The sequence below is a fragment of the Ammospiza caudacuta genome, chromosome 4 (assembly GCF_027887145.1).
Source record: "Ammospiza caudacuta isolate bAmmCau1 chromosome 4, bAmmCau1.pri, whole genome shotgun sequence".
Taxonomy (NCBI): domain Eukaryota; kingdom Metazoa; phylum Chordata; class Aves; order Passeriformes; family Passerellidae; genus Ammospiza; species Ammospiza caudacuta.
The window spans coordinates 9,629,734-9,773,507 of NC_080596.1; the positions used below are offsets into that span (position 1 = coordinate 9,629,734).

Here is a 143,774-nt window from a genome sequence, read left to right on the forward strand (position 1 = left end):
TTTTACTTCACTAGGAATATTTGGGCAAGCAAGGCCTCAAAACCTGAATATGGTGAAGTGCCCATGCAGAGTTTTTCAGCTTTACCACACACAGCATGTATATTCTTTTGCATAGAATCCTCATACAGTAATATAAAATGCAAGAGGTGCAGATGATGGTTACTGAATAAGGGTGTTGCAACTTATTGTGGAACTATTTGTGTTTGCTTCATTTTAATTTGATTTTTGAAGCTAATCCTCAGAAGTGGCTGTAGAGAGGTATTACCATGTCTAATCCTCCACAGTAGTGGAGTCGGGTTAGACTTTTAGAGGTTTATTATGTAAAATATCTCAGTAGATGTGGCCTGCTAATAAACAGTTTGCACAAAAATACTGAGAGCAAACCAGCTCTCTTGAACCCTGCCTTTAAATTTTGTTTTTTCGAGTATGGTGTTCCAGAGCCCTGTGTGGCCAAGTGATCCACAGCTTCCAAAGGCTGGATTCAGCAGTGCATTTCAGCTGCTTCCTGATGGTCCAGCAGAGGAATGGAAGGTTCAGCTATGAATGGAGGTTGCCTTGTTTGGCTGTTACAGCACTGCCTCTCAGCCCTGGAGGGAAAAGCAGCCCAGCCTTTTAGTGTAAAGGTTAACATAGGTTACTTGTACATCAGTGCTGGTTTTTCACTTCTGCTGGCCTGAGACCAGCCAGTTTTATATTTGGAGAATGCTATTCTACCTGCCTTCAAAACAGGTGGAGCAACCAAGCATCCTGGACACTAAGCAGCATTCCATACAGGGTGCTTCATATATCTGAGGGGAAAGGGGGAAACAAGATGCAAATATTTTCCAAAAAGATTTTCCATTTTAGGAGACAAAAAAAAAATTACTTCAACAAAAGCAAGATTTCCATCTAAACCATCCAATAGACTACTATTAGTTCCTGTTCAGAACACTTCAGCTTATGCTGCTGGAAAACAAAGAACTAAGATCAACAACAACAACAACAACAGCTTCTCCCTGTTTGCATGTATTACCAGGCCTCAATTTTCTCTTCAGCATCCCGTCCAACTTGTTTTTCCTTTAATTACTGTAAATCAAGCTTGCAGCCAAATCCTTCTTTAATCTGAGCAAAACTCACCTTATTGAGGACCCTTTTGATTCAGTGGATACCACAAAGAATAAGATCACAGGAGAAAGCTGATAAAATAAGATTGTTCCATTGTTTTTTTTTTTTTAACAAAACAACAACAAAAAGGGTGAATTTTCCAAGCACCATGACAAGACAGTGGAAAAAAACAGGTTTGGGGATGCCATTGTGTTCCACTTGATCTGTTTCAAATTCCATAGATCAGCAAGCCTTTCTGTGTAGCTGGGGTACCTCCCCTTCAATGAGGATGAAGGTCCTAGGTCACAGTTGTCGGTGCATGCTTAGTTCCCTGGCTGTTGCATCTGTGACCATTCTGTCTCCTTCTCTTAGGAAGAAGAGGTAGGCAACCCCCTTTCACATCTGGAATGAAGCCCAAGGTCAGTGTGTTAGGCAGCAGTTAGTTTTCAAGAAATACCAGATAAAAGGTAACTTCTTTGGTATTCCAACTTGGCCAATTCTTCAACAGCTTCTCTGACATTTTCACTGAAGCAATTCCCAAGCTAATCCATATTTCCTTTGAATTAGAAGTGCAAAACACTGAGATTAAGTCTACATATGATTCCCAGAGAAAACCTGGAGTGCTTTGTTGAATGTCTGCTAAGCTTTCATAGTTTGCACAATCATGAGGGATTCACAAGAGCATAGAACACTTCAGTAACTTACACCAAGATAAATAGACTTAAGTCCCCCACAAAATCTGGTCTTCAGGATTTTGTGTAGCACTTCATTGTTTGGCACTTTTTTATCTTCATAGCAACAACACAGTTTTTTTCAGTTACAGATTTTTCTCTTCTCTTTCTTCTCTTGAAATCCTTCCAGAAAATAAGAGCTATTTTACAAGAATAAACATATGAAAACATAAAATTCTTTATGCTTTTTTTACAGACCTAAGCAAGAGAATATCTAAAAATCACTACAGGTTATTTATTAGTATGCATACAGAGTATCACTCTTTTTTCCCCCAGCAAAACTACCATTTGATCTAGATGAAAAATATATCCCTGTCAAGTCACCAGCAGTTTTTGTCAACAAGAATGTTCATTTTCTTTGCTGATTCAGCTCTATGGACATTGAGGCATGAAAGTCAGATGAGCATGTGCGTGGTGTAATTATGATGCCAAATTTGAAAACTGAAATTTTTTGTTGTCGTGCAATTACTAACTACCTCTGTTTCCTTCTTTTGTATGAATTCTTTACATGCCTGAATAAACACAGATAACATAAACATACATGGCAAAATAGGAGGGGTGTGAAGGGCTAAGCAATTATCCACTGTTGCTAAAATAAGGTAACACAGGCTGAGTTCAGCGGGCAAAACCCCTCTCTGGAGCAACTCAGGAATTTTATCAGTTTCAGGAGGCCAGGGCACATCGGTTGCAGACCTTGTCAAAAGGGTGTTTAATGGTGACCTACTTTACCATATCCCTTTGGAGGTGGTTGCTTCTCCTTGTTATACCTGTTTTTTGTCCCCTCAGGCTGCCTTCAGACTGCAAACTAGTTCTGTGTGGGTTACACTGTTACTGAAAATGACCAAGCTCTTAACAGCAGTTTTCAGCAGTAGGTAATTTGACCTATTGTGTTTACTAAAGGAGACATCAAAGGATTCTCTGGAGAGCTTTCAAGATATATCTATTTTTATTACTTTGATGTAATTGATTACTAGCCAGATTTGGACCATCCTAATTCGGTTGCCACTCCAGTGCTTGTTCCAGGATGCAAGTGTACTAAGCAAACCACAACCTTTGAGGGGTGTTTGGGTTTAAGAAAGGATTTGAGCAGTGTGCCTAATGGGCTTTAAAAGTTGCTAGTTCAGATAAAATGTTAATGCTTAAAGGTAATTACTCAAACAGGCCAGTTAAGGTGTTTCACTGGCTCCCTGGTATGGGCACGGCTGTTCAGGGGTCACAGCAGGCTCTGTTGATTGAGGTGCAGCTTCCATTCACCTGTCCAGCTATGTGCAAAATACAGTTTTCACTGTTTGACTAGAGGTACAGGGAATGAGTTAGCCTGAGCTAATCAGGACATTGATGGTGTACTTCATACACTGAAGTAGAAACCATCTTTTATCTCAGTAGGTTTCCCTGCAGACTTGTAGCAGGGAAGTGTTTCCAGAAGACTTGGGGCAGAGACCCTCACTGAGCTAGAAGCCCTGGTACCATTGATGTCACAAATGGCCTGCAGCAAAGTACTTCTCCTGGCCATGTCTCCTTCTTCTGAGGCAGTCCTGCTAGTGAATTGTTCATATATTTGTAACTAAATAAACACTACACTTCAGCAGAGGCAGCAGGTTGATTTGCTGTCACTCTTCATTTAGAGGTATTTTTCCTTGAAAATTCTTTCTCTCTCTTTTTTTCCCGTCATTGTGTTTTATACAGAAAAATGGTGTGTTTCTCTGGGGAAATTATTAGTGTCTTGTAGAGTGCTGTGTTTTAATTGTTTGATGGTGTATTGACTTAATTTAATGATTTAGGAAAATAGGAAACTCCACAGAAATACTTCTGGTTTTTTGGTTGGTTGGTTTGTCTTTGAACTGTCAGGAGTATATGCTGTTTATTTAGACAAGGGATTTAACTAGCCAAGTATCATTGGAATGAGGAGTCATTTTACTTTCTTTCTGTCTTTTTGAGCAATCTCATCTTTAAAGATTTGCCTGCTCTTTTCTTTGCTATGTTCCAGTTAACCACAGGGTATTCAAGAGCTTACTTACACCTCAAATATCCAGGTAATTACAGCCAAATATATCTCTTAGAAGGATGGCATATTGTTCTTGTTTGATGTCCTATTGTAATTTGGCAAATACTGTAGATGACTCTAAGTCACCAATACTGAAATTAGCCAGTTATTTCATCATTATGGTTAGGAGGATGGACTAGGGCAGTATTTCTGGGGAGGTGGGTTTGTGACAGACGTGGTAGTAATGAAATATGGCCAGGTTTTGGCAAGTTGCTGAAAATTTTGCAAATCATAAAGCAAAGGCAACCTGACTTCTGTACTCCTGCTGACTTTTATTCTTCAAGGTCAAGCATGCTTTTCAGTTCGTCAAGAAACACTGCATGGATTTGTCACTTTTCCAAGCAATAAATATGAATCTGTTTTTATAAAGACAATAATGACTGAAAATATTCTGGTTTGTTTTGCTTTGAAAAATAGGATATCATCTTGTAAAAAAAATACCCCCTGAAAAATACTCATTTAAGGAGTTGGTAGTGGAATCCAAGATACTAATTTTCTCAGTCATAGCGATTTAAATTCAAAATAACAGCAAAAAAGATAATTTCCTTCCTGACTACTTGGTGGGTTATTGTAAATGATTTTATGATCTCCATTTAGCTCCCATATAAGGAAAGCACTGCTACAATAGAAATGGAGGACTCAAGTACTTGGAAACTAAATTATACCCTTACCCATTCATCATTCAGTATATTTGACAGTATCAAATCGTGATGGACAGGCAATTTGAGGGACTATGTGCATCAGTGGTTTTTACTATACTTGTTTCCTGAATAATCAAAACATTTCTGCCCCTGAAACTGTCAAAGTAACTCACACAAAAGTAAAAAAAAACCAAAAACCCTAACAAAAAATAATTTAATTCCTCTTGGGAAAACAGTTTAAAACATTCTCAAGTGTTTTAATAAATTAACTAGACACTATCACAACATTAGCTTTCAATAAAAGCCTTTCTGTTCTAATAAAAAGGGACACTAGGATCTTTTCCTAGTTTCCAAAAGCACTCTCCTAGCATGTTGTTCAACATGAATGCCTCTCAATTATCATGTACCTTTCACAGCCATTAGGATTACATTTCCTGTCAAGTAAGTTCTGTAAATTTGGGGGTGATATGTTTATATCCTACATTTTGTTTTCGCTACTTTTTTTCCCCTTTGATTCAGCAGAGAAAGCATCTTATTAAAAAATATTTACAGATCTTACAGCTCTGTGCACTGTGCTGGAGTACAGAATTTATATAAATTTCTGGCAATATCTTTAAAAGTTAATGAAGTAACTTAAAGATCTAGGGAATAGCTAATTGTGTAGATCTAGAAGTGCACTGTGCTATAACTGAATGATGGTCCAGAGGATGGGGAATGTCTGGAAAAAAATAGAAAAGAAAAAACATTAGTAAGATAGGCATAAGTGAGGCTGTATTAATCCTATTTACCAGCTGTAAAACTGTTCCATGTCATTGCCTTGGAATCAAGATAGCCACCTTTTTCTGGCTTTCATCTCCATCTGTTGGACATACACTTGTCTAAACTAAAGAGGCATGGTGTTTGGGGGCTGAGGTTTTTCTTTTGCTCCTCTTTACTCTTGTAAGATGACAGAGAATGAGTATGGGTTACTGTCAGTGCCAGACCTGGCTAACCTTGAAAAGGGGAGCCAGGTTCAGAAAGTTCCTCAGCGCTGCTGTTGCACAGCTGTCTGAGAAGGGATGACAAACTGCCCTTTCACTGCAGTGTCATTGGCATTGTGACACAGGAAGAACCCAAGAGCAGAGTGCAGTCCTACAGCAGAGATCATCTACTCTGTCCTCAGCAGGGATCTGGTAGTTTTTCTGTGCTATAATTAGCCAGTGCCAAAGAATGCACATGGCGTCACAGGAATTAGTCTTGTGGCATTCTCACCTTTGCCTTCCAAAATAAAGGAAATATCTTTCAGTGACAGCTCTTATGCCAAGGGAGCAAAGCACTAGGGGAAAAATACATCCTCGGATATCTGGTCAAGAATAGACAATCTTCACTCATCAATGCAGTTTAAAAAGGAAAGGTGAGTGGTCTGCTGCTGAGAATATACTGACACACACACATCTATATCTACATCTATATCTATATCTATATCTATATCTATATCTATATCTATATCTATATCTATATCTATATCTATATCTATATCTATATCTATATCTACCTATATCTTCTTGTCCCCACAATTCCCATCATGATCACAGCTTGCAGTGTTTTGATAGTGGTTTTATTTCACATCTGTTCATTTACCAGTGTGCACTTCCCAGATTATGTCAGCTTTGTCCTCTGTAGGTCCTTTAGTGAAGGGGAGGATGTATCTGTTTTCCATCACTGCAGCTTCCTCCCAGGGGACAATCAGGGATTTTGCAGTCTGGTTTATTGCAACAAACCAGGCAGAACTTGCTACAAATCAATAACATATCTGGTCTCTTATGAACATATTAGTGAATCCTAAAGATACTTATTCTGATTTGAGTAAGACTTGTGAAATAGCAGCTCCCTGGAAGCCAATGAAGTTCCAAATCTATGCAAGTCTGTATGTGACCAACAATAAGATCATTCTGGATCCTCATGAGCAGTACATTCTGGATCAGCTACCTAGTGCAGATGGAAAAACTGGGTGATTTGTAATGGGTCAAAATTTAAAAGTGATTGTAATATTAAATTTACTGTGTACTTTCTTGTGCATTTTTAGTATTCTTGTGCATTTTTAGTATTACTTGGCTGATGTTTTTTACAACAGTTTTGTGTCATACAACTTATTCCTTTCTGTGCTTTAAATAAATGCAATTTCAACTCAGGGTAATAGAGTGGGTATTCTTAGTTTCATCTTGTGCTATTTTTGCAGGGTTTAGAGTAGCTGTAGAAACTACTACCAGTGATAACCACTTCAGAAAAAGAAAAACCCATACAATTTAAATAGAAAGTAACTGAACTTTGGCTGGGGATATCTGGGAAGTTAGCACTGAATACACTTCTTTTTTCTTGAGCAGGGGATTTATTCAACTTTGTTTTATACCCAACTCATGGGTAACATTTCCCACTCCCCAGCAGTAGCAATCAGAGAAAGGAATCAAAGTGTTAAACCCACGACTGAGAGATCAAAGCATGGCATTTTTCTCAAATAAATAAAAACAGTGTCTACTCTTCTGTTCTCTCATGTACAAAGTTGCCATGTTGGAACCTGATGCAATTCTTAGAAATCTTGCAATTTTTCTTTACATGTTTGTTTTCATTCTCTTCAAAATTAATTCCCTACAATCTCCAACAATAAGTGCCATTCTAAGCTACAGGGATTTTTAAAATTCAACAATAATACATGCTGTTAGTGGGACACTGCAGTTAGGCAATTATGACAGTACCTCCCTTCAAAACACAATGGTTACATTGTAAAATTCTTGGACATTAGCTAGATTAGAAAGTAATGCCATGCTCATTTAGTAGTAATTTTATAATATGAACATTATGGTATCACATGATTAGACCACTGATTTTGTTATAAATGTGATTTGTTTCCTTAACTTATTTTTCTCTTGAACACTTTGCCCACCATGGACAGGTAGCTATTTTCAGTAAACACCAGCAGAAGCCACTTAAGGTGCCAGGTCTCAGAGTCAAGTGAAAGCACAACACTCTCAGCTTTCTTCTCTGGGCAACTGAACCTCTGGATGTAAAAATATGAAATAAAAACCCAACCTATGTGCAGTGCAATTGCAACTTGCTTACAATGTCATTATGCATAAAATACAGAAAAGTAATTGTATCTACGTGGTCTTATATCCAATTTTAAGGCAGTCTGCTTAGTTTTTGAGATTCAGGTGTTTAATAGTTGGATGTTGACAGTGCTGCATAATTAGCTGATGGAGATATTGCATGAAGTGAATCACAGTTCCTACAGCTCTTTTGGGGTGTAATGATTTCGCTTGCTTTTGGGGAAGTGGAAGAGAGAGAGATCTTTGCATACAGCAGGAACAGCAGCTAATCACACCCCATTGTGAAATGATTCAAATACAAAAGGACAGATCTAGCTTCCTCCTCTTAGGAGACTTGTGTTTGCTGATCACAGAAGCCAGCCCTTTTAGTTGCCAGTAGTACTTTAGCCTGCTGCAGACATTATTCCAGGTGGTCAGTTTGGAAAATGGCAATACCAATTCCAAGAAAATGGTTGAAACAACACCAGACATCCTCTTGATAGAAAAGCTCATTACCATGAAAGAGTACTGAGCAAAATACTACTTAGGCTTGTTTTACTGATGTAAGAACTGTGTGTCTGCTGCCTCAGAACCTTTCATCTTTTATCCTTACTGTTGTGTACTTGGTGAAATAAAATAAATGTATGGAATTTATAAATGTTATTCTCCTTTGCAAATCTCACATGTTCTAGACAGACCAGTAAATATTATCTCATTTTACAGCTGAATTAAGGGCAGAGGGAAACAGAGCAATTTTCAAAAGGTAACATGAGGAACACAAACAGATTCTTTTCATCTATCCTCAGTCTGTTGGACCAGGACCAACCAGCTTGTGGATGCTGAAGACATCTCTTATTTCTGCTGTGAGCAGAGCCAGTGCAGCTATGTTATAGTGACAAGAACAAATTCTGCCAAATATCATCTGCACCACTAACTTTTCTCCCATTCTTATCAAAGCATGGGCTGGTTCTCATTTGGGCAATGCTTGGGGAATTCCATGTCAAAGACCTGAGCTAGCCCTATGGATGGAGACCTCTACATTTTATCTGTAATGTTCTTGCTAGATGAAAAATCCCAGTGATAGAGGATACCTAGTGCTGAAAAGCAATATTCATCTTTCCACACAGGTGACCCTAGGTCGTGTTCAAGTGTCTATGTCTGAGCTTTTTGTGCTGCTCTTTTATTACAGCAACTTCCACATATCCTCCCAATACCAGAGTTTCAGTGGCCAAATTTAGCATGAAACACACAAGCAGAGGCAATCTCTACTTTTTAACAGCTCACAGACTGAGACTAAATATACAAGAATGAATTGTTGCATGTTACTCTCCCCACAAAAAAATGAGAACATTTTCCAGATAGCAAACAATATCTGATATTTGAGTTGAAAAATACAGTGATAAAATCCTGAAGAAGCAATCTGCCTCTGGAATAAGAATGTCCACATAGGGTGTTAAACATGTGTAACAGAGGGAAGATGTCACACCTGCCTGTTAAACCTCCTGATGTTGACTAAGTTCTGAACCCATAATGTTGTCTCTAAAGATGGATTACTTTGTAAAAGCCTGTTCTTTCCTGCAGGGCTGAGCAAGCCTGAAGCTTACATTTCCCCTTAAAGCTAACAGAAGTCTGCAGCCAAATGGCAGGGTGAACATGCATCTCCTGTGCTCCAGTTCAAACTGGGTTTCTAAAGACACTTTTCACTTCTGCTTTGGTTAAAGATCTCATCCAGGTTTCACTTTCTTTATAGGTTTGCCCTAATCTGTGACTTTTAGACTCTGATAAACCAAACCCATGTGTGACTCATGTCAGCTGATCCCTACACAACAGGAGGGACACAGGGAGAGCAACATGTGCAGATGGACTTGCAGTGTGCTGAGTGCAGCACTGATCAAAGGCAGCACAGCAGGGCTCAGGAGCTTCCCCACAATGTCAGCTGTGCTCCCAGCATCCAGAGGAGGAGGGCAGGACAGAGATTCTCAACCTCAGTGTGAAGTTGCTTGATTTAGGGCTGGAGTATTTACCTTATGTATTCTTCCCTCAGAAAGTCTCACAAAGGAGGTCACATCACGACATCTGATGTATAATTTTTACAGGAATAACCAAGTGTTTTACTCTTTCATTATCTTGTCTAATAGCTGGCATCTGCCTGGACAAGAAGGAATCATCTTAGGACATCAGACACAGTCATTAGGTGAATAAATTTAGGTGAGGTAGGGAACTTAGATACTCTGAGAACACAGGAATATTCCCACTAGCTTAAGATGATGATTCATCAGGAAATGTTAATGTAGGGCCACAGGTAGAAAAGTAATAGGCCAGAAGCGCAAATAAATTTGATTTATCCTAAACTTAGCTCCCAGTATTTTCCAGCAGGAGAAGCACACAGTTGATTTGGGTAGATATGGTGGGATTTCAGTACACTGAGGGAGGAGAGAGAACTGTGCTTCAGTCAGGATCATGTAAGGAAGGAGACAGGTCTTGTAGGATTGTGCTGCTTCAGCTTTCCTGCTCATACTCTTGTGCTATATGCTATTAGCACTTGATAGATTCACTTATGGTAGTAAAGCACCTTGAACCAAATGGTGTTGTCATGTCCAAGGGATTAACATTAGAGTCTCCAGGTCTGGATGGATTGTCTAAACTGACCCAGAACGGCTACATGCTTCCCACTTTTTCATCCGCCTATACAGGGAGGATTGTCTATGTCCAGTCTCCTAGACATAACAATAAAATTAAGTGAAAACAAAATAAGAAAGAAACAAACACATGTGATAGGTCTTATTCTGTGCAAATTATTGCCAAACATGAGGCAGATGGGCCTCTTCCTGTAAATTTGAACCTCTCAGCACTCCCATTATCTTACCTCATTCACATGAAGAAAAACCTTCAAACTTTTTACTTCAATATTTATAAGACCATCAACATGGAATGCAACTTGAGTGCAGCAGGGTGATGACAGATAATTACATAAAACCTGTAAGCATAAGCCACATATTATTAAATACAGTCCCTCATGTTCCCTTCCCTTCCCTTCCCTTCCCTTCCCTTCCCTTCCCTTCCCTTCCCTTCCCTTCCCTTCCCTTCCCTTCCCTTCCCTTCCCTTCCCTTCCCTTCCCTTCCCTTCCCTTCCCTTCCCTTCCCTTCCCTTCCCTTCCCTTCCCTTCCCCGCCCGCGCGCCCCCTGGCGGCGGGAGCGCTCCGATCCCCGGTCCCGTGGCAGCGCCCCCTAGCGGCGCCGGCGGGCAGCGCGGCCCGGGCGGCGCGCGGGGGGCACGGGCCCGGCCGGCCGGGCGCGTGCGCGGCCCCGCCCCGCGGCGCGTGCGCGGCGGGCGCACCCCGGGTCGGCGCGCGGCGGCACGGCGGGAGGGGCCGGCGATGGTGCTGGAGACTCTGGCCCGCATCGTCAAGGTCCAGCTGCCCGCGTACCTCAAGCGCCTGCCGCTGCCCGAGAGCGTCGGCGGCTTCATCCGCCTCACAGGTAGGCGGGGGCAGCGGGACCCCCTTCCCGCCCCGGCGGCGCGGTCGGTCCTGCCTGGGATCTGGCTCTCCCCCCTCGTTCCGGGCATCGCTCGCTGTCTGCCGCCCGCGGCACAGAACGGGGAACGCCGAACCCTGAACTGTTGCAGCAGGAGGATGACCCGGCAGGAGGTGTCGGGATGAAGTGCAGGGACAGAGTGAAACGTTCGCCTCTGAAATTCCTCCGGGAACCAAGGCCGCTGGGCCAGAGGCCGTGCGCCGGGATGGATCGGGATTTAGCCGGAGGCCTGGAGCACGGCCTCTTCCTCGCAGGTCAAAGGCAGCATCTGAACTGAGTTAAAGCAAAAAAACCTCTTTCTAGGAACCTGCCACATACATAAAGTTAGGATAGTTTTTAAATGTAGCAATTGTTGTAAGTATTTTCTGCGTGAGGGAGTGGAAGCAGCAGTTCATTGATTGTAACTCTGTGCCAGAGTGAACAAGAACGAAGAGTGAGCGGTGGCGGCTTCTGTGGGCGCTCCGTGCTCCGCACACCGGGCTCTGGGGGCAGGCTCGGCCGTGTGACACACGCGGGCCCTCAGGCACGGTCAAGTGACAGCATTAGTCCGGTGACAAGAAGGAAGGAACGCTCTCCACAGAAAGTAGAAGTAGAAAAAGTTATCAAAGTGCAGAATCAACCTTATATCTTGCAGCACTAACACCCAGACTGTAAAAGTGTTGGAAAAATGTTAAATTTAGAACAGGCACGGTTTATTTAAAGCCAGCTTTGAGCACTTCTTTTTTCCAGCATATTTATGCTGCTTGTGACCTGCAAGTCACATTATCTTCTTCAGAAACAAGCAGATCTCTTTTAAATTAACTGTTCTTCTTCCACAAGTACTCTCTCATATGAAAAAGCTGTTAATTATATTTACCAAATGGAGAAATTCAGCTGCTGCAGAGTTGGGTTTTAAGGGAGGATAGAACAAACTACAGAACAATGCAACTTCTGCTCTTTCTAGTATTTGTCACTTTATTAATGAAGCCAATTGCCCTTGTAACCACAACTTGACTTAAAATTTGTTAAGCTTAGTAATATTTTATTATCTTACTGCTTCACTCGTCTAACTACATGTGTTTGTAACAGGATTTTATTTGTGCAGTCTTCTGTACTCATAATGTGTAGTAGTAATATGATTTATTCTGAAAAACCTCTGGAAGGTTTGGTCTGTAGACCAGAATCAGGGCTTTGGGGTTTTTACCTAGTGTGATCAGCATGGGAGAACTGTTTTGTTGTCACATTGTTTACCCCACTGACTTCAAGGTACTTCCTCAAATTTGGAGAGAGGAAAAGAAGCAAATAACTGCTTTCTTAAGTGTAGATCAAACATGTGAAATGTCAGTCCCAAAAATACTAAACAAAAGTAAAAGAAGGAGCTGAGTCAGAAACTGCTTTTGAGAACTGGCAGGATTTAATGAGCATACCTGAAAAATCCACTGCTTCTAGTTCTTAGTGATTTTTTTTGAATGGACTCTAAAAACGGGAGACAAAGGTATATTTAAAAATAGATGGCTACAGAGAGAACATTTTTACATTTAAAATTCTTATTCAATAGTAAACTAGACTAGTATCTGCCACCATGCTTATACCTCTTCCTGCCAGGGTGAATAGGAATGAAAAGGGGGGAAAAAAGCAAAACTCTACAGGTGCTTCAAGTTATGGCATGGGATAAATGCAACACAGTGAGACTTTTGAGAAGGATGTTGTAGGACACTGCATCCTGGGCACCTACAGTAGAAAATTATCATCTCTTAGGGCATAAAGGTTATTGAAAGTCATTGAAACGTCATGGCTCACTGAAGAGCTGTGTGCTTGCTTGCACGCAGAGCTGCTGTCAGTCTTAAGTTTCATTTGAGAAAATGATTGCTGGAGCAAGTGCTGCCTCTTCTGTGTTGTTGTGGTCTTTGTCCTGTCCTAAAGCCTCTAAGAGCAGGGGATTCCCAATCCTGGGGTTATTTTGCAGTGAATTATCATTAGGAAAGACTATTAGACAATAAAGAAAATTAATGTGACCTTTTGTGTTTGCTACTGTAATTACAAAGTATATTCTTTGGCAAACGGCATACTTTGCTCCTTTTTGGAAAGTGAGAAGTAACGTTGGTCTAAAAATATTTAAAGTGCATTAATATTTGCCCTTTGGTGGCATCTATTGAACTTAGTGAGGGACCAGCACTATGAAACACTGGATAACATAGACCTTGTTTGCAAATGCAGGCCAGAATCCAGATTTGCAACAGTGCAGTCTTAACTCTTTTATTGCTTCTAAACTCTCATTAGCTTGTAGGCAATTTCAGTTCCTGTAGTGCATCAGTTGTAGAAACAACAGAACAAAAGTAAATGGAGCATTTTGGTTTTTTTATAGGATGTTGTATAGGGTGCTGGTTAAAGATGTGGGTGTCTGTTATCTGGTGTAACCTTATAAAACCAGAATGAAAAACTGCTTGTTCGAAGAAGAAAACTGTTAACATCCAGTGCATACCTCCTGAAGGTAAAAGCAGTGAGGGAGGAAGGAAAGAATGTTTGACCTTGAGTTTGAAAGTGGATATCTAAATTATCATGCTGTGCTGCTCAGAAGCTGCTTCCAGGTTCTTGCAATTGCATTGTTAGTCTTCTCAAGTTCAGTGAAATGAACAGTGTTGTCTCATGCCAGCATTGCTTTTTGCCCTGGAAGGTGTCATTAAAATGGCATAGAGATTCACCTCAAAATAGCAAACAACCAAAACCAGGATAGATCTGCTTGTTAGTTCTGAAGAGAATGTAATTAGTAGGTACTTCGAATTTGCATGAAGAATGTCATCACTTTAGAGGACATACAAGCACAGTTCCCATATTCCCTTTGACTGGTAGTTAATACTTGTTAAAATTTTGATTTGTAGTTGAGCTGTTACTGTAAGAAGCTGCTTTTGGGTCTGCATAGGGTTATTTCCACAAAAAGTAGCTGAAACATAAATCAAAGATACCAAAGGAGTAGTTGATGGAAGATAAGGAGGGAATGCCTGCTTTGATTTTCCTCTCAGTGGCTGGTCTGTACCTTGATTTTTTGTTTTTGGACATGTTACTGTTGGACTAAAAATTAAGACCACCTCTCCTTGAAAATATCCATTGCCTCAGCTTCTTGGAATTCTCTGGTTTCTGATATTTTCCAGGACTTATCTTTGGGATTAGTCTCTATCTAACACAAGTCTGAAGATTGACCTGTTCCATACACTACTCTTCATTTCTGTCTCCAAAATCTGCCTGTCCCCATGCAGCAGAACCGATAAAGAATCTCCAGAATCAGTGTAATGGCTGAATTCTGAGTTGTCAGCTGTGAAAATAAAGTCTTGTGAATTGCCCTACATGTGCTTCAGAAAGGTATGCATGGCTTCAAAACCAGAGCAGTCTACACTTATAGGAAGGCATTGCATTAGTGTGGATGAAGGGTTTTTACCATCCCTGCTCACCCAGCCTAAAAATCTCTGACAGTGTCTTGTGTCCATGCCTTAGAACACGATCACATTGATTTTTCAGTTTAAACACAGGAGCTTCAGGCAGTCTTTTGGCAATAACAAGCCAGTTTATGGTTAGTGTACACATGAATGTAACTGGGGGCTTTCCAGAGACTCCCACATTAGAAGGAAGCACAGAATTTACTGGCTAGTGAGGACAAAACTATTTATCAGCAGTTATCTTGGTACAAATATTAAATAATAACCATCCTAAACAACAGCCTTGTACATCCTATTCATGTTTATTTCTAATTTCCTTTCTCAGAGGTTACAGCTATCACGTTCCTCTTTCACTTGTATGAACCCAGCTGGCTGTGAGCCATTCAGAGACATGACCCCTGTTCTCATTTTGATGCTGTATCAGAGTGTGAGACCTGTCCTTCTTGTGTGTCAATCTTAGCCCATTTATATTCACCACACACTTGACAGATGCTCTGGTCCTGGTGTGCCTCTTGGAATGGCTGTTCTGTCTTGGAGTTCAGAGGAGTAGCTTTGTAGAGATCGACATTTTTGTCAACAGTCAGGTTAAATACAAAATTTGGAATTTTTTTTCAGTGACCAAATATTTTACCTCTCTTTTGAAATACATTCCAAGTCAGTCCTTCAGGTAAGGTAGGAAAGTGTGTTTGGATTCCTGATGGAATTGATGGAGTGTTCTGGAAAAGTAATGATAGAGAAGGCAAACAGGCACTGCTGTCCAGGAACTCAGGATTCTGTGCAGCTGAAAACATTTAAGTATCTCAGTGTTAATTATTATTTAGGGCTTGCAGCTCACTGGAGGAACTAAGTAAAGAGCACCAGAAATTAATGCATTGCAGTGAGTCCTGGTGAATGTGGTGAGTTGTGGTTTGTAGGGACTGCTGCAGGTGCAGTTGGGGAATGACTGCTGAGACTTCTTGCAGTGCCTTTAGCATTTATGCAGCTGTGATGCATTGCCAGATAAATGCACTAAATGTGGCTGTCACATCAAAGGCAACAAAGAACAAAATATTAATCCCACAAATTATTTTCATTACATGGTCTGGTTCCAGAAAATTCAAATCCTTAAGAAAAATCCATTGGATTCTAAATGGAGAAGTATTAGCAAACTTGTGTTTTATTAGTACAAATTAAATCAAGCTATACAGAATATTGTACTTTTTCAGGGCTACAACCCACCTGGCAGACTTAGCCTGCTCTGTTGTGTTTTCTTTCTTGTACATTTTATTTTCAAAAAACAATTTTTAGAGCAGAATCTTGCTATATTCTAATCTTCAATAAATTAGTGTCTTGTCTTAAAAAGTGCTTATGCAACTGCTTGTGGTCCAGCTTGTTATACTTTTTTCTTTCTCTTCTAAAATATTTTTAAACTCCCTTCTGTATGAGTGCTTAATTATTCTCCAGAAATTTAGAAAAACGCTCTCAATCTTTAGTGCACCGTGGTATTTAAATTGCACTGGGGTGCATGTTCTTCACAGCATGTTCTGCTGGAAAAGTAGATCCACCTTATTTACATAAATGCCAATTAGTGATGCATTTCTTAAAAAGTCCAGTAAGCCTTCTCTCACCAGTATGCCTAGAAGATTTATAATGATGTAGCAGCAGGGCAGCCAGATCTGCAGTGGATACTTTTATTTTTTAACTGTACTTGAGAGAAGTTCCTTATCTTGGTAAAAATAATTTTCTGTGACTTCACCTCCTGGTCTTAGGTATCTGCCTTTCTCCGTGTTGTAGAAACTGATTGCAGATCCCTGAGCAGAGGTCTGAAAAATAAAACCAAAGGGATCGGTGAAGGTTTTACCAGTACCTTAGTGTTGCCCATTTTAATAAATCTTCTGTATGTTTTATATTCTTCCATTGAATCATCTTCTAGGGTGATAAAATTCAATTTCATCAATTAATTTCAATTCAATAAATTCTAGGAGTCAGATTTTTACTTTGGCTGGAGTAAATCCTAAGACTTAATCTATGTCTTCTTTTTTTTCCCCTGAGACTCACCAATGGAATCTTGTTTTCCCTGAGGGCCCTTCTGAGCCCCATTTCATACCCTCAGCCTAAGCCATGTGCAAGTAGCTGCTGCAGCATCCTGGGGCGGTGCCAAAAGCCAGCCTAAATCCCACCTTGTCTCTAGTTTCAGAATGGCTGCGGTTACTGCCCTTCCTGGGCGTGCTGGCCCTGCTTGGCTACCTGGCTGTTCGTCCCTTCCTCCCCAAGAAGAAACAGCAGAAGGATAGCTTGATTAACCTCAAGATCCAGAAGGAAAATCCCAAAGTAGTGAATGAGATCAACATTGAAGATCTGTGCCTCACTAAAGCTTACTGCAGGTGTTGGCGTTCGAAGACGGTAAGACATTGTGCTGCTCTAGGGTTAGAGATTGAAACTTGCATATTTTTAGCAGAGCTTTGGTGGTGGATTGCTCTGTGTTGAGCTGTTGCCTTTGTCTGGAATTGGAACATGCTCCTGAACTTTGCAGAATGGCACAAACCTGACTACATGAAGAAAGTAACTGTGGAAACTTGAAAGAAACACAGTAGGGTTTCTCTAAAAATGTTTAGAGAGTGACCACATGTGAGTAAGAATAAAACCAAGCAAACCTGTTTTACCATTTGAAAATACATTGCAACTAATTAAGAGAAAACTACTCTTATTTTGCAAAGAACAATGCTTAGAAAGTTGTTGATATTAGAATGAAAATTAGGCTAGGCCTGTGTTGGTGATTCCTGTCTGGTCCAGAGCAGTGAGATGACTGGTTGAGATATTCCATATCCCCCAAATCAGCCAGATGTAAATGAGTGTATTTCATTTTGCCTCAATTTTCATTTCCTGATTCAATTTTGAATGTCCTGACCACAGTCCGGTTTTGTTTTCCCTGAACCAAATGCTTTCCTTTTTTAATAAAAACAATAAAGTCTGCCCTGAACTGAAGAAGCTTAACTCAGCTATTCTCACTTTGGACTAATCACTTCAGCCAAGTATTTCAGCTTCTCTTAAAAAAGTACTGTCTAGTTGCAAATTACTAAATCTATTAAGAGCACTCTTAATAGTTGTACAGTAAATCCATTTGTAGCTGTGATGTCTGTTTTGTTTGCTGTTCTTTCATGGAAAAGGCTTTGTCCCTGACCCTGTGTCTAAGAACAGCTATTTTAGGATCTCCCAAACTTAGTTACCCATTAACTGTGTTTGTTGCCCTTAGTATCCTGTGTCTGATAGGAGACAGGGAGTTTGATGTTGAACCAGGACATCACAGGAGGAAACAGCAACATTATCAGAGCACTCGGGGCTCAGGAAGAAATACAGAAATCACCATGCAACTGCTGTACAGAATTATGCTAATTCCTTGTTTTTGGTTTTTATTTTTCAGTTCCCTGTCTGTGATGGCTCCCACAACAAGCACAATGAGTTAACAGGAGATAATGTAGGTCCACTAATACTCAAGAAGAAAGAAGTATAGCAGATGCTTAATCTAGATCATGACTGATAAAAAGTATTTTATACTGTTGTAGTTGCAAGGGACAGCGTTTTGTTATGTGACTGGTATGATTTAGTTTCATGATTGCTGTAGATTTCTTTTTGGAATAAATTGCATTTAGACAGTGATGAATTTGTCACTGTTTTGGTACCTTATTCTGAGAAGAATTTTGCCTGCTTTGTAAAACTGTAAAGTACCTATCTCTGTAAATAAGTCGTTTATTTCAATAATAAATTGACTTTCTACAACTAAGCCTTTTTTTGTATGAACATACAATTATAAAACTGTCACTATTTCAAGTGCACATTTCTGTTGAATTTGTTCTACTGAGAAATCGTGTTACTCAGCTTTTCAGGAACAAATTTAAGTGTACTTAAGTGGGGGAGAAAAAGATACTAACTTTGTCCTTTGTGAATGTATTTTCAGGCAGCAGATCAGTGTTAAGTCATGCTAGCTGAAGGTCTGGCCTGCATGGTGTCTAAGTGGGCAGTTTGTTGGTCTTACACAAAGCAGCCCAGCTCAGACAAACCCCACACTGCTGGAAAGTTTCACACAGCATCCCAGGTGGAGTGCTGGCAGTTCCAGGCCGTATATAAACCAAATTATTGAGCAGGTCACCCACCACCATTAACCCTGTATTTTGGGCCCTGTTTTGGTGGTAAGGAAACACAAATTTGTCTCCTGCAAGTTCCCTTGCATTACAGTCACTACTTTTTGCATTGGGAATTTTCAAGGGATGAATGGGTTAAGAGACAGAAGTGAGGATGCAGAGCTGAGCTGTTCTCTTGGCTTGTTACTCATTCAGAATTATTATTTAGGCAAGTCAGAACATTGCTGTGCTGAGGCTTAAATTCAGATGCAGGTAATTACTACTTACCTAACAGCTGGATTTCTAATTAATTATTCTAAAGTGCTTAATTCTCCCACGAAATAGTGTATCCATTAGTTTAAAAATAAAAATTTGGTCCATGCTCCATCAGACAATGGTACCATGACAGATTTTCACCCATTCCTTAACAGCATTTTATTTGACCCTTTGTTAGGTGGGAAGCCCCAGAGCTATTGCCAAAGCTGATCACCAGAGTGCTGAAACAGAAAGCAAGTCAGAAAGCTGTTCTCACCCATAAAGGCTCTTGCAGCAGCAGCAGAGTTAAGGTAGATCATTCCTCCTCCATTTGTGACAGTTGTAGTTCTAGGTTCCAAAACCTCTTGCTTTGCAGCAAAAGATGGCAGATCAGGATGTGACTGTGTGTTAAATTCCTGCTTTTATAAAGTGTGGAACAGAACCATGGTATAATGTTTATTGTTCAAATGCTTCATGGTGGTCTTGCCTTAATGGATGAGCAAACCATAAATGTATTAGGATATAAACATTTATAACATGGAAAAATATATAAAGGTAAGTGTCTTATACTGTTTTCACTTATAGATGTATATAGAATATCAATCCCCAGTTCTTGGGTTTGGTGAAGAAATTACTGTGAAATGTAAAGCCCTGTCTCTGACAATTTTTTCAGGGTTTAAAAACCACAGTCTACTGTAGCAGACTTATTAGACACAGGCTGTATGTGCTTCCAGCTTTTATCAGGATACTTCTATATTCAAACAGATTGGTTTCCTCTGAAATCACAACCAAACCTGTTAAATTAAGGGAAACCTGGTTAAAGTGAGTAATACAGCAACATGGTTTTGTTTCTCCCAAAAAACTCCTTGAAGAGAAGAACAATGTAAGGTTTAACCTCTTCATTACTTAATCAAGCTGTGTTAGAGATGGAATTATTTTTTTTCTCCCTACTTGCTCTTAGATGAGATAGTTTAACAGCAATCTACAGACATGGCTATAGGATAAACAGGGACAGTTTTTTTGTCTGTGCTTATATTTGTAAGGGCATGGAACAAATTTGTAGTGTTGCAAGAGCAAGTCACAGTTCTGTAGAAAGCACATTTTATAATTTCCACAAGATAATTTAATGAGAATTACAAGCAAGATAAATCATAATTTCCTTGGATTTCAAAATCTGTCAAGGTAATACTCTCTCATGTCCACAGAACTTCCTATAGAAAATCTCAAAGAATTTACTAATCTTTTCCATCTGAAGTCAGAGATAGATAGCTAAAAGCTGAAGTGCCTGTACAGTTTTGTGTCTCACCAACAAGTGAGAAGCTGAACTAATTACCTGACTTTTCTAATCTAATTTGGAAGCTCCATACACAGGAATAAATTTGCCCTAAATACCAATAAAGACTGGAACGGAGGTCATAGGACCAGGTCTTCAGTGTCAATGGAAAATCTGGGGAAATTGAAATCGGCATTTTGTGACACCTATTTACAAGAACAGCAATGTTTTCCTTTCTTTTCGTAATTAATTTGAACATGGTTATAATAGAATACAAATAAACTTGTAAAATAGGTTTGGAGAAAGGTGTCTGACTTGGGGCAACTACTAGACAAATGTAATTGAAGTGCAATTGACCAAAAATTTGGTCTCTTGCACTCTTTATTTAAAAATCAAGATACAGAAACTATCATCCATTTTGTGGCTGTATTACACCATGACTCTTTCACAGTTAATTTTAGACTTCAGTTTAAATTCCATAAAAAGCTCAGTTTGGCTGAAAAAGAGAGAGTAAGCAATGATTATAATCACATCCCCTGGCCTGTTGGACTCCCTGCTTGCAGATGGACAATTTCTGTCTTTTCCCATATGCTGCCTGCTGTAGCTGCTGGATGCTGGCTGCTGGGAACACTTTCTGCTGTCAGACCTTTCTGCTGCAGAGGTTCTTGTGAACCTTCTGGAACAGCACACTCAGACTTCCCCCACACTATGCCTGTGATTATGTCTGCATGACAGCGGGACTCTGCTTATCAGTTACTGCACATTGTGCTCTTATTTTATTTCCTGCAAATAAGAGAATACCATGGCATAATTATTTAATTGGCTTGAATTTATGCCTTATTCAGTAACGATTTTCAAGGCTTTTTGTTAAAAAGGAGGTGTTCTTTAATGTCAGGCTTCACTAGTACTCTGATAAAAACTGAAATCTAATCTCAAAGTTAGTTGCTATGCAAAAACAGCTGAAACTGTTGTGATACTTACTAAAAAACCCCAGTCTCTTAAGTTCTTAATCCTGACATATCATTTAATGAAAAGATGCAAGTGTTTTCTTTCTGGAAGATAAGGAGAGGGAACATTATAAAGCATTAAAGCTTTTAATTTTAGATCTGCAGGTCCCTATAATAGCTCCAACCTGATACTTTTTGAAGATTTAATAAAAGCTGGGGGAAAGGGGTCTCATGAGAAATATGGACATAAAATGGCAGGGAAAGAAAAATCTATTCAATCTCACTTAGATTAACAAAAAAAGATGGGAAGTTTTCATTGGTATAGCTTATTCAGGCACTGAGAATTGTGGAAGTGATCTAATGTATAACTGAGAGCACACTGAGGTTACAGGAACAGGCAAATCCCATTTATGACATGCTGTTTTGCTGGGGAAGGAAGTATTAGAGGCTATCACAAACAAGAGCTCTTCATCAGAGGTTTGCTTTTGTACTTACGGTTGTGTCCAAATTTAAAGGGCTGTAATCCTTCCAACATCACACTTCTCTTATTGAACACATTGCAAATTTGGCATAGTGATCCCTCTGTGAGGATTCTACTTTTTATAAAGCTTTACAAAAAAAGTGAACTCCTTTAAGTTTTACTGAAGTAGAACTATTTTATAGACAGCTACTGATGCACACTGTATTTCCTCACCTTGTCAGTTAACTTTACGAACATTACAATTTTCAATTACTTAACCTCCTATTAAAACTACATGCATGTCACAAAATAGAATCAATGAGGTTGGAAAAGACCTCTGAGATCACTGAATCCAACTTATGACCACCATGTCAACCAGACCATGACTCTCAGTGCCATGTGCAGTCTTTGCTTAAACACTTCAGGGAAGATGATTCCACCTTCCTGGGCAGACCATTCCACTGTTTAACAACCTCTTCTGTGAAGAAATTCCTCCTAATGTCCAACTTAAAACTTCCCTAGTAAAGCTTAGACTCTTCATCTCATCCTGTCACTGGCAGCATGCCAGAAGAGTCCGGCCCCCCCCGGCTACCCCCTCCTGTCAGGGCACTGCAGAGCAGTCAGGTGCCCCCTGAGCTGCCTCTCCTCCAGGCTAAACACCCCCAGCTTCCTCAGACACTCCTCACAGGACCTGTGCTCCAGACCCTTCCCCAGCTCCACTGCCCTTCTCTGGACACGCTCCAGCACCTCAATGTCCTTGCGGTGAGGGGCCCAGAACTGGACACAGCTCTTGGGCTGTGGCCTCACCAGTGCCCAGTACAGGGGGACAGTCACTGCTCCTGCTGGCCACACCACTGCTGACACAGGCCAGGATGCCCTTGGCCCTCTTGGTCCCCTGGGCACACCCTGGGCACACCCTGGGCACACCCTGGCCCATGTTCAGCTGCTGCCACCAGCACCCCCGGGTCCTTTTCCACTGGGCAGCTCCCCAGGCACTCTGTCCCTGCCTGTGGCACTGCCTGGGGCTGCTGTCACCCAAGGGCAGGACTCAGCACTTGGCCTTGTTGAACCTCATTCTGCTGGTCTCAGCTCATTGATCCAGCCAGTCCAGATCCCCTGCAGAGACTTCCTGCCCTCCAGCAGATCAACAATGCCACCCAACTTTGTGTTGTCCACGAATTTGCTGGGAGTGCACTCAATCCCCTTATCCAGATCATCAGTAAAGATATTGAACAGGACTGGGCCAGGACCAGAAGTGCACGTGAAGTAGTCAGAACAGGCACAGAAGGCCAGGTATGTCACAATAAAGACCAAGTACAGCACCCTTAACCATTGCTCCAGTTCAAACCCATCAGGTGCAGTTTGAAAGCATCTTCCTTTCAGGTCAGGAGACAAACTTGAACTGAACTGAAGATGGTACATTCCCAAGGAAGCAGAGAGAACAGCAGTGTGCACAGTTAAGAGAAATATAATGTACTTGATAACTGTTAGGGGAAAACTTAACAGATAAGTTTCCTGACATTTTTATCATTGTGCTGGAACTGCAGGCTATGAAACTGAAGTATTTCTCAGGAAGCTTTCTTTTTGGTTAGAGAGTAAGGCTCATACAAAGGCATGCATGTACAGCTACATACACAGCTCATCTGTATGGCTACATATAGAGCTTATCCGCAAATAGTACGGTGTCAACATTAGAAGTATTTAAGTAGTTAAAAGTATTTTTGTACTTTTTTTTTTGTTTTGCATATTAAAAATTTAAAAGCTAAAATAGAAATTATTTGTTCTTACTAATGCCAAAACCTGGACACCATCAAATGTATTCTACACAGGATGCAGTAAAATGAGTTCAGTGAACCGTAGTGGAGCAATCTGCAGGACAGTATTGCCCACCTCAGTTACAGGCACAATCTAATAGCCTTTCCAAAAAATAACACAGTAACTTCCAGTTTTTGAGGGATGCTGTACTGACCCTGTGCCTCAGAATGGAGTTACCAACAACTTCCTTGGAGCCAGACAGATTTGCTGGTATCTGTCAAGTGATACCAAACCTGAAAGGCAAGAGTAGGATTTTGATCAACAGAGGTTACTCCTGGCTGTAGAACAGCATCTCTCTCTTGACATCATGTTGTGTGAAGGCTGAGGCACACAGGTGAAGAAGCAGCCATCCCAATCCCGTACAACCCTCCCCCAGTCCTTAAGCCATCCCACAACCCTCATCTCATTTTCAGGCTCTGTCCTTTTTTCTGCTGGCACCAACATCTTTATTACCAGTCTATGATGGCCCCAACTGTCTCTTTGAGCATGTTAAGTACCAGTTGCTGTATGACCAGAGCTGACAGTCCTTGAAGGCACAAAAGAGTGCATCAGCTGTGAGGAAGAACAGCAATAGGGAAAGGCAAGTTTTGGAACACAACTGAGGAAGGAGAGGGAATCACCAACTGATCAATCACCAATCACTAACTAACTGATGGAGGACTTGTTCACTATGTATCAACAACCACTTACTTTGAAGTTGCTTTCTTTGAGTTGTATAACTTGTCATCTCACAGCCCAGTTTCAACCACCAAGAAGTTATTCGCATTAGTCTCCATTTTTTTTGGCTTATATTCTACCTCATGACTCCACTCCACACCTCAACAATTCTGACCCTCTCCTTGGCCTCACCACCCACACATTTCAAGTAAGTCTTGACTGCTAACTTCTCAGTGACTCACTGCCAGGTCATCTTATTCACTGTATGTTCAGCTATTTCATCTCAAGGCACCATCTTCACATAAAAATATTTTATAGAACTCCACCAGGGCTGCTTTAAAAATAGCAGGGGTGACTGATAGTTTTAGGTTCCTCCAGCAAGATCAGACATGCCACCTTTACACAGCAGAAGTGTCAGGGTTGAAGGACCAGACTGCTGCAGTTGTCTGTCTTACGAAGGTTCACAGGCCTCTGCCTCTTCTCCAACCTCTGCACCTTCCTCATCCTCCTTGCTCTTTGTCTGAGCCTTCTGCAGAAGTCTGGGCCCTGCCAAGCCGATAACCAGGGCTCCAATTGGAGCAGTGATCAAGATAGCCAAGAAAGCTACTGTCAGCACATCCATTCCATACTTTTCCTTTTGCTCATCTTGATGTTGTCTTGCTGTATCCAGGGCAAGAGAACCTATTGCAGCCTGCAGGGAAGAAAACACTGCTGAGATGGAGAAAGTAATCTTTAGCACTGAACAAGGAAAAAAGCAAACCTATCAATCATTAGTCAACATTCCACAGAAATTTGACATTTTTAATACATTCAACCTGTTTTTAGGCTGTACATAGTGAAGCAAGCATTGTATTACACCTATGAGGACAATTTTCACTTGACTATGCTTGGAATTTCCTAAGCTAATGAGTTTATCTGTGTGGCTTCCTCCTGTGAAGAACATTGCTTAGCTGCCATTTCATCCACATTTCTTGGGAATGTGTGATTAATGAAATAGGCCAGTATACTGTGTATTGCAGTTGTGAAAATGCCTCACTTGGAGAATGTATCCTGACAATAGTCAACTAGTGGAAGCTTCTGAAAATTTATATCACTGATCATGTAATAAGCCTTGCCTGTTTTGGTTATTAACTTTTGTTTGCAAGTAATCATGCTATTGAGGCAAAGTCCAAATGACATGACAATCACTGAAATAAAGGAGCAGGAATGTAGCCAGCCAGAGGCATCTCTGTTAATATGGCTCTCAGACTACTCCTTACCAAAATAATCACAAACTGAAACCCATTCTGAGTTTGGATGTGACTGTCCTTGCAGATACTTCATGTGTAAGAGGGAAATGCTTTTACCTTTGAGAGTTCTCACAATCTGTATGTGAAGGCACAATAATCAGCAGTGGCTGAAAAGTGGTTACATTTCCTGTGGTATATATACAATTCACTGTCATTCTAAAGAGTAAGCCCAGGATGCAAGCAAAACACTTGCACATAGAAGGTTCTCCACACACTTTTTAAGCAGTTAGAGTGTTTTAGAGTATGAACAGTCAATATTCTACATTCAGTTGTCATTGAGCCTGAACCTTTTCCCGCTTACTGCTGCACTAGTTAGGGAGCTTTGCTAAAGAAAATAGATTTAGCCTGGAATGAAAGTGATGTTGGATTGTTTACCTGGACAGTGGCTTTGGGAATCCATGCCAGTGAGACAAATACCTTCTCCTTGAAATTAAACCCAGCAAAGGACACCATCAGGAACGTTGCTATGATTCGCACAACTAGGGCGATGCCTAATATAGCAACACAGAGCCCTGCAACAGACAAACACTTCTCAGTGCTTTTGTGCATAGGTGCTTCTGACTTTTTGATTTTTTTGGGGGGTCAGCCATAATCTTCTTTGTTTTAGATTTCTTTACAGCGATTCTTTCAAAGCCAGTAATGAAAGCTGGAAAATGAATGAATGATAATAATTTGTGAATGATCTTACCAACAGTTTCAGGCCTAAGAGATGTAATGGATACTTCTGCTCCAATTAAACCAAAAAGAAAAGGCTGAAAGATATTCCATGCAACTGCCACAATTTTTTCTATTTCTCTCTGCAATAAAAACAAAACAAATCTGTAAATTCACAAAAAGATGGCCAAGCAGACACAACAGTTAAGTAATCATAGGACAAAGTGAAAATGTTTCATAAAGATTGTCCAGAATTGCTCCTCTTTCTTTGAACTAATACTAAAACATTCAAAATCAGTTGCACAGCTTTTGAAGGTCAGACTGAGTCTGGCTGTCCTAGTAAATAAATGTTTGATGTCTTGAGAGGAGAAATAAAAAGCACTGGTGTTTGAACAGTAACAGAGCAGTTTGCAGACAAGAGGAAGAAAATAGAGCATTGTTGATTTTCAGTATTTAGAAAGATGTCATTTCAACAGCTTTGCCATGAAGTTTCTGAGCCTTTGGGAACTGCATGCCTAAACATGTTCTTCCATTTGTAGCTGAGCAGAGTCTGACTGTCCCAAGTTTCAGTCACGACCTCTGTTCATGCTACACTCAGTCAGAGGCCTCTCTCCATGTCAGCAGGAGCAAAGTCAGCCTGAGCAAGTCTGAAATCACATAACAGGAACAAGTGCTGAACTTTCCACTGCAACAGAGTGTATCAAAGCAAAACCATCTTTTCTCCTCACGTTTGAACTTTACACAATTTTCCTAAAACAACTGCTGCCAGGGTAAACAGGAATCTTCCACTTACATGACAAGGTACACATAGTATATCAAATAGCACTTGTCTTTTCATTAAGTGGGTTCTACAATAGCAAATGAACCTTCAGGCAGGAGTGTGTGGAAAATGTAAGTGCAGTGCTCTGTCACTTAATAATCAATCCAGGGCCTAGACATGTCCCATCCTTGGTATTCTCTTTGGGACTGATCCTGCAACACCTCTTGCTCTTCTGCCAAGGAATGGTAGGTTACAGTAACACAAGAACTTCTGTAACCATAAAGAAAATGAGGTGGAAATATATATATGTGTGTGTGTGTATATATATATATACATATATATATATATATATATATATATACACACACATTTTTGGCCTCATTTCCCCTTGTTATTTTACCCTTTTCAGTTCTGGCAAAATAAAATTAAATTTAAAAAATAAAAATGAGCCCCCAGAAATCCCCTCTTTAGGGATTTCAGCCTATTTACTGCCCATTTGACTGTCCCAGGAATAGGTCCAATGTTCACTGTTCTCTGTAGACAGTGTTTGTCAAGTGTCTTCCACCGTGGACAGTGGGAGACAGTGGCCTTTGAGAAGTTCAGCAGGAAAACCTCAGTAATATATTGAGTACACAAACCTCTATCTCTATCGGAGAAAAAAAGAGCTAAGGCATTTGACATCAATATACTTAAGGCCATGAAGCTTCATTCACAGATTAAAAGAACTAAGCCGTTACAGACTGCATATACTCTTTTAAGGTTCTTCCTCCTATAATGGTTTAAAAGCTTTTCAGTAGAGAGCTATATCAGTTGTAATGTCCTTAACTAGTTAAGTCCCAAGAAGAGCTTTTCATCCTTTAAAATTGGACAATCTTAGTTCCTTTTCATTGTTATAACAAACCTTGGTATCTTTGTAAAGTCAGGGTCAAAATGGGGATAATAACATGGACTCTACTATATCTAACCCCCTTTCCTTTTTCTTCCCCTCCTTCTACTGAATGTCACACAGCTATAGCTGTGGAGAGAAAGATGCCCTCAAAACAAAGTAGGTGGGATCAAGCAAAAGAGGCAGTCAGACATAGCAGGGTACAGAAAGGCAGTGGGGCAGCAGCAGTAACATGAAGTAGGCTAGGCCCAAGAGAAAGTGACTAAAAAGCAGTCTTTTGTATGGTTTTTGTATGGCCTTACATCATCATTTATTGTGTGCACCCTGCTCTCTAAGTTATCCAAATTACACTGGCTGATATTTGGGAAAGATGAGAGAGGATAGTTAATCACTGCTTTTCATTTCACCTCCTCCAAATCACAGGGAACAAACCCTCAGGGTATTCAGGCCATGTACACAACTGCATCTTGGACACTCATTTGTAAACTTAACCATAAACTGACTGTGTACAGACACTCCCAGAGCTGGGAATTGAGGCTCTGGACTGCTACTGTCAAGTGCCTAAGTCTCCTTCATATGGCTTAAGATGTCTAAGAAAAGCTGAGCATTTCCCAATCAGTACACCAGGCTCTGTGTTGGCATACACATTGCTCTACTGACACACATGGTCACTCTCTGTCACAGGAAATGCTAAACACTTCCAAAAAAATGTACAATGTGCTGCTTGGTTTGGTGGGGTTTTGGGGATTTGTTGCTTGTTTGTTTGTTTTTTAAATCTGTACACCCTCTAATGCTTCAGAAATATACCATTACCACTCCAGACAGAAATTCAAGCTCCTGTCAGGCTGTACATTCATCAGACTTTGGATATGGTATGCTTCTTATGTAAACATTCACCTTTTCATCAGACCATCCCACACCTGCAACAAAAGCTAAGACTAATGTGCAAAGCCCTCCTGATCCAGGGAAGCCGAAGTAGATGCTGCCAAAAACAGCAAACATGGACAATCCAAGTATAAAATACGATCTCTTCCATGCCAAAGATGCCTGCAGCCAAGAAAAGAGACAAACAAAAAAGTGAATTTCTTTCAGAAACGGGGAAAAAAGTTACTCCTCTTAATTTTGAAAGTAAGAACTTGAAAAGAAAATCAAAAATTAATAATTCTGAAGGAATCAAAGCTTCCCAGTGAGAATTGAACTGCTCAGTTCATTGAGGACTTTTTTCAGACATTAATTCCTAAGAATACAAATTTTGAAAACATAATTTTTTTTCCCTCTGCCCACCCAAATTTTTATTGCCAATAGGCTATTTTTATCGCAAGGAACATGATGCTCTGTTCCAGCAGCTCTGCCTCAGCTCTGTGATAGCAGGATTTTCTACCTGTGTGGTCAAGTATTACAACAGTTTATCCAAGGAAAGGTGAAATCTTTGCCACCAGATGTTTTTAAGGACAAGTCAAACATTTGCCAGGAATAATTTAGTTTTATTTCATTCAGTCTCACAGCAGACAGTTATCTGCCATTGTTCCTCATTTCTATCTAACTCTTTAGCTCTTGTATCACACTTCTTACATTATTTAATAACAAATTTGATGCCACTGAGGGCAACAGATGCTCTGAATATCGATTTTGGTAGTCCAGAGTGTATCTACATTCTTCCACAATTTTCTGTTCACTTAATTACCCCTCAACAGAAAATTCATCTAACACTTTCTATAGATGTAATTTTAATAGAAAGTAACACATTGTAATTAATACGATATGTTCAATCACTTAAAACCTCTAATACATCTGCTTTGTTAATTTTAAATCTTAGGCCTACTGGATACATCTTAAAGAAGTACATGTGTCTTGCATCAATCTAATAAATTATTATTTTACTGTCTGAAATGGGTATCAGACCCTTCCTCCATTTCCACTACCTTCAATGAGAGCAGGATGGTGAGCTGGGGGGACTATGAGATCATACATTATAACTGATGCAGTAAATAAATAATCACCTTTAAAACACATCCTCACTTGATAGGTTTGCAATCTGGAAGCTGCTAGCACTGTAAAAAGCTTTCCCCAAAACCAGCTTCACAGGAAGTTGGAAATTACTAACTAAAGAAAATAATCCCTTAGCAAAGAATCACTTGATTGTAAACTTTCTTAAACTAGGTTTTTACCTGATCATGGCTTGGGAAATATCGAATAAACATTCCCAGAATTCCCCCAGCTGCTATTCCAACAGTGACCTCCAGCACTCCACGGAGCACATTGTACAGAGTAGAACCTATTTTGCAAAAGGAGAACACATTCAGTAAGCCATTCACAGAGCTTCACTCAAACCATGCTCTCCAGACCTATGAGGTGATTCCAGGACAGTGTCTGCTTTAAATTACTTGGGGCAAAGGAGTTCAGGAGGGAACCTATGGGCCTGAAAGAACTGGATGGTGCAACTTTCTTTCTCTGAAAGCTCATGCCAAGAAAGTGTGCAAGAGAAGTCACAGAAAGAGGCATCGTAAAAACACTGCCAAACCCAGTGAAATTTCAAAGCATCATGTTGGGCATGCAGAGCCCAGACTTGGCAGGTAAGGGAGCACTCCAGGAAAAATGTTCTCTAAAAGTTGTTGTGACCCACAACTCAGAGCTGACCATGCTACACCAACTTTTGAACATGGGTAATTTCCATCTCAGTATTTAAGGCTATACATGACTTTTATAATAAGATGCCATTAAACCAGTCAGCCATAACAGAGCACACATTCTCCAAAACATCACTGTTCTGCATTTCATTATGTACAGATTAACCAGCATACCAGAAGAGAAAGCCATGCCAAGGCAAGTGTTGAAGCCTGTGATAGCCAGAATGTCATCGATGCTGCCAGCTGCCATTAGCAAAGTTGGGACACCTTTCTCCACCCCATATCCCCCAGCTTGTAAAATCAGCATGGAGGGAACCACCACAGCAGGGGAGACTGCACCTAGAACAAAACTGAAAATACACAGGTTCAGTATCTCAAAAAGAAAGCACTGAACTAAAAAAAACTTCAAAATGTTCTGACCTTAATTCTTTTGAAGTATAAATAAGTAGACCTTTTTCTAAAGCATTTTCCTAACCTTTCCCCTCTAATTACACGCAGGGATATTTCTGTGCAGATCTCCAATCAGCTCTTACTTTCTGCCCAACTCAGTAACATTAGAAGCAAAAGGCTCCACAGGCTAAAACTGGAGTTTCCACTGCAGGCCAGTTATGCTCCCTGACAGACACCTGGATTGTCCCATTTGGAAACCTGGTCTAGACGTACTTATGACTCAGCAGCCCAGTTCCTTCTCATAAAATTCAGCACGTGTCAGAGGAGGAGTTCACCCATCTTGTGCTAGTGTATGGGTCTGGCCCAAGTCCACCAATTTAGATAGGACTAGATGGAAAAGGTCTTCTCTTCAAGGATGTTACTCTAGAATGTACTATGCCACATCCTTGTCCTTGATTTGTGACAGGAAGGCTGTCCTATGTGTATCTCTCTGTATGGAAGTTCTGAATTCCAGTATGAAGATTGTCCAAACTGTGGTATAATTTGCTGTCCCTAAAAGCCCCCTTTGTTGTGGTTCAAGACTCAGGGATTGCACCATCCTTCTTTCTTCAAGTGCTCAGGTCACAAACACAGGAAAGTAAAGATGCAAGTACTCCTCTGCAGCCTGAAAATATGACCTTTAAATAAGCCACACAGCCAGACACAAAGGGTAAAACCAGAGGGGCTGAGTACAGCTTCCCAAATGGCACTGAACTGAGGTCTCTGCTTGTCACAGAGAACTAACCACAGTTAGATCACTGAGCTGCAGCCTGGAAACCAGCACTTTTGTCATAGAGGAGAAAAGGCAGTACATTACCCTAATATAAATCCCCATTGCCATGGCAAATGCAGGAACAAGTAGGCAAGGACAGCAGCTGTGCCTGTTTCTGAGAGGCACGGTCCGAAAGCAAGCCGTAAACAGACAGCTTTGAGCTTCTTAAGAGCCTGCAATCATACAGGCACAACAGTGTCAGAAGCCTTGGCTTTACAGAGAGGAAAAACATTTACAATCTGATATGGCTTGTTAAAGAATCCTGTCTGAGCTGCACTATAGGACATGACATGGCCTAAACGAGAGATAAGCCCAAGCCCAACCAGATTTGGATATAAAATTACAAGTGTGGCAGTGAATCTAGGTTTGATAAGGTGCCTGAATGTCACAGGAAGGAGTAACAGAAAATTCTGTTTGGCTTCTTTTCATTTGCTCCATCCACAAAATATTTTACTATAATCCCAGAAGTTGCATGAGCAGCCCCCAAAATTGCCCCAAAATCTATGAACAAATCATGAAAAGTTATAGACCTACATCAACTTTGCAAAAGGAGCCAAGCATCTTTCAGCTGTCTCTCACTTGATATTCAGAGATTAGGCTTCTTTTGGCTCAGCAACTTTTAAAAAATTTTTCTAAACTGGCATATTTGCTTCTAATAAAGAGCTGTCTTTAATAGTCACAAACAGTCACACGTAGGTCCCCAATTTTGACATGAAATTAAAAAAAAAAAAAGAAAGTATAATCAGTGAGTTCCACTTTTTACCAGACCAGTTTATCCCAGCATAATCAGGACTAAGAGAAACTGACTTCTATGTCTTCAGAGTTTCAATTACACAAGGAACAATTGTAACTGCATCAAAGCATTGCCACACACAGAGTCCAAGCAATGGTTTTCTTACCACATGGAAGAAAAAGGAGTCAAAAATGAAGTTCCCTCAGCAAAAAAAAGTTGTTATGAATAGAAAAAAATGCAGTCTCACAGAATTGGACATCCAAGCTGTGTCTAACACCACACAGTTCATGCTCATACAAGCCTCAATGTTTTGGAAAAGAGGATGATGATAATAAAGGAAAACAGGTATTTTTCAATATTGACAAAACCTTATTTTCCTAAATAACTGTAGCATTGGCAACTCTGTAGGTTTTCTTGGTTAAGAGAAATGAATTTAGATGTTCTAAACTACCCAAACTTTATCTAAGTTTATATAAACTCTGAGTGGTTCCTTCAACAGGGAGGGGCCAGTAGGGTACAGCTTTATTTCAGCCAGCCCATTCTGAATAAGCAAAACCTTGCCTTCATCAATTTATGAAGTATCATGTTTCTCAGGGTGCAGAGACTGTTTTTTGTTCACAGGACTGCTACGGGCTTCATAGTGATGAGAATCATTGTTTCAGTAGTGCAGCCGGATTCATCTTTGCAATTGACATATTTGCATTAAAATGGCCATGATTAAAAAAAGAAAAAGTTTAAAAAGTTGCACAGGGTTTACACTTTTTTGGTTGGCTGAGATTTCAAAAACATTCTCTTTCAAGGACTGGGGATCCCTTGCATTGCTTCAAATTTTCAGTATAAACTAACAGGGAGTTGGTCAGGGAATGTATAAACTCCTCCTGACAGACCATGACAGTGCACACATCTTCCATAGGTTCCACTCACAAAATTCAGGAAATAAAAATAATAATAATTTTTTTTTCTTCAGTTTTTTTTTATTGCTTGCCTAATGTACAAATTCAACTGCCAATATTATCATATAATTATACAACAGAAATTATGCTTTCTGTAATGATCTAATTTGCAGATGCTCCAAGACCGAGCAGTTCAATATTTTTAATGGAATCAATTATTTAGGTTTTTTTGATTGCTGTTGTATAGTCTGCCACACACAAATGGCTGGTGCCATACCTTTGGATCCAGGCCGAGTCCTGCTCGGGTCAAAATAATGGAAAGAGCGATGTTTCTCAGTGCTGCAGACCAGCGTAGGTTTATCTGGACAAAGTCACTGATGAACGGGGTATTTCGGATTAGGAAACCAGCAAGTAGCATGCCTTAAGTCAAAACAAATAAGCTCCTGTCAAATGATTTTTTATTGCACAAGAAAAGCCTGTATAGCACTCTTAAAAACAGATAACCATATCATGTTATTATATGAGAAAAAAAAATTTATATTCCAAATGATTAGCCATGTTTTAACAATCAGACATGAGGCATGAGAAGAGATAAACACATTTAAAGCAGCGAAAGTGGCCTCAGAACCCAGCTGATTTATCAATTAATAAATCAGCTGATACACAGCTTTAGTCTGAGTCAAAAGAACTCAGCTTTGTTTACAAGGTACAGGTCATACTTAGCATAAGCAAAGACACCTCTGCATTCTTAGAGATTTTTTTCTTGTTAGCTTATTTTAATACAAAAATAGGAAGATCATCTAATATCGTGTATTTATCTCAGAAGTTGGGAATTGTTAAAAATCCTCTTATGTGTAAGAAATGCAGGTAACACAGGAACCATTATTCTGCATTCACTAGGAAATATAATGTAAACCAGCTCATCATGGACTAATTTAAACATTTTCAAGGGCTCTGGCAATGAAACTCTTACACAAAGAGGGGACAAAAAAGGGAAAGGAAATCATAAACTTTGTTTTATCCTCTATTTGAGCTACTTGCAAGACACAGCATTTTACAAATATTAGTAAAACTGTCAAAGCAGAGACTTCCTGCAAAGCTATTGAAGCCACAGCTCTGGAAGCATATGGAAAAGTACTGGAAAAGTTGACCTCAAATACGGATCTACAGAGGATTCATTGTGAGTCCTGATGACTCAAAGATACATTTTTGTAGCATAATTTTATATTAGTCATGTTTAGAAACAGGAAACTAAAAAACCCCAGAAAGTAAACAAATCGCTGTGCTCAGGTTGGTCCCAGCTCAGTGTGAGCCTTGACTGTAAACTTGATTTGTCCTGGGACAGTAAACTTTCAGACATTGTTCTTTCCACCACATCTCAGAAAAAGAACAGTGTCATAATTAATCTGTGGTACCCCATGACAATTATATGAGGCTGGCACTGTGATCACATGCTGTTTGCAACATTTACACGAGGTCCAAGTCACTGAGGCTACCCTGATCTGGGAATCTACTTAACAAAGCAAAAATCTCCACCCCAAAGGATATCTTAATTGATTTGCTTCACGGTTCCTGTTGCAGAAACCTCTCTGCAACATGCACCTAAAATTTATTATGTGGTTGTTTCAGTACCAATTTCATTCCTTTTTTCCTGAGAGACACTCACAATAAGGTGCTTAAGTGCTCAGCCAGCCACCTTACACTCTACTGGACCTAGCAAAAGTGGGTTGTAGGCAGGTAAGAGCACATGGTTTGAATTCTTAATGTAAAAACAGAATATTCACAGACATTGTCTGTCTTGTCTTCTGAGCCATACATTTCTCCAGTTTTCATCAAAGACCAGGGATGTGAACAATGAACTCTGTCCTAAACAACCCAAGAGACATGTGCTGTCATGCAGAAGTTTCTGCTGCCCAGTATTACCTGTCTGACAAGCAGTTTCATGCTCAACTCATAACTTTCAGATAGAGATGTAATTAAAAAACTCCCAAGCAAGCAGAACCCAAATGGTCAGAAATACTTTTATTTGTTTAAGAGGTGTGCTTACTTAGAATGGGCAGACTCCCTGCATGTGACATTCCATGTTCATACATGCATGCCATATGCAAAACCTCCCTCCCTCTCATTTGAATTTCTTTCCTCTGGTGAAACCAAACAGCACAAGAGTGCACAGCTGCCTGGACAGAGCTGTGTGAGGAGCTCCAGTGTGAGGCACAGCACCAGCCCTGCAGGCTACAGAGCCACACCTGGCCCACCCTGCCAAGCAGTTTTACTGTCTGTCAGCAGCTTTACTCATTTATAAACTAAACACAGCAAAGGGACAGCATACAGCTGGGGAGAAGAACCTAGAGCTTCATTTCCAGCTCCACTGACATCATAGCACTTCAAAATATTGTACTCATCTAAGAGGATAAAACCTCCTCTAGGAAAGAAACCGGAAAAGATTCTAAAGATGTCAGCATTAACATTATTTTAATCTCCCACTTCTATTTTGCAGTTCTATGTAAGATAAAATAGGATGTTGATGTGGAAAAAACCTTATGATTGAATCAGTATAACTCTGCAGAAGAATTATTCCTTGTTGCGAATTTATTTTCTTAGGTTTCAATTATCTTGAGATAAAGGAAGGAGAAGAAAGAAATCCTTTGTACCACCAGTAGCAGGGAATTGCTGTAATGTTTTATTTGGAAAACATTTTCATTGTGTGAGATACTAAAGAAATGGCTCAGCAATAATTTTGCAAAGAGATTACTGTAAAATGACGTCTGGATTAAGATTCTTGTTTGGTATTATTAATCCCAAATTTTAAGTAACTGTGACAGAATGGTCTGAAGGACGATAAACTGAGTCTGTAGGCAAACAGTTCTCTCACCCACAAAGAATTAAGAAGAGAGCCTTGACTAATTTCAATTCCAGTCTGGGGAATTTTGCACCTTTTCAGAGAGGACCAGAAAAAGTCATTTGGAAAAGCTACAGATTTTCAATGGGACACAGTTTATTTGTTCCCAATCCAAACACATCTACCCATACAGATACTACTTGACAACACAAAATATGCAGGAAGAAGGAAGGATCTCTTACCCAGAAGAGCAGGGAGAGGGGGTAGTGTTCCTATCTTAATGAATCCAAAAATTTTACCTCCGATGACAGCAAAGAAGTAAAGAAACAGAATTCCGAAGAGATTTCCACCTGGGAGACACTCAGCCCCAGTAATGGACCAAACCACAGCCCAAACCAGAACCACAAATGCAACTGGAACAAAACAAAAAATAATTAACAGTTAATAATCTCTTAGCAACAAATTTGCTGTTAGGTCACATTTGTTTGGCTATTAAAGAAAAACGTTAGCCATGATTTTTAGAAATGAAATTATTTACCTTAAAAATTAATTTAATCATAACAATGCAGGTAATCTTTGATGGTGCCCAAACTGATGTTCTGATTTTACAGATGCTAAAATATTTTAAAATTGGTAACATGAACACCAATAAATAAATTTAGTGAGCCTTTGTCTGCTGTGAAAAGCACTTCACAGGTTCCAAACTTGAAGCAAAGACTTTCACTAACTTATCTTGCATTTGCTTATCTTCCTTCAGCTACTTCAGAACCACAGTAAAATCTACTGTTGAACAGCCTGGCTGTATCTTCAAGCTGATGAATGCAGCTCCAGTCTAATTTTTAAAATAACTGAAGAATAATTTTTTGGCTCAATGTGTTTGTGCAATACATTGTTATCCCTGGGAAAAAAATTGTGAAGAGGGTCATGTCTCTGGACCTCTGGAGTAAAATACTTTCCTTGATACAGCAATCAAACCAGAATAATACAGAGGGGGAAAAATCCTGAAAAATATTATGAGAACAGTGTGTGAAAATATTATAAGATAAGTGAAAACATTATGCTCTTTCAAGGTTCACAAATCTGTTCCAACAGTTGCCCAACGAGAACAGGCATGCAGACATATAAAACAGGAGACTGAAGGAGAAGAAAAAAATGTGTTGAATAAATGTCCTGCATTTTCAAATTTGAGTTTTCTTAATCTTACTTGAGAATGACAGGGGGCAAAGTAAGACCAATAGATTTCCAAACATAAAAGCTTAAGAATTCCAAGTGGCTGTGGAAGCAATCAAGGACACATGAAATGTCTTTTGTTAGGAAAAATCTCAAATAATTAGCTAGCCAGGCATCTCTTTTGGGAGTTTTCAGTTTAGTACAAATTGTAAATAAAATAGATCAGTTTGCCTTTGCAAGCCTGTAGTACTAAGGACAAACTATCAAGACAAAAATTAGGAGGTCTTTCTTTTGATAAAAATAGTTTGCAGTGCAAAATATACCTACCATAGTAAACATATGAGACTGGAGAAACAAAAACTGTACATTCAAACATTTGTTTCATCTTTTTTTTCCCCTCTGGCTCAAACATTCAAACAATGGTGTGATAAGTAAAACACAGCTATTTCCATTCATTATTTTCAAGGACAGTGGACAGATATCATTCCATTCAGAGAAACAAGTACTTCTTTCACCACTTCTCGTTTCAATTGAACGCTGTGTCTCTTACCTACCATTTGTCACTGTTTGGGCCAGTAAACCCTGAGGAGGACAAGCAAATATTTGCCTCCATGTTCTTGCAGGTATTGAAGACTCTGCTGTTGGCTCTGGAGGTTGCTGAGTGCAATGGTCTAAGAGAGCAGTTTCTTCTGTTTGTGCATTCCCATCAGTACCTTTGGCACCTGCTGTTGGTTCCTCCTGAAGGCAAACAAGGAGACTCCCTCAGAAGTGGCACTGTGTTTATTTGAAGTAGTGTGCACCACCTGAAGTCTGCTGAGATGCACTGGATCCACACTGGCTACAGGCAACCACATTAACTGAACAACCACTACAGGAATGCCCAGCTTTGATGTAATTCTGGCATTTTGGCCCTGTGTTTGTTTTTCTGCATTGCACCAAGAACTGTATGTGAGAAATTGCAGGAAATTTGCCTTTTTATCTGCACCTGACAGGGCTCCTGTCCCAACAGATATGGCACCTGTGCAGTAATAATATTTGCATATTTGATGAAGAAGCAATAATAGCAAGCCAGGCTCAGCTTGTCTTGTGTACACAACTAAACATTTATTAATATTTTCTACAATTTGTTAATGTTCTGCTTCCAAACTGGATTTCACAATAGAATTAGTGATTAGCATCATTCCAGTGAGATGGTACTTTTACTATAACTCCTTAATAATTACTGTTGCAAAGTCTTGAACCAAAGTAACAAAACAAAGATGAAAGAAACAGCACAACTGGCCAGCACAAGCTTTACTCACATGATCCATTGCTGGAAGTCTCAGGCTGGTAAGTCAAAGTAAAGATGGAGAAATACTATAACTGCGAGTCATTCCCTTGAACCTGTTCTCTTATACTGGTACATCTACTTATCCATATTCATGACCAAAGCACTTTTTGACCATTTTTGGATATGTCTCACTTAATTTTAACATTATTTTTGACAAGTTAATCATCTGCCTTCCTGTATGATTATTCATGTCAGCATATTGTCATACTGTAGACATGGAATTCTGCTTATAATGTGGTTTGGCCCTTCTCCAGTAGTAGTTCCACATTTCTGATTATTTTTCTGTTTCTTCCCTCTCTCTCTCTCTGTGCATTTTTTTTTTCCTTACTCAGTGTCATGACTGGAACACAGATCTCATGAGCGTTCAGAATGGAGTGACTTGTTTACCCCATGATTCTGTGATCACCATGTGCATAAAGATGTGCCATACAGACATCTATATGAGATACACTCAATACTATATGCTTACTTTTAAGTGCCTTTTAGATTAAGAATTTTATTCTTAAAAAGGGGAAAAAAGGAGAGTTCTCTCTGACTAGAATAATATTTTGGGATCTTAGTTAATTACCTCACTTTGCTCATGCATGGGAATCATGCCATTTCTCTCACATACTGATAGTTCAGAATCTTCACTGTCATGTACATCTTCCCTTACCATTGTTGCAAACCTAGAGAAAGAAATAAGCGGGGAAAAGTTACAGAGAAGCAAATAGTTTTCCAAATGGATGACTTCTCAGGGATGTCTTTTCCCACAGACCATGTAGAAAAATCCTCTCAGCCCACAAAATTTCAAGTTTAATGATTTTTGTGTCCCTCTGTATGCTGTACCTAAGAGCAAAGGACAGAAACTAACTGAATAACTGTATTAAGCTTAGAAATTCAAGCACCAAAAAAAAAAAATCTGAGTTTTAGAATCACAATTATCTGTGCTAACCTCTTAATTTCTTCTTAAAACATGAGCTGTAATCTTTCTCCATCTGTGCCTCCTTTCAGCACATATTAAATGTTATTTGCTGCCAGTACCACTTAGCAGGACCATTAGTCCTGAAAGCGTCACGGATCCTGTGTACATGTCAGTGCAAGTGACCATTTAATGAAGTTAGAACAACTATAGTTTCTAAAACTCTAAGAGGTTTCTAAGGCTTCAGGAGGGGACACTTCCCCCCTAACTTAAGCTTGACTGATCCAGGTTGATTTTCAGACCAATTTTAACAAGCTGTTTTCTCTAGATGCTACTAGTTACAAACACATTGACTGAGTATCTAAGAAAGTGAAGATGCCTGTTTGAATAAAGATCAGGACTTTTCACAGCTTGCAGCCTGATTAAACATGGCTCTTTTTTTACTGATTATAGCCCATGGAGGTAGTTCTCAGAGGGAGAAGTAAGATCCAAGTCATTTGTGGATAGTTACCATTGTATTTGCTCAACTCTAACTGGTCCACTACTTGTCCCATAGATTCTAACAAGAAATATGGCAGTGCACTGTTTTGCATGTCAGATATTTTTTGGTGCATATATTTACTGTAGTTTCACAAGTGTGAGTTATCAAGGGGGGCAGGAGTATATCTGGAGGCAAGACTTGATAGTGTTCTCCCTTACATCAAAAGTTGGCACATATTCTCCATCAGCTAAATCTCTTTCAAGTCTTTTACACTGCTCTGGCCATATAAAACATCAGTGAAGTTAAGCCAGAACTTCTGAGCCAAAAAATGCCTTCCTTGCTAGATAGTTGGAAGTAAGTCAGAGCTGATTATCACAATTATCAAGCCTCAAGATTAAAAGGAAATATTTGATATTTGGGAAGGGCGGATACCATAAAGAAAAGGGCCATTCTAACACCTATGAGGTTTTGTTTGAGCTGTTCTGATATGAAACTGGCCTGAGGCATGACTAAATCACAGCACAATACAGAGCTATAGCCAAACGCTTTCAGTGTGTTATAAGTTAATAGTTTTGCTTTTTCCCTCTTTCCTATTTAAAGTCCTTATTTACTCAATTTTCAGTACTTTTCTGTATTTTTAATTAATACTTGCAGAACCAAATAGTTGTGGCTTTAGGATTTTAGGATTTTTAATGACATTGGTGATACTTTTGATTTAGTTTTTTTTTATCCTTTCATTGGGACTGGGAATCCACAAATGCCAATCCTCCTGACTGGAACAGAAAATACCAGCAACCTACCAGTGCCTCTCTCCTTCCCTTCACCAACCACTTTCCCAGGGTGGTTTTCTGTACTTAATTTTGCACTTGGTTTGTGTGCAAGCAAAGAACAGAAGGATATTGGTCTCCATCCACCTCTGCACAGGCAACATCCCAGATCAGTCACATAGCTGTTGACACAAAAATAATTAATACTTCTAAGAGTTAATTGATTAATTATAACTTCTGAGAAGGGCAAATCCACCTTGCCACAGCTTCAGCTCCAGAAAGTGCCGTTCTCAGCAGCGTGTGGGACAGACAAGATGGACTAAGCAGGGATATTGAATGTTCTGTTTAACAGGAATGGTTTCAGGGAGTGAATGATGAATCTGAGAGTGCTGTCTTTATATGATTTGTGGCAGGTCTTCACCCTGTTGGCAGAATCAAGAACCTACCTCCAAGAACTGTCCTTTAGATCAACAGGACCAAAGTGAGTAGTTACTGTACTTATGCCAGCATGGGTCTTTGGGAAGCTCACAGATTTTGGGTGTTTTGTGGGGTGGGGTTTTTCTTTGGTTTTTCAATTCCACCTTCTATGCCAACAAAAATCAGTGATTGAGAAATCATTGAGAGGAATTTATATCTCAGGGTTAAGGCCTATCCCATGGAAACCAGCCAGCAGTAGACCTATTTTAGTACCTCCCTGTAAAATACACTTTTCTCGTATGGAAAGCAGAAAGGTTTGCACTAGATCCGCTCGTTCCAGTTGTTTTGGAATGGGTAGTGAGGGAGAGCTGATTGACAGGGACAGCACATGCACGCCTACAGCATGAGCTCTCGGTGACTGTCAGCGCTCTGCTTTGCACACAGCAGGTACAGAAAGCCATGCACACGAAATCCCGCAAAGCCCACCGCAGCAACCGACCCTCAGAATAAACAACGATTAAAACACCCAAACCATCATTATCTCCAAAAAGGCGCCAAGTAGACGCGAGAGCAGCGTCCTGCCGGCCAAGCCCGCTCTCTGCTCGCACCCCCGCTCACCCCTCCTGCTGCAGGGATGGGCTGCAGCGAGACCGGGGGGCACAACACTCACAGCACTCACCTGCGGCACGGCGGGGCCTCAGCCAGGGACCCGCTCCCCTCAGCCTCTGCCGGCGCGGCCTCAGCGGGGACAGCCCCGCTGCTCGGCTCCGGCTCCTCCTCCCCCGCTGCTGCTGGCGCAACAGGCCCTCCTCCACCGCCACAGCTCCGCCAGGCCAGCGGCTGCAGCTGGGGGTGCCCCCAAGGGCTGCCCGCAGGCCTTGCTGAATGGTCACCGCGGGAAAGGCGGCAGCAGACGGGCCATGGTGCGAGCTGTCAGGTTGGCGAGAGCGATGGGACCGGTCCTGAGCCCATCCAAGGCTCTGGTAGCCGTCAGGGCACCCAGGAAGAAGATTTTTGTCTCTTTTGTAGCCAGTCCCCCATGAAATTCACTGCATCTGCTACACACGAAAAAGGCTTTCTGTGCTGCCTTTCCCATGGCTGTGGGAAGATGCATAGGGAAGCTATACACCGTCCTTTAACCCAGACTTCAGCACTGGAGAGGTTGGAGATGAGGTGCAAGGAAAGGGTAAGGAGCTGCTGCTGATTCTGCTCTGGGTGCACACAGACAAAATGCAGTGGGGCAGGGAGGAGATTTAAAAGAAAAAACCCACCCAACCAACCAATCCCCAAAACCACCCCAAACAAACACAACTTGCATATTTATGTTGTTCCCATCCCAGCATTTTGACTTCTTAAAGCAAGTTCATCCACGCCATTTGTAAGTGCACATGAGGTAATGAGATGTTGTCTCAGACCTTCTCTTTTTCTCAACCCTAAATTTGCAAGCTGCACTCACAGTCCATGTGAAAGCAGAGTCAAATGCCACATGTTGCTAGTTTGCTCCTGGTATCATAACACAGAACTAAGCTGACTGCAAATCCAAGAGAAAATGAAAGCATTTTTTGATCAGATTAAATTTTCCAGAAGGACTCAGAATTAGGGAAGTCTTTCTCCCGCCCTCACAAGAGAAAAGTTTGACCTAGAATCTGAAAAGTCAAAAAGCCTCTTTATATTATCACTAGGGTGGAAGGAAAACAAAGAGAATTACCCAGTTCCATTAAAAACAGACCAGGGAATTAGGTCATGAGAGCATTAAGAAGCATTTTCCTTTAATAATTCCTGCAAGTCTGCTGAAAAACCTCATGACATTGGAACACATTTCAGAGTTGCAACTGTTAACACCTCCATGAAAAGCGCTGCTTACAAGGCAAGAGGCAGCAAGCTCTGCTGATTTATACTTTTCTGGTCCACCAGATTTTTGGCCTACCACGAAAAAAACTCTTTTGTGCCTTTTAGTGCAATTTAAAGGCAAGTGGTACTTATTTTCTTGCAAAGTACTTTGACAACAACAGCAGCAGCAGCCATTTTTGAGCTACAATTTTAAGTGAGTTTAGAAACATCAAGTAAGGATGGTCAATGTGCAATAAGTATAATGAATTTTCTCTCTTATTCTTAATTATATTTTCAGAATACACAGTACACGTTCCCTTCGTTACTGTAAAGAGGAAATTCTGTTTTCAAGGTAAGCCTTATGCACCTACTACAAAAGGACTTAGGCCTTCATATTAAACTCTGAAACCATTGAAATTGTGTCCTGCCAGCCTTAATTTTTAATATTTTGCGTTTATGTCAGTGAACATTTTTGGAGCCGTTTTGGATTTGTGCCCCAACTTGATCCTGCTTGGCTGCCAGGGTCACTCGATTGAAATATTAGATTCTCTAAAACCCCATAAACAAACTACAGAAGGTCAGAATGCTCCACCCATGATTAAAGGTAAACGTTAAGCCCATAATGAGCCCAATGAAGCCAATATTCACAATGTTTTTCTCATTAGTAAAATCTAGATTTACATACAATAATTTCAAAATAAGAGGCAAGATTTTAACTAGATGTGTGTCATTATCTTTGAAATCAAGTAATTTATATTAATGTTTCAGCTGATATTGAAAAGCTTAAGCAATGATTTTATAAACATGGCAGTTGTTATTACAGAAACACACAAACAACATTGTACATTTTTCCTGTGCTTTGATTATTGATCAATCATATTAAGTAGCATTTTGTCTTTAATTGCTCCCTCACATATATATGTATATAATATATATGAAGATATGTATTAAATTACATAGAGTTGCATTTATGAACTAGATAAATGTTAAAGGTAACCTGACAGTCAGACCATGTAATTCATGTTGGTTTTAAGCAGTATGTTAGCAAAACAAATGCTTTGTGAATTCAGGTTATTCATTGCCTTAGATCTCTGGGACAGGACCTATGTTTTTTCCCAGAGTATGAAACTTGACAATAATAGGTTTCTATTTCATGAATCAAAGCTACCATGTGCTACCACAATAAAAACATCAGCACATACTCTTGTAGAAACAGTCCTTTTCAGAGAAATTTTGCCTTGTGCTTTAGTGTGAGCTGTATTGGTACTTCAGAATAAGGCATAGAGCACCAAAGTATAGCACCTAGCAACAGATTTTACAGAATTTGTCCAATATTAGTACATTAGTACTTTAGTACATTTTGGAGACAAATATATTGGTGTACTGGTTTAAGGCAAATTTGTTACAGAATCTGCAAAGGAGGGCCCCTCCAGAAAGCAAAACGCACACGGCCCCTCCCCCCAACCAGTTCGGGAAAAAATTCCTTGGAGAGAGGTGGAAAGAACCTGTTTATTTGACTGGCACAGCACCCCCCAGCACACAAAATGAACAGCACCCGATGACGCCGCTCTGAGAAAGATGACAAAATCAGAAAGTCTCTTTCGTGGGTGGTGGCTCTGTTCTCAGTCCCTCCAGCGCTGGGCAGCTGCTGCAGCTGAACAGTGCAAACCCTCGGTGTTCCCAGGTCCCAGTCCGGAGCAGGTTCGAGATGGTCACAGAAACAGGAGAGGAGAAACAGTCCAGGAAGGAATGTGGACTGTTTACCTAGAACTAGCTAATAAGCAGAGGCCAAAGCAGAGCAGAAGCAAGAGCAGAAAAGGGAGCAAGCAAAGCAGCAAGCTGAAGCAAGAAGTGAAAAAAAACAGCCCTATGTACTGCTCGTCTCTGTATCCCTGATAAGGGAAACCCAAACAACACTTCCACTCTTCAGAGCCGGTCTTAAAGGCACAGAACAGATGAATGGGGATAGAAGCATCATAACGTCACCCCAGGACAATTGGCTCTATCTAGAGTGGTAAAATCCACTCCTTTTGCTTTTGTGCTTCAAGTCAAGCATATTCATGAAAATCCACCCATATATTTAAGAATACTCCTCTCACATATACCCCCATCCATACCTGCTAGAGTATCGCCCTTGCATAGTTGTTCTTGTGGGTATTTAATTGTATTTAATTTCCAAATACATGTATTTAATTTCCAAATACCTAGTAAGATGAGACTAAATATAATAGTTAATTCCTTTCATTCAGATTTTACTTAAAACACAACTCAGATTTTTTAACTTGAATAGTATTTTTGGCCTCCTGAAATCTTAAACATTAAACTGCTGTTCTTTCATGTTTTTGGAGCTGCCATAAATTGAAGCCACATGAAGTATGTTTTACTCCACTATTTCTCTATTTAAGGAAAAGTTAATCAGTAAGATCAATCTAGAAATAGCAAATTTGTTTGGAAAGACATCACATGCATGATCTCAATCTTTGCAAGAAACACCATCCTCATTTTTTGCCCGTCATAGCATGAATTTCCATTTGCAGGTAGAGTTAATCACAAGCTCCATCCTCCATCGATGATTAGCTCATTACCAGTCACATAGGCAGACTGAAATTACATAAAATAAACAATGATTTGAAGTAATTTTTCACATCTATTAATTACAGGGAAACACTTTCTTTAAATTAAAAAATATGCTTTCTTTTTATACACTTTTTTTGTTTTACAAAAATACCTGAGTAAGTAATATAATATCTAAATAGAAACAAACAGAAATTGAGGCCTTTTACTTAATTCAAGGAAGTGTGGCAAAAGTATTACTAGATGCATTTAGATGAGAATGCATCCTGGGAGCATAAATTTAAAAAAGCTAGACTTTAGATATCTTACCTGCAGGAGTAAATACCTCACACTGTGATGTTATTAGGTCTGTTCAGCTGAGCAGAATCTGATCAGTTCAGCCAATAATTATAATGGGACCTAACTAAAAAATTAAATTATATGGATAGTGGGGTAAGCAACTGAACTGTTGACATTCTTCCTTATGTCACTGCTGAAACATTCTGAATATATTGAAAAATTGGAATTCTGTTTACACACCATTGAAAACCCTGTGAGCAGACTGGAAAAATTATTAGCATTATGGAAATACTAAACCCAAAATGAAATTGAGAAACAGACTACTGACAAATAGCAACATTAATACTGAACTAAATCCACTGAAGTATTTTGACATGGACATTAGGACTGCTGGACATGTCCAGACAAATCCAGTCCAGTTTCTAGTCTCAGTAAAATCACAGCAGTTGAAATAACATTGGTGTGTGCTCATTAGTGTTGGTGCTGTTTGAAGTGGTCATATGGAGTCTGGTGTGTAACATCCACAGTGGGTCTGTTGTTTTCCTTATGCTGGGATGGCAGATTCACCCTGAGCATTAGCTAAAATCTCCAGCAGCTCTACTAATTCTACCTCCTTAAAACATGATCTAGCCATGGCACAAGCTTGGTAAAGCTGACAAGCGCATTTTGTTCACCATTCAGGATGACCTGGGGTCAGTCAGTTTGCTCAGGTGACATGCAACCACCAGGCTATGGCACCAAATACATAATGCCTTGCAATCACTGTCAACATTCAGAACACTTTTTGTATTGCAGGATGAACTCAGTAAAAGAACATAGTTCGGTTTTAATTTTTGTTATAATCCAGCTCAAAAAGAATGGAAATTGTCCTGAAACAAATACCCTCTTTACTGGGAATAACAAAGTAGTACAGGATTCTGTGACAAGACATTTCATTGTCTATACTTACTTCATCAGAGGCCAGGTACACACAGAGATGGGCCACTTCTTCTGCAGTAGCCATCCTGCCAGTCTTCTGTCTGGCCAGAAAGTCCTTCAGTGCCTGGATATGCAAGAGCATTTGGGATATCAAAAATAAAATCCCAATTATTTTTACCTACTGACATCTACAAAGCAGTATTGGAAACAGGCTTCTAGTCATAACTTCCTTTAGGGCATTACGTAGGGAATTAAAGCTGGAAAAACATAAAATCAACAGGGATATGAATTTCAGGTTGAAAAACATAAGGAGACTTTTAGAAAGCAGCTAAATCTCTGATTCTAGAATAAAGCCAACATAAAATTCTTCTTCCTTTGGTGGTAGATATTCCCATGTCCTTCAGATGAGAACTTAGCGTTATCTAATAATGATGGTTAAATATCCCAAATAATGTGGAAATGCATAGGCCAGAATGCTCTGTCTGTGCTGTTTTTGCACTTCCTTGTGGCTGATACATGCCACAATAGAAAATTTCCTCTGCTTTTGCACTGGATACTGTAACCAACACTTGAAGTTGCTTCCCTGGATGAGAGCCCCTGTGCATTCACTAACCAATATTGTCCTTCTGAGGCTTCAGTTCTGGTCTGGCTGTAAGGCTTCTGTCTCAAGTTCAAGCTGACCACACTTTCAAAGGAGACAGCAATGTTAAGTTATCCACAATACTCTGAAATTGAGGACATTCTTGAATATGGGCAGAAGTACAACTATATATTCGTTTTTAAAAGAGAGTTAAACATATATACATGTGACCAAGCTAATAAATTGCTTTCTCACCTGTTCTGGGTTAGGCCGGGCTTGGATTCTTTCCTGTAAAGATGGTGTGTCAACAGTTCCTAAGCAAAATTTTAAATTCAGTGTTAAAAATCAACTGCATCAGCAATCACAACAAAAGTTTATTTGTTCTATTTGTATGTCTTAACACCTATATTTAACTTTGCAATATAATTCAGGAGAAAGACTACAAAGCCACCAACAGAGCACAGAGTTTTAAATTTCTATAGAAGGCAAGAGTTTTGAGAATTTGTTTCAATATTTTTTGTATGGTTAAACAATGGTCGGACTGTTAGGTAGCTCTTGTCTGCTTCTAACTTCTGAGACTGCATCTTTGAAAAGAACCATTCAATTACTGTGTAATGTATGTGTAAAGTGCAGCTACTAGGTTAATCAGACTGAACATCCAGTTTAACCACAGAACAACAACTTTTCTATATTAAGCCTTTCAAGCCTGCCCTGTTCTTGTAGACTGCTGGTAACTTCAGTTAACACTTCCAAGTCTATTCTTTGTTAAAAAAAGCCAGACTCAATCTGGCCTTCTCGCATCTGCTCCTAGATCACAGGATAATGTAAGAACACTTACCAGGACACACACAGTTGCATCTGATGCCTTGCTCAATGAAATCAGCGGCCACAGCCTTTGTCAGCCCAATAACTGCTGCCTTTGAGGTACTGTAGGCACACCTGTTCACAACTCCTAACACAAGGTCCATGTCAAGGCAGCACAGAAACAGAGTTATAAAGGAAAAAAAGAGCCAAGATTGTTCAATATACACCTGCTTCTGGACTCCAGCATTTCCTGTAGCAGTTGTAGCTGCTCCATAAGGGCAGGCTAGTTGGAATGCCAACTGCCAGATTCTACTCAGGTATACACCAGAGGAAAGCACACAATCTTTCAATAGTTCAAGTCTGGGGAATTGTCTAGAAAACGTAACAAGCAGCAAAGATTTGGGAACAGTAGAAATCCATCTGTTAGTCATGATCAGGCTTCTTTTGAAAGCATAGTTATAGCACTTATGTAATTGTCATTTCTTTATTATATCTCTGAAGAACATATGTACCAAGATATCACTGGAAGTAATACCTTCTTAGTTAATACATACTGGTAAAAAGAATGCTACAAAACATTAAAAAAGCTTAGAGGTAAGGATCTTGGAGTTTCTACAATTTTCTATCTGTCTCCTTGCATTTATGTTTGAGTTGAATGTGTTCCCTTTTTTTCCCTAACTGATCCCTCCACAGGATTTAGAAATAGCTTTGAATTTAGAATGTCCTCTAAGTTCAAGGTGGCACAATATTTATATTGTGTATCCATCACCTTTATTTATACAAGGACTTCTATATAAATTTACATATTTATATCAGGATTTATATAAGGAACTCTAGCAAGCTACTGACCTTTGATGCTGGATGCCACAGAAGACATATTTATAATATTTCCAGATTTCTGTTTAAGCATCTGCAAAGAGAGTACTTATGTCACTCAAATGCAAACTGTTTTGTCATCTGCAGGTTCAGCAAAACAGCCCACAGCAACACACAGAACAGCCCTACTTGATACACAGGGCAATAAAGCTCAGTTGGCATGGGTAGGTGCCATTGACTGAAGCAGTAAAGCAGAGTCTGAAATTCTCCCTCAGTTCCCCTGAGCCATGTCAGGATTGAACACTATGGCAGGAAAGGATTTTTTCCTAGGTTGCCACCTCTCAGTCATTGCCCTCTGTCACAACAGTAAGTTACACCACACAGACATCTGCCCTTACCATCTACAAATGAAGCAACTCACTGATCCCACTCAAACTCTTCTTGTTTTGGAGAAGACTAAAGCACAACACTCTAGCATCTATGAATTGTAATTTTCTTCAAGTTATGACCTTTTTAGGCATCCTAAAATCTGATATGCCTGACATTCTTAAAAACCCCCAAACTTTGAAAATTAAGTTCAGCTAAGAAAAAAACCACCGCCAAACAAACTAAAAACCAAACCAACCAAGCAAAAAAACCTGGAAGAATACTGAAAATAATAGCTGTCATCCAGTCATAGTCACAGCTTTCAAATCTGGCCTTGGCATTTATGGGAATGCAAACACCTTATTCAGTCCACAAGGTTTTGTACACCCAAACCTAGTGATTATGGAAAAACCAAGAAGCGTCTTGGAGCTGCTACGTTCACTGAGCTGTTGTGCTCTAATCAGCATCCCTGAATTTTTTCACAGGATAGTCTCCAGAGCTGTACAAAATTCATATTAAAATAGATGATTTATTTACACTTTGTAGCAGTGGTATTGTGCAGCTGTGTGCTGTAGTAGAATAAGTTAGCACTGTATTGCAAAGACTGCATCACTGCTCTGCATAAAGTCTGAAGTATTTTAGCTATTTTACATATGCCAACTCCCCAGATAAATCCTCTCTACCATATCCTTTAGATAAATTGTCTACTTGAAATATGCAATGAAGAGAATGTTTAATAGTAGGATAACTATACTCTAAGGGCCCCCCATCCAAAGTGGCACGCTTGTATTTTGTACACTGCCACAGTGGCAGCAACTCTGATCTGTCACACTTTAAACAATGCAGCAGAGACTGAAAGTCATGGGCAGCCAAGCCTTGCCTTGGGGAGGAATGTCTTGATCATCAGGTACATGCTGCGAACATTGAGGTTCATCGTGAAGTCCCAGTCTTGCTCCTCACACTCCAGAATTGTTCCATGATGAACAAACCTAGAATGAGTGCATAAAGTGGATTACTGTCTGTAGATTACATTTCTGTGACTCTTTTTCCACTGCCGTTTTGTAGCAATTAACTTTTCCAAGCTTTAAAGAGAGCTCCTTTGAAGAATGCAAACAGCAGTGTATTTCTTCTGGTAAATATCAAGGACACAAAGCAGACTCAATATGTGCAACAAAATGATTGGCAACAGAAGAACCAAAAAAAAGAGAAAAAGCACTAGCAGACTGTCAGGCTTTGTTCACTGTTGTGCTGGAAGGGCCAAAGCCATTGGTACAGGGTACCCATAGAGTGAGGAAAACACAAGTTCCAGAGCTGTTCTATCTTGTCCTAGGTTATGTGGCTGTGCAAAAAAAGTCCAGTTTTGATGGAAACACATGGAGGTTTCTATTAAGAATATAAAATCCCTTAAAACATAACAAATAAAATGCATTGAAGTAATAGAAAGTAGTTCTGGAGGACAGGGAAAACTGGAAAAACAGTAGTAGCAAAGAGATTCTGGTTACCCTGCAACGTTACAGAGGACATCAATCTTTTCAATCTCCTTGGCCAGATTTTCTATCTGCTCCTTTTTGGTGACATCCAGAACCCGTATCTGAATGCCTAGAAAAAACACAGCATTTGCTTCAATGTATTTCATTGAGCTGAGTGTTTTTCTGATGTGCTGAGGATAGCACTTGAAATTCAATTCACTCAATGATTAAGTTTGTGCAGTGGTTAATCTGGGACAGCATATGATGCTATTTCAAATTTCAGGAGAGAATGAAAATGATCAACTGTTTTAATTGTTATACAGCATGACAAGCAGATGAGCTAGCTTAATTTACTATAAAAACATTCCAAAGAAGTTTGAATTGCACTGTAGTCTCACAGAAGAATTAGAGAACTCATATAATCATAATAAACTTTCACACTCATTATCATAGAATAACACCTGGAACTAGTTACATGTGTCGTACAGTCTCACTACATGCCACATTCTCATGTGTAGTTGATGATATTATGAATGAGCTTTATATAATTTAATTAATAAAGCAAAATTATTTTGCATAGACAATTAAAATCATGAGGGCAGTCACTCTGGAACAGGGTCCTGCAGATGAAATTCCATCCTTAGAGATGTTCAGAACTTAATGAAACATAGCCCCGAGCAACCTGCTCTAACCAGTGCCACTTTGAGCACTAGATGGAACTACACGGCGTCCCAAAGTCTAACCCAACAGATATGATTCCATGAAACACTGTAAAGCTCTCTGTAAAGCATCTGAGTATTGTCAAAGGAGAATTTGATTTGAAATGGATAAAACCCTGGGTTTTTTTGAAACCAAAGCACCAAGCTTTGGTTTCCATGAAAAGGCTTTCTGTGCCTTAGTTAAATGTAGAGACACTTTTGAAGAGATTTGTGCATTCGATCAGACTACAGGCTGGTGATTAACATCACATTGGAATTACCTCTCCTGGATAAAATTCAAAGACCTCAAAGTGCCAAGTCTTGATGAATTATAGACTGACTAATCTTATGTCTAAAGGATGGAAATGGCTCTGAGTATATGGAAAATTATTTCTTTCCTTGTGAGCGTACTAGCAGAGGAAAAAAATGTAACATTTTCCCAAATACCCTCAGAAGGAACCCGAAAAGCCCTCAAGTTCCGAAACAATTACAAAGGGATTTCTTTATGTGAGCTCCATTTGGCAGAGCCTGAAAGTCATGCTAAAAGTTGTGCCAGCTGTGGTTTTGTGTATTTTACTGTCAGCCTTTAGTAGGAATTCTTTAAATCCACTTTCTTTTCTCAAATCAAGTTAGAAGCATTGTCAGCTGTGAACTACACCAAGTCTTATTTTTATTTCAATACTGAAAAAATACTTTTTAACCTACTATCCCACTTGTGATTAGAAACACGCCTGTGCAAAACCTGCTCCTTGAAGCATGTTCCTGTGTTGGCAGTACAAAACAACCTTCAGGCCTGAACATTTATACCACAGAATAGGCATATCTAGTGTTGCTAGAATTAGATTTCTAAAGACATATGGATTCTATAGGACAATACAGAATGCATTAAAAGGACAAGCCAAGTATGGACCATAGAAATGCAAGACACTAGGTTTACCTTTTTGTATAGTGGGATGTTCTCTTGATCAGAGAAAAAAAACATCCCATGCCTTCCAGAGTGATGCACTTGATAATTAGCCTAGTGAAGGCAAAAGGTAACTGAAATGGGTGCTGTTCCAGCAAACGTCAACTTCTTCTGTGACACAAGAAAATCAATTATTCCACATGTCTGGAATAATACTCTGATATGCTGACGTTGCAATATTTTACATGGCAAATCTCTGTTCTTTTATACCACAGCATAAAGCAATGCAAACATCAGAAGAACTAGTCTGGTTTTCTTTTTTCCTGTCTTTTTCAAGTTTTCCAATCCTCAAAATGTATCTCAGACAGCCTACACAAAACTTGTAAGAGCTGAACTAATGCCTGATGTAGGGCCATTTACCTGGATATTTCCCCAGTTCTTGCAGTTTAGACTCATTGATGTCTGTAGCAATGACTTTGGCTCCTTCTTTAGCAAAAGCCTGGAGAACACAGAAACAGTTTATATTTAGATATTCCAGGTCATGCCAGAAATAAAATCTGTTTTCTTTTCAGGTGCTTTTTGGCTTGAAATAGGAGCCAAGCCAAGCTGAAGGTAGCTGATATCTAAGTTTTCATTCTGGGCATATCAGGGAGTTGCAGACAACTATTTAACTTTGTGTGATAAGACAGATTTAAGGTGTTTTCCCTAAAGGAAGGAATCTATAAATAAAGTATAAGAACAGTAACAAGACTAAGATAATGGAAATTATTATTGCCCTTATTAGCTGCAGTAGTAAGCAATGGGGCTAGAACTGTCTGTATTGTTAGATTTAAATCTAATTTAAATCCATTGTTAGATTAAAATATTACAAAATTTGACAGGTAAAGGCAGAAGTCATAAACCAGGATTTTAAAAACAAATCCTTTGTATCCAAGTAATTGGAATAGAACAATATTGAAAGCAGCATGACTTTTGATATTTAACCAGAGACACTGCTTCATTCTTGACAAACTCCTCAAAAGCCTCTTTTTATTGTGATTACTGATAAATCAACAGCTAAGGAAGTAAATTCTGTCAAAAGTATTCTGACATCTTGGACTGTAACCCCTTATCTTCAAAATAGGTGTCCCAAGTGCAGCTTAAGAGGATAGTGACATTAACCATACCAGCTTTTCATGGTTGGTTGGGTATTTACAAAGTGAAGTCATCAGGAGAATTACCTGCTCCTTGGACTGAGTGATTCATGTAAGAGCCAAGATCAGCAGTCTTCTGTGTTCTCAGCCACACGAATGAGAAACTAACCAGTCTAGCAAAAATGCTACAGGAGCTTTTCCTGAGCTGTTAATTACATTAGAGAGATAACAAGATAATTCTACTGGGTTTTTTATTTGCCATGGAAAAGGGAAGTAGCAGGAGAAGAACTGGTCAAAAGGAGTTATAAGCTAACTGGAAAGTTAATACATACCTTAAATTCTGTTTAACAGTAATCAAACAACATTCGTAAAGGGTTCCTTACAGTTGCTCATTGTGAACAATGTGCTACTATCATGTGAACTTGGTTTTGTCAGTCATGAATATAGGTAAAATACCTTGGCTTTACTGTAAGGGATCCTCACAGTATCCAGCCTTAGACCAGGAAATATTCCCTCTATCATCTCTATTTTCTTCCAGAACAAAGCAACAGAGATGTTGAATAAAAGGTACAGGCAGTACCAACCATATATTGTTAAAAAAGCAGATGCAGCTGTCCTCAAATCTGGTTCTTATCCTTGTCTAACATCTCCACTCAAAGATTTTCATAAATTGAAACAGCACAAAGCCTGCATGATACAGCATAGTGACTACATTATTCCCTGATTTTTTCACTGTGTGCTTCTAACATCATCTGTGGTTTATTAATTCAAGAACTGGTTTGGTGCAGGTGTCACTGGACAAGCTAGAATGAGAGACCTTGCACAGGCCCAGCAGAACAAACATTTTCCAACTTACAATAGCAGCTGCTCGGCCAATGCCCTGTGCTGCTGCAGACAACAGGATGATCTTCCCATCCAGCCGCCCCATGGCGCTGACCTGCACGGGAATGAACAGAAATTTAGCAAACAAGGCAACACCATCCCCCCCTGGAATCAGATGCAAACACATTCCCAAAACTAGACACGATCCAGGGTGTACCTCTGCCATCACAATTGTCCTGTGGCCCTCAGTTTTCCAGAGTTCTGAGAGGCAGGGCTGCCCCATCTTTTTCTTTTTTTTTAGTAGTACGTAAAGGGTCTCAAGAAGTCAAAAGGCATTTGAGCTCAGAAGTTAAGCTTCATTATAACAGAAATTTGATTTTATTTTTTCTTAAACGGGCAAAAAAAAAAAAAAAGGCAGTACAATAATTGATAACACTAGATTTAGTGTTTCCACTATCTCTGGTATTCTCAGAAAGCAGGTCTGTCTTCTGTTTCTCTACAAACTTTTCCATGTCCTAGACTGCAATACATCCCACACAATGCCCTGGCCTTGGTATCTGCCCTCAGTTGTCTTAGGAATCCTCCAGCACAGCAGGCTCCCAGTCCCAGTGAAGCAGGAAAGTGTGGGGGAATGAAGCCCCCAGTCTTGCCTCTTGTTCCCTGTTCTCAGGGAACACTGAGTGTGCCTGGGGCAGTAGGGAACCTCTAGGATCTGCTACCTTAGCCTAGGTGGAGCAGCCAAAAGGCAAAATACAGCCTTGTTTAAGTGCTGTGTTAGGTTTAACGAAATACAGCATACAAAAATGCAGGCAAACAAGTGAAAACAAATACCAAATCTCAAAGAACTTCCTAAAAAGTGAGGTCCCTGTGTTCTAGTCACAGTGAAATATCTGGAGTTTGTTAATTGGGTTCCCCATAAGCTAAACTGCTGCATTCTCATACTCCTCCAAGCAACTTCGTCTATGTAGATATGGGTGTAGAAAGGTGTCATAAGAACAAAGTCCTTAAATATACACACAAATCCAACACATCAAGTACTTCACTGGGAAATTAAAATAAAGGTACCATAATCTTCCCTATGTTAGCAGCCAGTGCTGTCCTCTATAGATGTTCAAATCCATGCTGTGACTCAGATTACTGAGTCAAATTTAGTATCCTACTTTTTGAATAAATTATTCTTTTATTTTGATCAGAAATTCTTTATTGTTAGATGTTTTTCTTAACAAAAGTTGCACCAAAACTGTTTCCTGCAAGTTACACATTCAACAAATGAGACTTCTGAAGCAATGTAATGGAAGAATTTTTTTTCTTTCCAAAAGCCACCTGGACCAGTTCAAGTACTTGCCCAAAATGCCTTAACACGTGGGAAGCAAAATGCATTATAAATACATTTTTCAATCTAATAGTCATGTTTTATGAACATTTGCCATACTGATTCTACGAAGCCTTTACAAATAAATATTAATACAGTCACTCACCAAGAGATCTAGAACAGCTTTGCTATATTCACCGACCCTTGTACCAAAGGAAGTTCTATATTTTTTTTTTTCCCTGTGCTTGTTGGGATTTGTAGTCCAACCTGGACGAACGTAATTTCCTGTTGAAATACTGAGATGCTGCCATCTAGTGAAACTGAGGATTTTAAAAAAGTGTGATTTTTCTCCTGCACACGAAAGGACACAAAAGTATCACCAGCATTAGCTGACTCTTACAATGGGAATTCAAGAGATCAGTAGGATTCCCACCAAAAGGCCACAAACCTGTTTTTCAAGCAATGTCTTTCTGCAATGTAGATTATCAAATTCCAAACCAGGACAAAACTTATGTGACTATTTTTTATTGTTGTTAAACTGGAGATTTGCCAACTTATCTTTTGTTTCTAGTGGTTTAACTAGCATATATTAAAGCAGAATGAATGTCATTAGACTGAAAAATTCTAGAACAAACTAATTTAGCTATAAGCTCACACCAGACTTAAAGCTATCTGATAGTATTATTAAGGAATTTGGTGTCCTGCCTAAACATCAGTTAGTTCTCAGAAAAGCCACTTCTGTGGATAAAATGGGACACACATACACAGAAGTTCAGTTTATCCTGTGTTTCTGCTAAGGTTTTCTTTCTTTTTAAAGCTTTCTAAATCAGCTCCCCAGTAAACAAAACCTGTAATGACTCAATTTGCTAAAAGCACTTATCCTTATGCCCCTAAGCTTTTGCCACCTGTTGCAATAAGTTTCTGCTTTTTTTAGTTCAATCACCAGAAAAATCACCAAACGTAGTTGTTTCAAGCAAGTAATAATTAACAAAAAAACCAATGGAAATTGTATATAGAAGAGGTATATATTTATATACACCTTCTTTCCCAATTCTGGAAGAAAAAATATCAGTCTAATTCATTTATTAGAACAACAAAATGCTGGTGGCCAAAGGAAATCTCGTTTATCATAGTAGGAAAAAAAAAGTAACAAACCAAACAAAAAAAAAACCAACCCAAAACAAACCCAGAAAACTTACAACCAACCTCAAAAAAGAAACCACCACAGACCTACCAGCACTTTGTATTTATCCTTATCCCTGTCAGAAAATAAACTCCTGTGGCTGTGATCAGAAATAAGACATTGCAGTGCCCGACTCTGTAATGGTATTTGGAACCTGTATATCATCATGCCTTTAAAAGCTTTCCAAAACACATTCCAGGCTAGAGATTGAGATAAATCCTTGCAGCTTACAGGAAAAGTAGTTGGCAGTTTCCAGCCAAAGTAAATAGAAGGTTGATTCTTTACCAAAGAAGTACCTCCATCAGGTATATAATCCTTGTGTGCCTCCTCCAGTTCCAGTAACTGCTGAATGCTCAGGAACATGTCAGTGGAGGCATCTGCTTGTCAGTTTGGGTGATCCTAACAGGACCTAGCATCACAGAGATTTGTTCCTCTAAAATAAGGATGATGCTTTTGATGCAGGTATCTTCCTTAGGGTATGACTTTCTCATCTCATGGTAATGATTTTATCCTTAGTGGAGTTGATCACAGGCTCTGAGTGGCCAATTCCTATTTAGTTGGTAAAGGAGTGCAGGAAAGAGAGGAGGATCTATATTTTAGACTTCAACCATTTTCTGATAGACCCAAAGAATTAAATAAAACTTTGACAATAGTAAATATCTGCACAAGTAATTACTGCAGAAGGTTATAGAGGATGGAGACAAGAATAATAATAATAATAATGGAAGTGATGAAATCAGTGTAAAAGACTAATTTGGTAACATTTAGACACAATGTTGCAGTCAGCATCCCTGGATCATAGCACAAGTGAACAGCAAAACCATTTTTACATATTTAACACAAACTTTATTGTCAAGTCAAAATTTCTTGTATAAAACATACAAAATGTAGGTCTCACAATACAGATAAGTAGGTTAATGAGTCCATCTTGCCCCAATGATCTGGTTTGTTTTCCCTTCACTAGAGAAGCAGAAAAGTGTGAAGTTCATTGCTTCCTACTTTAAAAAAGTGCAATTAGACAACTTCAGACAGGTATATTGAAAAATTATGCAAAATTCAAAGTTATTCACTGTACCATAATTGGCTGAGCTGCAGAAACTTTTAAGGAGTTTAAGAGGAACCCTTGATTGTGTGCTCTACAAACACAAGATCAGTAACTTCGGTTGCAGTGACCTAAGAAGTCAAGATTGTGGTGAAAATGCAGTTTTTGTTGGCCCAAAGAATATATGGTATAAAAACCACATGCTAAGAAACAAAAAGAATATTTCTTGCCAAGTCAACAGCACTCTGAAGATTGAAATATCAACACCTCAGAAAAGGGCTGTTTTAGGAATGACAGAATGAAAACTTTGAGACTGAGAAGTTTCACAGTAGATTAGTTTGTGATCCATTCCTTTTCCCTTTTTTTTTAATACATTAGCTTCCCTTTCCTATGAAAAAAATCCACACCAAAACACCAAAGTAGAACATCAGCAGCTTAGCAGGTTGTGGGGCAACATCTGGTTTTCCATCTTTGTCCTCATATTCCAGCTTTCTCAGCTGTGAGAAGTAGAAACTCCAAGACAGCAAAGATGGAAGCAGCTGATGGTTTTTAACCTGAAGCAATTTTCTTTTGTATATGCAGATCCTGGCTGTAGGCACTGTAAGGGCAGCTTACAACAGAGCATCTTTACTGGGTTTTGCAGTCAGGGGCTTTATCTCTGTCTGGAGTCCCAAAGAAGTGCCTAAGATGTTCTTGTGTGGACTCTCTGCCCTCAGGTCGTGTATCTGTACAGAAGACAAGAACATTAAAGACTTTCTTAGTTAGACAAGCAGCAGGAGTACAGTGATTTAATCTTGATTAGTGTTTTGTCTGTCAGCTATGAAAGCTTCCCTCTGGGGAGCTTTGTGTTGTGAGGAAAGCTGTGCTGTTACCAAGTGGCCATCACAAAACCAAATAATGAGTCATGTTCTTTATGGAAGCCTGCTACTAATACCTCAAAACCTGGCTACTCTTCAACATGTCTGCTGGAGCCCTCTGAAAGCTGTGAGAAGCATGAGGGCAGAAGGTCACTAAAAGTCATCAGGCCAGATACAAGAAATCTGAAGTGATGCTGAGGAACAGAAGTTCTCATCAAAACAGCTATTATTGCAGCTGGGACCATGCAGAGTAGCAAATGCAACATCAAAGGCTAAAGTCTACCATCTTGAAAAACTTCAGAAAAAAGCTAACCAGTTAACTTTATATAGTTTTACCAGAAATCTGTGCTTAAGCAAAGTTAAAAAAGCAAAACATTTTAGAACACCAGTTATCTAATAACAATATTTTGCTGATTCACTTCTAAAAGTCACTCATCAACAGTTCCACTGTAGAAAAGGAAAAAAAGGTTTGTATATTCTTCAGCAGGCGAAGGATTCATTTTAGTATTTTGATTCTGTAGAGCACACAGAAGCTTCACAGCTCAGATGGTCTGCTTTTCAACAGTCATATGACAATCCATTCAGGAACACTGTTACCATGCAAGTTTCAGATCTCAGGCCATCCCTTACATTTTGCATCTTCAAATCTTATAGGACACTACCACTGTGTTACGTACCTGTTAGCACACCCAAGTTGGAATTATCAAAGAAATTTGTTGGACGAGTCGGATTTAGAGGTTTTGGTAGGTCCTGAGTCACTGTTTCCTGAGAAACAGTTTCCTTACAGGGTGAAGGTGTTTGCTCTTTAAAGAAGTATGACACTGCCTTCTTAGGAGACTTTGGTATTGTCTCTCGAGTAGTTTCTCTTAAGGATTGTTCTCTCAATTTTAGTGCTCTTTGTTTCCATTTCCTGAGTTCTTCTTTCAGTTGAAGTTCATCACTGCAAAGAAAAGAACCCCAGCATTCAATTAAGGAAAGTTTAAAGCAATTTCTTTAAGAAAAAATTCCTGAAGAACAGAGAGTTCCTGTATTTTCAGATGATGTGTGACAGACATGGCAGTATAATAGTTGTGTATCTTGATTTCAGAGGATTTTTTTTAAACTGAAATTCCTTCCAATGTACAATTCAAGTGTAGCTTCCATAATTTAAAAGATTATTAAGAAAGTAAGCAATTTAAAGTTCAAAAGGCCTCTATGGCTTTATAAGCCATAAAACACTAGCTTTAAATAAAAGTTCATGATGTGATATCTAAAACCAATGGTTACTCATTTCTATAGGTCTCCCAGAAACATACACTAATGATGTACATAAATACATAAATGTACATAAATGATTTGACATGCTGCTAGTCAGCTGTCCGCTTACCTCAATAGAAGGTCATTTTGTTTCTTCAGCTGCAAGTTCTCTTTCTGTAGCTTGGCTTGTTCAGATTTTAGAACAAGTATTTGTGTGCTCTGCACAATACCACTGCCACCACCACAAGTAAGGGGTTTTTGGGGTTGCTGAGGATCTGCTTCTTTCAGCACTAGAAAATAGATTTATACAAGTGTGTGTGCATAATTTGGAGAGTGCTTAAAATCAAACCAATACATTTTTTAGCCTATTTCTTTTGTGGTCTTATATGTCAAACTTCACTGGGTTACAAGTGCCATTCCAACAGTTACTATTTTTTCTACAAAAAATACACCTCCCACTATTCACACTGCCAGGGAGATAATAAGAAACATGACAGATTCTTCACTGGGCCATTTAGAGGTAAACTAGTTATTGTTCCAGGTATGTCATAGCTTTGATTAGAACTAGGTATTCATATGTCAAGGAGAAAGTGGCAACATGAGCTACCACCACTGCAGCTTATCCCTCCACAAGAGCAAACGTGGCTGGAGAAAAACACAAGAACTGCTGTGATTGTAATGCAGTTCATATGCAGCTGATGGAATCTACTTTCCATCTCATCTTCCAATGCACCCAGTTCCCCTCATACCCTTTGAGTACAAGGCCTGCATCTCAATCTCATCTTCAAAGATTTAGCCTCAAAACTCAGAGTTTAACATGAAAGAGTCCCTTCTATTTATCTTGAATTTACCAGTAACATCTTGCTCTTGGTATGCTCTCCTCAGTTCTTCTTTTAGCTTTGTTAACTGCTGTTCTTGGTGTTCTGCAAGGGCTTCATAATTAGCAAGTCTATATGAAGCAGAAAGGGAGGGGGAAAAAAACCCACAAAAAACCTCAGTTTAATAATTATTACAGTTTCAGCTGAATACCAATGAGCTATCAAATACAAGACACAGCCATGTTTTACAAGAAAAACTACATAAACCTGGTTGTCAGTTAGCTTTTGGATAAAGTGCACCCAAAAGCTGGACTAATTATTTTTGGTGTATCCTTCTCTCTAATCAAGTAGAGAGTGCTTTCAGTTATTGCTTTCCCCTTGCCTTCTTTTGTGAGAACAGTTATTTCATATATGGCTGAACACAGTTGATTGAGAAATTTTGGTGGGTGTATAGGGAAGAAGTTTTGTAAGCAACCCAAGGTGTGTAGATTTTACTTTCTCTAACCACTATGAAAACTTACAACACCTCAAGCTGAATGCTAACTACTTATTATGTAGGAAAAGAGCAAAGCAGAAGCTAAGAATGAAGTAGTTGAGAATTGTAAGATAAAATTTGAACTTACTTCCTTTCAAAGGAGTTGGATTGTTTGATTCTTTCCATATCACATTTTACCAATTGTGTTTTGAGATGGTCAATTTCTTCTTTGTACAGCTCAGCACCTTCATCTAATTTTGCCTGAAAATAAAATATTTAGTACAAATAAGGGCTTTTTACTTAGCAATGAAATTAAGGGATGTTTACCTTGTATCTTTACTATAGATCTGCTGGATTTTGCAGGACAAGACCAGGAGCAGGAAGTTATTTTCCACTAAGGTGGCTCACATTACCAACTAGCACTATAGTAGCAGTTGGTATCCTACACTGGTGTATTACATGCTACCATATTTTAGGAAGTTTTGCTGACTTCTGTGCAGATATAAATCTGTGAATTCTAAATTAGCATGCAAATGTTGAGTAAATAGATCATGTTTCAGTTTAAAAGTTTTAAGATGTTTCAAGTGCTTCAGAAATGCATCACATACAAGTGACACAGTTTATAGAATTGTAATATGGATTCTAAATGTTGCCACTGATGGTTGCACTGGTAGAATGTGAAACTGGCTGCTAAACAAGCAAGTGGAATTTACTCTAGGAATGCCATACAGAATAAATACATTGACTGGAGATATGGAGAGCTATGTTTCACCTACAACTGTTGTCAAGCCTGCTTTGTGTCTTTAATCAGAGGAGAAAGAAGAGTGAAGTATTTTGCTCATACCTGAAGACTCTGTTTCTCTGTTAAGGCAGTCCTGAGGCAATTATCCATCTCATTCAGTTTGGCTTGCAGTTGGGTGAGCTCACTTGTCTCTGTTCTTATTCTCATCTGTGCTTGTAACTTGCTTATCCTGTCATCTCTCTCTTTGATACTTTCTCCCACTTCATTTATTACATTTTCTAACTTCTGAATTTTTACTTCCATAGCCTATTGAGATACATCAATCAGTCAGTTATGAGCAGTAACAGTAACAGCACACGATCATATTCTTAGCAAGAACTAGCAAAAACCCAAACCACACAAAAAAAAATCCCAACACTACAGGCTCTATAGCAACTCTTCATGTCCAAGTCACTGTTTTATGTCACCTTTTAATAGTCTAGAACACTCAAGTCTAAGAAAAGAAAAAGTGTTTTGGAGAAGGGTAACTGTGGCATAAAAAAATGAATTATCAATTCTTGTGATTAAATAGAGAATTCTTCTCCAGCTTCATGTATAGTGAATACCATATACTTACAGGAAGCATCAAGAGTATCACCCTATTAAAGTCAATACTTCCAAAGCAAATAAAAGCTTTCATATCAATTTCTAAACTCAACATCTATTTGTGTACAGAAATCAGGCAATTAAAATAATCATGTTACAGGCAAGAGCTCAAAATTGCACTTTGGAAATAAAAGAGCTACTGAAATAAAGTGTACTCTATTTGTATTGTGGTGGCATAGATTTAAAGTTGCCATCAATCCTTATTTTCAGTTTGGAGTACTCTCCCTTAGAAAGCAAGCATTAAAGAAGCTTTCCTCAGAAGCAAGTACTGGTACCTTTTTATCTTGTTCTGCAGCCTTTAATTTATTATGAAGCCTATAATTTTCTTCTTCTAATGCCAGACTGGCAGAGCCACCAGGGGCCAGTTTTTCTTTTAGAGTGTTTAGATACTGAAGCAACTCTTCATTTTTCTCTTTTCTTTGTTTTAATTCAACATCAGCATTTTTACTATAATCAGCAGTTCTGGCATCCAGTTCTGAAGAAAGTTCAAGGAGTATCTGAAAATCAGAAGCATTACATAGAATATTTTTTTAATCTGCTAGAAATATGGCAAGTGAAGAAACAGGAAGTACCTTAGCCTGCATTATTATCACATTCTTGTTTCAGTGCCCCATTTGACAATGCTTGCTGTCAGAAATAGTATCATTATCACTCAAAGAACAGTTTAATTTACAAAAGAACAGGAGGCAGGAAGGGGCACAAGACACGATGATAGTGTATTGCAGGTTTACAAGTATTTCTGCATTAACTCAAACTCTACTATTAAAGAAACAAAATGAACTATAATGGGAAGACTTCTTGAAAGTCAGCCAGAGAAAACCTAATTATTCACAGATTTTTCTTACTAGAATGTATTCACTGACTAAAGGGAATTAAACCTGCACATTGGACTATTCTAGAAACCCACATGTTTAACATGTCAGATAAATAAAAACTTCACAATTTTCAGGAAATGACAATGTTTACTAGATTTTTGTTTGTTAAAAGCTTTGATCTACATAATATTAGGTTAGGGAATTCTTGTGAAAACCTTGCCAACACTGCAAAATCCTAAAAGCGTCAAGACAGACTATTAACTCTACAGAAGAAACTTATAAAAATAGGCTAAACTTAAGATTTAATCAGAAAGATGAAATCTTGTGAAATCCTGTTCATAGTGCACTAAATCCTGAAAAATGCTCTCCAGATTTCCAAAAGAGGCAAGCGGTAAGCATGAGAAAGAAAGGAGTGCAAATATAAATTTGACTGAGTCAAAAATGGCTATAGTAGTTTTGATAAAGTTTGGCAAGACAAGCAACATTTTTCAGAATTCAGAATAATAAAACCCCAAATAAACAACCCTATTCCCATTTATTAACTAGTAAGTCTTTTAGAAAGCAACTTTTCAAGTTTAAAAAACTTTTGAAAATCTTTTAAATATTCCTACATTTTACAGTTGAAGTATGAGTAAATGCTGATAATAAATGAATGATGATTTAAGAGCCTTTTTTGTGTTTTGTTTTCAATCATAGGCATTTGCAGTGCTTACACGAAACAGATCTCTGATTCTGTAACATTTAATTTTACCTTCACTTTAGGAGTCCAGAATTTAAAAATTTGCAGGAGTCTTTCATTATCTTTCTTTAGTTCTTCTTTCAATTCCTCTGTATCCCAGTGAGTTTCTGAACAAACTTCCCAGAACTGTATTGTTTCTTTTCTAGCACTTGCTTCCTGGTCTAACTCTGCTTCTATGCAGAGAAGTTCATTTTCCATTTCTGATACATCTTTGAGAATGCTCTTAAAAAAAAGGGAATTAAAATTTAAGTACTGGTTTGATTATCACATGTCTAAATATACCTTCTGTCCTCTCACTTATCAGTATAGCAGGGAGTCTGTTTTAGCATCTAATTATCATTTCAAAGGAGTTTTGCTAGACTTAAAATTACACCCTATTGGGAAAGCAAGAAGACAATCCATGTTCCTGGGACACGTGGAAGGGGGGGGGAAAGTGCTTATTAGCAAAAGTTTATTCCATTGTTTTAGAACAAGTTATCTTGGTATTGAATAGTATGTAATGTAGAGGGCAATTTAGTAAATAACAGTCACAAGTATTTTCCAACCTAATAATTTTATTTTCAGCTGCTTTATGAAGCAAAACCTTATTATAGAACTAGCAGCATAAAAAATACCTCTATTTTTTCACCCCTCCCTTAAAAGAAGTTTTAACAGATAAAGCCAATGCCATTAGATTCCCACCACCACATGACCCCATGCCTTGGAATGGGTTTTTATTGTCTATTTTTTTCCCCAAATATTACCTCTGCATCCAAGTAGAAACTCTGCAGTCCTTCACAGCTGTTTAACTCTTGAGATGATACTTCATTCTGCTTCAAATTAATCTTCCTGAGACACTGAATCTGGGACTGTAGGTGATCTTGTTTTCTCTTTTCCTCCAGCAATTCCATTTCATACTTGTGAACAGTAGTGTGATATTCTCTTCTCTTTGTGCAAACAGAGCCGAAGAGAAGCTGTTGCAGAAGCACAGAATCTATCAGTGAGCCTGTTTTAAAATGGTACCCTGCATCCAGCTAAAATACAGTATTTTATAATTCAATTTATTTACTCTCTGAGCCTCTAAATGTCCAGGATAACTAACATGACTAAGAAAATCAGGTTCACATGTGCATTATAGTAATGGCATGTAAGCCTTTTAGCTGAGAGCACTTGTCCAGTACGCTATTTGCTGTAGACTCCAAAAAAGCCAAGAAGTCTAAAAGGCTGAGACAGTCTTACACAAATCTAAACTTTGAAAAACAAAGTGTTCTTTGTTATATTTATTTTCTCTTGGAGTTGTGAAAGGTGCAGATGATCTATAAGAATAATATCATTGTGCTGATTTAAAACTTTATTCTAGCAGAGCTCACTAGTTGAATCTTAAACATCTTTAACCATGAAAGTTAAAAGCCAACTATGGAAAAAATTAAACCTACAATGTCTGTGTTAAGTTATAAAATGAGACCCTTTGGAATATTAGTTCAGCTTCCAAGTTAATGGTTATTTGTAGACATCACTGACTCTCAAGAACCTCAGCCCCTCTCTCTAGGCCTCTGCATGTTTCCATGCTCTAACCAAAAAAACCCCCAGCCCTTAGTATTTCATGGTAAATAAAAGAAACAGAAAAAACTGTCATTCACTGTACCTCTGCATATGTTAACAGGAATTCTTCCCCAATTACCCTTAACCTTTTTGCTAATAATTTTAGCCCAATGGAGAAACTGATTCCAAACGGGGGAAGGCTGTAAAATCAAACTACCTGGGCAGTTTTGCAGAGTAAGGTTGCATCTCCAATCCATCTTGCATATCTCTTTCCCCCCACAGAGAAATAGTCATCTATTATTTGATTTATTTGATTTTTCTGTACTCTAGTACAGAAAGGAAACTCCATTTTCCAATTAAAATGGAATAATATTAATGTAATAATTCTGTGCAAAGCAGCAACTACAGTTAAAAACTAAGTTTGATTTACAGTTTAAGATTGTAAAGCAATTACTCTTCAGCTTATTTTCTCCAATATATGGATTCTCAAAATGCAAAGCTAGAGTACATAAAATCCTAGCTGTTACCATTGAGAGTTTATTTTAAAAAACCCCAAACCCAAATCCAAACAATATGAAGCATCCACATATTCAGCATTATAAGTTGGTACCTTCAATTTGGTCAATAATTTCTGGAGACGAGTGTTAATATCCTCATTTTTAGTTTGAAGCGTTTTGACTTGTTTACTCTGCTCCAGTGGAAGCTGAGGTAGTATCACAGCTAGCAGTGCTTTCTGACTGTTCAGTTCACTCTTCAGCTTAAGAGACACTGTAGATAGACATTCATATCTCTTCCCCATACTTGGGAATTTCTCAAGAAGCTCCTAAATGCAAGAGAAACAGATTAATTTGTTCACAATGAGGAAAAGTGTGATTAGCTATAAACAGAAACATAAAATAAATTACCTGACTCCAGGACTAACCCCTACAGTATGTACTGGTTTTACAACAGGAAAAGTTATTATGATTAAGACTTCAGTTTTGACTTGCTATGAGGATATGACAACAACACCAATCCAGGCACAAACCCAGATAATTACCCAGGCAAAGTGCTTCTGTTTCAGGTTCAACAGCTGAACTGCCAGGTCACAACACACCCCATGCAGTGCTACAGGCTGGGGGAATAGTGTCTGGAAAGCTTCCCAGCAGGAAAGGAGCTGGGAGTGCTGGTCAGTAGCTGGCAGAACATGAGCCAGGGTGTTCCCCAGTGGCCCAGAAGGCCAAGGGCATCCTGGCTTGTGTCAGGAATAGTGTGGCCAGCAGGACTACAAAAGGGATCAGCACTAGCAAGGCCACACCTCAAATCCTGTGTTCAGCTCTGGGCCCCTCACTACAAAAAGAACATGGTGGTGCTGGGGAGTGTCCAGAGAAGGGCAATGGAGCTGGGGAAGGGTCTGGAGCACAGGTTCTGTGGAGTGGGTGTGGGAGTTGGGGGCGTTTCAGCCTGGAGAAAAGGAGACTGCAGGAAGATCTTATCATTCTACAACTGCCTGAAAGGAGGGCATAGCCCTCTTTGGGGGTCAGCCTCTTGTCTCCAGTAATGTGTGATAAGTTGCACTAAGGGAGGTTTAGACTGGTTATTAGGAAAAATTTCTGAATTGAAAAGGCTGCCAACCTCTGGAACAGGCTGCCCAGGGAAGTGGTGGAATCACCATCCTTGAAGCTACTTCAAACATTTGTACACCTGGCACTTAGGGACATGGTTTAGCAGTGATCATGGCAGTGCTGGTTTAAGGGCTGGAATCTATAATCTAAGAGATTATAGATTCCAACCTAAATGATTCTATGAGCCTGTATGACTAGTTATTTTCATTGAGGTGGCTGGACAGTAATGAAAGCAAGTGAGATATTCTGTGACCATTAAGTTGATGTGCAACCACTGAACAACAACAGCAAATCAAATGATCCCATGGTAGGCAGCACCTTAGCAAGACATTCAAACCACTTTATACATAATGCACAAAAGGCTTATGCTCCATGACAAGTGTCATTAAGTTTCTATGTGCATCCTTAAAACAAACAGAAAAATAAGCTTACCTTAATTTTCAATGTTTTGTCTGTCAAGCTGTCATTGGCCACCTGCTCTGCAATATCCATTGGGTTTACCTGAATGGACATATTGTTCAGGTTTCTCTGCTTCATTTGTTCTAAAGCATCTTGCAGTTTTGCCTTTGTTTCAACACACTAAAATAAAAATATATTTAAGTACCAGTTGAGATGAGAAATTATGAATAACTCAGGTATGCAAATTGCAACACCCACCATCTCAGAACTTCTTTGCAATTCTGTCTTGAGCTGGTCCCGCTCAGACCTGACATCCTGAAGAAGTTTTTGTAGCTCATCTTTTTCTTGACTAACTGATGAGATTTGTTCTTTAAGTTGTAAAGAGTGATTAGTTCTTTCAGCTAATAACTGGTCCTTCTCACATGAGACGCTATTTAATGTCTTAGTTAACTGTTGAATCTACAATGAACAGTGGAGAAAAACACAAATCACAAGTTGGTGGTTGTGGTCTTTATACACCCTATGAAGTAGTAAAATCAGTTGTGTCAAATACAAAAATCACAAATCTTAATCACTAAAAATCACACTAGTGGAAAAAAAAGTTGAAAAATAATTCTGGTGTTCTAATCACATGGAAAAGAATTACAAGGAAGAGGAACAGCATGACACCCAAAAAGTTTATATCAGTCGACTTTGGTTTTCTGTAAACAAGTGGAATCCAAGGAAAAGGGAATCAACCTATGTCTATATCATAAGAAAATTAAAATAAATAGAAGATGAGCACAAAAGATGGACAATATCTTTACATTTCCTCAACTGGAGAGTAATATATGCTAAACTGAAGCAATCCTCAATTACACTCTTTCATCTACAAAGGAAAAATTTGACAGGTGAAAAGCTGCAAAAGAAACAATATGAAAAGCATGAGTAGACCAGAATTAGGTCCAAGATTTTCAAACATTGTCAGGCATTCAGAAAGTGTGCAAAGCACCAACTATTCAAAACTCAGTTAAGTCCAGAATGTATACAGAGGGCCTTTTAAAAAGGTGGAAGACATGTTCAATTTCTGATAATTATATTAAAAATGCACACAAATGATAAATTCACGTTCATTCTAAAACTGGACCAATCCAACGGGTTACAAGGCTGAGATCAGTAGACAAAGTTATTCCTAAAAATCAATAAAGAAATGTAGACAAAATCCATTGCCCACGGTTCATGCATGTTTGCCAACCATAAAGCTTATAGGCTGAGAATAAAAAGAGTTTGTGCAAATGTTTAGCATATGAGCAATGAAACATCGGAATACAAAGTAGTGACCAAACACCACAACTCCGCACCTGGTTTGTCAGGCTGTCCTTCAAAGTCTCTGACTGCCTCTGAACCTTTAACAAGTGTTCTTCCCTTTCCTTACAAGTCTCTACCATGTGCTGAAGCTCATCCTTCTCCTTGTTAAGTGAAGTGATTCTCTCAAGCTGCTCACTCATTGCCCTTTCAGTTTGCTGCTTTTCTGCCAGGAGGTCGCCATACTCAGCTGAGACGCGAGTCAGGTTTTCAGTGACTTCAGTGAGCTGCAAAGAACAAATCCAAAGCAGGACTGGTATTTGTAATCACCTCTTGCATGGGCAAAAATAACTTGATGCTTTGGAGAAAATACAACCAGTAACATTATATGCTCCTAAGATTTCTTGTCCCAGTAATGAAGTTTAGATTGAAGAGTGTCGTTGGATCATCATCCAGAAGCAGTGTCTGTACATATGGGTTGTTGTAAATGGATTGTTTTAGGGAAAATAATACCCCCAGTGGTTTCCAGATATAGTAAGCCAAAAATAAAAAAAAAAAAACAAACCCAATTTTGCTTAAAAGCCAATCAAATGTCAGTGCTTCTGTCTCAGTGGAAGGCAGAAGTAAAGTGTGGGAAAACATGCAAGACATTCTAAATCCATAAAAATGTCTTAAGTGCTGTATGCATAGGAGATATCACAATATGCTAAAATAAAACCGAAAATCCACACTGGCTTCAGACATGAAAACAAGAAGCAGGGAACCAACTGATAGTAGTGTAATAAATTAAAACATGACCTAAGCTCTCCTAAAGTTGCTCAAGGATCTTCAGAATCAGATAGCTAAATGACATTATTGGAATGTATAAAATTTAACACTGAGAAAAAAGAGAGAGGTTAAAGTGCATTTTTGATACTAAATAATATTCATTCATTTAGCACCAAGACATCATTAGTTATAAATAAAGGGATTCTTTAGTACATCTACTGGAGCTCTAGAAACTGAAGTGGCAGTAGACATGGACCACCAAATTCAGCAGAATTTCTAATTTTTTTGACAAATCTGCTTCTGACCTTCTGCTGCAGCTCATCAGTTTTTTCCTTCAATGCCCCTTGCACCTTTGAGAGGGGGCAATGTACCAAAGATTCAAAACCCATTTAAGTTCATGCTGTTTACACACTGCCTTTCAAAAAGTTGGAAATCTATCTGCAATTAAAGATTACTGTATTAAATATGCACTCAGATAAATTCATATTCATTGCAAAGAAGAACCAATCCAATCAAGGTTACAAATCTGAGACAAGATAAGGATGTTATTGCTAAATATCAGTAGAAATCAAACTTAGACAAAACCCTTCACCCAAGTTCATGTTCGCATGCCAGCACAAAAATGATCCTCTGAGAAATAAAAATTAAATAGGATTTAGGTGGAGAAAGAGTTTAGCACACCATTGAGAAAACCTCAGAATACAAAGTAGTGACCAAACACCACAACTCCGCACCTGGTTTGTCAGGCTGTCCTTCAAAGTCTCTGACTGCCTCTGAACCTTTAACAAGTGTTCTTCCCTTTCCTTACAAGTCTCTACCATGTGCTGAAGCTCATCCTTCTCCTTGTTAAGTGAAGTGATTCTCTCAAGCTGCTCACTCATTGCCCTTTCAGTTTGCTGCTTTTCTGCCAGGAGGTCGCCATACTCAGCTGAGACGCGAGTCAGGTTTTCAGTGACTTCAGTGAGCTGCAAAGAACAAATCCAAAGCAGGATTGGTATTTGTAATCACCTCTTGCATGGGCAAAAATAACTTGATGCTTTGGAGAAAATACAACCAGTAACATTATATGCTCCTAAGATTTCTTGTCCCAGCAACGAAGTTTAGATTGAAGAGTGTCGTTGGATCATCATCCAGAAGCAGTGTCTATACATATGGGTTGTTGTAAATGGATTGTTTTAGGGAAAATAATACCCCCAGTGGTTTCCAGATATAGTAATACCCCCAGTGGTTTCCAGATATAGTAAGCCAAAAATAAAAAAAAAAAAACCACCCAATTTTGCTTAAAAGCCAATCAAATGTCAGTGCTTCTGTCTCAGTGGAAGGCAGAAGTAAAATGAGGGAAAACATGCAAGACATTCTAAATCCATAAAAATGCCTTGGTTGCTCTATCCATAATAGACAGGAGACATTACTGAGAGTTAAAAATGAAGCCTACAATCCACACTGGCTTCGGACATGAAAACAAAAAGCAGAGAACCAATTGATAATAGAGTTAAAATTAAAACATGACCTAAGCTCTCCTAAAGTTGCTCAAGGATCTTCAGAATCAGATAGCTAAATGACATTATTGGAATGTATAAAATGTAAGACTGAGAAGAGAGAGAGTTTAAAGTGCATTTTTGATACTAAATAATATTCATTCATTTAGCACCAAGACATCTTTAGTTATAAATAAAGGGATTCTTTAGTACATCTACTGGAGCTCTAGAAACTGAAGTGTGCAGTAGACATGGACCACCAAATTCAGCAGAACTTGTAATTTTCTTGACAAAACTGCTTCTGACCTTCTGCTGCAGCTCATCAGTTTTCTCCTTCAATGCCCCTTGCACCTTTGAGAGCTGGTTTTCTTTCTCTGAAATACTTCCTTTCAGCTCCACAATCTTCTCCTGCTGCTGTGTAAGACATTCACGAGTACATCTCAACTCCTCCTGTATCTCTGAGTTCTTTGGACACAATAAAAGTACATTAACACATTGACACCTGAACCACCCTTCCAAAAATTGAAGAAATCCACTAGAGCTGTTCTCCTATGGGGAGAGAGCTACTTTTATTACCTTGCTAATTGTCTCCTGTAGCATTTCTCTTAGCTGGTCTCTCTCATTCTGGAGATTTTCCAGTTGCATTTTAAATTCATCATCATCTCTTTCAGTCTGGATGCTGACTTCCTGGGAGTCATGTGGTTTTGGAATAACAACTGTTCTCTCCATTTTTTCGGGTTCTCCTTGATATTCACTGGCCTTTGCTTCCTCCATTTCATGCAATTTCTGTTGTGCCTGGCTCAGCTCTTCTCTCAGAAGCAATAACTCTTGCTCCATAGATTGTCCTTGAGTCTGTGGTATCTATTTTGTAAGAGATTCAAGTAAACACATGCAGGAAGTACTTTTAGGAAAAACATATCTGACACCTTTCACAGGTTCATTATGTACAACAGACATCAACACTGCTTTAGACAGATTTGTACTTCTTATAGAGTATTAAAATTTGACCAAAGTCCATGTTAAATTTAAGTTTCTTTAGTAAAATAAGAAACATGTGAAAATAAACCTTGAAGCAAAAACTTCTAAAGAATTTATCAGAAGTAGTATTTCACTAGCATACTTAAAGCCTAGAGGGAATATCAGCAACAAAAATGCCCAGCAACAAACCTCTGCCATCTTAAAACTAGAGACCTTATCTCTATTTGTAGTCTCAAAAGTATAAAATGCTAGGTAGGCCCAGAAAATTATTTACTTGAAATTTTTCCAAGGCCTCTTCAATAATAAAAATAAATGCACATACAATACTTTTCTTTTGAAGTTTACATTATATACATGTGCCTGTGTTTGTGTATATATATATATATATACACACACACTCTCCCACACACAAAGGTACAATCAGCACATGCAGTTATAGAAAGTGTTGGTTGCTATGTCCCTTCCATTGAAAAAGGACAAAGTCAATTCTAGTTATGCTTTAAAAAAGCAGAATTACTCTACAGATGAGTAAATTTTAACTTCACCTTACTTGATTATAAGAACTATATCCATGAGCAGATCAATGCAGAACATCTCCATCCTAAATCAAGTCAATATTTTACTAACAGAAAAACATTTGTCACATTCTGGTGCCAGACGTACATTCATGAATATATTGGTAGTTATACCTCAAGTAAACAATAAATTTGCTCTTTAATGGTCTGCAGCTTTTGCAAATTATTTCACTCGAGCAAAAGTTTAAATAAGCAAGCTTGCCATTACAGCTTTAGCATAATTACCCAAGTTCCTTCCCCAAACTCCTCTGTTTTCAAAAGTAAACTGTCCAGCTTGTCCTGCAATGAACGGTTCTCTCGTGTAAGGAAAATGATTTGTTCCTTTTGCACCTGAAGCTGATCTCTCTCTGATGTGATGATTTTCATTTCTTCTGTCATTTCTGAGATCTATTAAAAAAAATATGCAAAGACAGCGTTTTCATTAATTCAATTTAAAATTAAATGCCAAAGATTTGTTTCATTCACTCTCCTACAGTGTTCATAACATTAAATCAGTACAACCAAAGTAGAACATCTTCCAAAGTTCATGTTTGCGTGCCAGCACAAAAATGATCCTCTGAGAAATAAAAATTAAATAGGATTTAGGTGGAGAAAGAGTTTAGCACACCATTGAGAAAACATCAGAATACAAAGTAGTGACCAAACACCAAAACTCCGCACCTGGTTTGTCAGGCTGTCCTTCAAAGTCTCTGACTGCTTCTGAACCTTTAACAAGTGTTCTTCCCTTTCCTTACAGGTCTCTACCATGTGCTGAAGCTCATCCTTCTCCTTGTTAAGTGAAGTGATTCTCTCAAGCTGCTCACTCATTGCCCTTTCAGTTTGCTGCTTTTCTGCCAGGAGGTCGCCATACTCAGCTGAGACGCGAGTCAGGTTTTCAGTGACTTCAGTGAGCTGCAAAGAACAAATCCAAAGCAGGACTGTTATTTGTAATCACCTCTTGCATGGGCAAAAATAACTTGATGCTTTGGAGAAAATACAACCAGTAACATTATATGCTCCTAAGATTTCTTGTCCCAGCAACGAAGTTTAGATTGAAGAGTGTCGTTGGATCATCATCCAGAAGCAGTGTCTATACATATGGGTTGTTGTAAATGGATTGTTTTAGGGAAAATAATACCCCCAGTGGTTTCCAGATATAGTAAGCCAAAAATAAAAAAAAAAAAACCACCCAATTTTGCTTAAAAGCCAATCAAATGTCAGTGCTTCTGTCTCAGTGGAAGGCAGAAGTAAAATGAGGGAAAACATGCAAGACATTCTAAATCCATAAAAATGCCTTGGTTGCTCTATCCATAGTAGACAGGAGACATTACTGAGAGTTAAAAATGAAGCCTACAATCCACACTGGCTTCGGACATGAAAACAAAAAGCAGAGAACCAATTGATAATAGAGTTAAAATTAAAACATGACCTAAGCTCTCCTAAAGTTGCTCAAGGATCTTCAGAATCAGATAGCTAAATGACATTATTGGAATGTATAAAATGTAAGACTGAGAAGAGAGAGAGTTTAAAGTGCATTTTTGATACTAAATAATATTCATTCATTTAGCACCAAGACATCTTTAGTTATAAATAAAGGGATTCTTTAGTACATCTACTGGAGCTCTAGAAACTGAAGTGTGCAGTAGACATGGACCACCAAATTCAGCAGAACTTGTAATTTTCTTGACAAAACTGCTTCTGACCTTCTGCTGCAGCTCATCAGTTTTCTCCTTCAATGCCCCTTGCACCTTTGAGAGCTGGTTTTCTTTCTCTGAAATACTTCCTTTCAGCTCCACAATCTTCTCCTGCTGCTGTGTAAGACATTCACGAGTACATCTCAACTCCTCCTGTATCTCTGAGTTCTTTGGACACAATAAAAGTACATTAACACATTGACACCTGAACCACCCTTCCAAAAATTGAAGAAATCCACTAGAGCTGTTCTCCTATGGGGAGAGAGCTACTTTTATTACCTTGCTAATTGTCTCCTGTAGCATTTCTCTTAGCTGGTCTCTCTCATTCTGGAGATTTTCCAGTTGCATTTTAAATTCATCATCATCTCTTTCAGTCTGGATGCTGACTTCCTGGGAGTCATGTGGTTTTGGAATAACAACTGTTCTCTCCATTTTTTCGGGTTCTCCTTGATATTCACTGGCCTTTGCTTCCTCCATTTCATGCAATTTCTGTTGTGCCTGGCTCAGCTCTTCTCTCAGAAGCAATAACTCTTGCTCCATAGATTGTCCTTGAGTCTGTGGTATCTATTTTGTAAGAGATTCAAGTAAACACATGCAGGAAGTACTTTTAGGAAAAACATATCTGACACCTTTGACAGGTTCATTATGTACAACAGTCAGAGGCACTGCTATAAAAGCACACACAGAAAAGTGTAATCAGCACATCCAATTACAATTACAAGAAGTCATCTGTGCAATGTCCCTTTCAGTGTCAGTAAAAAAGTTCTACCTTTGCTTTAGAACACCTAATCCACCCTTTTCAGATGAGTTTTTAGCTTCATCTACTCAATTATAGAACATTCCTTTGCAGAACAGTACATATCATTACTATCCTGTATCAAGTTAATGTTCTATTTATAGTCCTTCTCCTACTGGATGTCCATATATATGTATATATACACATTTATTTATGTAAACAATATGGGTGGCCTATATCTCAAGTAAACCATAATAAACTTGGTGTTTAATGAGGCACAGTAAAGTACCTTGACCCTTTTCTGCAGTGTGTTTTGCAATTTTTTCACTCGAGCGAAAGTTTAAATAAGCAAGCTTCCCATTACAGCTTTAGCATAATTACCCAAGTTCCTTCTCCACACTCCTCTGTTTTCAAAAGTAAACTGTCCAGCTTGTCCTGCAATGAACGGTTCTCTTTGGTAAGAAAAATGATTTGTTCCTTTTGCAGCTGAAGCTGATCACTTTCTCTACAGGTATTACTTTCTGATTTTTCCTCAGCAAGCTGATCTCTCTCTGATGTGATGATTTTCATTTCTTCTGTCATTTCTGAGATCTATTTAAAAAATGCAAAGACAGTGTTTTCATGAATTCAATATAAAATTAAATGCCAAAGTTTTGTTTCATTCACTCTCCTACAGTATTTATAACAGGCTTCTGTGATATATTGGGATCTGAGTTGCCATTGACAATCATGTCTTACAGTTCTCATTGGGACTGTTATAAATAACGAAATTTCCATTTTAAATATAAATCAGCCTCATTTCTACACTTAAGTAACCCTCATCTCCTTTTCCATTTCCTATCCAATGCCACCACTCAAATCCACAACCATGGGGCACACAAGTTAAGCAAAAGTTAATTTGACTGTACATTACCCCTTGAAGCTCTACAGAAACAGCAGCAGCTGGTCAAGACTTGGATTAGGCAGTACTCTTTTCCTGCACACTCGCTATCAAGAGCCCAGAAAGTTTTTAAGAAAGAGAGATGCAGAAGAGACTAGAAGCAGATTAACTGGCCTTGTTTTAATTATTGCATAAAGTTTTACCTGTATTTGGAGTTCTTTAATGGTTTTTCCTAGTGCCTCTTCCACACTCAGAATCTGAGATTCTTTTTCAGAAACAGTTTGTTCCAACTTCTTGACAGATTTTTGGGATTCCTTCAGAGAATTCTGTGTATTTCTCAAATCTTCATGTGCCAAGATGTTCTTTAGAATACAAGAGAGAAAATCCACAAAGAAAATACATGTATTTTTTAGTATTAGTAAGCATTCCTTGATTAAGAACAACCACAGAAACTCCCACTCCTATATTCTCCTAAATATTAATATAATTTTAAAGTCCTTCTCCTACCATTGAAACAGTGTCCTTTATATCCTCTCTGAGTTGCTCTCTTTCAGCTTGGAGAAACTCCTCTTTTTGCTTCAGGTCATCTCTTTCCTGGGTTAGAGTTTTTATTTCTTCCTGACATTCTGTAAGCTGCTGCAAGACTGCCTGGATCTCCAAGTCTTTGGCCTCCAGTCTCACTTCACTAATCCTTTCCTTCTCTTTTAATTGCTCCAGTTTGTTTAACTTCTGCTGAGTCCGAACAAGATTTTCTTTTAGCTCAAGAAGTTGTTTTTGCTCTGCTTCTTTCTCTTCCAGTTCTTTCATTTTGCTAGAGAGCTTTAGTGTGGAAAGGAAAAGGACAGACACTTGCATTATAATGCGGAACTCCATTATATGTACATGTTCTCACAGTACATATAATGAGCTTTTATGAGCTTAGAAAGGAAGAAAGATGCTAGCTAGCAAGGTCATGATTTCTCTGTAAGTCACTACTTACACTCTTGCCCACTATTAATAAGCATTTGTTTATGGAACTTTCCTGTGATGGCTCCTTAGTAGCAAAAGTCTTACTAAAACATACACATCAAACTGTAGCATAGCTTAGGAATTATCAAAGCCATAGTTGGAATATGACAGCCAGAGCAGTGCCCAAAGCTTTGTCAAAAATATGTATGCTTCACTTCCCTGTCTTTAAAATTTTTTTATATTTTGTCTATTCTGGCCAAATGGTCAATTACTGTTGCTATTCCCTCTGGTTTGAAAGAACTCATGTTCTAAAAGGTCTCCAGTTCCCAAAGAGGAAACTTTGTTTCTATGCCTTTATATAGAGTAGGTGAGAGCAGCACTGATAGAAAAAAACTTACATAATAAAGGTATTACTTAAGAATGGAAAAAGAAGCATTAAAAGGTCAATTACGGAAGAATCTAGAGCAATTACATTTCTTTTCCTACAAAAAGAGTCCATTGAGCTGACTAAGCCTTCAATAGTCTTGGCACAGAGTAAGTAGCACCCACTCATGCCAGAGGAAGCCAGTGATCATGTAATTTATACCTTTCAGAGTATTTCTCCAAAAACATTTTATACAGGTTTTTTTAGCACTATAAATTAATTCCTCAAGTCTCATATGTAAAAAGGAGCAAGCTGACACTGACCTCTAATTTCACTTCATCCAAAATTGTTTTAGACTCTTGTGCTTCTTTAGATAGGCATTCTATTTGGAGCTTCATTTGTTCATTAGTTTCTGATGCAGCAATGTATTTTTGTTCTATTTCTCCATGGAGCTGTTTAAGTGCTACATATTCCTCATTACACTTTGTGTATTTCAATTGTACATCGGTGAGATTGTCTTTTGATTTTTCAATTTCTTCAGACATATGTTTAAGTCTCATTTCATTATCAGCTACTTCAGAAAGCAGCTTTTCATTTTCCAATTTTAATAAGTGTAACTCCTCACATCTTTCAACAATCTGCCAACAGAAAACAATATTAATATATAGCGGTTTCTAAATCGGTATTTGTCAGAACTAAATAATAAAAACCAGGTACATATGAAGATGTAGGAAATAAAGTGCAGGCAAACATACACAATGCATTGGGTTTTTCTCTTTTGGGAGGAACTGTCTAGCAAAGAATCTTTAAAAGAGAAGGATTCCTAAGTCCTGAAATCTCTCTTCTAACTCTTTAGATGTTCTTCAATACTTCCTATTTCCTATGTTTGAGCTAAGACTGGACTCCTAAACTGAATTTTTACATTTATCAATACTTTCTTGATACTGATGCCTTGGACTGGCTACTTAGAACAGAGGCAAGACAGAGTTAGAGAGAATAAAGTAGGTATTTATTAAAGGGCTTTGAAGGATTCACCTTGGGCAGTGCAAAAGCCTGGCAGAGGCTACACCCTAGATGAACAACAGTCACAAGATTTCTCAGACAGAAGTTTGGTCTGTTTGCATATCAGAAGTTAATTGTCCAACTATAGCTTCAGGTAAAAGACACATTCCCCTGGTTTGCTTTTGCCTCCCCTCCCTGATTGACTTTTGTTTATATTTTCCAGGGCCTGAGGTAAGTGGTTTGACCTTGGTTCCCAAGCCCAGAAGGATTGTTCAGTCTGACCAAAATGTGAAGACAGCTAACTAGTGTTTCATATAGAGTTCAGAGTTATACACTAATGCAGTACAGAATCTGAACAATATAAACGCTAAAACCTTAAGGCATCAATATAGAGAAAGTTGTTAACATTTAATTACATTTTGTTGATTAGTGGAAGTAGACAAAGCATTAATAAGTTTGTAGATTACTTGCCCTGAATAATTTTCACTGTGCAAGTGGTTCTTAAACCAAAGAAAGCTAGAAAGTGTTTGCACACCAACCCTTTAAAACCTTTGCAGCATACTTAGTCTAGTAATCCCTTACCTGCTAGGAAATAGAAAAAGTTTCCTAACAAGTTTTCCAGAATTTGCAAGGTACATCTCTAACGTCTCAAGCAGAATTTCTGCTATGAGATCTTGACATTTTCTCTTTGTCCAGTTACACAAAAAAAAAAAAAAAAAAAAAAAAAAAATCAGTCCTAAAATAGTGCCCAGGATCAAACACCATTGTATTTCTACATTCAGTTGTCAGTGGTGACCACAGCAAATAGACATGCAAGGTTGGACTAGAAAATAACGCATAATTATAGTAGTCAGTGACTAAACATATTAAACTAAACAAACTTATTACTCAGTACAAATATTAAATAACTGAGAAGCAACAATTTAACAAACTTAACTGTAAAATCTCAGATTCACTCATGACAACTTTTGGCTTTAAAGCTTCAATATCCAACAGGCCTCCATTAGTACATTACCAGTGAAGAGCAATACAAAACCAAGAAAAAGTTAGATTTTCTTTTTTACCTCTTTCTTTTGTGCCTCAACTGTATTTGGTAGCGATTGAAATTCTGATAGCTCATTTACTTGTTTCTGTAGAAGTGCATTCTCTTTCAAAGCATTTTCTAGTTCTCCTTTTAAGTCAGCTGCCTTTTTTTCCAGCTCCACATGAGAAAGCAAGTCTAGAAAATGCAGTTTAAACTAATAAGCAAGTGCAAGAGAAAAGAGCATATTTTAATTTAAGCAGAATGTTTATATTTCATTCTGGATGTTATATTGTTTTAATTCCAGAGAAGTAAATTTTACTGTTGCCAACAATTATAAGACAAAGCTCCTGGTCAGAAAAGCAGTCAGCACTTCTTAGGTTGATATCCAGTTAATCTTAGATTCTCTCTAACAATCTTCATTAACTTGACAGTGCAAAATATTTTGCAAGCTGCAATTTTCCAGAATGTTCAAGGAAGTGCTCAAGTAGTTCCTCCATGCCAGCAATACCAGATACTTTGGTTGCTTTATACTAACCAGAGTCTCCATATATGGAAGAAGACAAGAGCCAAAGCCTTGCCTATCCTCCCACCATTACAGGGCAAGGGGAGGAGAGAGGGAGCAGGGAAAAGGCACCACTTGGACCAGTACCTTTTGGAACTTTACCCTCCATCAGTGAAGTTAGTCTTGTGTTTTCTTGAAATAAAGATTGCAGCTCTCTCTGCAAGTCAGCTTGCATTTTTCGGTAACTGGCTTTTCCCGCTTCTATTTGGCTTTGATATAACTGGACATCCTTTTGCATTTGGTTATGGTCATTTAAGAGTTCATTCTTCAGGAAAACAATACAACATAGAAGTCACACAGAGTAAAAGTCTATGTACTTGACATTTAAATAATGCATCTGGTACATTTTCTGTTGTCACTCTGACCAGCTTTGACCTTGATAAATATGGCAGACTAAGGCACAACTTAATTGCATTCCTGTCAGAGTCCTCTAGGAAAACATGCCTTCGAGTTCAGGGCCACAACTGCTGCTACTATTTTGTCTTTACTGTTGGAAAGCTCAAAGTAAGCTCCATCCCACTTCTGAGTCCACATCTCTTATTCTCCTTTGTCCTCTGGTAAAATTAGGTCTGAAGTCTTATGTCCTAATAATGCACTAAAGACTGCTTCTTTGATCTCTCTCTCTCCCTCCTGGTAAACTTAAAACTAACCACCCACTCCTATGGAAAAAGCCTTTACTTTCTTTTTATCTCTTTCCTGAAGACCCATTTTGCACAAATTGCATAATAAAAGTATTACTTAGAGTATTTGGAGAAAGCTAATGATGAGTGTTCCACCACACTGATGGCCTCCTTCACAAGCCTGGAAGCAGACAGGCCCTTAACAGCATTGGGTGCAGTTATAAATGCAGTTCAACATGTACTTGCCATCTTCTCCTTCAACTCCAAATTTTCACTTCTGAGAAAAGCAGATTCTTTTTTGGCATCCAAGGCTATGGTTTCACTGTCTAAGAGGGATTTATTCAGCTGCTGAATTTTTTCAGTTAGTTTATCACAATCTCCCTGAAAAAGACAACACTTAAAGAAGTAAAACACGACAGAGCCATTATAAACTTAATGTGCTCATTTTAATGTGGTTAAGATGTAAGTGCAGGCTTAGAAAACCCACTAGGTTTACTTTAAGAGGAAGAGTAGCAGGTTGTTTGAGAGACAGGATAAACAGCAGCATTTCTCATAGCTTGACTCCTCCAGACTACTGCTGTAAGATATGTAGTAATTACATTTTAAACTTTGTAAAACAAAATTTCCCAAGACCTGTAGTGAAGCAGATGTTCATCATACCAAGCTATACCTAAATTTAATCCAACTCAGAAGAACAAAATAGTCTCTCAACCCCGTAGAAAAATCAAGTTTACCAGTGCAAAAGATGTCTCCTTTTTTTCCACTTCTGCTTTTTGTAGTTCTTCCACACGATTCTGTAATATTTTTATTTTGTTCTCTTTCTCCTTCAGCTGTTCCAGTTTGGAATTTATTTCTGCCTAAAAGTTGGAGGGGAAGAAAGGAGGAAAGAAGACTGGAGTGCTCAGTTTGGATTTTCAGATCCGAATTTATCAAAACCTACACAGAAAGCATTCATGGTTCTTAGCCATATCCCCCTCTTAGCCATATCCACCCCAAGCACAATGATGTCTAGCTTGGCCTCAGCAGATATGGTATTTTAAGCTAAACAAACCAAGCACATTTCACAAAAGTCTTACTATCTGTAGATTCATGGAGAGGCTCACCTCAAGTTCCTCATTGTACACTTCAGCATTTGAAATTAGATTCTTTAAGTTGGTAATTTCATGCATTAGTTGAATCTGTGGAGCAAATTAAAGCAAAATTGCAGAGGATGTTAAAAGCACCCACACCAGTAGCTTTAGCTGCCAACACCATGAAAACAAGCCAGTCTATCTTGTGTTTTCTTTTTTATTAGTGTATACTCACACATCTACTTAAACAGCTACAAAGCAAGATGCTGCATATTCTTTCAAAGTGGATATGTGAGATGCAAAGCTCTGTGTTTTAGCTCCCCAGTAATTAGAAAGGATTCAAGTACAATTTAATCTGCAATAGTTTGAAAAGCAAGAGCAATGTGATCAAAGCAATTAATGCAGAAATTGTACAGACACAACACTTCAAAGTCCAGTCATGTTAAGCAGCTTTTTATAACACAGTGCAGATATTTATGATTTAATCTATTCACTGACAGGAGTGAGAAGATGCCAAAATGGAACTTAAACAAGCCATGAACACATTCAATGGCATTCTCTGAAAGAAGCCACAAGTAGTTCAGTTAGAAGCTTTTTCCACTTCTTTCTATTGGTCTGTGTTAGGAAAGTTTTACAATAAGCACTCATCTACAAGTACTTATGTATAGTCACAAGCAAAGGTAAGAAAATTCAATCTGCAAATTTAATATTAGTGAAAAGCTTTAAAACAAGCACCCTCCTGTGAGCATTCCTATGTTGTTTACCTTTATAAACTGATATATTTAATCTAATGTATTTGGTAATGTATGTGACCTATCAGTATTGCTACAAGTAATCTACTACATGGGTATCAATAAATGTTTACATTTTATGGACTGTCATCAGATATCTGCAAACAAATAATTTAAAAAGCAGTTCTTGCAATGGAAGCTACTTTAGACACCCAAAAACTTTGGTTTTCGGTGTCTATTAGATACCCAAAAACTTTGCAGGGAAAACTAACTTAGGATTTGTTAAACATTAGCTAAGGAAGATAGAACATACAAAGGGTCTTCTAAATAGAATCTTAAATACAAGTTAAATGGTAATATTTTATAGAGCAAATTTCTTTAAGATCTGTAAATCACTGTTGGGAACACAATGCAAATAAGCAGTGACATTTTAAAATTGTGGCCTGAAATAAAAATGCAAAAGCATGTAACAAACTTCAGCATTAGTGTCATGATCAGAAGATATTACACAGACTAATGTGCACAAGTCATGTCCAGAAAGGTATCAGGAAAGAAATGGAACAATACATCCATGTCTCAAGACCTCAAGTTACTGGTTTTGTCTGGGGTTCTTTTTGCCATAACTTATTTCACAGTCCAGCCTTTAAGCAGGCAGAAGCTAATACAAGTATCTTAGGCTATAGTATCAGAGCATAAACAATTGGATAAACAAGGAACATCTCTAGTAACCACACAAAGAGTGAAGAGAACTGAAAGTCAGCATTTCCTATATTCTAAGTTATCCAGTAGATAACATCACATTTTTTGTGACTTCCTGGCACAAAATACAATGTTTGCTTTTACTATTGCTATTCTTACTATTGTTTTAAAATAATTTCACGACTAAGCTAAATAATATGTTCAAAGTTAATGCTCATGTAGTTCATGGATTACCAAAATGAACTATCTTGGAATTTAAGACAAGATGTTTCACACAAGAAATATAGGAAATACGGTTCAGCAACCATACCTGAACTTCAAAACAGTTCTAAAATGTATTTAAGCAGCAAGATAACTGCCACACAGAAGTTTAGAGTGAAATTCAGATCACAGATTTATAAAAATAACATATACAAATACACATAAATACATGTTTAACCAGGCTTCAGTATGTAACTCTCCAAAAATTTGTCTGAATTCTACACTCCAAGTAAATCCAGTTTAAATCCTGGGTTCATTCATTCATTCTGTTGCTGAATGTAGCTTATAACACCATCTGTTTGTGAATCAGCATGCAAGGCTATGTACATTGAATGAACTCCAGATAGCATTTGGGCATAGAGGATTTATCTGTCTCTATTTCAATGCACCTTACCTCATGATCTTTTTGTGTTTGCTTTTCCAGTGCTTCAAATTCATCTATTTCTGCTTTTTCCTTCAGTTTCTCTTTCAGTTCATTTATTTCTGACTTCAACTGCTCATTTTCCAGCACTAGATTATCAAAGTTAGCTTGCAGGACGTTGACCTCGTTTACAGCAATATCCTGAAGAAGTGGCACAAGAAACTTCAGAAGCTGTTGCTGCAATACCAGCCTTATTTCTAGAAAATTCAGAACAGACCTACCTTTTCTAGTGCTAATGCTTCACAGAGTTGCACAGATTCTTCAAAGTCTTTCTGGGTCTAGAAAAAGAAACACCCTCAGTTAGCAGATCGACAAGATCAAGCAAGTGGACTATTATATTCCTTGTTGCTTGTCTTTGCACATAGCTAATTCTGTTTAAAGACCAGTGTTGACTGGATCATTTGCCACAAACCCACAGAAGCACAGAACCATCCCACAGCTTCACAGAGATTCCAAGAGACTTTCTAGCCAGTTTCAATAATTCTGCAGACACAGAACACTGCTGTTCTACAGAAGAGTAAGGCTGATATTACTGAGAAGCATGTTAGGCATATGTGAAGTATCAAAAAGTCAAAACAGATTATGATGTTACCCAATTCATGTTAGGACCAGCAATCCAATCTTCTTCTGAAATTTGATCAGGAACCATCAGGCAATGGCTGTCATACCCAGAATTCTCTAAGGTAGCTGAAAAGAAAGATGTATTAACAAAAGTACCAGTAGATTTTAAACTAAGCATCAAAAATTTTCTCCTAAAATAATTTTACCACATTGGAAACAATCATTCAATGGCAAAACCACAGCACACAGAGTAAGATAAGACTTCTGACTCTCATGACTTTCTGTTTTGAAAGGGAACACCACTGAAGTCCAATCCCTACACTCATGTTGACCATCTCATCACGAAGTCTAAATCAAATCCAGAATATATGGTTAAGTACAGACTAGAAGTTTGAGTGTCAAGGAAAGAGCCACTCAACAATACCCTGCAAGATATAAGGAAAAAAAGCACCCCACCCTCATGCAGAAAAAAAAAGCCCAGAACAGTCCACTTACAAGCAAATACATGTTTGACAGGAGAGGTAATAAGGATGTAAGATGTAATTCAGCAACAATACTGCTAAATTGTCCTCTTGTGTTCAGTTCAATCTTCTTAGAAAATTTCTTTTCCAATTTTCAGTTCACTCCTTATGAATCCTTGAATTTCTGTCTCAACCTGACTTTTGAGTAATGACTTCCTATTCTTGTTTAGGATTGGGGGATTTTACACACACCTCTCCATTTTTGGGAAAAGAACATGGGTTGAAATGGATAGTCTGTTAAAGAACACTTTCCCAAAATACTAGGGGGTGTGGGGAAGGCTGCATGGCAAGTGTTCATAGACCCTGCCATTTACCTCACAGCTTTCCCTTTTGGTTTAAAGAATTAAAAGCTCAATATCAAGTGAAGTTGGGGTAGCAGAAGCACTTTTCATTGAAAAGTGTACATCAACCCTTGGAGTGTGGTTACTTTGTTTTTTAATTTGTGCTATCAAAGGATCAACTTATTCCCTTGGGGGAATGTAATGCAGTGCTTGCAAAGTTATTTATTGGGAATTCTACAGAAAATGAAATAAAATGGTCTGGGTTGGATAGGACCTCAAAGACCATGTAGTTACTTACAATCCTCCACATCTGGTACTGCTGGCAGAGACAACTTCATTTTCTTTGTTTCAGTTGGCATTGCATTTTCAAAGTCTTCAAAAAAGCTCACGTTTGCCTGGTTTATTTTACCAGGAGCCCAAGTAACTCTTCTTCTTCTCTTGGCCTTTAAAAAAATATTTACAGAAAAAAGGATAAAACCAAACCACTAGGCAGAGAGTAAATGTTGCCTCAGGCTAGCTCTGTATCAGTACCTGTATCACCAGTTAACTAGACAGCATTTTGCCATTTTCTCAAAATTAGTTGGAAAGCAAAAAAGTCCCTGCAGTCTATTCACCACAAGGCAACAATTTAAATTCTGAATTGACAGAATTTAAAAATTAGCCCTTTAAAAATATGAAAAAAGAGTGAAAATTACCCATCATACACTTACTCTTCATCGTCAGTATAAACCTATGTATGTAATGTCACTTTTTGCAAAGTATTTTAGAGTTATCAGGTTAAGATCTGAACAGGTGCTTACTTTAACTTTCTCTTTTGAGGCAAAGGAAGCAGAAGTCACCAGCATCTCAGTTAAGTTTCGTATTCTGTCCTCCTGTACTTTTTGAAGAGAATTTTTTTCTTCCAACAGCTGGGCCAGTTGGTCCTTTTCCATTGCATGAATCTGAGTTTTTGAAGATACCTTCCAAAAAGAGAATAGTAATTACACTGACATCTTAAGAGGAGAAATCACTCCTACAGAAGATACACAATTCCTGATACTTAAAAACAACTACACACATATACTCCTTTAAGTCTAGAAGTCTTTAATCTTTTAGAATGAAAATGACAGTTTAGTCTGTAGTTTAAGTCTACATTTTGACTGTAGACTGAGTATTTAAAAGTGGTCAAAACTCCCAGAAACAACACAGCCTCAGATTTTTCTAGGTATAAAAAGAGCATTCTCCCAAATGTAACTACTACCTGCTATCACAGAAGATAAAAAACATACTCCCAAGTTCATGCTGCAAATTCATTATCATTAAAAATAAGACATAATTGTTCTAAATTTTTTTCTAATGATATTTATAGTTTGCAACAAAAACATGGATTCTTTGATTTAATGCACTAGAACAGTACAGTCAGCACTGTTTTCCTGTGCTTTGTTTTATTATCTGTGGTCTAACAAGACTTGCAAGATTCTTTCGCAGCTCCATAGATTTTTAGAGAAGGAGAAACATCAAAGACTACATAGTTTGGTGAGAAGTTACTATTGTTCATTTTCTAAATGCAACTTCCACCAATACATGACCTAAATTTTGCCAGTGATATTCATGCAGTTGCAACTTTCTGCAACTCAAACTGAAGTTAGACATCAATAAGGAAGGAAATTATATGAAGTTGGGATCTTAGACATTCAATCACTTCTTAGATTAATTAGTTATATGATTTGTTTTGATCATTAATTATATGATTTGTTATTTCTTTTGATCAGTTAAAGTGTGCTATAACACATCACAAATTTTTATTTCTTAATTATGTTAACCAACTAATTAGATGTAACCAGTTAACAATTCTGTCAGTTGATCTCAATCAGCCTTAGCCTGCACACAGATGTTGACTATCATTAGTTCTTCTAGACTATTCATCACCTATTCAATTTTTATTCTCTCAATAAAAATGGCAAATACCACTTCAAAGAGTTCACCTACTCCAAATTTAACTGGTTTTGGTTTAAAACAGCTAGTCTCCAAATAGCTATCAGTACTAAGGATTGATTTATTTAAGTTTATTACATACTTCCTCCAGCTGCTTTTTCAAGTCCAGAATTTCTTTGCGGTATCTTTTCAGGAGGGCATCATCATCAAGAACTTCATTGACTTTTGGTGTATTCTTCATTCCTTTGGCTGTATTGGCAAACTGGAAGAACAGTCTTTCATGGATAATAGTTGAAGAACAAATATCTAAAAGACTTATTTTGTCCCATATTTCCCAACAGAATTAAAGGGAGAGTTTATTAGATAAAGAGCAACATATAATAGGACACAAGTATTTGAATTAGCTTATTTTTAATGTCTTCTAAGCTTTGAAAAGGTTCAGTTTTCCCTTCTTGATATTAATATCTAAAACGTGAGGCATAACAAGTAAGAGTATCCCAATTTATTTAATAAAAAGCTGAAAAGATCATCAAAAAGGGGGACAATCTTACCTACAGAATGTATACTGTTTATTAACAGTTCAATTCCTGTAGTGCCTAACATCTTGTGCTAGCAAAGACTTCTCTAACTAGGTTTGGAAAAGGCAAATGAGATAAAAGTAGTTATCTCCTGCCTGCAAAGTGAGAGAAGGAGCTTTGAGTTTTGGAAGTTCCAACTTCCAAAAAGCTCTAGGTAGACAACCTAGCACAAGATGATTGGGAAAAGATGCTGTATACAAAAAGTATTTCAAATTCTGAGTTTACAGAAGCCCTTCAGAAGAACCAAGTCATTAAAGATCCAGCAGATTACATTTCCACTCCTTAAACCTGTCTACAATTACTAGTGCTGGAGAAGAGGTGAGAAGCTTTACCTGAAGAGTGCTGAGTGTCTCATCAAAAGAAACAGGAGTAATTGTACAAATAATAACTGTTTTAGCATTTCCTCCAAGGGAGTTCTGCAGAATTCGAGTCAGCTTGCTGTCTCTGTAATTTATGAAGCTAATACAAAAGAGGCAACAACAACAAAAAAAGTTAGATTTCTGCATAAGCATGATAAATACATTTTCTAGAGGTAATAGGTTATGTGAAACAGTTATCTACATAAGGTTATAAAGAAAGGATTTTAATTTAGTTTAAGGTGCTTAGTTTAGCAGCACCTTATCTTATAATAGGTGTACAAACAGTTGCTTACCCAGAGGGGTCATCACAAAGTTTTTTGATAACTTGACCCAGAATGAACAAGCTCCGATTTATATTGCAGCCTTCCTTCAGTCGAACACCTAGGTACCACACATTTTATTAGGACTCTTTTAAATTTATAACAATACTAAGACACATTTGCAACCTGTCAAGCTTTTGTGCTATGTTATGCTCAGAGAGATTGGTTGTCCAAGAGTTAAACCTTAAGTGCCACAATGCACTATTGACCCAGTAGCAGACAGTACCCAATCCTTTATGATAGCCAAATTTTGAAATAAAACAGTAACCAAAAATAAACATTTGGAACTTTTACCTAGTAAGCATCTGAGGCCAAAAGAACTATAATTTTGCTTCCTGTTTCAATTTTGCAAATGCCCACATTTACACATACAACATACCTGACTTAGATACAAGTTTTAGGTTAGTCACTCTGTAAGAGACACTACTACTTGTGTCCCTCTCAGATCACTTTTTTCTGATGAAGGCACTTTTGTGCAGCTTCATGCTGTCACTGTTAACAGGTGAGCTTCCTCTGAACTAAAGAGCGAGCCATCTATTCCCTCTTCACCTTGACACACAGGTCCCTAAAAAGCTTATTGTGATTTTGTTATTACAGGTGCATCTACACTGAGTGATCCCCATTGTATTAGCTCAGTGCAGGACTGTTGCTGGGCCTGCAATTCTAGAAAAGGCATATTACTATTTAACTATTTGCACTTTACAGCATTTACAGTATTTTCCTGAGTAGATCCTGTCCTACCAAGGGGAAAAGGTCTTATTTATAAACCGTAAATAACATAATAGCACATGGATCAAATAATTTCCTATCATAGTTTCTCATAGGGGTTAATTAACAGACTGTTGTTAGTGGAGCCTCATTTAATACTCACCTTCAGATCCTGTTTGACTAGCTCTTTCACTGCCTGCCAGATCTACCAAGTTCTGCAAATGCATCAAATATTTCACTGGTTAGTTCTGAGGCAATTCACTTTAAATCCTCATAATTCTAAATCTCTGCTAAGAATTTCATAAAGTAAAGTTAACCTTCAAAAAAAGAAAGTAAAGTGTCTGTCATTACTGGAATTAATGCATAGCTACTACACACAACCAATACTTTCAAAGGTACATAAGGGTGTGGAGTAAGTTTGTATGAACTCTATTATTCCACCCCAAATAGTGCTTCAAACTCGCAGTGCAACAAACAACCTCTACCCTTGGTCGCAAAAAGAGAAACAGTTTCTCAATACAGAAGTGTTAACTACTAATCCAGCTGTAGGAATCTTTCATGGGAAAGAGCCTAGGTGAGATGATCTAGTGTCCTGTCCTGAGCTGGCTGTGTGTCTCTCCTTGCCTATCATTGTGGAGATAAGGAAAATAAATGAACTACCAGAGGAAAAGCCTCACTCCAAACCTGGTTAAAAGCCAACTAGAACATTATGGCACTCCATAATAAGCAATTAGCCCTCACTTTAATTTTTGCTTCAGAGGAGTAAAATCCTGTACTAACTCCACTAAGCAGCAGCAGACCAAGAGGGCCAAAATCCCTCTCCCATCACCCCTGTTACTCATGGTTACTGTAAAGTCAGTTGGAACGGAGATGGGGCAGAAGGGCAGAGCAGGAAGAGTAGATACCCTAAGTTATGGTAAGCACAAAAAGTAGGTATTAGTTTGTTGAGATACTGCACAAGCAGTGTTTACACTCAGACCCCAGATCTTTTTCACATGAAGCCAGAACAGAAAGCTCTCTCCACAATGCATGTGATTAACTTAATGCTATTTCCAATTCTGAGTAAGAGTGCTCATCAGATTTTAGCAGGCTCAAACAGTTTCATATTGGTTCCATTCCTGTTGTTTCAGATAATTTTATAAGAATCAAGAAAAGGTTGTAGAAAAGGCTTAACATTACTCTAGATATGTCCAGTGGTACTCCCCCCAGTTTGTGGTATTTCATATACCAAAGAGATGCTAAGAGGGGTTACTGCTGAAAAAAAATGAATCTTTTGGCCGTTGCAGATGTAGGCCATATGTTCTTTTAACAAGAAACTAAATTTGAGGATAAGGGAAGTCTTAAGGTTTCCCATTTTACAGGTTATTTCACTGGACTTGTCAGTGGTCAGAAACAATTGTAGGGAAGATTTATTTAACAAAATGCAAGAGCACTCTGACATAGTCCCTTATGCTCCAAGAAGGTCATAACACATAACACTACCCAATCCAGCATGAGTAATTCTCATGTAGAACTCCCTCTGGTGGGAACATCTGCTCTAGATAATGCCACAGGAGTCTCCCTCTATACTTAAGAAACATCTGTCAGAGTTAACAACAAAGAGCTCTTGTAAGACATTATGAAGTACCATTAGTCTCTCAAACAAGCAGTAACAGCAAATTCTCTTATTAACCTGTACTCCAAGAAGGTATTAAATAGACATTTACCAAGTGGGAAACCATGACTGCTCCATCACAATTTGCATTTGCAGGGTCACTTCGTTCTCTGCTTTCAATGATCTAGAAATACAATGAAGTGCAATGAAGTTTTTGTTACTTTGAAAACAATAAAACCACTCCCAGTAGTGAAGCAGTTTTTACCATTCTGAAGATAGTGTGAGAACGGCTGCTGTGTTCATTCATTTTTGTTTCTCCATAATGGCGATTTCCTGCCAAAAATCAACATTAGAATACTTCTGCTTATAATCTGATAGACAAAAAGCACAATTTTAAAACTCTCTGAAAAACTTTGGTTTATGAATATAAAGCCAAAGGGATATCCCATGGTTCTAAGTATACCTGATTAGCCAAAACTTGTTCATGCTATCAGCTGACATGGTCTAAATACTTACTTTCTCCTTTTCTGATCCATTCCATAACTTGTTCTGGGGAAACCACCACTTCTTCAATCAGATCTTCTACATATGTATTCCTCTACAGAATAAGCACAGTAATAAATTTTACTGAACTCCAAAACACACTTCAATACATAAAGTAAACATTACCAGCAATTATTATGGTATTCATTCAACAGCTGAATGTCTTTTTTCTCTAAACACAAGAGATGGGTAAAGTTTAGACTTTGACCAAAATTGTCAAAGGCAATTGTTGTCTAGAGAATCAAACAATAGATTTAGAAAGTTTCCTAAAAACAGAAGGGCTGTGTGAAATATCCTTGTCATTTTCTGAGGGAATTTAGAAGTATATTTCTCAGTAATTCTTATAAGAACATATTTATACAACTGATAAATTTCCCTTCTTCCTATGTTCCAAAACCATGACTATTTAAGGGAGCCAAAGGAAAAAATGCCCCAAAACCCACACCAGCAATTTTTATTTCCTACAAAACCTTACATTATAAAGAAACTGAAGATGGCATTAATACAGATTCTTTTTCTATAGTGATCTTACTGAATAGTTCTAGTCACATGGTTATTCTATGATCACAGCAGTATACCACTTGCTAGATGATACAAAGATGATATTAAAGTAACTCTGTATATCTGTCAGAAACTTGAAACACATAGAGCTTAACTAAACAATTCTTGAGGTTTTACTGTCAAAGTTAAATAAAATATATCATCCTGGAAACCTTGAGGATTAAGTCTACTTTTATAAAGATTTACAAAGATGAATTAGCAGTAGCAAACCCAAAGTCACTGTTGTTATTCTGCTACATCAAATGTTCTTCCGCTAATGCTGAAGATACAATTACACAGTTTGTCCTAGGAAAGTTTTCCACTGGGTGCTTCTGAAGGCTTTTTTTCCAAACTTCTTTTACTCCAAGCAGATCCAGTACTTATACATAACATCCACTTACATTAACATCCTCACGAATTCCCAGGGGCTTCTTTTTCCTATTATCGCAAAGCAAATCAGTAATTGTTTCATTGTAGATTTCCATGTATGAAACCCTTAGCAGGAATTCTCTGTCTGGAATCTAATGTTGAAAGGGGGAAGGAAAAAAAAAAAATCAAACAAATTAACAGACTAACTGATGGACATCTTTTAATACAAATATTCTTACATTTGAGTTAAAAGTTTGGATATTGTTTCAGAGACTTCTTTCCCTTCATCCTTGCTATACATTAGCATAAAACAAGACAGAATAATTTTTCTTCTATCTCTCTTTCCAGCTGCATTAATGGTATACCATTTCTAAGGTTATTAAATTAAGATAACTGCCCAACAGAAGCATGACAATAGTTCTCCTACTTAAATGCCATTTCCATAACCAATTTCCTCCTGCTTAGGCTCTTTCCTCTCTGTAAACCTTGTCTTCTCTCTTTGCTTGCTTGGATTTACTTTGCTGCTGCTGCTTCTTCCCCTGCCTCCTTGGTAGAGAATTTTGGAATGAGGAAAGGCTGCACAATGGACTCCAGAAAAATCTTCTTGCCTTTAGTTACTTCTATAAACCCTCTAAGGATACTCTGCACCTCCTTAAAGGAGCAGTGACCATTTCACTTCACTGGTAACAACTACCTGAAACCCTCTAGACAGAAGCAAGCACTCTGCAAATCCTGTTTTAGAAATCACTGTTTTAATGTACACTTTCTCCTTACTTTTATTAATATTGAGCAATTAGCAATTCTTTTGTAAGCCTGAAATAAGTAAATATAGTGTCATAGTCTTCCCACTAAAAAAAAAACAAAAGTCTTTAATTGTTAGTTTTTCAGACTTTTAAAATAGCAGAATAACCACAAAGCTTCACATTATCTTATCTACCACATTAATAAGTGAGTCCCTGTCGGGATCATTGGCGTGTCAGAGTGACGCTGAGAGAAGTTCAAAGTCTCTTTTCCCAGCCCGGTGCTTGAAGGAGTCAGGGCTCTTCATTTCTTGGTCTCAAGGTTGTTTATTTTATCTTACGTGTAAAAATTTTCTCCTGGCCTGCCCAGGTCAGCTCAGCAAGCCAGCCTAAGGCGCTCTGCCTGCCCCCAGGGTGGTGTTATGTCTTTATACTAAAAACTACGTGTATAATGTTTACAATTGCTTTCCAATGCCCATCACCTATGTTAGACAGTGAGCTTCTACTCTAAACCAATCTGTAAGTGCCAACATCGCTGCAGAAGATGGAGGCCAAGAAGAAGGAGAAAGGCTGGACACACCCATTTCCCTCCATCTTACCTCCTGAACCCCCATACCCAAAAACCCTAAAATCTACTTTTCCACCCTGTGATAACTTCACTGTTATTCTACCTAAACTGTTGTGGCTTGCTGGTCTTCACGTAAGGTTGGTAATTTGCTCCACGGGTCATAATCAAAACCACAGGCATTTTGGGCTCTGTGCCAGGGTCTCTGAGACCCCTGGCAGGGATCTTGGCTGCTCAGGACAGCCAGAGGGATGTCTTGGGTCCTGACAAGTCCATATTTGTATTTGTAATCAGTTTAACATATTTGGAAGGTTAAGGTTCTACTCAAAGTTAATTTTTTGACTCTTCATGTCTCAGAACCCTCCTCAGTTTTGTTCTGATTTGATTTTAACTAATAGAGTCCCCATTAGCTTTTTGTTTGAAAACAAAAGATGAGCCTGGCTCGTCTTTGCCAGGCTGGCAAAGTAACTGCAACATTTAGTCCAATACAAGTTAAGTTCCTTCATAAGCCTCTTGATACTAAAATTAATTTTTATGTAACCATCACAAGTATTACTAGCCCTTTCAGTCACTTCAATTTAATAGAATTGCTCACCTCACAAATAATTTTGAACACATGTTGAATTGCCTTAGGGATAATGCCCACAGAATCTTCATTCCCCATCATTGTGTAAGTCTTCCCTGAAGCAGTCTGTCCATAAGCAAAAATTGTGCCTAGAAAGATAGTTAAGTTTCACTAAGTATCTCTGAAATACATTCCAAAAGTTTTTTGAACAGTTTTAAAACTTACCATTATAGCCTCGCACAGCTGACTGTATAATTGGAACAGCTACACCATCATACAACTGCTGAGTGTTGTCACTTGAGTGAAAGACACGATCTTAAAACAAAAACAAAAAAAAGGATGTGAATCCACGCTATTGCAAGTCAAAACAAGCTGTCATTCAGTATTGCTGACCTCAAATCCAGTACATTTGCATAATCATCTGCAGGTTAGCTCCAATATCAATATCATTGTAGTAGCACTAATGCAAGCTTTTAAAATTTAGTTTTAAAATAAATGTTAAACACAAAATAAAAAAAGACACAATGCACAGATAATAGACAAGTAAAAAAACCCTAAGAATTAAGAACACAGTTAAACAGTCATCCTATTTAATCCTAAAAGGTTTTGGCTAATTTATCTACAAGGATGGTAAGCCTGACAAGACAGGTTAATTGTTAAACTCCTAGCCTCGGGCATGCTTTTACTGAATCTGTATTTTGGGAAAAATATTTGTAGTGGCTACGTTCATATTAACGAGTAGAGTTGATCAGTAGGAAAAGACTCAAAGGGAGCCAGCTAGTTATGAGGATCCCACATTCACACTAGTCACTTTTGGGACTGTGTTCTCCCATACCCTTCCCCCTAAATGCTCTGGACTAGCCCTTGTTTGGTCCACTTGTCACTGGATTCCAGATCAATAAGATGTGTCCCAAAGCCAATATGGCATGAACCAGAACAGAGAAAGTAAGTTCCATCAGGAAGCTGACCTCAAAAGCACATCCCAGTGCTACCTGCACCAGAAATCCTGCGTGCCCCAATGACCCTCCTTGGGCATTACGAAGCTGGGAAGGTTGGGGGGCATTTCAAGAAGCTCAGGGCATTCACCACAGTCGACACGTTCAAGAGAACAGTAGCAAAGTTCCGCATAAGCATCTTCGTAAAGCAACTGCTTTCACATTCTTACCGTAACTAAATGTTTTGGTACCACTCACGTCGGAAACAGTATTATTCTCACTTCTCCAGTGCAGGGACACTTTATCTGAGGCATTTTCTCTAAAAGAAGAAACATTGTGTTACCTTTATTGGGCGAGGACTCTGCCCCCAAAACGCGGGCCCCTTACCCCGAACCCCTCCGGCCGCCTCCCTGCCCAGCTGTGGGGGACGGCGGCACCCAGGGCTGTGAAGAGAGCCTCCCTTGCCGGCTCACCTGGAGATGAGCGGCCGCACTCGCACGCACACCGTGACGGCGCCCTCGTCCGCCATGCCCGCTCGGGACAGGAGAAGCGGGGCCCGAACAAGAGACGGAGCCGGGAGCGCCCGCCCCAACCGCCGCCGAAGTTTGAACTGCGCCTGCAGCCGCTCCCTATTGGCCGTGAGGGACGCACGCCGTGCGTGGAGCGTACCACTCACACGAGCTGGCGGGGAGGTGAGGGGGGGCGGCCTAGGGAAGCGCGGCCAGGAGCAGTCTCCTGAGACACCTTCCCCCCCGCCCCGTCTGCCGGATGGCAGCGGCCGGGGAACCGAACGCTGTCCTCACAGCCAGAGCTGCCGGCCTTTTAAACAGCCCCAGGCTCGGTGACTGCGCTGCCTCCCTGGGCAGTCGTCCCAAGGCTGGGAGTCCTTTCCATTAAGGATTTTTTCCTAATCTACCGTGTGAACCTCCTCTGGTGTAACCTGAGGCTGCTTCCTCTTGTCGCTTGTGACTGAGGGGAAGAGGCCAACCCCCACCTGGCTACACCCTGCCGTCAGGCACTTGTATATAGGGATGAGGTCTCCCCCGAGCCTCCTCTCCTCCAGGCTAAACACCCGCAGCTCCCTAAGCGCTCCTCACGGGACTCGTGCTCCAGACCCTTCCCCGGCTCCACTGCCCTTCTCTGGATGCGATCGAGCATCCCCATGTCTCTTGCAGCGAGGCGCCGAGAACTGAGCCCAGGATTGGAGGTGCAGCCCCCAAAGTCAGTGATGAGTGGTATCACTGCCGTGCACTCAGACCCCAGTGCCTCAACAGGCTGCCCACTGACTCTGAATAGTACGGTTTTACACATAAGAGCGACATTGTCATGGGATTTCAAAAAAGGTTTATTTAAGTAAAATGTATATACGTAATGAAGTGAGGGCTAGAAAAACAGTGTGAACATCTTGTGGGTGGTAGTTCTTTGTTCAAAGCAGCATCATTTTAGGAAGCAGACTATGTTTGCTTAGTCAAACAGAAAAAGCTTTCATGCCAGTGTGGACAGGTTTAGGGGTGGGGAAGGAGAGGAATATAGCTGCAAAGAAAAGCCTACAAAAATCAAAAAAGAAGGTACACTCAAAAATAATTTCTTTTGAGGTCAGCAAAAAAATGACTACGTTATGAAAACTCTTTTTATGTTCAAACTTTTAAAACAATCTGTTTTCTTCCATATTTTAATCATCTTCCCCTTCCTCTTCTTCCTCTTCCTCAGCTTCGGCTAAGGCTTCTTCCTGCGCAGCCTTGAAAGCCAGCTCCTCTTCCACAGTGGGATCTGCTGCCTCAGTGATTCCTGGCTCACTGGGAAATTCTGCTTCTGCTGGTGGGGGCAGTGCAGGAGTGTGGCTTTCTTGATTATATTTGTGACCCCAGCCGAAGTAGATGTTCTCAAATTTCCTGAGAAAGAGAAGTGACAGATCACATGTTCACCCCCTGGCAAAATATTAGCAGAGAGACCATCAGGCATCCTTACTCTGCTGTGCAAGGAGTCACTGTGGTGCAGATATCCTATCGCAGAAGAATTTTAAGCACAGCACCTCTTTTTTTTAACTGCGCTAATGGTTATTAATACATCTTCTGTTTAAAATGATGAAGTGTCACTGCACTGCACTGTAGTACTGTGTACTGGAATGACTGTGTCGTGGAAATCTACATGGAGGTAATAACCACGTGTAGTGCAAGCAAATAAACATTAGAACCACAGAATGCAGCTGGTTTTGTAAAAAGTCCCACAAACACAAGAGTATATGTTTAAATCAAGGACTGTGCTCAAATACTAATTCAGCATTTACATCTGTTAACTTTATGCCAGCCTTTCCAATAATTAATTGTTTTCAGTCTTAAATACCTATTTACTATTGCTGTGCATATTTAAGTGGCCTTCTCCATCAGTCTCTGGAATAGCTGGAACTCAGTTAATGAATTAATAATAAAGTAACTCTGCCTGCATTAGAGAGGCACCTGTGTGTAGCACATACAGTCAGTGTTGTAATCATGTCAGGTGGACTCTCACCTGCCAGATGCAAAGGCATAAGCTCCAGGCCATCGGTTAGACTGCAGGATTGCAATTGAATATTCTGGGATCAGGTTTGTAGAAGCCTGAGCTGTCCAAGCAGGGATGTTTTTCATGCCTGGAGACAGCCAAACACATACTGTCTATGAATAAATGAACTTGATGAGCCTCTACAAAATACTTAAGCCTGAGCTACAAGACTTGCACAGAATTCAAGCAAGGTTTATGTTAAGTTGCACTACAGAAAGAGCCAGAAGTCAGAAACACTAAGTGTAGGCACTATTTTCCAACAGGTGGTTTGCATGAGGGGTAGGTTGCACAGGAATGCTGATAGATCCCCCCACGTACAGAAAAAATTCAGTAGCACTCACCCCTGGGTCTTTTGTTAAGGACTTTCTATCACTAACAGATAAATTGTATAGCTATATTTCACCTTGATTAAAGAATGGAGAGTAGAAAAATAATCAAATATTGATGTAATCTAATATTGAGGCTCCCTTATTCCTGTGATTTGCTGCAGGGATATGTTAAAAGATCTAAATTCTTATAAAAGTAATGTATATCAGTGTATGTGTGTACATATTAATTATTCCATTTACTTACAAATAAACATACATTTTTCTTTTTTCCTAAAAAGATGAGATAAAAATAGCTGAGTGTATTTCATGTAGTAAGCTGTTTTGAACTTGCAATAACATGACAAGTCTAAATTATTTTTTCCTTTTAATCTCAACAAGATGGTTGCCTAGTAAACCTGATTATTTCAGCTTTAATGTCAATACTATTAACCATTTTGCTTTTGATTTGTGAAAGAACGTGTTTACCCTAGAGAGGCAAAGTATATTGCTCCAAGAAGTGTCAGTGTTTAACTTCAAATATTTACTGCTAAATGACAACAATCCTAGTGACTCTCTATCATAAAATTCATATTCCATGAAGAATACCTTCATCTTCAGAGATCAGAGTAAGAAGGGGTTGTCCTGTTTCTTCCTGGCGCTCTTCTTCCTCCTCCTCTTCCTCCTCTTCACCTTCTTCTTCATCTTCCTCTGATTTTTGAGCAGGATTAATCCAAACACAGCGACCCTATAATTGATGTGGAAAAGTAATAAATACATGTAACAATCATTGAAAGAATGCAAGTTAAAACTAGTTAAAACAATTGACTCAGACTCACACACAGTTAAAGAATAGGGAGAAGAAAAATATATATTCCTTAACTGGAATATTGTTAACAAAATATTGTATCCTCTTGGCAGAATGTTCCCCTCATTCATTCCTGCTTACTGTTTGAGAATAACCTTATAGTGCTGTCATCAGCTTTTTGCCATTTTGTATTCTTCAGTTCCTGGCCAGTTTGGTTTATATCCTTGCTAGATTACTAGATACTGCAAACTATGGACTTATTCCTTCTTTTTAAAATATGCCTTGTTATTTGGCTGCCAGTCAGAGGAATGTAACAAAATGTTCTTAAGATTCTACTGCATACTAATTTTATTTTTTACAACTACTGTTTTGCTGGTAGTAAGTTTAAACCTTATTTCCTATAATTTGCTGTTATTTTACACTAGCATTCTTGAATTGGAAGACTGGCCATCAAATCATCCAGCAATAAAAACCAAATTAGTAATACCTCTTTCTAGCACTAGTCTGATAGAACATGCTTTAAAGATTTTTTCATTCAAATGTTTCACAGCAGAAAGTATAAAACAAAAAATTAACCAGAGGAAAACACCATGTAAATTTCATTTAGCATACAACCACAAGCTGTCTGGGTTTTAGCATCCTACCCAACAAAAGAGAATTTTAAACATTTTAATCAAATAAGGATCTCAGAGCAGAACACCTAATACAGAAGATTGCAAGAAATTATTGTTATCTATCAGGGCCTAGCTCCATACTGTTATTTAAAGACAGGCTTCAATCTCAAGCATACATCATTGGAAAAAGTACTAAATCCAGAGGGTTCCTAAATATATATATATATATATATATATACATACATAAAAATAGATGGTATATGTAAATACATGCAAGATATTTATGTACTATATAACATGTATATATGTTTTATATATATGTGTGTTATATGTTATATAACATATAAAAGTACATGTTTTATGTGTAAGATATTTTGGTATTATATATGATATAAAATGCATTTTCTATATAAAAATCTTTCAATCCAACACCATTTCTGGTGAATAGTTTGCATGTGCAGGTGAGGAGTGTCACTCACACTCTGTTACCCCACAAGCACTGCAGTGTGAGCAGCATCCAAGGCCCACGTGAGCTATGCTGGACACACCTGCTTTAGAATGCCCTTGACATGGTGTGCCCACATGGCCAGGGACTCCACCATTTCAGCCACAGGAGGAGGCTCAAACTCAGGGTTTTCTTCATATGTATCTCCTCCTTCTTCTTCTTCTTCGTCCTCTGGAAACTGGTAAAACCCAGTGGGAGAGACGTGGGTTCCCGCTGAGATTCGCGCTATCTGTGCGCGCAGGTAATTGGCCTCGTTTCCAGGAAAAGGAGGGAAGCTCACAATAGGAGCATCCAAGCGACCAGTGAAGAACTTCTTGATTTGCCTGGCACAGACAATCTGGGCTGGTGTCACTGGAGGCAACTTCACCCAGGGTTTTCCTGGCTCATTACAGACAAAATAGACATATTTATTCGTCCCAGTCCCATTTGCTTCTTTTGGGATCTCAGGTGGGGGTTTATAGGTGGACTTTGGTGGTTCAGGTTCTTTTTCCTTCTGTTCCATTTCTTCCTCACCCTCACCCATCTCTTTCTCTTCTTCTGCAACAGTTTCCTCTTCTTCCTCTTCTCTTTCCTCCTCCTCCTCTTCCCCTTCCCGTAACTGTACTTCAGCAATAATATAGTTCATTTCCAGGCCCAAAATTTTGCCCCAGAAGCGACAGGTCTGGATTGGCTGAACACTAATTAGGTTTTTAAAGGCAAGGAATATGTAATAGCATTCATCTTTGCTCAGGCCAATTCCAGCCTGTTCAAAATAAAAGGCTGTTTCCATCACATTTGGTAGAGCAGGCTCTCCCTAGGAAAGAAGATTCAGAGTTAGATAATTATACTTCACTTTCCTGTAGTGCCACTCATCATGTCAAAGTGCTTTGCAGACATTCATTCACTACTTTTTTTACTATCATTTAGAAAAATTAAAAGTCTTTTAGTGGTAAAGATGAGAAGATGAACGGCAGCTCTTAGAACGCAGGATTTCAAAATTTAAACTCCTAATTACTGCAAAATAAGGAAAGTCAGCATTCTTACACAAGATTTACAAGGGATTCAGTGCTAGGGCATGTCAGCTAAGAGGCCTTTGATGCCTGCAAATGGTGACACTGTGTTGCCTTGTGTTGTAGATAATATAGATTTTATATATTTAGGCACCAGAGCAACAACATTTCTCTGGGGTGAATGTTGCTTGGCATACTGCAGCTTGTGGGATCTCAGCACCTCAGGATGGAGGTGCAGAGAGGCCGAGACCACCCTTGGGGGGCTCGGGAGTCCTGGAATGCTGCCAGAAGTGTCTGGTGGCAGGATTTTGATCCTACACAGGAGACGAGACCTGTATGAGGACTGGGAGGAATTCACTGGGTGTATGGTGAAGGGATAAGTTAGTTAAAGTGTAAAACACAGGGTTTAGGATTTTGGTACAGGGGGGTCTAAAGAAGTAAGATGGAGGAATTGGGGTGTGTCCTGTCCTTCTTCTTCTTCTTCTTGGCCTCCATCTTCTGTGGTGGTGGTGGCACTTTGGGATTGGTTATTACTAAAAGTGCACCGGTTAATAAGGGTAGAAGGTATTGGGGAAAAAATGATAAATATTGTACACGTAACTTCGGGTATAAAGATAAGTGACCGCCCAGGGGCTTGTGCAGTGTGCCCATGGCTGACTTGCTGTGCAGACCTCTGTCGGGCTGAAAGAATATCTTTTAGATAAACAATTAATAAACACCGAGACCGAGACAAGATCAGAAGTCTCTCCTCGTCCTTTGAAGCGTCAGCTCTTCAAGGCCATCCCTGGGCCTTTCCAGGCCACCTAAACAGCACAGAAAACCTTACAAGTGGCGTCCCTGAGCTATCTCCGGTCGTCAATCAGCCGGGAGAAAAATGAAATCTACACAGCTCCCTGCAGTTTTTAAACTATTGCTCCCTCTGTTATTAAAGTCTATTGTAAGACTCCATCTGGCTTCAGTGGAAGCAGAACTAGGTCAATAATTAAGTATTTCCAGTTGCTGTACCACCCATCTCTCATTTTATGGGGGCAGGTGATCACATAACACAGACAGAGTTATTAGAAGTTGGACATGACAGGGTAGGGAATTTTGAAGAATTAGTACTAGTTTCATATGGAATTTCTCTGGATCTGACAGGTTTCTTATAAACAAGCAAGATTGATAGGATTATGAAAAAATCAGAATTCTTTTCTGAAATACCCTACCTTTTTTCCCATTTTCAGCATCTTATACTGTTAATGTAAGATACATACCAAGCTATGGAAAAAATGAAGGACTATCTCTTGTGTGGCTGGTATTTATACTCTGCAATGGTGATTCATTTGAATATATACTGGTTAACTTCATATGAAAATCAATATCTTGTTGAATGATTTCCCTTGGCTATTATAATTCTTAAATATAGTCTTTTATTTCTCATTATAAGATTTCTCATTTTTCCTTGGGTACAAATGCTTCTGCATATAAGCAACTGAATAATCAAAACTCCTGTTTTAAGAAGTGGCTTTTCAATTGTATTAGTTGTCCATGAAAACCCTATTTTGTTTTAGTTGGAGAAGGACAGGCTGGAACTGCACCAGGAGCTGGAAGAATCACAACATTCTGCATTCTGCTATTTTACAGCAGCAGCAGTGCACAATATTGTCAAAGAATATGTCAATAAGAATATATCTCCGAGAAGAATTATGTTAAAGAATATATCAAGAATTATGGTCACTTTAGGTAAAGAAACCTTCCTTTTATAAAAAGAAATTAACTTGGATGCAATATTCCGTACTGAACTGGCATATGGGAGATGTCACAAACCTTACTTTCTGTTTATCACCTCTAGAACATCTCTGATTATAACAGCTCAGGATATTAGATTTACATCAGGAAAAAATCTCAACTAAGTAAGCAGATGGGTTTTTCTTCAGAACTAGACATGGGATGAGCTCAGCCGAGAAGATGTTACACGGTGCTGTGACTGCAATTATCTGTACGGTCAGGAGAGGCAGCACTGCCGAAGAGCACAACTTCCTTTCTCCTTCCCCTTCACAGCATCTGCCCACCCCTTCCCTGGTATATCTGGTACCTGTTTCACTCTGATAATAACTCACCATTTCTTCATCTAGTTCTTCATGTTCTTCTTCTGCAGCTTCCTTGATGAACAAAGCTTTACACTTTTCTGCAGCTTCAAATGTTGGAGGGATCAGATGTTCGTCTCGAAGAGTGTCCATTTTTTTCCGAAACTGTGCCCACTTCACATCCTGGCTGATAGTCTCAATTATGTCTACTGTATTTGCGGGCTGTTCATCCAGGATCTTGGTCAGTATAGTAGCTAAATGATCATATCTGTCATATAAATGTAAATATTGTTGGCTTACTATGCAAAAGTCTTAGAAAGTTATACTTTTAGTAAAAAAAGTAAAGGCTAATCATCTGGATCTTTGGAGAAATCATTGGAACAGAAGAAAGGGGATCATGGAGCCTTGAGGCAAATTAGGGTTAAAAGTAGTCTGATTATACTTAAGAGCATTCCCATCCTCCATTTCTAGTATATAACCCCCGTCTATGAGCTGAATCTGAATTTAAACTTATTCTCAATCTTATAAATTTGTTTTTGAACTCTCTAAAAATTCCAATAGGGATTTTGTTTCTGAAAGATGTTGGACACTCGTATGCAAGTATCACTAGTGATGAAATATTGCATGTATAACATTATCCCATTCTATATGTACCTTCCTTTGTCCTTTTACCTTTCTCTCCACTCATAGTTCCTACCCTATTTGATTGTGATCCTTTTTCAGACTTACAAGTTCAGGCCAGATTTTGTGCTGGTCTTCAGTAAATAGGCTTTTGCATTCTTGATCGCCAGCATCCGGGCTTGTGCATCGGGAATCTCATCCTCATACGGGCTGTATCCGGGCTGGTCAAGACCATAACCCGGTTCGTGTGGTTGGTAAGGGCCATGCCCACCATCATAGGCATCTTCAGGGTAGGCACTATGTGGTTCGTGTGAAGGGTCTGGTTCTGGCGACGGATCCATGCTGTGCCGTGCCCCCGGTGCCCTGGGAGCCTTGTCCCGGCGCGTCTCTGGCTGATGGCTGGCGCTGGCACCTGCAGCTGCTCAGCGCCTTGCGCTGCTGGCCCTGGGGGGCCGAGGTGCACACCGGGGCTCGGTGACCGACACCGCGCTTATCGTGCTGTCCGGGGCGGCCGGCGCGTCCCCTGCGCTCGGTGCAGGTCCTGGGGCGGCTGAGTGATGCTTCCCCTCAGCCCTCGTCTTACCTCCCGCTATTCCCAGGGAGCCGGTCCCGGTTCCCACGTCTGGGGCTCAGGAGGGCGGCAGCCTGGGGCCGCGCTGGGCCGGGTGAGCAGTGTGGGAGCTGTGTCCGGAACACAGGCGGGCTCGCTGCGGCTTCCCGCGGGCCGGCCTGGCCGGGGGCTCGCTGAGGGCCCGGGGTGCGGCCCGGCCCGGCCCGGCCCGGGGACTCCGCGCGGCCCCTCAGCGGCAACGGCGGCGGCGGGCGGGGCGTCACCGGGGGAACGCGGCCGCAGGCAGGGAGGGCAGCCCGGTGACCCGCCCCAGCTGCCGCGCCCCTTGCCAGAGCGCTTTTGAGCCCTTGTTCGCTACTTTCACCGGGACCCACGGGGTGATGGCGAAAGGAAGGTGCTTGAGCCTGGTCTGTACGCGGTTCTAAGCAACCTGGTATAGTGAATGGCGCCCCTGCTTATGGCATCAGGTGAGAAGTAGGTGATGGCTAATGTCCCTTCCAACCCAAACCAGTCCTGTTCTATGAAGCCATGAAATGTTGTCAATACTTTCCCGTGAACGTTTGTGGTATGAATCTTTCAGCTGTCTGCTGAGAGCAAAAGAGTGGTTCTTCAAAAGTTTAATCTTGTTTTGAAAGGTTGTTAATTTGCCTTCATTGCTTTCATGTGTGTTTTAGTGGTGATATGCTGTTTGTAGAGTACAAGCGTTTTTCTTTTAAGAGAAAAGATTTTCTATTCCTGGATCCAAGGGTAAAAGACCCCAAGCAGTTAAGTTGGAATGAAGGTGCTTAGATAGAAAGCATAATCAGTGTTAATAAGAGAATTATAGAATCTACTGAGTTGGAAGTGGCCCATCACTTAGTCCAACTCCTGGCCTTGCACAGGACACCCTGAGAGTCACACCATGTGCCCCAGTGCATTGTCCAAATGCTTTGTGAACTCAGACAGATTCAGTGCTGTTACCACTTCCCCAGGAAGCTTGTTTCAATGTTCAACCACCCTCTGGGTGGAAAACTTTTTCTTAGTATCTGACCTAAACCTCCCCTGACTCAGCTCCATGCTGTTTCTTCCAGTCCTGTCACAGGTCAAGAAAGTGAAGAATTAAGGCAACAGGTGGCCATAATCTGAGTTAACTTTTGTTTGCAACGGTATTCAAACTGTTTAAAGAATTGGTGTTATTTCCCATTGTCCTACTTTGATTTCCTTGGTAAAGGATTCGGTCTGTTTCTCCAAGGCAGGTCTGTTTTGCCAGTGACAGTAATAGGTGAATGATCTTCCTGCTCTCATCTTGACCTGTTGTGTTTCTTCTCCAGTTCAAAAGAGGGAGTGATAGAAAATCAGCTTTGGGGGGCACCTGTCATCCAGCCAAGGTGAAACCAATACAGTGCTGTAAAAATCTCAGCTGAGTGCCCTGTGGATGTTATAAGTTGTGTTAAATAAAGTAGTGCAATACCTGAACTGTAAAATACACTTCTCTGTCATTGATGGATCAGTTAATGTAACTTTTAAAAAGTATGGTTTATTTTGGATATAAATAATATTATTTATGATATTATTTATTAGAAGCAACCAGAAAAAAAAAAAAAAAAGAAATAGCTATGGCAAACTTCTGTTACATTCCGAGAGAGTAAATGCTAGAAGTATCATTGAGGAATCTGACCCATTGTGGAGGAGCAGCAGAACATACTTTTCCATATCCTTAACAAGGATCAAGAACTAAAAAGTTTCTGCATTCTGTTCCTATAATTCCAACAGGTAAGACATGGTAAAAAAACTTGGTTCTGCTGGGTTTCTACTTGTAGAGGTTTTTTAATGGATCTTTGCAAGGAATGTGCCCAGGCACTTTTGCAGAACTTGCCCATTGACTGCAGAGGGCGATACAGTACTTGCAAATTACTTGTGGATTCCTTTTTATTTGAGTTCCGTATCTTATATTTGGAGGGAAAATTTGTTTAGTACTTAAATTCTATTAAAACCATATGAACTAAGTTAGCTTTCTGCTTGTGTGCTGAAAGCAGTAGCTGCTCAAGAAAAGGCAAGTGCTTTGTCTTTTCAATTTTATTCAGCAAAGAAAGAAAACTGGGGCCACCTATATTGCAGTTGTTTAAGTTAGGATACATGTGAAATGTGCAAGGGACCAGGATAGGTAACTCATCAGTGCAGAAGGACGTTTCACCAAGGTGCTATGATGGTCTTTTGTTGATAGACAAAAGTAGGAAATGGATATGTGCAGTACTGCAGCATAATCATACTCTGATCATTGTCAGTAGCATGGGTTAATTAGCAGAACAGTAACTGAAGTAGTAATGCTTTCCCTTTCCAAAGGAGGTTTGTATTGTCTCTGCTGTGGCCAGGTAGCCATTGTTTCTTGTCCAGTGGAATCAATTCTGCTTTTCAGTAGGCTTTTTTTTTCCCTAAACTGAACTCCTACCTGTTACTGGCTTTGAAATGGAGGTCCAAAAAAAGTTGCACATGGAACTGGACAGCTGTCACATTTCCATACAGGTTAATTTGTGAATTTTGCACTGGGAAGGGAATAACAGGCATAGTGAAGAAGGACTATCAGCTGATAGTCCTTCTCTGCTCTATTGATTTCTTTGCAAACAAGTATTGAATGGAAAAGCCCAGATTCAGGTCTTTGAATGTGTTCTTAGAAGAATGCCTTCATCTCCAGACCACTAAGTAGCATCTGTAAGTAATGAGGTGAAGCTGGTTTCTCTGTGTAGCTGGCAAGGCAAATTTAACTCAATTCCAGCCTATATAATAGGAAGCAGCTGCTGTTGCTTTCTGCTCTGAGCTTGTTCCATCAAGTAGTTGCAGGTGGGGTGGCAGCTCTTTTAAAAGGATGGCATAATGAGTAGGTTCTTGTTGGCTTTCCCATGGCATAGGTTTCAAACTGCATGCTGTGGTCAAGACTCCAGTTCCTGAGGGTCTGAAGATTGTCTTCAGCTTTTCCTTTTCACTGTGTTTAGGGAAATTAATATGCTTTTTCTGACTGCTTCCAAATGACTTCAAGAGGAAAGGTACTTGAAAAGTACAGATCTTGTCTTGCTACCTTTGTTTATTCTTGTTAAAAGTCTATTAACTACATAACTTATTTTTATTCTCTTTTTCATAGTTTTCCATTGAGTCAAAGTTCTTCTTTGTATGTCACTTCTAATAGCAATTTCCTGCTAAATATCTAAGGAAGTTCTTGTATCTGTAAAAGTAAATATTAGTCCCCAAATCTTAAATGTTTATGGTGCAGAGAGGAAAAGATATTCATACAAGTTCTCCTTAAAATATGGCAAACTTTTTTCTGTTGGTTCCAAAGTTTTCACAGAGTCATTACTGCAGGCATACATCTTTCTTCTCTCATAGGGAGATTGATTCTTTCATTTTCTTTGGGCTGTGTGCTGAAGTCAAACTGTATTCCTCAGGTGGTCACAGACATTAGATTAGCACTGGCAGTCTGAGATGCTTTTCTATATGAGAGCTTTTCAATATTACTGGAAAGCTGAGAGACCATCATCCTTCTGGCACAGGACTGATAGGAAATGCATTTGGTGCTCTGAAGGAAATAATAATGATTTTTGGAGATCTAGTGCTGGCTTTTACTCTTATTGAAGTCAGCAGAAGCTTTGCTGTTGACCTCTGTGAAAGTGAGATTAGGTCCTTTGTTATTTCATTTTCATGTTTCAACATAGGTGAGGATATATGCTGGGAGACAAACTGGGTTTAATTCTGACTTAGGGTGGAGAGTTTCTGTGGTTAATGTGGAGTGTGACTTTGCATCCTGATGTGTGAATTCTGTATTTTACATTCCCTGAGTTCAAAAAATCACTACAAGTTACAGGTGGTGATGCAGTGGCAGCAGCATTGGCATGGACCAGGGAAGTTTCAAGGGGAAGAACTTTTTTTAGTCACCTGGTAATCTGAGTTCTAAAGCTTTGTTGTAAGGTAAGCTTTTGTTCAAACTATGTTATTACAGCAACATGGTGCGGATTCTTTTAGGAGAAGTGCAGGAAATTGATGCTGATAGTATTTTTAGACTCTGGCATGTCAAGTCTTTGGGTATGTCATTTCTATTGCTGAAGATAGTGGCATTTCTCTGGCTTTGGTCACTGTATAACTGGCTAAAAATTGCATGGGACATCATGATTAGTGTCTCATGGAATGCTGTGTGTCTAATTTATAATTATTTTCATTGATGTATCATTTCTTACCTGCTGGTACTATCAGAGCATGGTGGGTTTTGATACTTAGGAGGAGAAAGCTGAATTTTTTGGCAAAGAGGGTATGGCAGTTGTGCATCAAACTTTTAAGTAAATGCTGAGTTTAACCACTTCCAGCTGAGGTGCTTTGTGCTGGTGCTCAGAGCTGTCTGTTTCCTACAAGTCTCTTAGATCACAACTGCAGATTTTGGAGTTGTGTGACACTTTCTGGGGTGGGAAGAAAGGCAGAGTGATTCTTGCTGGTATGTTACAGACGTGATATAGGGTTCAAATGGGCCTGTTTTGGATCCGCATAGGGCCAGCTCAGCTTCTGCTACATGTTTTTGTCAACTGGTGTGCAGGGAATTCTGAATGTCTTGGTAGGATGGGATTTTCCTTCAGAAAGTTCTGATTATGCATAACTGTTTGTTGCAGGACTGTTCACCTCAACTGAACCTGTGGTTCATGTTGAGGACACCCAGTTGGTTCCTCAGAGCAGTATAGATCCTAAAGATCATTGTGTTGCAACAGTGCAAAACCGGACTATGGGAGTTTAGGATCTTTGCTGCAGCAGTAATGTGGTGGAATTAACTTCAAATAACCTCCTCTGCTTGTAGGCTTGTGAAACCTTACCAGGCTTGTTTTCTCCTTGCTGTGCATGTGAATTTCTCCTTTACAGGGGCATGCGAGAGGGAAGGGGAGGTTTTGTTCATTGTGGAAATTCTTGGCGATTTTGTTTCAGTGAAGAGTCAATTAATTGTCATTACTGGAAGGAAGGTTCACTTTTTGCTTTGCAGATCTGGAACTTCTGCTGTATTTCTGAGAGTTGTATTTTATATTTATTAGATACTGTGTTCAATTTACAATGTTTATGTATAAAGGTTTTATTCTTACATGAAGCTGAGCAAGTGCAAGTACTTCAAGATGATTAAAAACTTCATTCCTTATTTTGGTTTTCCCTAGTTGTGTGTCACAGCACTTTCATTGCAGAGAGAATGGATTCTTTCATTTCCTCCACTACTATGGTAAGCCCTCTAGTCTGCAGCAGTGGTGTAGAACAGGGTGTAATGATTCAGCGATATTTTACCAAAACTATCTAAATCATGGGGAAATAGAGAACCAGTCCTGTCACCTTCCCCTTTCAGATTGTTAGGAGGAGGGGAGAAGCATATTCTTTGCTATTTATCAAATAATTATAAAGTAAATATTCTCAAACCAGAATCCTTCAGAAGTGTAGATGGAATTGTTTCCATTGGAAACTGGAAATAAATGGCTACAGGGTTTTGTGGAAGTTAGGGATATATAGAAGAGGTTTAAGTATTTCAATAGCATTCGTCACATGTAAGTTCAGCTTAATTCTTAACAGGAGGAGCTTGCCATGTTAGACTCCATGAATATGACATTCTACTCAAAAATCCATTTTCATATTGCAGTCCTGTCATGAAATTCATGCTACTGAATATGACTTTAAAATCATTCAACTTTTCAGGCCATGTTGCTTTTCAACAAACACCCAATCAAGTTGTCCTATATTACAGTGTTTTGACTGTGTGATGTATAATAATGAACGTGTTTGAGGATAGCACTATAGTCAAAATAGTGTGCTTAAATTATATTCACTGAGTTAATAATGCAATTGCATTCTTAATTGGAAATAATACTCAAAGCGTAATGGGGAAGTAAGCCTATAAAGTTGACTTTGGTTTCCACTAAAGAGAAATCCATCTTTATCCTTGAGCTTTCATGAAATGCCATTAGATCAGTAATTTTATCTGGAAATAATTTCTACAAATTCAAATAGTCTTTCTTTGTAAATTTGATGTCTGTGATCAGTATCCATTGTTGCAGACAATTTTGTCCCATTTTCTTTTTTCCAGACTTGTAGAACTTCCTGTAAACAATCTTCTCCTAGTAACAAACATGCTCACTTGAAAACTGCTTTTGTTTTCTTCTTTGTTTTCCTTTTTATTATGTTGGATACGGCTTTTATTTTCAGTTAGTTGTTTAGTCACCATGTCCTTTTTCTCCTCTATGAAAAGCACAAGATAAACAAAGCAAAAATTTGCATCAGCCTTCGAAGTACTATATTTAGGGGAAGTAAACAGGAGTACATATGAAGTGTCTCAGAGATGTTTCTCCTTACTTTATATTAACAACTTTGCAATGTCTTGTCTTTCCATCCTGTTTTACATATAAATACATTTTCCATAGAAAATACAGTGTGAATTTAGATAGTACTGCAGATTCTGTTAGTCTGTTTTTCTTGAAAAATATTTATAGAGCCATTCTAAACAGTATGTTGCTCACGTGCATTTGAAACTTGTTTCCATCTATGCTTTGTTGATGCAAACAGCTTCTTTAGCTGCCAGTGTTAATAAGTGTTCAAAGCATTCATATTAAACCATAACTTTTTTTTTTGCATTCCTTTGTCAAAATATGAAAAAACATTGTTTCCAGGTAATAAAATGTAAGAGCATCGGAAAATGCGCGCTTAAGTATGTAACACTTTGGGGCTGTGATATTTCACTTACAGCTGTCTGGAGTGAGACTGAGAACTCTTTGATCCTTGGAGTTAGCATGCGTGGGGTAGAACGTTTGGAATTTAAAAAGACATTACAATCCATGCATTGAGCAAGGATTGCTTAAGTGAATGATTGGGAAATTGTCATCGTATGCTATAAATTATCTTCAGACTTTAGTCACCTTTCCTATAACAGAAAGGGATCACGATTATCTGTTTCAGACTCCAGATTTATTGATCTTTTGCTGAAGGAGAAGACAACTTTCTGCCTTTTCCTTTATTGTCCAAAGAAATGAGTAGGGCTTGTTTTCTGAGGAACAGGTGCTGGGGCACAAACCCCTTATGTTTGTTATGTTTGCCTGGGTAGAGCTCACTAGGGGAGGGACCTGAATTCAGCTCCCTTCAGGCTAAGACTCAAACCATATTCCTCTCATCTAAACAAGGAACTGGATCTGTTGGAAGGGACTTGGGTACACTCCAAAATTCTGCTAACCTTTTCCTAACTTAATATTCCAAGTTGTTCTTTTCATCTTTGAAGTGAAACCATGACCTTGGACTACAGGTATGAGTGATTTCTTAGGAGATTCCAGTACCACCAGTGACAAGATGAAAACAATGAATGCTTATACTTGACAGCCAACAGTGGTTTTCCAGGATACAGTCATAACTGTAAGGAGAAAACATGGGGAGCAAAAAGTCCAGGCAATAAAATAATAAGGAATTTAGGTCCAAGCACTGTCTGTGAGTCCAGCAGTGGTTTGCTTCCTGAAGTGACCATGATTTCATTCAGAAAGCCAAACTGCCTTGTATAGTTCCTTAGTTATCTCAGAGAGACAGTTATGGCTCAAAAATCTTGTCTGAAAGGAATCTGCATTATGTTTTTTTCATTTATGATATTTCACAGAAGGACATACTAAGCTCATGCATTAAAAAAAACCTAGCTTTTTTGTACAGACATAAATAAGTGTGAAGCAATAAGAATGATGCTTTGAGTTTAAAAAAAGAAAGCCATGCCTCTTACTTACAATGTGGTGTAGTTACAGATGAAAATAAATCATAACAGGAAAACTTGCAGCAGTCTCAACATGCCTGCTACCTTGCATTTCCATTCTTGTTGACAGCTCATGGTAATTGGTGCTTTGGGTTGAGATAATTATTAAAAAATACTACTGAGTATTGTGAGGTGCTGTTTTACCTGCTGCTTTGAGACAAGCATCAAAACATTTGTGAATAGCTTTAGACACTTTGTTATTTGTATTCAAAAGAATATAATGGCTGTGGAATTCTGAGTTAACAGTTTTAATTGTGCACCATATGACACTGAATTAGCTTATCCAGCACTTGAAGACACATTGTATAAGTGTTCTTCTTTCTGTGGGGATGACAATAGTGTCCAGGTGGTTTCATTACCAGGTTTGTGAATGCTTGACCTGTTTTTAAAAGATATTTCTTCAGCCTGAGACCTTAGAGACTGAAAGCTTCTTTTAATATGTAATCCAGGGTTTGAAATTTATTTGAATGAGGTATAGATTTTATATTGATCTATATGATTATTGAGCAACTCTTGCCATTTATTCTTAATCGGCCTTTCACTCTGTGTGTTAAATAATTTTGTGATCAGAAAGTTAACCATTGATAACTAAGCAAACTGGATTATTATTAGTAATAAAATGGGATTATTTTAATGTGCTGAAAAAAAATTCAGGTCCAGTATTAAATTGTATAGTTCATGTTGCCTTTATCTTCATTGCTTAATACTGAAGTACAACAAAAATGGGGGGGGAAAAGGCTTCTAAATACAAGTGTTAGTACTTTGAATTTTACATCTCTCAATCCTAACATTTTTTACAGGTTTCTGACTGTGTTATGAGAAACACAGAAATCAAATACAATAAGAATCAAGACACAGTAATGGCAAAATTGCCATGTATCTAATTTTTGGGAAACAGTGTAGCTTCTGAAATTCTGGATTTTTAAGAGAAGTTGTATTTCTTTCCCAAGCCTTACCTGCTCCACTTTTCAATTGTGGCCCTAGGCATTTCTTGAAAGCTGCCTCTCTTGCCCCAGGTGTATCTTCTGTTTGCAGCTGATAGGCTGTTCATTTCCTCTAAGCATGTGCTATAAATTCATTTACCAACAACTATCTTCCCTTCCATCTCCTCTTCCTGACTGTAGAACTTGCCCTCGAGTGAGTCTGAGAGCTCATAACTCAGGGTCTGTGAACTCTATTCACCCGGGGTCTGTGGGGAGAGAATGGAAGGTTTAATAATTAATTTCCTGCTAGGGGGAACTGGGTTACTCTGTTATGGAGTTCGTCCTCTCTCATCTCTTCCTGCAGTAAGGTCACAAGTTACCTTTTGCCCTGATTTGAAATTTTTGGTCCAGTGTTAACAGAAAAATCATTCAGAAAGCTTGCCTATTTTCATTCTAGTTTAATTATACTGAGGTTACTGCCTGAATTATGGGGAAAAGAGAAGAGCACTTCTTAGCAAAAAACCCACAAAATGTGTCACTATTTGAAGATACTGTATTTAATAAGTCCCATTTGTAACTGAAATTAATTTATACATTTTATTTTGGACAAAGATAGGGAGAGGAAGAGAAATAGCTGTAATTGTTGGAGAATTTTGCTCAGAAATGGCTTATAGAGTTTTGTTCAGACATACCATAATCATATACAGCTGATGGAAAAGTAAAAGGAAGCTGTGAGGAGCAAATTCTCACAGCCTGTTTCTGTAAACAACAAAAGTTCTCAGGCACATTTATGTAAACAGCAGAAGTTCTCAGGTTGTTTTTTAATAACAAGTAAACATCTTGTCCTTGGATAAGTTTTGGGAAAGCAAAAGTTGACAAACATGGAGGCCTTGAGAACTTTCATAACAGGGTGAGAAAATAAATCTTGGTTTCAATAACAAACCACAGGTATTGAAAACAAAAAGAGGGGTTAATGTTTAATCTGTAACCTGTGATGAGCTTGGGTTTTGCAATATGTATGAACTTAATTAACACTGTTATAAAATGTGCTTGGTGGATCAATAAATGGGAGTTCAATGCTGATCAGAGGATGGGTCGTCTCGCTTCGCTTTTGACATGTAATAATTTCTGAATGGATACAGCTGTACTTAGAAGGCTATTTTCAACAGGTTTGAATCTGACCTGCTCTATTGCAATCTGTGAAATTTTGTCTCCCTTTGGTAGATGAAATTCTCTCTTGTGATGTCTGTGGTATTCTCAATACTGTCTTGCTATCTTTTTCCCTTCTGACTTTCTTGACCTATTTTGATTTTAAAATGAAGGATCAAGAGTGTTTTGAGATGAGCAGATAAGATTAAAGTGGCAAAAGCAATGGATGTTTTTACTAATCAACAAGTTGATTAAGTCTCAGGAAAGGCAAAGAGATTTGACTAATAATATTCCAGAAGACATTGAAACACTATGCCTAAAAGTCAGCAGATAAAGGCAATGGTTATTTTACTTGTAGAGGGGACATTGGTGAAAGAGGTTGGGGTTGCAGTGACAATAGCTGTGTTCCTAAAATGGATTTCCTGAATCAGAGCTTTCTACATAAACAACAGTTACTGGAGAGGAAGGTGAGACTTTTCTGGTAGGTTTCCCAGACAGATCAAGGCAAAATCGTGGTGAGTTTACAAAAATTGAAAAAGACCTGCTTTCACTCTCACTCAGTGTTTGCAGTCTTTCAGTTTCTGCTGGCTAGATCCCTTCTGGTTCTGAGATTGAATGGAAGGGCAATGAACACAGGACACAAAAGTTTCGGAAAACATTTCTCTAGTTAGGTGTAATGTATTTTCAGGAGCATAAATTTTGTCTAGTAATGCATCTGTTTCTGTAAACAGCCTGTAGAGTGAAGTATTAGGGTTTAGAAGCAGTCATTGCTTGATGAAGAAATATAATTTATTTCTTGTCAGAAACAATAAAGGGTCTACCATGTCTAGTTTATATTATTCGAACATTTTTCTCTTTTACTGTTGTGTACCTACTGATCTGTTAAATCAGTAGGTACACAACAGTGAAAGAGAAAAAGGAAACATTAGTTTCTTGGTTATTTGGTTATTTCCTGGTTATGGTTATTTCATGTGTTGCATCTGAACATGTGTAAGATCTGATGTTCAAACAGTCCTTCAATCTCTCTTTAAATGCTGCTCCATTATTTTAAATATATTTATGTGAACATCAGTTAAGCTCCCTTCTGCCTCAATTAAATGTGTTTAACAAGTAATCAGTCTGAATTAACAGCAGGAGGTGTCATGCCATTCGTATATTGATGACAGATGTGTTCAGATAATTCTGTGCATGTATCTCGCAGTGAAGGGAATCTGCTGTGATTCACCTGTTTCCTGGGAGAAGACTTGGGGCACACATAATTTTAATTAAGCCTTTTTTCTTTAGGCTTCTGACACTTAGGATGAAGTTAAATAATAGCTCATTAGTTTCTGTGTATCAAATGCTTGTCCTAATGGAGCTTTTACATCTCATCTATGAAGAAGGGCCTTTGAAAGGAAAATTTTGAAAGATTGTTTTGCTAATACCTTTAGGGAAAGAGTGGAAAATGTTTTAACAAATGAATAGTAAATAAATTATTTAATTCCCAAAACTCTAACCCCAGAAATCAGGAATAGTAAATAAATTATTTAATTCCCAAAACTCTAACCCCAGAAATCAGCTGCTTGGAAGTATTCAATCTTCATTTAACATACACAGGAGTAAATATAACAGGGAACAGTTATGTGTGAAAATGTTTACTTGTTATGGATTTTATGTCAGCCTTTATTTTAGTTTTCATTTAGTCTAGATTTTTAGCCAATTAGAATGTTTGCCCTTACAGTTCCCTCCCTGACTTCATTGTAGTCACTATTTTGGGTTTCTCTAAGATTGGACACTACCCAATTTCTTAATGTGAAGGAGTAGCTGGGCTAGCAAAGTGTATGCCTATTTGTATGGGAGATTTGAATCCCCAAAGAGAGTAAAGCCTTGTAGAGGTTTAGCTCTAGTTCTAGATTTAAAAGTGTGGGCTGATTCTGCTGTGACCGAATGAGTTTTGGAACTTGAAAGCAAATCTGAAACTAAATAAATGTTGTCTGTCTTTCACCTTTTTGTAAATATTGCACACCAGGGCAGCGTTTGCTCACTGTCTGGTTTGATGTCACAAATGTTTATGCTGTAAAAACCTCACCAGTGGACAGTTCACTCAACCTCCTGGGAAAAGTGAAAGGAGATTTCCTTATGTTACTTGGGATTTATATATTTATGGCATATAATCTAGATACTGTCTGATGAGACACTGGTGAGATAAAATAAGGAGCAAAAGATCTGACTGATGGTGCTGTTTGTGACTAAAGAGTTCATTATTGAAATATTTTATTCTTTTCCAACAAGATGAATTGCAGAAATTAGAGACATTTCTTTAGAGATGTACTTCTGAACTTCATATAGAGGGCAGTTAGAAAAACTCGGTAGCTTTTGGGGAGCTGCAAGAACAAACATTATTTCTGCGATGGCTCTGCATCTCTGCATGCAAAATCAAGGAGCTCGTATCCTTTTGTCATTAAGCAGTTTTGTCTTTTGATTACAGGTGTATTTGCTTTATTCTTTGGTGGTAATGTGCATGCAGGTGGGAACACCAGCCCACATCTTGCCTGTAGAAGGTAGGAGTTCATTTTTACAACAGGTGCTGGGCCAACTGGCACCTGTGTTAGCATGGGGCATTTTCTTGTGTTAAGATTGTGTAATTATGCTGAAAAATACTCAGCTCCTGTTGTAGAAGATATTTTATATTTGATATATATAATTTCTGTTACTTGTCTGGTAGTTTCAGGTGAAATAGCTTTACTCTTGAGCACAAGATTCTCAAAACGGTAGCAAGAATTAATTTATGGTTGATCAATGGTCAATGTTTTGAGCGTCTTCAAGTCTAATTCTTGAGTCTTAAGTGAAGAGCAGATAGTATCAATGTGCTGATATTAACATTAACCATCTGGAAGGTGCAGCTGAACGGAACATTTTTCTCTGCTAATTGTTTTTTTCCATACCAAGTGAATTTGCTAAAATGAATAAATGAAAAGAAAAAATGTAACTCTGCTTAGGGCAGGTGGGCCATGCAGTAATACAGTTTTACTGTTAAACTTATTAAACCAGTAAACTAGTAAATTAGTTGTGGATATGATCCTTCTCTAAAGCACACACAAATCCACACACATATTGTGGATGGTAATTTATCAAATTGAGCTGCTTTTAAGTAGAAATAGTTCTGTGCAGTTTGTGATGAACAGGGTTATTTTGTTGATATTAATGCGCTGGTATCTGACATAGTTGTTATAATAATATAAAAAATATTATATAATATATAACTATATTTTAATTAAGCTGACCTACTTATGTTTTTTCCTAATGCAAAACTGAAAAGTTTTGAACTGATTCAAAATCAACAGTTAGTGAAAATTGAATTAATTAATTTTGGACCTGTTTTATTCCTTAGCTTTTACTCAAGTTAACAGGCTTCAGCTCCAGAAGATCTACTTGTTTTCATAAAAAAGAAAAAAAGCTAAGAGAATCCCAAAATACCTTTGTGCTTTCCTTCTTGAGGAAAAGCAGGGTTTAAAACAAGAAAATCCCTTCTTTCCATATGTTTGATTCAGTCTTGGAAAATACATTCTAATCCTTCATTCTGACAAGAGGGATAACATCATGTTGTTAAAATGACACCATGCTCTAAATAGTAAAAGCAGTGAAAATTTTTTACTATAGTTGTGCTGGGTCAGTAAATTTTTTTTGTCAGTCTCAACAAGGTGGTGCTCTCAGTTGAATCTAAGTTACAAAAAAAGGAATTGGACTAATATATAACTCCAAAATAAGGTGTACAGTTGGCTGTATGAGTAGAATTTTTTTTTTTTTTGTGCCATGGTTAATTTTGAAGTGTTCATTCATCTCTCTGAGGGAAGAGATGCCTGCTGTTTCAGTTGGTGGGAAAATTTCAGTTTATAGGAAAGGTTATTCCAGTTTGCTACAAGCAAATGTTTGAATAGTTCTTACGAACAGAGGCAGCTATTTAATGTCTTATTGCCAGGAATAAATAAATCCTGTAAAATTTGAATTAGCTCCAAACACTAGTGGAACCCACTTAGGTTTCCATTTCAGTTCTGTTAAAAGATGCGTATTAGCCACACAATGCAAAGCTCACATTGTATTCCAAACTGTCTCAAAATTAAAGGGGATTCTCACGAAACTAAAATTTTACTGGAGTGCTCTTTGGTATTGAAATACAGATTTGAGTTTAATGTGCCTAAGTCCTGGGCTGATAGTGTTTGAGGTTTGATTTTTTTTTTTTTTAAGATTAAATTTCTGTTTCCTTCCTACTTTGCCCTGCCATTTTTAAGTGTAAGTCCCCGTATTTTCTGCTGGTGTTTTAGTAGCTCTGCTTTGCTTGTGGTACTAATCCTGTTTCACAGGCTTGCAAGTCAAGTCTTGCTATGTTCATCACACTGAATTTCCTTTTCTCAGCATCAGCTAAATTTAATCACTCCCCTAAGCAGAGATGGAAATTGAACTTGCCTCCAGCCCACATCAGCTTGGCAAATTCTGGTATGATAGGAGTGAGAAAATGAAAATGGTTGCAAAACCTGCTGCACATAATCCCTTAATCCAATATTGAGGATCCTTGATTTGTCTGTACAAATATCGAATGCTGTCACAGAATATAAAAGAAGCATTAGAAGAGATATGAACATATTCTTTTTGGGGAAAGTATTTGGAAGGAAAACATTTTTCTTCCACAAAAATCAGATCTGGGTGGCCAGATGTTATTTATTTGTACCATTATGATGTGAGAATTCATTTGATGATTCTTTCCTGGTCTTCCTTTCTTCGGTCCACAGCTGTCCTCTGGTTAGAGAATATCTGCCTTCTAACATTTTCAGTTGGTTTGAGTTTGAATGATGTGATTATTTTCTGTTCTTAGCTGTGTTGGTTATAGTCTCCCAGCATAATTTAGAACCTAATTCAGCTGGGGAGGAGAGGAGGCTTTTGCTGTATCTTTCATGGATGTTTGGGGTGTAAGCTTAAGTCTAAGCTTGTCCTGGAGCCTTTGCACTTGAACACACTAAACTTCTGTTTTGCTTTTAAAATGTCAGGTCCCATCTGTGCCTATGAATCTCAGCAGTGAATTTAATGTGTCTCCCTTATAGTCATCTCTGGCAGGGCTAAGAACTGATTCTGAATTTAAATTGGTGTAGAATAAAAGAACACTGACAGAAGATCAATATAGAAGAAAGTACTCTCTCCCTATAATTAAAAAAAATCTATTTATATAATGTGTCTTCTTTTTCCTTTCATACTTTTCCCTGTGAGACTTCACGGAGGACTTCAGTGGCAGGAAAAAATCACAATTACTGCCTGGGCTTTGTACAAAAATTTTGAACTGCCTTGCTCAGTTCTCTGCATGTGTGGGACATTAATCTGATCGTCACACTGAGAAATGGTACTAGCAGCATCAGGTGACTGCTGTGGTTTTTTTTTTTTTTTTTTTTTACACCTATAGCTTAAGTTTTCTGTGCACACTCTAGTTCCAAGCTTTTTTTTTTTTTGGATAATAGTATGGATCCTGACTTTCTTTACGAACACACTGAATTTCTTAGAATGCCAGCTGAAAGAAAACAATTCTTACATTTTCCTGAGCTTCACTAATGCAGTCTTTTAGGTCCTTAATTATCTTGATTGATTGTTGTATGATTTAAAAATTTTTGCTGAATTAAACCTCTTGGTTTTTTTGTTTCCAATGCCAAAGTTTTTGCTGGTGTGCATTATGTTGTCTCCTTAATTTAGAGAAATTGATATAATAGATCCTTCCAAGTTCAAACTTTCCCTAAACAAAATTAGCAGTTTTTTAGTGGTGTGTGGATCATGGTGATTGTTTAATCAAACAGGGACTCATAAGCTTATCTGTCTGCTCTCCTTGAATTTGAGATACATGTGGTTGTGTATCTCTCTTGGGGCCTCTTGCTGGTCAGAGTGACCCTGAGAAAAGTTCAAAAGTCTGTTTTCCCAGCCCAGGTGCTCAGAGAAGGAGTCAGAGCTCTTCAGTTCTTGGTCTCAAGGTTGTTTATTTTCCTTATCTATAAAATATTTTCTCCTGTCCAGCTGAGGTCAGCCTAGCAAGCCAGCCTAAGGCGCTCTGCCTGCCCCCAGGGTGGTGTTATGTCTTTATACTAAAAACTACGTGTATAATGTTTACAATTACTTTCCAATACCCATCACCTATGTTAGACAGTGAGCTTCTACTCTAAACCAATCTGTAAGTGCCAACATCACTGCAGAAGATGGAGGCCAAGAAGAAGGAAAGAGGCTGCACACACCCAGATTCCTCCATCTTGACCCCTCCCCTGAACCCCCATTCTAAAAACCCCAAAAAATCTATTTTTCACCTGTGATAAGTTCACTATCACTCTACTTAAAATTTTGTGGTTTGTAATTCTTCATATAAGGTTGGTAATTGTTTTTTCCAAGGGCTAAATCAAAGGCACAGGGGTCTTGGGCTCTGTGCCAAGGTCTCTGAGCCCCCTGGGCAGGGATCTGAGTCCTCCAGGGCAGCCAGAGGAATTTCCTGGGTTCCGACAAACTTCTTCATAGGGTAGGGCTGCAATTCTGATAGCACAGAGCAGCACTGAGCAGTAACTGATAGATAGCAATTTAAAAATATATAACTTATAGCCATAGGATTGATTAGTATTTCCAGCAAGAAAGTTAAGGCCATCATGAGTTTTGTCCTAGGACTGACAGGTAATTTTCCAAGATTGTTAAGGAAGGCTTTACATCTATAGACTCTAGATGTATGTACAATTTTGCCTGTGGGGCAAGATGTATGAAAACAAGAGTTTAGATCTGCCAGATCTTTGTTCTTAATCTAACATAATACTCTGTCCATGGTGTTATTTGCCTGGAGATAGTCTCACCCCACGTGCCCTTCAAGCTGTCCAAAACAATATCCTTCCATGGTAGTGGCTCAGAGACTGAGCTAACAACCTTCATTCAGGGGTACACAGGCTGTGGTTGGAAGCTGCACCCACACAGCTACACATAGCACAATTGGCTTAATGTGAGCAGAACTGTCCAGAGAGCACAGACAGAGTAGAATGTCAGCTTAGGATAGATCAGTCAGGCATCCCCTCACTCAAATGGAAGCATGGAAATAATTCCACTGAAGCAGTGTGCTGCAATGAACAGGTATTGTGGCCCATGACTATAGGTTTTGCGTATTTCTCTAGTGTGGTCATAAAGAATACTAGATCCAATAAGGTCATTGTCCAGTGACTGCCTCATTTTGTTTGTGTAGCTTTTACTCCTTCTTTCGCTTTTGGAAATAAACCAGTCTTCTTGCTGAAAGTGCTTATTCTTCAAAAGGACAGATGAGGTAAAAATGAAATCAGTACTTGGTTGCTAGTCTACCTATCCAAATAAAGCCTATGATAACATGTTTCCTATGTTACCAGGAGCCATGGCCAATCTTTGATTGTTGTTTCTTGTGTTGAGATAGAAATGCTGTAGGGAAATTTTACTTGTTAACCACTACACACTACATGTTGTATTTCATTTTTTCCTGCAGAATAGGGAGGATGGATCACCTCACTGCTTTTGAGTTGCATAAAATGATTATGTGCAGTTTACTTGGCATAGCATGGCCACTCAGCTGAGGACTTGGAAGCTTGAAGAAAACTAGCCACATAGTGTCTTGGGGAGGAGGAAAGGGGAAGAAAACATATCCTAAATGTCCTAATTGCTAGAAAATTGGAACCTAGTTTTGACTAGATCTTAGGTAGGAATAAAAAACTTTAAAATAACACACCTGTCATCCAGTTTCTTCCCTGCCCCACCACCAAAGTACTCTCCTACTCTGAGAAAGAATGTTTTGATTCCCAGGAAGAGTCTCCTGAAGAGACTTCATGGGTTTTGGTAGTTTTCAGACAAGGAAGATACAAACTGAGTTTTCTCAGAAGAGGTGTAAAATACAAAATAATGCTGATATTTTTTTATCTGCTGCAGCTTTCAGGCTCTGTAATTGCCAAATCTTGTGTAAAGCTGGTGGGATATTTGATCAAATATTCATATTTAGGGATGCATTTTTTCAAAAGAACACATACAGATGCAGCAGTTTTGGTGGGTTTTTTTTCCCTTTTTTTGTCTGTAGATGACAGCCTTTTAAATTTATTAGTAATTTCTTCTCTATACATGTAGCTTAGAAAAAAAGTGTTGCTTTGCTGCTTTCTCATAGCTGGGTGCTTTTAGACTCCACACAAAGTAAAAGTGTGGAGTCACTTAAGTCATATTAGTGGTGTCATCTTGCCTTGGAATGTGGAAGTGTCGCAAGATACAGTTAGTACTGGTGATCAAGTTGCTTTCTCATCCCTGCTATTAATGAATTCATGTCTAGTGGTGGTGTAAAGCAAATAGATCTCAATGAGACCTTCAGCTGGAGCTTGCAGCTGTGATGATTCTTTTTAATAGTAGTGGACAAGCTGAGAAATGTAATATAAAAGAGCCTGTGAGAAAGGGTGCCAAGAATCTGGGCTAAGTTGATAAGAAAAGGTGTGAAGACCTTCTGCCAAAATGTGATTGGTGCAACAGCATTTTGTCATTATCCTTGGCTCAGGTTCTGATTCTATAAACTGCTGCGTGCTGCTGAAAGGAAGGAATAAGAGATATCAGTAGTTGTGCTAAAGTGGTGTTAAACTCAGGTGTGTTTCTTCTCAGCCACGGAGTCCGATTTACTGTTTTCTTTGTTTCTCCAGTGCTGTTGCGTTTGACTATCAGTGACTTGGGAAAATGGTTTTATTGCTGTTTCTTGGCTTTCTAAAGATATTGCTGTGGAGTTTGTAGCAAAAGACTGTGAAAGTTTAGTGAGATGTGATCCAGACTCATGGAAAGTTAGTAGTCTTTTCCTTCATGTTGTCTTTGTGAAGTCCCTTGCAGTATGGAGGGAGAGGAGAGCAGAACACTGTTTTCCAGCAGCTAAAATGCCACATGAAGTTATTTAGAGTGGGCAGGTATTTAAAACATTTTGAAAAATCAGTATAATAATGTATTTTTCTCTGCTCCCCTGGACATGTTAAAAGTATGTCAGATAAGCACTGTCAGCTTCAGGTTGTATTATGCTTTGAAGCATAAACATAAAGCAAATACATAAATTTGACCTCTGATTTTTTCAGTGTAGTTTTACTTTGTGTAAGAAATGGGAATTGCATCACCTATTTACCAGATTTATCAAGTTTTGAACTAAATTAAAGCAACCTGTATTCCTCAGAAAGATGCCTCCTAAGACAGGGGCATGTCAAAGCAGAGTGCACTTACTGTGCTGCTCAGGTTTTCTTGCATATTTAATTTCCACGTTTGAATGACTACCTAACACATCTTGATTTAATAAATATGCAAAGAAAATGAAGTGTTTAAAAACAAACAGGCTTTTCTTGCACATTTTTAAGTCTTAGTTCAGCTTGATCAAGAGCAGTTAGATTATGCCAAATACTTGGATGGAGTTTGCCATTGGTTGCTCCAGAGTATGTGTTGAATGTTGTGCATTGTGGTATATTATTGACTGTGGTGTGCCAGCAGGCAGCTAAAATAGTGTATATTTGGTGTGTTTATTTGTATTTGTCCATGGATAAAAGAAGGTGGAAGTTTTGTGTTGGTCTTTGTGATTATTTGTCAATGTTAGTACTGAATTACTTTTCAGTTACAGTTTTTGTGGCCTTGTATTCCTCACTTGGTTAGTGAGCTAGGGTGGAATTTTAAATGTTTCTGGATGTTCACACCAGGGGAGGTTGGATAACAGACAGAAATTGGAGCTGACCATGGTTTGATCTTACTGGAAGGTAAGATTTATCAGGGTTGGTTGCAAGGAATGAATTTCAAATGCAACAAAGTCATAACATGTAACTGATTACTGAAGCTCTTGGTTTTCTGCTTGCCTGGGAGAGGAAGAGGCATATTGAGACCTCACTATTTCCAGAAAATGTTACTGAGATCTTTGGACGGAATAATTACAAATAGTAGAAATCAGTTCTGGACTAAAGAAGGAGCTCTCTGAAATGTCCAGATCCGATAGTGGTTTCTGTTTCCCCACTAGAAAGCTCAAAAATCTGGTAAAAATTGTGAAATAATGAGATTCCACTGGCTGTACTTGGTAGGACTTAATTTTGCTAGTCTTTTATAACCTTTCTGCTCTGTTTTGCTTTCTGACACTTTTCAGCTGTAAACATATTTAATTTATAATGTTTTCAAGAATGTTCTTTGGAAAAATTACAGTGAATATTTTTCATGTTCTAAACGTGCTGTCTTATCAAGATAATATATATTTGATAGTTTTGTGTGTAATTATTTTAACATATTAAAACATAACATTTAAGTTGTTGCCACTTAAATGCACAAAAATCTTGAGGTTGAAAAAAGAATGGTCTCTCCATGACTTTCTAGTCTTTTGTCAACAGATCCTAAGTCAGCTGCAGAGTTTTCCACACTTTAAATTTCTTTCAGAGATGTAGAGCCCAATTCCTAACTATACTCCCTCTGCTGAGTGCCCTAAAATTCTGTGCTCTGCGTGTGGTGATGTTTTGATTGATTTAAGCATGCTGCTAAGGAATCTGGGGGGCTCTTAGCCACAGGCACTCCAAGATCTCAGCCCTGCATTTGAGGTGGGTAACAGAACAAACAGCAGTCCCAGCAAGGTTTGGTAAGCACAGAATTGTGCTTAATTGGTGTCCCGAAGTAGAGACTGGATTCACTGAGATGTAGCTCATGGTGCACCAGAAGCCACGAGAATGAACTCCAGGGAGGTTTGTCCTGAATCATCTGAGAGTCCTGAAGTCACATTTGGGGTCCTCTCTTGCTGACCTGTGCAGCCACTGATGTGAGCACACTGCATACTGATGTGGTTCTGTAGCTGTCTGTAAAGTAAAATTGCCAAACAGAGAGAGGGAAAACATAGGAAAAGGAAGGCCTGGTGTGTTTGTGTTGTCAAGGCACTTAACAGCTCTGAAGTAAGCTATTTACTTGTAATTGTTCCCTTGTTTTTTACAAAAATGTGCCCTTGAAGTACTATATTGAAATGTATGATGGTTCTCCATCCCTGGTTCCTTATATTTCAGTAACTTTTTTTAATTGAAAAGAGGTAATTTGAGAAGTAAATACTAGAAAAACAACAGACTAATGGTCTACACAAAAAGCAGCAACAGTATGAAAAATATAAATGAAAAAAATTTCAATGGGTAGTCGTATACAAACTGGTTCCATCTTGCATCAGGAGTTGAGTGAGCTTGTTTTTTAAAAGTATCACACTGGGAGATGGACGTCTAGAGGTCTTAGTTTTAGAGACCTGTCATCTGTTGTGTTCACTGGAAACAATAAAAAAAGAGGATTATGTATTTGGAATTATTTAGGATAAAATCCTGACTTGAAAGACAGGAAGGAAAGCAATGAAATGCCTGAATATGATAGGCTGAGTTATAGCTTTATGTGAGCTACATTTTGAAAAGATGGAGAAAGTGAAGCGTATGGGATTGGTGATGAAAAGCTGTGGGAAGACCAGTTGAATTGGCTTGAATTCAAAACCTTGTTCCTGATGACAAACTAACCTGAAGCATCTGTACATGGATGCTATTAGATAACTGTGTGTTACAGAATTTCTTGAGTTGTATCTGAAGCATTACAGAACCAATACACTACTACAGCTCCCTGTGACAAGTAGTAAAACATCTATGCATTTAAAAGTTATGAAAATTGACTGACTGTAGTTTATGTGATGTGAATGTATGTTAGTTTTACAATGATCTTACTGAAAAAGCTTGGTGTGAAAATTAGGGATTGCGTCATTCTTCATGAGTATAAATAGAGCAGTAAAGAGTCTTACTAACAGCACTCCTAGCCTCTTTCCTCATGAGATTTGTTTGGCTTTGACATCTGAAGATCAGTTATGGAGGATAAAGGTGTTATTGGTGTCAACCAAGTGTCAGAGGACAAGTCCCCATGCGGCATTGTGTCCTGAGGAGCAGAGCTTGTCTGTGGATGAACAGCTGGGGGTGCTGTAATTCTCCTTTCATGCTCATTGGTGCTATATGGCATCTTCCTTCCTTCATTGCTTCTGTGCAGACAAGTTCCAGGGCAATACGAATTAATTAGAACTCATTTTGAGTAGCATAGCATAAAAGTCACAATTAGCAGTATTTTGGATAATTAGCTTCTATGCTAGAGAATTCCATGTTTGCATTTGGGATACTGCTAGTTAGTAGAATCCTGTTAAATCAAAACCTGGGTGCCTATCTTTGTAGTCTCTTGGGAAATCAAAATGAAAATGTTTTAATCAAAATGAAATGTTTTAATGTGCTTCAGCTCAGAAGTTATTCAGAAATTATTTTTCCCTGTCTTGGTGGTAATCCACTTGTTGCCTGTCATCAAATAGTTTGGGTTTGATTGTGGAAACACTTGTTGTAGTCATAAATCAGTCAATGGACTACTTATGTTCTTAGAGTTATGGCTGTGCATAAATAATGGCAGGAGCAGCATCTGGCACTGGGAATTCTTTAATAGAGAACCATATTGTGATTTGTCTGTTTACAGCATTTCATAGTAAGGCTCTAATTGCTATTTCCTCTGCATTGGGACATGTGTAAGATTCCAAATTACATGTAATGCCTCTTCCTATTATTATACATAAAAATAATGTGTCCATAAGGATATGAACACTTTTCGCTGTCTGATATGTTTATTCCCTCCCAGCACTGGTGAAATGGGAGAATGTTTAGATGACAGAACACTGAAAAAATGAGGCACTGAAGCTGAGATGCTTTTAAATGTCTTTATTCCATTGATTTGGATTTACTAAATAATTTTGTGAATCTGTTTACAGAGAGCCTCTGACTAAAGAGGGATTTATAACAAGATCTCCTAAGTCCTAACAGCATACTTTGGTCTTCGGAGGGCTATTCTTCCAAATAGCTGCAGCAATCTTACATCTGTAACATTATTTTAAGAGGTCATTGCCTAAATTCATGTGTTCTGTTGAATGCTGTCATTTCCCAAATTGCATATATATGAGCGTAGAATTTTAGATCTTTGAAGGGAAAACTTCATGATTTTGTATGTAGCACCTGTCACTTCTCTTTTTCCCTGAAATGATTACTTTGTTGCCTTAAGAAATAAATTCTTGTATAAAAATATACAGGGATATAGACATATATATTACCATTCATATAATAATTATGGATGAGAGTCTTAGTACAGTTGGGGAACACGGAATAAGATTCAGAGTCTTTTACTTCTCAGCCATTAATTTCTCATACCTAACCAAAAGGTAAGAGTAACAATACTCTAAACAGATTGCACCAAGCCATGTGGTACTAGAAAAAACTTAAGTTGAAATTTGAATTACACAGTAGACAAATTCAGTCCTCCTCTGTTCACAGGTAGCAGATAGAACCCTGTTATTTTGGACACTGGCTGGAAGTCTCAGCCTTCTTTAGTCCTCTGAAGCATTTTAAGTTTCTGTTTGAATTCTTGCTTTTAAATATTGCAGTGAATCCTGAGTAAAATCTGAAATTACTCGTTCAAAGGCAAAAAAGTCATAAGAAGTTTAAAACTTCGACTTGTTGCGACTTTCCCCCCCTAGACAATGGGACTTTCTTTCTCAAAGTCCCATTAGCTTCTGGGTCCATCACAGTCTGCCTTGATATCAAATCCACTAAATCATTGAAAACTGAAGCTGTTTTTTTGTAATGGTCAGAACTTTTAGGGCTTTTTGTCTCTTCCTTTGGTTAGCTCTGAATGAAATTATCTGATTTGTATTCACTTCATATGCCTTTAGTCTCTTTTAACCTGGAGTAGATCAAAGTTCTTCATAAAGAATATACAGAAGCTGGTGAGTAGACTGAAGGAGATTAGGTAAGCAAAAAAAAAATTAATCCTTTTTTTGCCACTTCCCTTTAATCTCTGATTATTTGTTGGCAAGATAAAAGAATTGATTATTTTCCACAAGCCCTATTTCTTGACATGAAGCCCTGTCCATCTCTGCCTTTGTGCGGTAGGCTGACGGTCACTTTTCAAATCCTGTTGCTGAAGATCTTTCATATCATCCTACAGACAAACCACAGGGCCTGGCCTTAGGCTTGCTGCTTCTTCAGCACTTAGTGTTGCCAACTCCCTCTGTTCCTCACAAAATACTAGGTGAAAAAGTGTTGAAAACCAACCATGATATGAAGCAGCAGCTAAAGATGAGTAGTCAAGAGTCCAACTCCAAAGTATAGGAAAATTTAAATTGCAGTTCAGGTTTTTCTTTAGTGGCCAGTGCACTTTATTCAATAACCATGAATTTATATGAAGTGTTGTCAGTTGCTTGGCAGAGTGAAAAAATACCTGACAGATGATAGATTCATTGCAGTGGTCTTAGCCTGCATTTCCTGGAATGGGTAGTTGATGTCAATACATATAAAGCTGCATGTAAAGAGACAGCACAAATGCATCAATTTCTGGATTGCCAACATGTCCATCACAGTACCTCAAAGACTGTCCAAATGGTTACCAGAAAAGCTTCTGAAGCCTGGTTGGCTGCTGCTGCACACTAACTGTGTAGCTGAATGCTGACAGTTGCTTTGTGTGACTTTGAGGGAAGAGGAATATTTTCTTTTCTGTCTGTAGATTATGCTGTGTGGACAGGTCAGTAGAAAAAGCAGGTAGCAACTTAACCCCATGGACTAGTAACTAAAGGCAAAGAGCACTTCTCTTCTGCATTGCAGAATATTGTTTTGTGGTAAATGTTGCAAGATAATTTTCTAATTCCTGTCTGAATCTATGGTAATAAACTTACTTGCTACAAATTTTGTTCATGTAGTGTGAACTAATATTTCCTCTGGAAGTGTAGGGATAAATGTTTTCTGAATTGTTATGAGCACAGAGGTGTAATGAGAAGGAACTTCTAGCCTGAAGCTATGGGGTCTGTGAACTAAACTAATGATTGAAGCAATCATTCTGTCAATGATACGTTCTAGCAGCTTGGCCTATGTTTATTTCTATACATTGAGGTAAGTAAATACTGCAGTGGAAGTAATGTTTAATGAAATGCAATGTTCTAATGAAATGCAATGAAGCAATATCTGACTTATATTATTACAACCTTTTAGCGGAGACATTGGCTGTGTTTGCGCTAATTGCATATTACTTACTGGAGAGGCTATTCTCTTCAATAGGTTTTTTTTTTTTTTTTTTACAGAAAAGTCAAAGCATAGTTTTGCATATAGAATTAGCGTGAACATTGCTTTGGAAAATAAAGTGGACAATGACTCCAGTGCAATTCACCAGAGAGGCATAGAATATGCAGTGTTGGAAGGGACCATGAGGATCATTGAGTCCAACCCTTGGCTCAAGAGTCACATCATGTGCTTGAGAACGTTGTCCAAGTGCATCTTGAACTTGGACAGGCTGTGCTGTGCCTGCTTCCCTGGGGAGCCTCTTCCAGTGCCCAACCACTCTCTGGACAAAGGACCTTTTCCTGATATGTGATCTAAAACTCCCTGGACACAGCTTCAGGCTGTTCCCTCAGGTCCTGTCACTGGTCACAAGACTGAAGAGATCAGTGTCTGCTGCTCTGTTTCCCCTCAGTCTCCTCCAGGCTGAACAAGCCAAGTGACCTCAGCTGCTCCTCATATGGCTTCCCCTCCAGACCCTTCACCCTCCTTGTGGCCCTTCCTTGTAGGCTCTCTAATAGTTTAGTATATTTTTTTTTTATATTGTGGAGCTTAAAACTGCACACAATGCTTAAGGTGAGGCTGCTCCGGTGCAGAGCAGAGAGAGGCAATCCCCCACTCTCTTGCCCCACTGTTAGTGCTGTGCCTGATCCCCCCCAGATGTGCTTGGCCCTCCTGGCTGGCAGGGCACAATGACTCACGTTCAGCTTGCCATCAGCCAGGACTGCCAGGTCCCTTTCTGTGGCACTGCTCCCCAGCCTCTCATTCCTCAGCCTGTACACACCACCAGGGTTGCCCTGTCCCATGTGCAGAATCTAACATTTGCCCTTTTTAAGCTTCTTACACTTGCTGATTGTCCATCTCTAATTTTTCAAGGTCTCTCTGCAGGGCCTCTCCCCCTGGAGACAGTGAACAGTCCCTCCCAATTTAGTGTCATCAGCAAACTTAATATTCCTTTGAGATGTGTGTGTCTCTATGTGAACTTTAGTTTTAAGACACAAACAGCATGATATTGCTATCTGACAATTAATGCAGAAATTCATTAATGTAGGAAAAGGGTAATAGTATGCAAAAGGAATCTGCGCTAGAAGAGTGAAAAGCATAATGTATAACGTCAGGTTTCATGGTTTGTGATGACAGCTGAGGCTTGCTTTCCTGCTGTTTACTTCCCTTGAACACTGCTCACCGTTTCCCTGCATGATGAGCTAATTATCCATTTCAGTTGGGTATAAAGTGTAAAATTAAGTTGTGATCAAGTTCTAGACAACTCCTTTATGTGGTAAGACCTAATCATGACTGTCATCCTCATTAGATTTTTTTTTTTAAATATCATAAGCTAATTAACAATGGAAAATAAGCAGCAGTCTCAGTGGGGGAGTGAGGAGTAATTTTTATTCCTGTAATGTTTATAAATGACAGTGATATTACCAGTACTGATGATAGGGTGAAAAATTACAGTGATGTGAGGGTAAAGTAAGATGGCAGAGGAAATGGCAAAATGGAAAAAAGTAATCCAGATAGAAGAGATTATTAACAGGATTGATAGAGTAGGGCGGTGAAAATGGAGCCTGGCTTTGTGGAATGCCTGGGGATTCAATGATTCAATTAACAGTACCAGAGTAATTAAAACTTTGGGCAAACTGTAACATTCTGCTGTTGAAAAGGTCCATCTGGGTAACAAGGCAACTAAAATCCTGGAAAATATGATCATGGAACTTTGCTGTTATATGCAAAGCTGGCAAAGTAATGGTTGTCACAAGTGAAGCCGTGAAACAGAGTTTATGAGAGTAAGGAGGAATTTCTTTGAGCTAAGTAATGAGCATTTGGAAAATTTATCAGATGAATACATGAATGAAAATTGAAAAAAAAAAAGTTTTAGTCTAGACCTGTTGCTCCTATGACTAGATTTTTAATCCATATAAACTTTAGTAATGTAAACTTTTTTCAAATGCACTACATGTAACCTATGAAGAGTTACTTATCAAAAAGATTGACAAATTGTCACTACTCACTTGGGAAAACCATTGTAAACTCAGGCTGTGTGGTGTTCCTTATGGTGCTGTGTAAAATGAACTGCTCAATCTCAACAGCAATAAGTGATGTTTGAAGTTGTGTTGTATTGAGTTGCCATTAAAATATGTAAGATTCTGTAGTTAAAGCTTATATCAACATAGAAATAATTCAGATTTGTCATTTTGATTTAGAGCTGAAATCTGTTTTTCTGGGTTTTGCATATATAAATTAATTCCATTTTTTTCCTTTATTCTGTTCTTACTCGGTTTCCACTTTTCTTCAGCTAAACAGTTTTGTGGTTTGTGCAATACACATTTTAAATTATTTTTCTTATTATTTCTTAATAGACTTTTTCCTCATATGTGGGTAGTAATGTGAAACAGCCATGAACTGATCTATGAATGGATAAGTTAGATGATGATTAGTTTGCTGGAAAAAAGAATCAATAAATCAGAGAAGTCTGATCTGTTCTCACATAAGGGAAATGGATGTCATAAAATCCATCTTTCAGCCCTTCTTGACTTTCTGGAACTTCAGAAAGATAACAGGTCAGCAATAAATCACTTTATTATTGCTGTAATATAATGCTGACAATTTGAGGCAGAACATTTATAAAAGGCAGGTGATTTAGAAGAACATAAAATTAAAATGAAATAAATGCTCCAATTCCTTACAATGCTTTGATCTAAATCCTTAACTAAACGTACCAGCATGTCATCATGTGCAAGGACACAGATTATAGCCAGCTGGTTCTCTGTTGTCCTCTTCCTGAATGTTTGTCCATTATTTCTTCTTTACTCCTGAAGAAAAAGCTTTATCCTGTACATTCTCCCAGCATGAAAACTTGAAAGAATGCACTCGAACTATTTTGAAGAAAGCAAGGGGACTGTGCTTTTTTTTTTTTTTTTGTCATTAGGGTTAGAAGTCCCTCAACTTGGGTTTGGAGAGTGCGATGAGGGCTGATGCTTAAGAAACTTTTTTGTGTTTCTGCTGTCTCAAGAAAGGTTAAATTTCCTTTCCTTCTCATGGTTATTGATATTCTATACGTACATGTTTTCCTTTTAGGTAGTTTGAGTGACATTGTGTTCAGGAAAAGTTTTGTGCTTGTCTATCAAGGTGCTTTTCTGTCAGGAAGGCTGGAGAGAGGGGTGGCAGCTCAGCCATACATTTAAAATACCATAGTTCTTTTATTGTACATGAAGAACAACTATCCATTCCAATTCAAGATGTGATGGAGTGTTTGAATGCAAAGTTTTCTGGGGGGAGGAAAAAAGGACAAAATTATTATTGCTAAATGAATTTCTACATCTTAGAGCAAATAAGTGGATATTTTGTGATGAGTGTAGCCTTTATTTAAAAAACTGTATGATCCTTGTCATTTGGCATAAATCTGCAGGATGTGAGTCACTGGTGTAATATTCTCTGCCTGAATCTGTAACTATTGAATAATCACAGAATCACAGAATCACAGAATTTTCAAGACTGGAAGAGACCTATAAGATCATCTAGTCCAGCCGATGTTCTAACTGTTCAGCTAGATCATGGCAGCAAGTGCCACATCCAGTCTTTTTTTAAATTCTTCAAGGGATGATGCCTCTACCACCTCACTGGGTAAATGATTCCAGTTTCTGACCACTCTTTCTGTGAAGTATTTCCTTCTTACTTCTAACTTACATCTAGCTTGACGCAACTTGAGACTGTGTCCTCTTGTTGTATCCGTTGTCGCCCGGAGAAAGAGGCCGACCCCCAGCTCACTACAGCCACCCTTCAGGAAGTTGTAGAGAGTGATGAGGTCACCCCTTAGTCTCCTTTTCTCCAGGCTGAACAACCCCAGCTCCCTCAGTCGCTCTTCATATGGCTTGTGTTCCAAGCCCCTTATTAGTTTCGTTGCTCTCCTCTGGACACGCTCAAGTAACTCAACGTCCCTCTTAAAGTGAGGGGCCCAGAACTGGATACAGTACTCCAAGTGAGGCCTCACCAGTGCCGAGTACAGGGGAAGAATGACCTCTCTGTTCCTGCTGGCCATACCATTTCTGATACTGGCCAGGATGGCATTGGCCCTCTTGGCTACCTGGGCACACTGCTGGCTCATATTCAATCGACTGTCAACCAGCACCCCCAGGTCCCTTTCCACCTGGGCACTATCCAGCCACTCCATCCCCAGCTTGTATCGGTACAGGGGATTATTATGGCCGAAGTGCAATACTCGGCACTTGGACTTATTGAAGTTCATCCCATTTGATTCTGTCCATTTGTCCAGCCGTTCCAAGTCTCTCTGGAGAGCCCTACACCCCTCTAGTTGATCTACACTCATACCCAATTTGGTATCATCAGCGAAACTACTAATAAAAGACTCTAAGCCCTCATCCATATCGTCAATAAAAATATTGAACAAAACTGGTCCCAACACAGAACCCTGAGGGACACCACTTGTGACTGGTCGCCAGCTAGATGTGACACCATTCACCAGCACTCTTTGGGCCCGGCCATCCAGCCAGTTTTGAACCCAGCAAAGGGTATTCCTATCCAGACCACGGCCAGCTAGCTTGTGTAGGAGTATGCTATGGGAAACAGTGTCGAAGGCCTTTCTGAAATCCAGGAAAACAACATCTACAGCCTTCCCTGCATCCACTAGCCGGGTTACCTGATCATAAAAAGTGATCAGGTTAGTTAGACATGATCTACCCCTCCTAAATCCGTGCTGGCTAGGTCTGATACCCTGGCCATCCTGCAAGTCTTGCATGATGGCACGTAATATGAACTGTTCCATTATTTTGCCAGGTATAGATGTCAGACTGACTGGTCTATAATTGCCAGGATCATCCTTTGCGCCCTTTTTGTGAATAGGTATCACATTGGCCAGCTTCCAGTCATCCGGAATCTCACCAGTAATCCACGACTGTTGGTAAATGATAGAGAGTGGCTTTGCAATCTCACTCGCCAACTCTCTCATCACCCTGGGGTGGATCCCGTCTGGTCCCATAGATTTGTGAATGTCCAGGCATTTCAATAGTTCTATAACTGCCTCTTCCTGGATAATGTGGGGACCATTCTGTTCCCTAAAACCATCTACCAGTCCAGACGGACGGAAGTCTTGAGGGCAAGTTATCTTCTCATTAAAAACCGAGGTAAAATAGGCATTGAACACTTCTGCCTTCTCCTCGTCTGTAAATACTAAATTACCACCTGTGTCCATTAAGGAACAAAGGCTGGTCTTACCTTTTTTCCTACTATTAATATATTTATAAAAACATTTTTTGTTGTCCTTAACAGCAGTCGCTATCCTGAGTTCAAACTGGGCTTTGGCCTCCCTAATTTTTTTCCTGCAAACTCTAGCAGCCCTCTTGAATACATCCTTGGAGACCTGACCCTTTTTCCAACTCTGATACGTCCTCTTTTTATTCCTAAGCTCTTCCAATAATGGCTTAGTGATAGCAGGTGCTGAGTTCCAGCCTCAGTGACATGTCAACCTCTAGTATCAGTGTAACTGCTTAATTACTGCTAATTTACAGGACAGTACAGTACAGGACTGGTCATACTGCAGATTTACAAAATGCCTAAGGAGGGTTTGCCTACAGCACTCCAGATGAAGCCAAAGAGAATCCCATTTCTTATTTTCACCCTTTATGATGAAAAGGGGCTCGAGTTGAAGTCATTAAGTGAGAGATCTATGAACAGTCTACGTTTCTTGAGTTCAAAACAGATGTGCAATTGTAATTAATTCTTAGTTTGGCAGTGCAGGTGATGATATCCAGGGTCATCATCTTCTAATTGACCCTTGTCCAACATACTTGTGATGGAGTAGACCCCTTGTCACCTGGTCTACAAGGAGCAGGTGCTGGAACATAAAAGCTGATTATTGTTCCATTGTTTGCAGCCTTGTTAGTCAAATCCTTAGAAGCCAAGAGTCTGGTCATTAGTACTAAAATTTGAAGGCCTGTTTAAAATAAAGCTTTGTGTCTTAAGGACTACTTGCTGGTTTATGGCAAATTTTACCCTGAGCTATTGTTTGTTCTTCTAGCTTTTTCTCTGAGTAAGGACAAATCTTGGACTGATGGAAAGTACAGCAGCTTAGCTTTACTCACAGAATCACCAGATTTTACCTTGTCTATGAACTTTCCCTGCTAAAGCTTAGTAATTATGAGTAGAGTTGTGTTATGTGATTTCTTGTTGCTGCCTAACTGGGCAACAGGAGAGTTGCTAGTAGTGCAGGCAGCATTGATTCCCAATGCAATAGCAATGGATTTAATCTGTGAAAATGATTCTTGTAACTGAATGTAAATACAAGGAAAGTCTGGGAGATAAAGTATCTTTATAAATAGAGGTTTGAATTAGTGCCTGGATGTGGATCCAAACAGAAGGCATGTGACCTATAGACTTTTAAAATAAATACAGAGCCTGCTCACATCTCAGATCCAGTGAGTGGAATTGTATTACTATATATTAATAATTATCAATATTTATAAATAACTAGCTTAATATGTAGGTACACATAGTTTGTGGTAATTGGGGTGGGGCAGTGGCTGAGCCTCATCCCCAATGGGCTGCAGCTGTGAGCAGCACTGACAGCAATGAGCCATGGAGGGCCCGGGGCACTGACCCATCACCAAAGGGAACAGAGGGCACACCGCTGCAATGCACGGACATGAGGGGTATAAAAGGCTGGGCTGAAGAGCAAGAAGGGGTCACACTTGAAGCCTTCTGCAGTGGTCTGGTGTTACTCTGTATGGGTTTTAGTTTTCTGAAATGGTATGAGGGTACTCTGTGTATTGTGGCTATCTCAACTGTGACATATGCTATGACATTAATACAAAAAGCCTTTTCTTCTTTCTTTGATTTTTCTTGCCCTTGTGTGTGGCTCTAATCCCCACTCCCATTTTAATTTTAGTCTTCAGGTTTACTTCACCAGCATAGAACATGGTGTACTGGTTGAAGCCTACGCTGGTAATGCAGTAACTTCCCAGCAGCCACTTATGAACATCAGCAAGGAGTCCTTCATAAGAAATTGTAGTGAGTTCACATTTCATTTTCAGCTTTCTGTCCTATTTGCATCTGTAAGAACTAAGAAAGATTGAGCAAGTAAGAAAGTGGGAATAGAGAAAAACTTCAGACAGAGGCAGGCTAACTCTCTCACATTCAGCCTTTTGACACTAATTAATCAAAGCTAGAAATTATATTTTTGAGTAATATAACTCAACTTGACAGTAAATGAATCATAAAGATTAAAGGTAAGATTTTTTTAAATGGTAAACTTTAAAATAATAGACTGGAGGTTAGGTTTAAATTGTTCATAGGCAACTGTGCTGAATGATTTTCAAAGGCAGTGTATGAAAAGAAAATTATGGCTGTCCAAACAAAGTAATTCAAATCTTAACAGAATTAATCAGGAAGAAGACAGAATGGTAATATCTTAATTCAAGTATCTCAGTTACCAACTGAGCTAATTTAGTGGAAATCTTAAAAACTCCCTTGAGAAGGAAAGGTGCTCATATTCCAGGAGACAGAGTAGTTTTATTCTTTTTTTAGCAATGGTGTATTTAAGTCAAGTTTTCCTTGCCCACTTTAATGCAAACATAAAACTGTGTCTACACAGAAGAGGCTTCCAGGGTAAGAGAGTGAGATGATAGCATCTCTTTCAAAGCATTTATTGATTTTAGACTATATTACATAATTGTGTTGGGAATAGTAAAATAGAACCCTTTTCATCTCTTTAGAATCAATGGAATAGAACTATCAAGAGGTTTTCATTAAAAATTTATATAGAATCATAGAAAAATTTAAGTTGGAGAAGTTCCCGAAGATTAAGTACATCCATTGCTGTGTGTGAGATGAAAATTTTCATTGTAATGATTTGGTTATAAGTGGAAGTTTGCTGGAGAATAGTGCATTATTCTCCAGTGTAAAAATAAGAAGTTGCAGTATGTTTGTTATTGTACCAAGCCTCTTGTAAACTTTAGATATATACATTTCTTGGTGGCCAGGATACACAGAATCCTGAAACAGCTGTGTCTACAGAGCTGCTTCTTTGTTATTTCTGAGGGTGAAGCAATGATATTTTTATAATAAGGAGGAGTCTTTGTGTTAATTGAAGATGGCATCTATTTTGATGAGCATCACTTGCAGAAGGACTTTTTAATATTGCAGAATGCAGACAAGAACTAATCTCATTCTTTGGAGTATGCTACTATGGGGCACTTCACATAAGGTACATTTTTATTTTCAGCTCATTATTTTTGCTATATTCAATTACCCAATGTGAAATTTTATCATATTTGGATCTTTTCTGTAGTCCATTGAGAGGAGGAGGTTTCTGCTATTTTCACTTTTGCAATTTTCCTCTGCTCCGTTGTCTGAAAGACTTGATGTAGCAGCTGGTGAAAGCGCAAAATAATTTTGTCTGTGCAGTTTCTGTCTAAGTAGATTTTTGGACAACCCTTTAGCCCTTGTGCTGTGCTATGATGAGCCTAAAGGCAGGCTTTGTTTTTGACTTCACGTTGACTTAAATATTTCAAGCTTTATCTCTTTTATCAGCCTAGTAGAGGTTCCGATTTCTTCACCATTTAAATTATAAAAACATTGCAACTAAATTCTGCCTTTTTACTGCTGGAAGATGGTGTATCCTGGATATATTTTTGTCAAGGTAATGCATTTGTTCCATTTTTTGGTGCAAGGGAATTCTAGAACAAGGGCAAGACAGAACTTGATACTCTTTTTGTCAATGAAAATGTGTTTTTCCTGAAAAGTGACTTTAAAATTATGGAAATTATTTTCATGGAGATGCTTTATAGCTTTTTTTCCCTGCGCATTATTCAGGAGACATATAAAGTAATTTCTTTACTGTTTTTCTTTCTTAGAATCTTTTTGCAGACAAATTGCTGAATATCTGTCTCTGCTGGAAGTGTCTGTATTAATTCAGAATAGGAATATACCAGCATTGATTCCTTGAGCATGTGGAATTCTGCAATGTAAATGGTTCTGTCAGGTCGTAGGAGGGAAGACAACTTTTGATTAGCTCTCTAAGAAGCGAAGCTGTGAAGCAGACAAGAAAAGTGTAGACAGATTGTGCTATGATATGGACCAGACCTAGTGAAGGAGCTGCTGAAATTTTGTAAAGAAAAACGCAGCCTGAGACAAAGGCACAGGCCAAATTCAGTGTTCAAACACATCAAAATAGGTTTCTTCAAAGGAGTGTCACCAGGTTACAGACTAGAGTGGTATTTGTGAAGCCAAGTGTTGTGTGAGGATGTGTGTGTGGTGATGGGATGTTGGGATGTTCTGTCTGCTGCTGCAATATCAGCACAGTGCTGACAGGAGCTGCAGTGCCCAAAGGGTGCAACCCCGAGTTCCATGCGTGGCTCCTGGTGACACAGGCAGATTGACACAGTGACTCAAGGCACTGCAAAGCCTCGGTGCTTGGCAACACAAATGGCATCTTGCACTGATGAGCAAGAGCTCAAGGAACTTCTGCCCTGCATGTCCTGGCAGTGCTCAACTACTCCAGCTGGTCAACTCCTCCTGCAGTTTCCCTATGTTATTTATGATGTACCTGTACACTCATATGGTGCCGTTTGCCAGGGATCTCCATTCCAGTCCTGTTTCCTCTTCTCTTTTACCCCTTTCTGTCCTTCCAGCTCCTGGTTGGTAGTTCTTGATCTCACTGTAGTCTTGCCTGTGCTCCAAACCTGGTATCTTTTCTTCATACTACGTTCCTGAGGGTTATAAGCCCTATGGGAGGCTATGTGCTGAATAGAGAGATCTGGGAACAAACCAGACAGTGCTTTATGTATATGGGCTTATGTATACGGCTGGCACACCAACAGGGTTTTCTAGCAGACAACTGATTGGTTTTTAAAAATAGTCCAGCTTTTGATTTTCAAAAGCAAGCAGGTTGTGAAGAATAAATATGTAGCCAGTGAGTCTGAGAATAACACTCACAGCTCTGGTTACTACTCACACAGTGAACTGACTTACCAGAAGTATTTTCTACTTCATAGTCGTCTTTTTCAGTGGTTAAAAGCCTACCAAAGTGAACAAGAGGCAAGTAACCTCTGAAGATGATGTTTAAAGATGATACAAAAAAATATAGAGGGGACATTTTTAATAACTATGTGGGAAAAAAGTGCACTCAATTGAATGACTATGGCAAACACCAGATTTAGGTATGAAAGATTACTTGTTCTGTCTCTCCTGTTTGAAAGATGTGCTTTTTACCAGGAGAAAAAATCCTTGGGATTTAATTAGACTTTGGATGTAACTAGGAGAAGATTCAGACAGTGGCTATCCCGGTTTGACAGGAACAGTGACTTGGGAGCTATGATTTTTACCTTGGACAACAGAACTATTTTAAACTGTCTTAACCCTGTGTTTGCTGCTCCATGGCTTTTATTCTTACCTGTGTTCCCTCACCTCCTCATTAATGGAGCTAATCTTTTGGCAGTGGTTCAGTCATCTCTTTGGAGAATAAATCCTGCTCAGTTGATTATGGGTTGGGGGTTGGTTTATTTTTTGGTTGGTTCTTTTCCATTCCAATCAGTTCTCTAGTACTGCTGTTTTGGAAGATACCTTCACAAATCTTCCTGCCAGCAACAATAATATCTAGAGACAGAACCCCCCCCACTTCTTTTTTTTTTTTTTTTTTTTTTGACAATATGGGTGCTTAAGTGCAAGCTAAGCATATGGTGTGAATGACACATTATTTCTTAGTTGGGAGTTACCAATTTCATTTCTTGTCCTGTAGCTGCTACTTTTGTGGAGGTTGCTTGTAAGTCTTCTCAAGTAGTTTTATTCGGTAGCAAAATTACTTTATAGAAAAGTTTGTCAGTCACTCCTGTGGCAGTATTCGAGAACTTCTCTGTTTCTTTGGAAAAAAAATGTTATCTATATCTTCTAGGGTATGTTGCACTGAGTCTTAATCATTTGGACCACCTTTACCCTTGTATGCTGATTATTCTGTGTCACAAATCTGGAAATGGGAACCAGGAATCATTACTGTCCACTGTGTGAAGATGTGGAGACTTGGTTAGACATATGCCCACACACTCTCTGGGGTGACAGGGTAATAGAAATATGGTGAATTGTTTGCTGAAATTGTTCCTCAAGCTGAGAATTAAGTAGAAATTCCTTTGTGTCTTCACAGCCTCTCTTATCTTGGATGCCATGCATTCAGTAGGTCTCAGCTTGTGCTTTTTTGTAAGTCAGGGTATTTTCTCCCTCTTCAACCTACTTATGATTTTACAGAATTTCTGCTCTGATGTGACTGCAGGTATTATTTATTCTGGGTCCTGTTTCATGCATCTGCTCTACTTGCAGAGTCAAAGCTGCCAAGATACTGCTCTCACATCAGCCTTACACCTTTTCCTACTATCACAGCAATATTTTGAACTTATCGTTATTCTACCAGTTTGTTTACCACTAACAGAATGTTTGAATCAACAAGAAGTTGAAACTGAGAGAAAATCTGATCTTTTAGAACAGTGATGTAGAATCTCTGACATGGGGGAAAATGCAGTAAAATTCCAAAAACATGAGAGATAGTACTTGAAATGTTTTGTAAAAGAATCATTATTGTTATTGGATATGTCATATAAATTATGCCAGTCAGCTGCCCTGTTGTTTTTTTTTTTTTTTTTTTCAGGTAATGCCATATAGGTCTTCTTGATGTAATTGGAATAGCAAAATAAACTTTACGAAATTAAACTTCCAAATATGTTTTGGTTGGTTAGTGGCTTTGACAGAAAGTCAGTGGAGAAAGATTCATCTTCATTTTTGCTGGCTCAAGATCCACTTTAAATTTAAGCAAAAAAAAAGTGGATGCAGGGGGAACAAAAAAGCAAAACATTTTCGTATTTTGCCTGTGTTTAGGACTTTCTGGTGTTCAGATTTTTGTGAACTTGTTAATGGTTTCTTTCCTCTGATTTAAATAGTATAAGAAGTTGCTATTTTTAAATTAATGATTTGACAAATACTCTTCCTTTGTTCCAATAGATAGATAAGAAAAGCATATGGAAGAGTAGATAGGTTGTTAACAATCTGTTTGGGGGGAAAAAAAAATCTCCTTTTGCAAACTGGACTGTGTATTCATCCAGGCAAGGAGAAGGTCATAAAATCTTTATATGAATCTTAAAAAACAAATGGTCAGTCATCTTGCATGCTTAAACTTACAGATGTCTGTGAAAGTAATGCAGACCTACAAGGCCTGATGTTCCCTGTGCTACTTTAATCAAATATTATGAGAAACTACTTTACTTGCTAAAATGAAAGTTTTGATAAAAAACTTTTAATGGGTGCTACTGAAATTTCTGGTTGGAAGCTATGCAACTTCTGCATATGCCTGAGGTGGGTCATTTTAATTAAAGGTTCATTAAGTTTTACCAGTTCCTAAGGGAAAAGGGATTGGCTTTTAGAATTTTTTCTTAAATTCTGTCCCAAATTTACCAAGATGAAAACATTTTGGTTGCAAGGGGAAGAAGGACAATGATACTCTAGTGAGGTATCAAGCTACATGATTGTCTCAGGGAACCCAGGTGTGTGCCCAAATACCTACACAGCCACAACCATTTAGCTAGTAGTTGAATTGAAGCTCTCTTAAAAACAGGACAAAATCTAAGTCTGATTCCTTTTCTTCTTCTCTAAGCTGGTTTGTGATTTGACCCCTGTGGTTTTTTTCCCATTCTTTCAGTTGCATTGCAATTGTAAGGTTTTCTGCTACATAAGATTCTCTAATGATAACTTCTTTGGCTTTTGTTTAGTTGTGAAGTGATGCCCCAGCCTCAATGGTGAACACTAGGCATAGAAAGGGAATAGCCAAGTCTGAATATGTGCTTTCTCTGATGCTTGTTAGAAAGAGTAGTATGTCCCAGAGATATAAGGTGTCAACTAATAACTCTTGGTACACAGGGAAGTGAGTAATTGCTGTACTACTTCTTGTTCTTTTAATGACGGGGTGTATGCATTATACCTGCCCAAGAATAATTTTCAGTGATACTGGTTAGATTTTTTCCTTTGTACCTGTGACTCATCCATTTCAGTTGTTGAATGTGCATCACGCTGTTCAGCCTACAAGTTTCATGTTTGTATTTAGAGAACTTTCTGCCTTGTCTTGAGTGATTTAGTGGTTTCCATAATTTGTACTTACACACCAGTATGTTATCAACACCTTCCTAGCCATGAATTCAAATCATAGCACTGTGAGGGCAGCTGTGGGGAAAAGTAGCTCCATCATATTTACACCCAATACAGTCTCCACCCTTTATTCCCTATGGTTTGCACCAAGCTTATGTTCCACATAATTTAATACACACACATATATATGCATCAGTTTGTAGCATTAAATTAGTTGTTTCACTTTGCTTCTTACTGTGTTGTTGGGGCTTTTATCACATGTTGTGGAGGTTCATTGTGGAAGTCTTTTTGTTCCCCTGGAACAAGATGTTCCACTTAGGACAGTCATTCAGGCAAGCTATTCCTTAGACTTTAATACATATTTATAAAAACCTCTCACTCAGGCCCATTTCTGTTTAGATTCTTCTGCAGAGTAACAATTGTGTGGATAAGAATAAAGGACAACCAGTTCCCTGCATTCCATTTTCTGACACATGCAGCTGAAACCTGTTTCACAGAGGCTAAAGCAACTAAGTTGTGACTTTTGAGTCTCTAGGCCTCATTGAGGGAACAGCTTGTTTTCTGTGCATTTGCCTCATATTTGCAAAAAAGACATTGATCTGAAATGAGCTTTTTCATCTCCATAATGTCACAACTTACAGCATTATAAGATTCAGTATGTGCAGTGTGTCTTTGGCAAGATGCTGAACTACTTTGAAAGCATCTCCCTTGATTTTTGTCAGGAATCAGAATTTCTCAGTACTTCAAGCGAAGATGCTTTTCTGTAGTATGAAAAGATCTTGCTTGGTGTTGAACTAATTGACTCAAATGCAGAAGAGAAACTGCTTGGTGGTTTAGACTCTTTGTTTCAGCCTTTGGTTTCTCAGTTGAGGAGGAGCTAATAAGTTCCATCCAGTGGTGGGAAATTCTGTTCAGTTGTATCAAGTCCACATCACTCAACTCACTGAAGTGCCCTCCCATGTCAGGTGTGGTACCACAGGTACTTTGAGAAGCTCTGAATTTTCTTAATAATGCAGAATATTGTAGACAAATTGTAGAATGACCCCTATTAATAGCTTTTAGAATACGTAGAAAAGCAGCTCTTGCTTTTTAATACATTCAATTTTTAAAATTTTGTCCTTTTAAGTGATTTTGCCTATTACAAGTTCTTGCTTTTGTGCAGTTAGGAAGAAGGATTTGTGGTTTTGGAAGATTAGGACTATGGTTGTGTTGCTGTGCAGTCAAGATTTCCATGCATGGTGGATTAGTTAAGAAAAGAAAGATAAATATTAGGTAGTTTGGAGGAAAAGTCACTTGAGACAGATCATAAACCCTGTGTCAATAAGGTAAACAAGCTCATTAAAAGCTAATAATTTCAAGAGACTTAGGATGAAAAAAAGACAAAATTCTTCTAGCAGAAGCCTAAGACTGCTGTACAACCTACTGCCTCTGTTGGATGTGATCCATGCACAGGTAAGGATTTTATTTCCCCATCATGGTGCACCTAGCTTTCAAAAGTCATGAGGTTCTGGGAACAGACCCTGGCTGTTACATTTCTTATAATTATAAGACTTCTTTACAAATACCCACTGTTGTACAGCAGGAAAGACTTTTCATCTTACGTTCAGGAAATTAAATATCTTGACTAGATTAGTGGAAATACCTAAGGTCTCCTTAATGTTTGGATACTATCAGTGCTTTTTTCCTTTTGCTTCCATGAGGGTGAGTCCTGCCTGATGAACACAGTGGCCCTCTATGACCGAGTGACTACGTCAGTGGACAAGGAGAGGCTGCAGATTTCATTTATCTAGACTTTCATAAGCATGACATAGTTCCCCACAACATCCTTCTCTCTAAATCGGAGAGGTGCATTTTATGAGTTGACTGTCAGATGAATCTGAAAGTGGTAGAATGGTCACTTCCAGAGGGTAGCAGTCAATGGCTCTGAGTTCCAATGGACATCAGTGACAAGCGATGTCCCTCAGGGATCTG

The 143,774-nt window shown here is 38.8% G+C and overlaps 5 protein-coding genes across 7 annotated transcripts; 1 reads left to right on the plus strand and 4 right to left on the minus strand.

The window, feature by feature from the left end:
• Nucleotides 1-10,891: 10,891 nt before the first annotated feature.
• On the plus strand, nt 10,892-18,256 carry CISD2 (CDGSH iron sulfur domain 2). The gene is made up of 3 exons (XM_058803198.1): nt 10,892-11,041; nt 16,679-16,890; nt 17,909-18,256. Exons 1-3 carry the CDS (start codon nt 10,939-10,941, stop codon nt 17,996-17,998), a joined length of 405 nt encoding a protein of 134 aa, XP_058659181.1. The 5' UTR covers nt 10,892-10,938; the 3' UTR covers nt 17,999-18,256.
• Nucleotides 18,257-22,948: 4,692 nt separating this feature from the next.
• Nucleotides 22,949-41,698, minus strand: SLC9B2 (solute carrier family 9 member B2). Its single transcript, XM_058803196.1, has 13 exons — nt 41,640-41,698; nt 40,577-40,725; nt 38,963-39,062; nt 37,619-37,802; nt 36,137-36,307; nt 33,333-33,475; nt 31,475-31,602; nt 30,403-30,578; nt 29,770-29,876; nt 28,499-28,648; nt 25,990-26,098; nt 25,677-25,813; nt 22,949-24,703 (listed from the first exon to the last, which is right to left on the minus strand). Exons 3-13 carry the CDS (start codon nt 39,050-39,052, stop codon nt 24,464-24,466), a joined length of 1,635 nt encoding a protein of 544 aa, XP_058659179.1. The 5' UTR covers nt 39,053-39,062; nt 40,577-40,725; nt 41,640-41,698; the 3' UTR covers nt 22,949-24,463.
• Nucleotides 41,699-43,699: 2,001 nt separating this feature from the next.
• Nucleotides 43,700-55,681, minus strand: BDH2 (3-hydroxybutyrate dehydrogenase 2). 2 transcript variants are annotated; one of them, XM_058803645.1, is made up of 10 exons: nt 55,632-55,681; nt 54,188-54,268; nt 52,619-52,697; nt 50,630-50,726; nt 50,008-50,116; nt 48,795-48,855; nt 47,980-48,093; nt 47,397-47,455; nt 46,593-46,685; nt 43,700-45,391 (listed from the first exon to the last, which is right to left on the minus strand). In XM_058803645.1, exons 2-10 carry the CDS (start codon nt 54,257-54,259, stop codon nt 45,338-45,340), a joined length of 738 nt encoding a protein of 245 aa, XP_058659628.1. In that variant the 5' UTR covers nt 54,260-54,268; nt 55,632-55,681; the 3' UTR covers nt 43,700-45,337. The 2 variants fall into 2 exon arrangements, with proteins under 2 accessions (XP_058659628.1, XP_058659630.1); XM_058803647.1 differs by lacking the exon at nt 43,700-45,391 and adding an exon at nt 45,674-45,767.
• A 1,826-nt stretch (nt 55,682-57,507) lies between these two features.
• CENPE (centromere protein E) lies at nt 57,508-95,290 on the minus strand. 2 transcript variants are annotated; one of them, XM_058803347.1, is made up of 43 exons: nt 95,182-95,290; nt 94,939-95,027; nt 93,999-94,088; nt 93,804-93,922; nt 91,936-92,055; nt 90,968-91,049; nt 90,717-90,784; nt 90,564-90,635; nt 89,021-89,072; nt 88,123-88,210; nt 87,803-87,929; nt 87,035-87,154; nt 85,779-85,937; nt 85,277-85,421; nt 84,208-84,302; nt 83,837-83,893; nt 83,589-83,756; nt 81,537-81,611; nt 81,168-81,290; nt 80,680-80,814; nt 79,916-80,078; nt 79,292-79,446; nt 77,549-77,863; nt 76,421-76,732; nt 76,117-76,275; nt 75,415-75,624; nt 74,577-74,861; nt 74,307-74,465; nt 73,285-73,515; nt 70,328-70,558; nt 68,882-69,112; nt 67,800-68,000; nt 67,575-67,721; nt 66,149-66,361; nt 64,761-64,970; nt 64,030-64,239; nt 62,739-62,960; nt 61,921-62,124; nt 61,225-61,337; nt 60,635-60,732; nt 59,914-60,073; nt 59,225-59,487; nt 57,508-58,415 (listed from the first exon to the last, which is right to left on the minus strand). In XM_058803347.1, exons 1-43 carry the CDS (start codon nt 95,235-95,237, stop codon nt 58,318-58,320), a joined length of 6,630 nt encoding a protein of 2,209 aa, XP_058659330.1. In that variant the 5' UTR covers nt 95,238-95,290; the 3' UTR covers nt 57,508-58,317. The 2 variants fall into 2 exon arrangements, with proteins under 2 accessions (XP_058659330.1, XP_058659329.1); XM_058803346.1 differs by having other exon boundaries at nt 79,901-80,078.
• Nucleotides 95,291-96,380: 1,090 nt separating this feature from the next.
• On the minus strand, nt 96,381-103,495 carry LOC131556844 (radial spoke head protein 4 homolog A-like). Its single transcript, XM_058803738.1, has 6 exons — nt 103,263-103,495; nt 102,567-102,801; nt 99,522-100,271; nt 98,161-98,299; nt 97,217-97,334; nt 96,381-96,600 (listed from the first exon to the last, which is right to left on the minus strand). The coding sequence occupies exons 1-6, from the start codon at nt 103,493-103,495 to the stop codon at nt 96,381-96,383; spliced, it is 1,695 nt and encodes a 564-aa protein (XP_058659721.1).
• Between the last annotated feature and the right edge of the window lie 40,279 nt (nt 103,496-143,774).

Excerpts from the sequence above, each read along its gene's own strand:
- CISD2 (XM_058803198.1), top strand. The coding sequence starts at position 10,939 with ATGGTGCTGGAGACTCTGGCCCGCATCGTCAAGGTCCAGCTGCCCGCG. Across the intron at positions 11,042-16,678 it reads CGGCTTCATCCGCCTCACAG|TTTCAGAATGGCTGCGGTTA; the intron begins GTAGGCGGGGGC and ends CCTTGTCTCTAG. Across the intron at positions 16,891-17,908 it reads GGTGTTGGCGTTCGAAGACG|TTCCCTGTCTGTGATGGCTC; the intron begins GTAAGACATTGT and ends TTTATTTTTCAG.
- SLC9B2 (XM_058803196.1), bottom strand. The coding sequence starts at position 39,052 with ATGGTAAGGGAAGATGTACATGACAGTGAAGATTCTGAACTATCAGTA. Across the intron at positions 33,476-36,136 it reads CCCTCTCCCTGCTCTTCTGG|GCATGCTACTTGCTGGTTTC; the intron begins GTAAGAGATCCT and ends TTTTGACTTAAG. Across the intron at positions 28,649-29,769 it reads ATTTCCCAAGCCATGATCAG|GCATCTTTGGCATGGAAGAG; the intron begins GTAAAAACCTAG and ends TCTTGGCTGCAG.
- LOC131556844 (XM_058803738.1), bottom strand. The coding sequence starts at position 103,495 with ATGGATCCGTCGCCAGAACCAGACCCTTCACACGAACCACATAGTGCC. Across the intron at positions 100,272-102,566 it reads AAGAACTAGATGAAGAAATG|GGAGAGCCTGCTCTACCAAA; the intron begins GTGAGTTATTAT and ends CTTCTTTCCTAG. Across the intron at positions 97,335-98,160 it reads TCTGATCTCTGAAGATGAAG|GCATGAAAAACATCCCTGCT; the intron begins GTATTCTTCATG and ends GGCTGTCTCCAG.
- CENPE (XM_058803346.1), bottom strand. The coding sequence starts at position 95,237 with ATGGCGGACGAGGGCGCCGTCACGGTGTGCGTGCGAGTGCGGCCGCTC. Across the intron at positions 91,050-91,935 it reads GAATTCGTGAGGATGTTAAT|AGGAATACATATGTAGAAGA; the intron begins GTAAGTGGATGT and ends CTTATTCTGTAG. Across the intron at positions 66,362-67,574 it reads ACAAAACATTGAAAATTAAG|GAGCTTCTTGAGAAATTCCC; the intron begins GTAAGCTTATTT and ends TCTTGCATTTAG.
- BDH2 (XM_058803645.1), bottom strand. The coding sequence starts at position 54,259 with ATGGGGCGGCTGGATGGGAAGATCATCCTGTTGTCTGCAGCAGCACAG. Across the intron at positions 48,094-48,794 it reads TGTGGCATCCAGCATCAAAG|GAGTTGTGAACAGGTGTGCC; the intron begins GTCAGTAGCTTG and ends ACCTTGTGTTAG. Across the intron at positions 45,392-46,592 it reads TGTACCTGGCCTCTGATGAA|TCTGCCTATGTGACTGGTAA; the intron begins GTAAGTATAGAC and ends ATGTAATTTCAG.